General features: G+C 42.4%; 2 protein-coding genes across 2 annotated transcripts; one reads left to right on the forward strand and one right to left on the reverse strand.

The window, feature by feature from the left end:
- The first annotated feature begins 483 nt into the window (after nt 1-483).
- LOC129699631 (F-box only protein 11) lies at nt 484-95,709 on the forward strand. The gene is made up of 23 exons (XM_055639602.1): nt 484-1,060; nt 37,879-38,006; nt 56,915-56,996; nt 62,775-62,919; nt 63,922-64,051; nt 69,162-69,245; nt 69,328-69,460; nt 72,831-72,937; nt 73,029-73,140; nt 75,208-75,314; nt 75,400-75,537; nt 81,191-81,408; nt 81,490-81,575; nt 81,665-81,759; nt 82,547-82,669; nt 82,757-82,842; nt 85,862-85,938; nt 86,049-86,192; nt 89,854-89,964; nt 92,305-92,412; nt 93,071-93,179; nt 93,279-93,377; nt 95,122-95,709. The coding sequence occupies exons 1-23, from the start codon at nt 979-981 to the stop codon at nt 95,249-95,251; spliced, it is 2,634 nt and encodes an 877-aa protein (XP_055495577.1). The 5' UTR covers nt 484-978; the 3' UTR covers nt 95,252-95,709.
- Nucleotides 95,710-96,329: 620 nt separating this feature from the next.
- On the reverse strand, nt 96,330-117,767 carry msh6 (mutS homolog 6 (E. coli)). Its single transcript, XM_055639601.1, has 10 exons — nt 117,421-117,767; nt 116,243-116,445; nt 112,349-112,539; nt 108,664-111,280; nt 107,055-107,335; nt 104,661-104,778; nt 100,393-100,482; nt 98,079-98,233; nt 96,556-96,755; nt 96,330-96,467 (listed from the first exon to the last, which is right to left on the reverse strand). The coding sequence occupies exons 1-10, from the start codon at nt 117,690-117,692 to the stop codon at nt 96,386-96,388; spliced, it is 4,209 nt and encodes a 1,402-aa protein (XP_055495576.1). The 5' UTR covers nt 117,693-117,767; the 3' UTR covers nt 96,330-96,385.
- Between the last annotated feature and the right edge of the window lie 26,412 nt (nt 117,768-144,179).

Consider the following 144,179-nt stretch of genomic DNA (forward strand, 5'->3'; position numbering starts at 1 on the left):
TCATAAAAAAAGCTTGGTATTTGCTCTTTAAAGTGATGTGAATAGAAAGCTTCACTTCCAGTTTGTGAACTTCAGTTCAAAACGAGAGAGGTGCATTTCAAACAGCAATCCTCTCCCCAGAGGGTACCATGTTACAAACATTTTAATGTTAACAAATGAAGATATGTTGTTACGACGATTTCTAACAAAGGTGTTGGTCAAAGGATCATTTTTCACACGCTAATATGAACCTAGTAATGAAGAGCAGAGAAGGCATCATGACAGAGCAGAACTTCAACACTTCAACTCAAAGTCCTGGCGCGCCCCCCTCAATACCGCCCCCTGGCGTCCGCTGGACGAAGGGGCAGCTAGCCGCAGGATGAGAGACGCCTTCCTATTGGGTGATTGCAAGGGGGGGTTTTCTCTGGAGGGCTGTGATTGGGTGTTGGTGCCTCATCCTAAGCCGCTCGCCTGGTGGCTGACTTGGGCTCCCGAAGGGGGGGGGGGGATGGGGGGAAGCGAGAGACGGAGATGGCAGCGGGCCGACGTGAGGGCGACCGTGTGGGGCGTGTGTGATAGCTGCCGGCGGAAGGGAGGCGAGCAAGGCTGCGGAGCTGGAGGAATCGAGAGCCGGCGCCAAGGCGAGGCGAGGCGGGGAAGGACAGGACGGGGACTGCGCCTGAGACCCATCGGAGGCGGACGGAGAGCGGCTGCTGAGCGGGCGATCCCGCCGCTAGCCCCCGGGCCCGAGTGGCGGCTCGGTGTTGGCGCAGTGAGGGAGGCAGAAGGAAGCGGAGCCGGCGGCTGCTTCAAACAAGGGATCCGATAAAGAAAAACATATCCCTCCACGGCCCGGCACCAGCGGCGGGGAGACTGCAAAAAATAAATAAAATTAGTAGTAATAATAATAACAACCATAAACCCAGTAGTTGCAACAACAACAACAACAGCAGCAGCAGCAGCGAAGGCCCGGATCCCCCCCGAACCGTCTTCCACAGGATGAACTCGGTCAGGGCAGCCAACAGGCGACCGAGGCGAGTATCGAGGCCGCGCCCCGTACAGGAGAGAAACAACGCCGCGGGTAAGAGGGCGAGTGCCGTGGGGTGGGAGGAGGCTGTGGATCATGAGTGAGGGGCCCTAGATCATTCCTTCTGCCGGCTGCCCCTGAGCAGCCGAGCGCCCCCAGGCTACAGACTGACTGGAGAGACCGAGGCTGCCCTCCTCCAGCTTAGGCCGCGCTTTGTTTGTGGTTTGGCACAATCCTATGGTGGTAGCATGTTCGACCCCCCTCACCGCCACCTTTCCACACACATTTCATATAAAATGGAGCCGGTGCCTTTTTCAGGGAGAACACAACATTTTAAAGTCTGTATTTAAAATGAACATTAACTATTTTAAATTTGTATTGTGCTGTTAAAATTGTGCGTGAAATCGCACTTCCCGTACGCTGTAGGGTTCACTTTGTCTTTCACTCTTTTCCACCGTCCCTCTTTCTCTTTAAATAGTCTCTCGGTGTCTGAATGTTTGCTGCGTAGTTGCCTGAAAGTGATCGTATCCTCATGTCGAATCTACGGGATCAATCAATCTAACCTGTGCCACTCAAATTGCATGTCTGTATTTGCAGTGGCTTTCTCTTTAATTTAATCGTGTGTTTTTGGTTTGCTCCAAAGTAACTGACTTGAAGTTTTTTTTGTAAAGTTATGCGTTTTGACAGGCCTTATTTGCAGACTAAAAAACAAGATTATGACATTTGGTTATTAAACCTTTTTACACGAGTTACTTTTTCATAGATATGTTTGCATTGACATAAAAGATTACTTTAATTTGCCTCCAAGCATAAGTATCAAAAATGCTCACAATTTTTGTACAGGGAATATGATAAGAGTAATATTTTGTTAGGTCTAGATATTAGTTTGTGTCATAATGTGGGAAGAATGCACGCACCTTAACTAGGGTTGTCCATTGAGTAACTGCTGTAATGGCTACTAAAGGCTGATCATATGGTGTTACTCATCAGATCTCAAAATGGTGTCAGATTAGAAGTTATAACATATATGCATAAAATTAATTATCCCAATTGATGTCACTTCATCTATGTGCAAAATGTTAAAATATGCAAATTGTTTAAACATTTTATCCAGCAGTCTTTGTTTTGATTTTTTTGTGCAGTTATTTTTGTCAAATTTAATATTTCAAGAGTATGAGCAGTATTACTGAATTTTAGTATGTACACATTTTGTGGTATTTTTGATATAACATATTTTTCAAATATAAGTAACATACTCTTCTGAATTTGTTTTTTTTGGCAAAATCCTACAGTTATTCAACATTTGTTGCTTTCCACACAAGCAAATAAAATGAAATAGATATTGAAATTGTTTTGGATTTGTGTTCCTCTGCTCTCAATACATATGGTAAATTTTGTAAAAGCAATGTAGCAAAAAATATTGTTTATATTAAAAAGTAATGAGTATGTGAGATGAACATGGTCAATATTCAAGATAAGATGGAAGGTTGCAAAGATGCAGAATGTCCCATATGGCTCAGGAGATTTAAATACTGAGCTGTACTCAAATCTCTGCAGCAAAGGTTATCCAGAGCCTGCTATATGTTGTTTGATCTCAACTGGGGATGAAAGAATGTTTGTATAATTGTTTTTCCTGTGGAAAATTGTGGAGTTCCTATTTGCTTCAAGAGATGGTGATGGCACTGTAGAACTCTTATAATAAGATTGCTTGTGAATGTGATAGTCTTTCTTGATGAGTAGCCTGCTGACACGTAGTGAAGACTGGTGTGCAATAATGAGTTTGTTGGAAGCACAATTAGAGGGAGAATATCTCAGCAAGATGGGGGGAAATAAAGAGTAAATTTGAGGGGTGGGGGGGAGATGAATGCAACACTTGAACATTTCTTGATGCCAGTGTTTTTTATTATAAAGGAGCATGGCAGATTCCATTACTGTACTTAATGTTATTAATAACTTGCTACACTTATTTTTGCTGGTGTCCTGTCATGGCACTTAATTGACAGATTGTTCCATTAATAACCTTGTAATATGGCACGTTCAAATTAAGCATCTAGCATAGGGTCTCAACCCGAAACATCACCCGTTCCTTCTCTCCAGAGATGCGACCTGTCTCGCTGAGTTACTCCAGCTTTTTGTGTCTACAGTTTAAACCAGCATCTACAGTTCCTTCTTACATAAGCATTTAGCATACACTGGAACATACTCAGATGATTGAAATTTATAAAGGCAACCATATCATTACATATTACTGATAACTTGGAGGCAACACTATATAAATTTATTAAAATGTACATCAAATTTTTTTTTTGAGGAAGTCTTGACCACAGTGCTCATAATGGAGCTTTTAGATGTATTTCAGTTTGCAGAAAGTCCTTGACAAGTTGCCTCTCAAAAAAGGTCAAGCCACAAAACCAATGGTAATGGAAACAAAACATAAGCATATGTGAAGGTAGACAAAAATGCTGGAGAAACTCAGCAGGTGAGGCAGCATCTATGGAGCGAAGGAAATACGCAATGTTTCGGGTCAACCCGAAAACGTTGCCTATTTCCTTTGCTCCATAGATGCTGCCTCGCCCGCTGAGTTTCTCCAGTATTTTTGTCTACCTTCAATTTTCCAGCATCTGCAGTTCCTTCTTAAGCATATGTGAAGGGATGGCCAGCAGGCAGGAAACGGCATGGTGGGATGAAGGGTTCATTTTTAGGTTGGCAACCTGTGTCTAGTGGACGCCACAGATCATTGCTGGGATAGCAACTGCTAATATATATATGAATGACTTGGAGAAAACAAACAAATGTACAGTAGACAAATTTGTGGGTGACACAAAAAGTATAGGTGGAAAGGCAAGTTGTGAGTAGGATACGATTTAAAGAGATATTGATAGGTTAGGTGAGTGGGCATAAAATTGCCAAAATAAGTTGATGTAATTATTAAGTATCATTTGGAAGAAAGAACAATGTTAATTCTAACAATCTTGGGTATTGCTGTAATTGACTGATTTCTTTCCAGTTTATGATGTCTGTCCCCCCCCCCCCCCCCCCCCCCCCCCCCCCCCCCCCCCCCCCCCCCCCCCCCCCCCCCCCCCCCCCCCCCCCCCCCCCACGGCTGGCTTCTCGGCCTTTGGCAGCCCCTGCTTTAGCTATTCTCAGGGACCTGGACCCCAACTGTCCCCAATTTTCAGAACCGAGAGAGGACCACAATGTGAGATTTTCATTTTAGTGGGAGGAATAGAAAACCATATTTTTAAAACTCGGAGCAGCTATTAATTGTTGTTTGGGTGTTGTATAGGAATCATCAGTTTAGTATGTAATTGGAATAGTGAACGACAATATTGTCTTAATTGCAAAGGGATTGGAGTACCACACAAAGTTTTGTTACAGTTGTAAAGGACTTGGTGTAGACCATATGTGGAACATTGAGTAGAATGTTGGTGTCCTTACCTCAGAAAAAACCTACTGGCCTTGAAAGCAATTCAACAGATGTTTACTAGATTAATTACTGGGATGGAAGAGCCATCCTTTGAGGAGAGGGTGACTGGAATAGATCAATATTCTCAGCAGATCATATTTCTAGATTGAGCAAATCAGTGATGATCTTTTTAAAGTGGATATGAATCTGAATAGTCTTGGCAGAGTGGGTCTTATCATTTTTCTTCTTGCTACAGAATCTGGGCATAGGGTCAGTGAAAAGGATCAAAAAATTAGAACTGAGGTTTGGAGAATTTTTTTCCACTGGATAATTTTTTGATTATCTTTAATTTCTTACCTGAGAGGGTTGGAGATGATCAGTTCTTAAGAGTATTCTGGAGTAAGATGAATAGAATTTTGCAATCTATTAACGTTGAAGAATATGGGATTGGGCAGAAAAATGAAGATGATCTGAAGACCAGCCACAGTGTTTTCACATTCTACCTTTAGCAAACATGTACAATCAACAATAGGAATAGACCAATAGACTTGGAGGCCTGTTCTGCCATTCATCTAGATCACAGCTGATCTTTTGCCTTGGCACCATTTTCCAGCGATATCGCTTTCCCTCTTGATTTCCCAAATACCCAGAAATCTATTGTCTCTTTGACAGAACATAATGATTAAGTCTAAGAAAGAACTGCAGATGCTGGAAAAATCGAAGGTAGACAAAAATGCTGGAGAAATTCAGCGGGTGAGGCAGCATCTATGGAGTGAAGGAATAGGTGACATTTCGGGTCGAGACCCTTCTTCAGACTGATGTGGGGGTGGGGGGGCGGGAAGAAGAAAGGATGAGGCTGAGACAGTGGGCTGTGGGAGAGCTGGGAAGGAGGGAGAAAGCAAGGACTACCTGAAATTGGAGAAGTCAATGTTCATACCGTGGGGGTGTAAACTACCCAAGCGAAATATTAGGTGCTGCTCCTCCAATTTGCAGTGGTAGTCACTCTGGCCATGGAGGAGGCCCGGGACAGAAAAGTCAGATACGGAATGGGAGGGGGAGTTGAAGTGCTGAGCCACCGGGAGATCGGACTGGTTAATCCGAACTGTGCGGAGGTGTTGGGCGAAGCGATCGCCAAGCCTGCTCTTGGTCTCACCGATGTAGAGCAATTGACACCTTGAGCAGCGGATGCAATAGATGAGGTTGGAGGAGGTGCAGGTGAACCTCTGCCTCACCTGGAAAGACTACTTGGGTCCGTGGATGGAGTCGAGGGGGGAGATAAAGCGACAAGTGTTTTTGAGGGTGTTCAATCCTTGTTCCAGGCGCACCGTGGCCCTATCCCCAAACTCTACCTCTGCTACATTGATGACCGCATTGGTGCTAACCTCCTGCACCCACGCAGAACTCACTGATTTCATCTATTTCACCACTAACTTCCATCCGGTACTCAAATTCACCTGGACCATTTCCGACATCTCCTTACCGTTTCTTGACCTCACTGTCTCCATCGCAGGTAAGACTACTGATCGACGTCTACTACAAACCCACTGACTCCCATGGCTATCTGGCCTACACTTCTTCCCATCCTGCTAGCTGTAAGGACTCTATCCCCTACTCCCAATTCCTCCGTCTGTGCCGCATCTGCACCCAGGATGAGGTGTTCCAAACCAGAGTATCGGAGATGTCCTCATTCTTTAGTGAACGGGGGTTCACCTCTTCGACAATAGATGGGGCTCCCACCAGGATCTCTTCTATATCCCGTAGCTCCTTTCTCCCCATCTCCACCACTCTTAACTAGGACAGAGTCCCCCTTGTCCTCACCTTCCACCTTACCAGCCGTCACATGCAACAGATAATCCTCCGACATTTTCGCCACCTCCAACGGGGTCCCACCACTGGCCACATCTTCCCATCTCCTCCCCTTTCGGCTTTCTGAAGAGGCCGCTCCCTCCTTAACTCTCTGGTCAATTCGTCCCTTCCCACCCAAACCACCCCCTCCTCTGGTACTTTCCCTTGCAACCGCAGGAAATGCTACACTTGTCGCTTTGCCTCCGCTCTCGACTCCATCCAAGAACCCAAGCAGTCTTTCCAGGTGAGGCAGAGGTTCACCTGCACCTCCTCCATCCTCATCTATTGCATCCGCTGCTCTAGGTGTCAACTGCTCTACATCGGTGAGACCAAGCGCAGGCTTGGCGATCGCTTCGCCCAACACCTCCGCACAGTTCGCATTAATCAACCCAATCTCCTGGTGGCTCAGCACTTCAACTCCCCCTCCCATTCTGAATTCGACCCTTCTGTCCTGGGCCTCCTCCATGGCCAGAGTGAGTCCCACCGTAAAATGAAGGAGCAGCACCTCATATTTTGCTTGGGTAATTTACACCCCTGCGGTATGAACATTGACTTTTCCAATTTCAGGTACTCCTGGCTTTCTCCCTCATTCCCAGCTCTCCCACAGCCCACTGTCTTAGCCTCTTCCTTTCTTCTTCCCGCCCCCCCCCCAACATCAGTCTGAAGAAGGGTCTCAACGTGAAACGTTACCTATTCCTTCGCTTCATAGATGCTGCCTCACCCGCTGAGTTTTTCCAGCATTTTTGCTACCTTCTAATGATTAAGTCTTGTTCTTGTACCAGGGAGGACGATCAGAATAGGAGAGAGTTGGTGATTTGCTGGGGACCAGGCCCAAGGGAAGCTCTGGCTGATCGGATCAACATTTACAGAGGTTGCAACCAGCAAGACTAAGTAAAAACATGCTAAGTGTGCTGATTTAGTTATATGGGGGTAAATAAATGTCTGTTTATGGGTGAAAAGGAAGAGGTTAGAGATGTCTGTGTTAACCAAAGGATGGCATTTTGTGAGATTCGCCTTGAAAATGAATAAACATATTTCAATGCAGGGAGATATTTAACAATGACAAAAGGTAAGCATATTCAATGGAGGAACATACTTAACCATTGAAGTCACCAAGAATGAAGAGTTTTTGTGTTGAGATGGAGAGGAAAGTAGAAAGATTCTGTGAAATGCTTTTGGGGCTGGTTATAATTATTTTAACTGGCAAGAAATGTGGAGCAATGCAAATATTTTTAGAGACTAAACAAGACACCAGCATCCAAGTCTGAGGGAGTGGCATGGCATGAAGTTGAATTGTATTCTACATTATTTTCATGAAGACAGTTGTGAAAATGGAGTAGATTCAGAAGGCTTTGGGGGAGAGAGGTGAGAACAAGACATATTGGCTGAAATGCATTAATGCACATGGAGATGATTAACAGTTATTTGATTTCCTTGCAGTAAATTCCAGTCTTCCTAAAAAATGAAAATGTCTGCTGGCAATGAGAAGGAGGAAAAGGCAGCTGAATGTGTGTTGCTGATTTTGTGAAATTTAGGTTTATTATTGTCACATGTACTGAGGTACAGTGAAAAGCTTTATTTTGCATGCTATCCAAACAGATCAGATATATCATACATAATTACAATCAAATCAAACTTGGATATAATACATAGAGCAGAGGGAATATATAAACTGCAGAATATAGTTCTTGGCATTGTAGGAAATTGTACCGCTACAGTCCAATGTCCTCAATGGTGTAGACGTGAATCAGACAGTACCCTGGTTTATGGAAGGACCTTTCAAAAGCCTGATAACAGGGGAAGAAGCTGTTCATGATTCTGGTAGTGTGCACTTTCAAGTTTCTGCCAGGTGGGAGCAGGGAGAAGGAATGACCGGGGTGGGACAAGTCTTTAATTATGTTGGCTGCTTTTCTGAGGCAGCATGTAGTGTAGATGGGGTCAGTGGTGGGAGACTGGTCTGTGGTGGACTGGGCTACACCGACAACTTTCTGCAATTTCTTGCAGTCTTGGGTAGACTGCAAGATAGTTCCAAACCAAGTTGTGATGCAACCCGCCAATATGCTTTCTCTGGTGCATCTGTCAAAGTTTGTAAGAGTCATTAGAGATGCGCCAAATTTCCTCAGGAAGTAGAGGTATTAGTGTGTTGCCTTGGCTGATGCATCAATGTGGTTGGTCCATGACAGATCATTGGGAATATTAATGCCACGAAACTTGAAGTTCTAAACCTCTTCCACTTCTGCACTATTGATACTGATTGTGCCATGTATTTCAGCATGCCCTTTACAATAGTTGCAGCAGAAGAGACTGAAGTGCACTGGCATTTAGTGTCCTATCAAGTCTGGTAATTGAAAATTCAATTGCATGCGTGTTACGGTCAAGCATGTACATTGAAGGTTTTGGAAAAGGTGGCAAATTTGGGAGAAATATCAGGAATAAGTTTAAGATTTGGTTACCAGAAGGTACAGATTAGATGCAAGTGGAAGCAGACTAAAGTGACAAGGGGAATTATTTAGACATTAAAAATTTACTGATTTAGAGTGGTGAAAAACGCTTCAGTTAGTGAATTTCAAAAAAGTATGAGATTAATACTTGATAGAGAAAAATGGCAAAATACACTGAAAAGAGTAGGACTAATTGCACAATCCCATAAGAGCAGCACAAGTACCTACACTGCCTGCCTCTAAGGCCAAACTCCAAGTAATATAGAATGAACCTTATGGATGGTACAGTGGCGCAGCTGGTAGGGCTGCTGCCTCATAGCCAGAGATCCGGGCTTGATCCCGACCTCCGGTGCTGTCTGTGTGGAGTTTGCATGTTCTCTTTTTGACTGCGTGATTTTCTTCTTGGTTGCTCCAATTTCTTGGCACATTCCAAAAATGTGTGAGTTTGTAGGTTAATTGGGTTCAATAAATTGCACCAAGTGTGTAGGGAATGGATAAGAAACATAGAAATTGGGATAACATAGAAATTATGTGAATGGGTGATTGTAGTTGGTGAGGACTCATTGATCCTGTTTCTATGCTGTTTCTCTAAAACTAAAACGATAATAGTGAATTCAACATATTTGGATTATAATCAAATACCGTAATAATACTGTAAGAGTATATCAATATTGATGAAGCCTTTCAAACCTTTTGAGGTTCATTTAGACAACAGTACTAAATTCTGTATTGTGCATGGTCTGCAAGGTTCTACAAATTGGAATATGTAGTTATGGCCATTGAAGGGAAACTCTGGAAAAAGGTACCAGTGAAAAACAACTCAATCAAATGATTGAATATAAATAATTAAATACCATACTACACGGTGGATACCTTTCAACATGTTTTAATGTCTTTTGTATTACCTTTTACATCGTTCATAGAGGTGTTTCCCTCTTAACGTGAAGAATGAAGAACAATCGTATTGCAGATGCTTTGATAGGTGGGACTGAGCATCAGAAAGCTGATCTCGTGAGGTTTGGGAAAGACAGGAGGTCTGTAAAAATAGCAGCCAAGAAGGAATTAAAATTACTTGCACAAACTGATATTTTAAGTATAAATACATAAAACTGGTTCCCAGATAAGTCGTATGAAAAATATTGCTTGTGTGAAGGTAACTACTAGTTTTCTTTTGTATTGGACAAGCTCTCTTTATAATATTTCCTGTTTTCTCTTCAATCACTTCTAAATTATTTCTTTGGGTACTTGTTCACAGATTCTTCCTATTTGCATAAATTTCATCAGTCCCAATACCAATTGGAAATTTGCCTTATTACCGTCCTTTGTAAGAACAATTCAAAATCTTAAGATGAGAAGATAAAGATTTGTAAAATAAATTGAAACCTAATAGGATTTTGATTGTTAGTGGAATGGATGTGAACAGAATGGACTTTAAAAAATGAGTTGGATGAGGAAAGTTAAGTTAGAAGATAGAATATTCAGGAATGTAGTTGGTGAGGTACTACAGGTGCACAACCTTTTATCCGAAAGCCTTGGGACCAGACACTTTTCGTAATTCAGAATTTTTCGGCTTTCGGAATGGAAGATTTTTAGCGTAGATTTTAACGGCCGGCTCAGTGGTAGAGTGCTCGGCTCATATCAGCAAGGTCGCGAGTTTGCGCCTCGATCCCGGCAGTTACTCGATCGCGAGTTTGAGTCTTCAATGTACTTTTTTCTTGCAGAATAGGAGAGAATAGGAAGGGTTAGGCTGGGATCATTCTCTGTGAGATGATCTTAGTGCGGGAGACAAGTGTAGGAGAGGTGTACTGACTGTGTGGGCAGAACTTTGGAAGTGATTGCCCACCATTCTCAAAAGCCGCTGTGTCTCCCTGTCCCTCCAACTCCAGAGGAAGCCGCTCCCCGATGGGCCACTACGGCGACAAGTGGCAGTTCGCCCACAGCCCGAGCTGCGCCCCCTCATCCGCAACCCGGGTTCCTCTGGAGTTGGAGCGGGGCTGGGCTAGAGTTGTTGCTGGCTGTGAGTCTCTGGGATCTCCGTGCTTGCAGTGGGCCTGGGGGTCGGTGTCCCGATGAGGGGGCGCAGCTCGGGCTGTGGGCGAACTGCCACTTGTCGCTGTAGCAGCGCATCGGGGAGCGGCTTCTGGTGGTCCTGACGTCTCTCAGCTCCTGTCCAGGGGGATGGCCGGAGACGTCAGGATCAACAGGAACCCGCTCCCCGATGCGCCGCTACAGCGACAAGTGGCAGTTCGCCCACAGCCCGAGCTGCGCCCCCTCATCCGCAACCCGGGTTCCTCTAGAGTTGGAGCGGGGCTGGGCTAGAGTTGCTGCTGGCTGTGGGTCTATGGGATCTCCGTACTTGCAGTCGGTGTCCCGTTGGTCCTGACGTCTCCGGTCACCCCTCTGGACTGGAGCTGAGACTGGGAACTGTACCGCCCTTGCCCCCTCCCTCTGCAACTGCAAACAACCCCACAGTTCCCAGTCTCAGCTCCTGTACAGGGGGGTGGCCGGAGACGTCACAGCCCGAGCTGCGCCCCCTCATCCGCAACCTCAAGACCAAGACGCACCTTGCACACCATCAGCTTCTGTCCCTACGGGGAGCGTGTTCCTCTGGAATTGGAACGGGGCTGGGCTGCTGCTGGCTGTGGGTCTCTGGGATCTCCGTGCTTGCAGTGGGCCTGGGGGTCGGTGTCCCGTTGGTCCTGACGTCTCCGGTGATTGGCACTAGCTCCGACGTGAAGACAGTGCAAACCCCCCGCGCCGGTGCAATGAGCGGGGAGCTGGAGAGGGGAGGGAAGGGGTCACACACATGGCCGGGAAGCAGAGGGGTATAGGTGGGGTGAAACTTAAGGGAGCGACAATTTGCTGCTGCCTGCCCGCTGAGTTAAAAAGTTCTCATGCAAGACTCACGCTACACTGTGTATCGTGAGTCTACCGTGGGAACTTTTTTTAACCCAGCGGGCAGGCAGCAGCAGATTGTCAATTATTAACCCTCCTGCGCAATATACCCTCACCTTCTCTTTTATGAATGGGGATTTAGTTCCCCTTTCTCCGAGGACCGACCGGAGGTTCCGCTGTCACCTCTGCGGGCCGCCCTCGGTGAACGTTTTCAAGGACCTTTCTTCAAGGACCGAAAAAATGTCGCTATTCGGAGGTTTTCGTTATTTGGATCGTCGGATAAAAGGTTGTGCACCTGTATCAAAAATATATTTTTTGTAGGATTTGGATTTGTGTAACTTATGTACACCAATTAACTGTGATATGTTGAAGCATTATTGCACACGGGTTGCATAAGACATGTTGAAACAAACATTTTCCTTGGATATTCAGATGTGGAATGTTCCTGTTAAAGGTATTAGAAGGATAGAAGAGGTGCAATTTGTGAAGCCAGAGGAAGGAATATAAGGGAAAGGGAAAAATGGGTATGAATTCGCCTGCCGTGACCAGCCAGGACTTCAGCTTCGGCGACGGCACAGCGCTGAGGCACCATCGTGGAGTGGGCGTTGCCTTACCCGGTTCGCCGTGCGTTGGGCTACGGAGTGCTGAGACTGCCGACTCCACCATCGCGGAGCTGCGGTCTGTAGAGCTTCCAGCCGTGGGAGGCGCTGAGCTTTAAACACCGCGGAGCCTGGGATCTCACGTCGAGGTCGCCAGTGTCGGAGCTCAGACCAGCGAGGCCCAGGGACTTCGGGAGCTGCGGTCTCCGGGGAGGAAGCGGCCACTCCAGGCATTCTAAGCCGCTGAGAGCGTTCACCCGACGCCAGAGCTTCATCATCCGGCGAGGACCTGAAATATGGGTGAACAGAGGACGGGATTGGACTTTTGATGCCTTCCTCCACAGTGGGAATCATTGTGGGGGGATGTTTTTATGTTTACTGATAAATTCTTTGATGTTGTGTCTTATCTTTGTTTGTGTGCTGCAATGGCAAGTCAAATTTCACTACACCAATTGGTGTATGTGATAATAAATGTCCTTTGTACCTTTGAATTCAGTCTTGGTTCACTCAACTCTGCCCACCAAAACTACCCCGTCCCCAAGTATATTCCTTTGCAGCCACAAGAGTTGTCACACCTGTTCATATACCTTCTCCCTTGCATCTGTTCAGGGACCTTAGCAATCCTTCCAGGTGACACAGGTTGAAGTGCACCTCCTCTACCTACATCTATTGCATTCGTGGATTTGATATGGCATCCTGTACATTGGTGACGCTGTATAGACTCGGCAATTGTTTTGCCAAGCAGTTGTGCTTGGTCCGCCAAGGCCTGCTGGATCTCGTAGTTGCGAACCATTTTAACTCCTCTTCTCATTCACATTTTGTCCTGGGTCACCTCCATTGAAAAAGCAAGGCCATACACAAAATGGAGGACAACACCTCATATTCCACTTAGGTGGCCTACAACCTAATGGTATGAACTTTGAATTCTCTAATCCCCCCCACCCTTCTATGTGCTCCACGTGGATTCACACCCATTTCTTCCCTTCCAACTATATAAATTTCTGGCCTTCGTCCAATCATTTGCCTATCAACCCCCCCAGCCAAACCTACATCCACTTATCACTCTCCAGGCTTTGTCCTGCCCCCCCCCCCCTCTTCCAGCTTTCTGCCCCTCTCTGTCGCAAACGGTCTGAATAAGGATCCTGACCCGAAACATCACCTGTCCATATTCTCCAGAGATGCTGCCTGACCCACTGTGTTACTTTTTTTTAAGATATAACTTTATATCTGTTATGATGTAAGTGGACGATTAAAAACAGTCTTGTTTGGTGTTCCTCACACGAGTGATGAAATACTTCTCAAATTGACAAGATTACTTTAATACTATGAGGTTGCTGTGTGGCATTAATGTGGTATGTATATGTTTTACAAAAACCCTCAGACCAATTACTGTAAGTGGCATAAGAATGTGCCATTTAACTTTGGGGGAAAACTGTTGAAGCTTAGCTTTGACGTTACTTGTAAGATGGAAAAGAGCCTTGGAAGACTTTTTACAAAATGCACACTATATTATGAAATAGGCATGAGTGAAGCAGGTTCAGTGCAAAAATATCTGAAGTTAAAGGATCCATATACAAAAACCTATTGCAGATAAGATTGTTTGGTTGCAAAAAGCAGAAAATATGCAGGAATGACAATATTGGATTTTTAAACACTTGTTTTTCTTTTAGTTCTATAAGAACTATAAATTAATTGCCACGGATGGCTGTAGAGGCCAAATCAATAGATATTTTTAGGGCAGAGATTGCCAGATTCTTGATTAGTAAGAGTGTCAGGAGTTGTGGGGACAAGGCAGGAGAATGGGGTTGAGAGGGAAAGATAGATCAGCCATAATTAAATAGTAGAGTAAACGTGATGGACGGAATGGCCTAATTCTGCTCCTCGAACTTGTGAACTTAGATATTTATTATTAACCACATTACAGAAAGGATATGGTGGCATTGGAAAGGATGTGGAGAAAATTGACATGGATTAAACCAGAAATGTAAGGAAATACCTATCAGCAAAAGGCAAACCATTTCTCTTTTTCTCGATTAAAGAAGACTGAAGGGTGACCTGCTGAAGGCCCTTAAAATTGTGTTAGGTTTTAATAAAATAATTGAAAAGAGTGTTTTTCCACAAGTGGAGAAAAACAGAATTAGAACTTATCAAGCGAATGGTACAGATGTAATTAAGGGGAGTCTGGGCACAAATATAAGGAGAAAGAGAATGGTAAATTATGATGCTAGATTAAGAGGAGAGATTAGGAGTGACATCGAAACAGCTTATTGTCAGAGTTTATTATTGTTTGCCTGTGGGAAATTGACTTTTGAAGTTTTCCTATAAAATCCTAAAACAAGACACTGAGACACAAATCCACAGATTCATTGTCTATGTCTGGGAAGAGGAGAATATTCCACTGAAAATCAGAAGATGCAGTCATGGCCATCTTCAAGAAAGATAATTGCTAACAATATGTGTTCCTGTTGTCTGCCGCAGTAAATATTACGTGGGTTCTCTTCAAACTCCTTCCCAGTCCTTCTTACTGCATTGTTGCATCCAACCTAACGAACCTCCTGCTCGAGTGGAGCTGAACATCAAAGATAAAGGGAATCTCAGCCTCTGGGACACACCAGAACTAAGTCAGACTCCTGACTCTGATCTCTGTAAATTCAATGGGGAGGAAGATTCAGGACACAAGTTTCATGTATGTGGCGATACAACATTTGACAAAGTAATACTATCACTCTTGAAAAATATCAGGTGGTCATTGGAAAAGGTTAAAAGTGTTCAATTCCTCCTTGAAGAAATGCTTGTTGACTTCTGGGATTGCTTCGCTTATGACTGGTTAAAATGGAGCAGATCCTTCAGTATGGTATTGAGAACTTGTGTCCTGACCCACTGAGTTATTCCAGCATTTTGTGTCTATCTTCGGTTTAAACCCGCATCTGCAGTTCCTTCCTACACATTTTGCCTGTTCTACTGCAAAATCTCCTCAAGGTATTTCTACTTCAAAGAAGTTCTCCTTGTTTCTCTGAGTGTTCTGCAACATCCTTTCTCACTGTGCCCCCTCTGTGCATTTGTTCTATATCTCTCTATGTTATATCTTGCGTCTATCTTACGTTTCCCTTTCCTCTGACTCAATCTAAAGAAAGGTCTCGACCCGAAACGTCACTCTATCCCTTTTCTCTAGATATGTTGCCTGACTCGCTGAGTTACTCCTGCTTTTTGTGTCTATATTGAGAACTTAAGGTTATGAATTGGGAGTAAATTGAGACCCCACATAGTGGCAGAAGGGATGAGCCTCCTCACAAATAGCCTGTCCCTTTCTAGGAATGAGTGTGCAGCTCCAGCATTTACCTTATTTGCTACTTCAGTAACCACTAAACTAGTGGAAGCAAATCATCCTCAATGCTGAAAGACAACCATATAAAAATTTTTTTTTTAATGATATTCAAAAGTATCTATTTGTGTCTCGTGCTTGGATATGAGAGGGAATTGAACTTGGTGAAAGCTGCGTAATTGTGTTTTTATGGTAATATCCCTGTAGATCTAATAACATGCAGAACTTGAACAGATAATTATGTCATCTGAGATTCTTGCCTTCTATTTTCTTGAATCAGATTAACTAAATGATGATGGTTGGGAAGTGAAGATGGAGATATTATGGCCCTGATGGGATGTCAGTCAGTGCAACACACCAATTTTGGTTATCCATTTTGGATACTTGCACAAATAAGAATTCGGTTAGTGTTTCTTCCCCATATATTTTTTAACCAGGATGAATGGAGAGATGAAATCTGGTCCTGCAAGATATTCATGCAGGTTATGTTGTCTAAACTTATCAGTTGCTTTTAAGTTTGATATTTTCTTGAAATGATAGTGATGATGTTGCCAAATGTTCATAGCATTGTACACAATACAACAGTCCATACCAAAAATCCATTGTGTTGGTATGGTCGGGCTGACAGTGGAAACACCATGGGTAGAATTTTGAAATAGCAGAAGATGCGCGTCTATTACAGAAGTTCCATAAAAGCTTATTGTGTTTAATGTGGAGAAGGGGCACGTAAAAAAATGTTTTGGGATAATTGTCAAAAGTGTTTGCCATGAGAGATTTTTAATTTTGTCACATAAAACTGAAAAGCAGGTAGCCTGAGCAATGGTGATATACTTCTCAAATGTATTATGGTGGTTTCCAGGGCAATGTTTCAGAATTGACAAGACAAAAGGCTACGTGATTCTGTAACTTATGTAACAATCCAATTAGGCAATAATTTGACAATAGAGCAATGAGCAAATGATGAATATGGTGTGATTGAATTAGGATTGAGAAAAAAAGTGAGCTATAAATTAAGGAAAAAATCTAAAGGAGTGAAAATTTAATTGATTCCGATTTACTGGACTAAATTGTTATGGAAAGCCTATTGTTAGAAGTATTCAATAACATGGATTGGTACAAAATGAAATCAGTACATTAAAAAAAGTAAAGGCTTTTCTTTTGCAATCTAACAACAGTGGTCACAGTAAAAGAAAAAGATTGCACATGTAAAAGGATAAATGTAATTTCTGACAGGAAGAACTATAAAAAGCTGTTCTGGAAGGGAAAGGCACTATTAAGCAGTCAAGAGAGTGTCAAGAGTGTTTAATTGTCATATGCACCGAACAATGATATTCTTATTTACTGCAGCTTTACACACGCATTAAATGTAACAACAAAGCAAATAAATATGCAATAAATTATCAGTTAGACTCGGGAAAACCAGACCATGATAGTGTATGTCAAAGTATGCAGTGCAACCGTAATAGTACAAAGCCCATAGTAGTTTGGCTCTCATGTAGAGTTGTGCAGAATGTTCAAGTGATTAGTTGATGGGAAGAAGCTGTTCTTGAATCTGGACATAATGGTTCTCGGGCTCCTTTACCACCTTCCCAATAGTATCAGCAAGATGAGAGTGTGGCCAAGGTGCTGTGAATCTTTGATGATATAAGCTGCTTTCTTGAAGCTGTGCTCCATGTAGATCACTTAGATGGTGGGGAAGTCAGTAACTGTGGTGGAGATGGCAATGTTCACATTCTGCAGCCTCCATTCTTGGGCATTGGAATTATTCAAACCCAGCTGTGATGCAACCAGTCAATATGATTGGAGTATTCAACAACATGCCAATTTTTTTTGGTGGTGGTGAACTTTCCTTGCGATTGCATCAATGTGCAAGGCCCAGGCCAGATTATCAGAGATATGGATGCCCAGGAGCTTGAAGCTGTTGAATCTCCACTGCCATCCCACTGATGACAATGGGTGCATGCCCTTCCGCTTTTTCTTTTGGAAGTAAACAATCAGCACCTTGGTCTTACTAACAATTAGAGCAAGGTGTATATTCTGGCACCACTTAATCAGGATATTGATCTCTTTCGTTTACTATGACTTACCATTATCCTTTGTTTGCTCACCAAATTTGGTATTGTCGGTGAATTTAAAGCATTGGAGCTGTGTCTGGCTACACAGTCCTGGGTATATAGAGAGAGTGGAGCAGGGAATTGAGAATACAGCCTTGAGATTCCCTTGTGCATATGGTCAATGAGGAGGAGGTGTTGTTGCATATTAGTACTGATTGAGGTCTGCCATTAATAATAATAATAATAATAATAATGTTTATTTATATAGCACTTTTCAACAAAACAAAACCAAAGTGCTTTACAGAGATTGATTAAAATTAATTGAACAGATCAATGCAATAAATCCATACAAATCAAAAAAAGAGAAAAAGAAAAAAGACACAGAAACAGTACACTATAGAAATCAACATGAAACGTCCCCCCACAGCAGAATTCACTGTGAGGGAAGGCACTAAAAATACCCAGTTCTCCCCCTCATAGTCCACCCGAGGTCGGGGCCTATATCTGGCCTCCTCAGCCAACCCGGTGTTTTCAGGCCCTCTTGCCGCGAAGCTGGATCATCGGCGTCTGGTGAACATCCTTCAGCGGCTTGGACTGAAGCGGCCGCTTCCCCCCCCCCGAAGACTGCAACGACCAAAGTTCACAGGCCGCGCCGGCCGAACCTCCGACTCTGGCGATCTCGGATCCCAGGCTCCGCGGTGCTGTCGGCGGTCACAGTGCCCCGGAGCTTACCGCAAGGCGACCCGGTAAGGCATCGCCCGCTCCATGTAGGTGTCCCAGCATCTACACCGCCATTGAGGATCCAGTTGCAAAGGGATGAGCAGAAACCTAGATTGGAGTTTGACAATGAAATTCTAATGGTGTAAATTTGTAAATTGTAATGGTGTTCGACACTGGGCTGTAGTAGATAAACAACACCCTGACATGTATGTTCCTGTTGTCCAAGTGGTCATGCGTAGAGTGGAAGGCCAGCAAGGCAGCATTCACTGTATACCTGTCTATCTTCGCTATACACCTGTTGTGGCAATATGCAAATTAAAGTGGGTCCATATCCTTATTAAGATGAGTTGATGTGCATCATAACCGACCCCTCAAAGCACTTCATCATAATGGACACGAGTGCCACTGATCAGTGAATGTTGAGGCATGTCACCATACTCTTTCTGGGCACCAGTATTTTGGATGTCCTTTCAAAGCAGATAGTGACTTCGGACAGTAGCAGTGAGAGGTTGAAGATGTCTGTGAAAACTGCAGGTTGGCCCGTGCGTGTTTTAGGAACACGGGCAGGTACACAATTAGGGCTGGATGCTTTCCACAGGCAGATCCTCATGAGGGATAGTCTAAAGTCGGCCTTGAACACTGAGATCGGTGTCATCAGGGGATGTGGGAGCATGTGATGGTACATTGTTGTTATGCCTTTTCAAGTGGTAATTTGAGGGGGGTAAGAGGGGGGGGGGGGGGGAACGAGGGTTATCAAAACTGACATTAATTGTTAATGTACTAGAAACATAGAAATTAGGTGCAGGAGTAGGCCATTCGGCCCTTCGAGCCTGCACCGCCATTCAATATGATCATGGCTGATCATCCAATTCAGTATCCCGTACCTGCCTTCTCTCCATACCCCCTGTTCCCTTAGCCACAAGGGCCACATCTAACTCCCTCTTAAATATAGCCAATGAACTGGCCTCAACTACCCTCTGTGGCAGAGAGTTCCAGAGATTCACCACTCTGTGTGAAAAAAGTTCTTCTTAAGAATGTAAATGCATGTCAAAATGGGGAGAATTTATTTATAGAAAAAAGGCATTACATTATTTTGGGGTGTGAGCATTTGACGCTAACACTTAATGGCCATCCCAAATGGGTGAATGCAGTTCTTCTGTTAGCAAATTCCAGGATTTGGATAGTAAAAATGAAGGAATTATGACATATTTACATGCCAGTTATATGGCAATCAGTGTTGAGATGGGTGTGTGGCAGGAAGTGGTGTTTTCATGCTGCCTTTATGCTGCTTGATAGTGGGGTTTACTACCAGTCTGAAGAAGGGTCGCGATTCAAAACATCACCCATCCATGTTCTCCGGAGATGCTGCTTGACCTGCTGAGTTATTCCAACACTTTGTGCTCTTTTGCATATTAACCAGCAACTGCAGTTCTTGGTTTACATGTTTGGAAATTGTCTGGGAGACTAATTGTAATGCCATTTAGAGATTGAATGCATTGCACTGGATGGTCACATGTTTAAGATGGAGGATCAAATGCAACCATGTGGGCTAATCTGTCCTAGATGTTATTAGGTTTCATGAATGTTCTTGGGGCTGCATTCTTACAAACAAGTCAAACCAGTGTTCCATCCTATTCCTGATTTGTAGAAGCTGGTATGTGTAGGAAGGAACTGCAGATGCTGATTTACACTGAAGATAGACACAAAATGCTGGAGTAATTCCTCACAAGCAGCATTGTGATCATTATCAGATAATCTCTTTTTGGATGTTAATTGAAAGATATCTATTGGTCAGGACATCGGTGATAGTCAAGTGTGTTTCGGCATATGTAATGAAGCGCAATAATTACATTATTTCTTGTAGCAGCAGCACAAATTTGTAAACACAATAGATAATAACATAAACAACTAAAACAAAGAGGATAAATAAATAAACCGATATAGTTCAAAAAATAAAACATCCCAAATTCCCTAGTGCAGCCAATGCAGTTCACAGTTGGAAGTTTAGTTGGAGTTCATAGTGTTTAATAGCCTGATGGTTGTTAGGAAGTAGCTGACCCTGTACCTGTATGTTACAGTTTTCAGACTCCGATACCTTCTTCCTGATGGCAGGAATGAAATAATCAGGGTGGTGTGGGTCCTCGAAGATGCGGCTACCCTTTTGAGACAGCAATCTGTTGAAGTTCATGAGAATATTTGTCAACATATCGAATCTCCCCAATCTTCTAAGGGAGTGGAGGCTTTAATGGCTTTTCTTTATGATTGGACCAGTGTCCTAGGCTAAGTACAGGTCCTCAGAGATATGCACTTCCAGGAACTTGAAGTTGTTTACTCTCTTCTCTATTGACCCATTGGTGAAGACAGGTTTGTGAATCCATGTCCTAAAGTCAACAATCAGTTCCTTGGTTTTCCTAACTAAGAGAAATGTGGGTTTTCTAGCACCATTCAATCAGACAATCGATTTCCCTTCTCTACTCTTGACTTTTCATTATTCATATTCGTCCAACAATCAGTGAATTTAAATATGGAGTTGGGACAGTGTCCGTCTGCACAGTCATGGGTATAAAGTGAGTAGAGCAGGGGACTGGTCACACAGTCTTGATGTAGGTATGTTACAAAACCTACCTGAATCGTCATTGGGAATCTGCCCTCGGCCATGTCGGCGATTTTGGCGCTGTTTGGAGGGGGCGGGTTTTAAACGCGATTTTTACTAGGCTGTACTAATCGCACATGTTCAGCCTAGTAAATCATTAACGAAAAATCGCTGCAAGACCCGGTCGCAAAAGGTATTATTAGTTTTATAGGCCTCGATAATATATTTCTAATAGTTTTAAAATTACTCTCTGATTCCGCAACCTCTCGCAGCCCCAGGGTTTTATAAAGCAAACAATTAAAGGTATGTACCTTATTTTTACATTAAATGGGGCATATATATAACCCTATAGATCAAGTTATCTATAGCGAGTGGTTCATTTTGGGCTTTTTATATCCCGCAGTATTTTTCTCGGCATTTGAGGGCACTAATCCAGCGCTATGTCAACGTTCTAAACCAGCGCGTTCCACATGAACCCACTAGAAAGCCGATTTAAATGGGCATTTATTTACAGCAATTGAACACTAAATTCCTTCCATTTGGCCTATAAATTAATGTAAATTAGATATAAAAATCATGTTATATTGTGAATTATTTGTGAATAATCTTTGGACACTTAGGCTATTTAAAAATGTTAATCTTTCCTTAAGAAATGGGCGTTTGACTATCCAAGATCACAGCTTTTTTGTAATGTCCATTGAAAATCAATAGGGAACAAGATGCTAATTTCCGAGTATGAAAATGGTCATAACTTTTTTAATACTTGAGATATGAAAGTGAATTTGGTGTCAAATTAAACTTATTGTTATGCTTTATCTGATGGGATAAATTGCAGACTTGATTTTTTAAATCTCAAAATTTTGTAACATTGCTACTTGATGTGCTCCTGTAATGATGGTTATTGAGGTGGATGTGTTGTTGCCAATTTGCATTGATTGTGTTCTGTTGTTCAGGATCCAGTTACGAAGGGAGATCCCATCTCCCCACATCTTGATATATTTTAATTCTACACGGCAGGGTATATGCTTCGGTTCAATGGTTTTTATCATCATATGTACTAAGGTACAGTAACATTCTTTTTTTTCCATACAGTTCAGTAAATTATCACTATACATTAGCACAACCCTAGATTAAGTATAAAATGTACAGAAAAAGCATACTGAGATCATATACAAGAAAGGAGGTTCCAACTGTTTGACATTCTCTCAGTACTGCGTCAATTTTTTTTGTCCTTAATTTTTTCGATTGTTGAACAAGTAACGTCTCAGTCTGAGGCAAGATTGCATCCAGTTGACTAGGAGCAAACAACAGTGTCTTGATAATTAACTGCAGTAATTCCACATCACTTTTCTGCAATCTTTCCATATCTCTTGACTTGTACTTTAAATATCTGTTTTCTGTTGGAGTCAAGTATCATTCCTTTTGAAAGACTCCCAACTTTTTCTACTTGAATATATGTTGAATCTAACTTTGATATTTAATTCATACAGAATATTCAAGCAGCTGAAAGAGCTTATAATGTATATTGGTATTTTATAGGATATTTGAACTTCTTACATTCTGGATCTGCTGTTCATATACACCACGGAACCCTAAACCGGACTTGCGTTTCTCACTGGGATTCCAGTACACCTCACACCCACATTCTTGATGATCTGCAAAGGCCTTGTGTTCTCTCCCTCCTCTCTTCATCCAACCCACGCTCCTATCCTCTGGCAATTAATTTAACATTAGCATTCTCATCAAATCATTTCACTGGCATCCAGTTATACCAGTTTGTGTCCCTTCCAGACCTTTGGTGTGATGACTCGCGTATCTGCCCATTGAATCAGATTAATTACATGTTTGAGTGTTATTTTTACCATGATTGTTGGAAAAAATATACTCAATTGGAAGACGCAAAGAACTACAGATGCTGGTTGAATGTAAAAGATAGTGTTGGAGTAGCTCAGCTTTAAAGATGCTACTCTAGCAATTGAAGTTGAGAGCCTCCAATGTACCCATCGTAACATCTGCATTGTAATCAAAATCTTAAGGTGCCTAAATCCTGAACTTAATATTTGTTAACATATTGCGCTATTAGTTCTTCCAGTTATTTGCTGACTTCAATTTTGATAAGATTGTGCTCTTGTTTTGGTAATGCTAAAACAGGCAGAGCCGTACCAAAATAATGTCAGCAACTAGGGATGTTCAGACATTTTTCTTGTTATAAATGCTGACATCTAACAATAATTCAGTGTCTGTTATTACTTTATTTTATCTGCTATCTTGTCATTAACTGTATTAATGGATGATGGTCAGTGCGTTTGACAACCCCATTTTCCTGATATAGTTAAATCTTATGTTCCGAGTTGTATCTTGGAAATTTTCTTTTGTGCTTCCAAATTCTAGCTCTTATTACATTTTGACAATTCTTGTATTAATGGCCACAACCTCTATGCTTTTGAATACATTGTCCTGTAGTTTCATGTTGCAAGGAGGAATTGTCAGCAGTTCTGGTCTTCTCTCATTGTAACCATTAACATATTTGACCACTTCACAGTGGACAATTTTTGTCGCATGGTATCGGACCAGACATTTATCTGACCAGATCAGACCAGAATCTATCAAAGTTATGGCTGTTTTTCAGTGCTACATTGGGCAAAATAATTTTATAATTTCTGTTAAATAAATCTTCACACTCCACTAGGGTATTTACTTAATCGATTATTAGTTATTACCAAATGTAAAATGGGCTCTCCAAAGTAATGCCCCGAAAAAATAGCTTTTAAATTGAGGAATGCATAAATACTGTATGCACTTCAAATATGAAAGTTACACATTCTCAGCTCCCTCTGAGAGCTACCTCAGCATTGCCAGATGTAGGTTAGTGGTACAAAACTTTGTATTAAAATAAATACACGTTTAAGCAGCTAAACGTAATATTTGTATAGGTCGTATTTGGGTTTCCTCCTGTAATAGTAATCTCTATCAATGATTTGAAATATTTTGTTTACATTTTTTAAAATTTTGTAAAAGCATTTTTTGAATCTTAAATTATCTGTGAGGAAAGGCAAATTTGCCATATCTGCTCTCAAGATGAGACTTTCCACTGTAGGAGATTCCCTCTGCAAGCTTCACTCCTCTCACCTCTATTTCCCACAGTTCTGTTTCTACTTTCCCAGGCAGAATAAGGACACAATGCCCCCGGTTCCTCACTTTTAACCCTAGTAAAATATCTTAGTAGGACTGATTCCTCCAATATTCCTTATAAAAGCTGATTACATGCTGATTACATTTTCAGCATCACATGAAGAGAGGAGACAGTAGCAAGTTTAAATCACTTGAGGAGAATTTAAATTTGATTAATTACTTTTGGAATACAAATTATAATTATGTTTTGGCATTGATGGAACTTTTAAATTAAGCCATGTAATTCCAGACATCCAAATGGTTGAATCTTAACTACTCTCCAAATTGCAGAGCAAGCAACTCATTGCTGCGATAAACCTTAATAAAAATATAACTCGGTACCTAACAGACTTAAGCACACGATTTGATCATGATACAGGCTATGCACCCGGTTCTGTCATCACTGTTAATTCTCTTGAAAATATGCAGATAGGTTTCTCAGTTGGTACAGCTTTTTCTCAAGCTAGTTAAATTGTATCCTAATAGCCTCTCAAAGTCGTATATTTGTAGCTAAATTTCCCAGATTCCTCTGTCATAATCCATGGTACTCTGATTATCACTACGAAGGCACAGGAGTACACAGCTGGCAGAGGGTGATATTGTTCATGCTCAGCACTTCTCCGGTCCTTGGCATTGGATCATGAGCAAGGAGGCTTATAGATTGCTACCTACTAACCTCCTGCAGCTGATGAATTTTAGACACCATTTGGAAGTAGTAGCGAGGAAAGCAAGGCTACCGAATGTGTGCAGGTGCAGAACTTTAATATCCAACATCAAATGTAGCTCTAACATCATCGAACTGGCAGAGTCCCAAAGGACATTGTTGCTAGACTGGGCCCAAGAACCAACATTTAAAAGAAACCTCTGACTGTCTTTACTATGCACCTGGGCATTACGATCTGTTTGTGATGGTAAAGGTAGGAATGATATTCTTTTATTTGTGAACAATCTCATTTTCACACCCTTTACATTGTGGGTTGTGGCACTACCTCTGAGTCACATATGTACATGAGATACTGGGCTTTCCTTGAGATGACACTGAATTTGGCACCAAGTGTTATTCTCCAACACATTTTTTTCATAAGGAGACTGACTTTAGCTTAAGGAGTTCAGTAAAGTATGCCAGGAACAGGATAAACTGGACATGAACATGAGCTGCCAACATAATAAAGCTAAAATCCATGACTACATGTATGTTTAACAGCAAATACTATTTACAGGACTGTGGGGTCTTGCTGCAGTTAAAGAGGGCTGCAGTGAAACCACATCTGGAATATCAAATCCAGGTTTTGACTTCCTACCCATGGAACGACATTCTTGCAATAGAGAAGGTGCAGTAAAGATTCATGAAGGAGATTGCTTAGATTGGGAATTGTCCTTTGAGAAGAGATTACGCAGACTGAGTCTGTGCTTTCAAGAATATAAGAATAAGGGGTGATCCCATTGAAACATGGGAATTTGATAGGATACATGAAGAGATAATGTGCAAGAAGGATCTCGACCCGAAACATCACCCATTCCTTCTCTCCAGAGATACTGCCTGTCCCGCTGAGTTACTGCAGCTTTTTGCTTCTATCTTCATGAAGAAATAATATACATGTGTTGTTTGGAACCACGCATCTCAATCTTTCCCCAGAGGAGGGTGGAGATGTTCAAGACAAATAGGTTTTGAGATATGGGAATCAAAGAATTTGGGGTTAGTACTGAATCATACTGGCAGGATCATATCGAAAGTCAGAGCAGATGCAAGCAGCCAAATGGTCTATTCCATCTCAAATGATCAAATCAAAAGTCTGTGATCATGCCATTTCCAATGCAAGGCAATTGTTCAACATGGGAATTACTCCCTGAAGTTCACGTATTCAATTCCAGCAAGTGAGTTCAATTGATAAAAGAGAAGTGCATGCAGTAATCGGACATTAACACGGTGTTGCAAACTTTCATTGTAAAGTAAGTTTAAAATCTTACACTTTTTTTGTCTCTTTTTCATAGTCATAGAGACACATTGAATCTTCATTTTCCTTGTCCAATTTGACAGTAATACATAATATTTATCTTCACCTTTTTTCTTTCTCCATTTTTAGATAATGGTTTTAAAAGAATAGATTATTGCTCCAAGTCGCTGAGGTTCCAAATACCTCAATACCTTGCTATGCAGCTACCAGCTCGTGCTCTCAGAAAACTGAAGGGAAAAAACAATGAATAGAAACTTGAATGCCTTTCTAATAGTTAAATCTGGGCCATTACATTGACAAATTTAAGTTAGAACTGAGTTGCACCACTTTCCAAAAATAGAATAGAATTATGCACAATTGTGCAACATATTAAAAAAAAAATCCATCTGTACATTCTGCTAATCTTGAGATAATCTGCCTAAAACAATGATTCTGCCTAAAGCAACCTTACTAGCTTTTGTTAGAAGCTTTTGTGATTGCCCTTTTCAAGGTTTTCAGTAATTTTGCAGTTTGGTTCATTGTAAAATAATGAAATATATTTCTATCCCTTCACTTCACCACAATCTGAGCTCTCAGTTTTGATTGCAGTCACAGTGTGTTGATAACATTTTTTCCAATTCGTGAGCCTAGGCTTTCTGTCTATATAAATAGCAAGATAATTTTCATCGGCAAAAGCTCTGGGTAAATGATAATTCCATACAACTTCTTCCTGATCATTTCACGAGTTAATCATTGCTGTTCAAATTGGCAAATGTGGCAACACTGCACTGCCTAGGTGAGGTCTACTATATGATTTTACCGGGTTGTATGCAAAACAAAGCATGACAATAAAGTATTGAATCAATAGTTGTTGCTGTATGCAGTCATGCCACGATGATCTGTAAACAGGAGACGTTTTCTCCATGGCCCCCGCCCCATGGTGGGGGGAGGGGGGGGGTAATATTCTATAAAATAGCTGTTTAATAAAACCGTAATTAGGTAAATGTGAATTCTGCTTTATTCATGAATTGGATTTTTTGCCCGAAATTTTGGAAAATAGTCGCTTTAATTTTATGCCTAAACCAAATATCATAAACCAGTTGGGTCATGAATGAAGGTCTAGATATATTGACCAGCATCTCTATTAATGTAGGGCTACACATTGCATCCTGGGCTCAATGTATACTGTATCTTTGAGTTTCTTGTATTGATTATTCTTTCTTCTTTTGAAGTTAAACTTACTGTGTGAGGATGCCGTGTATTTCTGGGTCCTCTGAAGGTATTTGGAGTCGATCATTAAAATGTGAAATTAGGGTTGCTTAAAAGTTACTGTGTGGGTGTCAAGAAATTTTCTTCCTTAAAGGTTATTAGTGTATTAGTTGGACTTATGGCAATATAATTATTTTCAGGTATTATCCCATGAATTGTCAGATTAATTGAAATTCACATAAACCACGTCATAGTAGAAATTACTAGGGAGTCTTTTTAATTTGCTTTAACTGCAATTGACGGCATGTAGTTCATTTGCCATGTTAACCAATATAAGTGACTAGATTTCGAAAAGGAACTCATTGGTTGTGAGATCATCTTGGAGTATTTTGATGATGTGGTGAGACAGATGCAGTTTATTTTAGGACCGGTGTTTGCATAGCGTTCGTTACAGTGATATTTCTTTCATAAACCCGTTCTTATAAAATCTTCAGTTAATGGCTTTGAAATGTAATGTAAGAGCTATAAATCAGACTTCCTGTGGATAAACCTGTTGAAATGCAGTAAGCATTTACTCTTGCATGATCTGTCAGAAATGAGTAAATTTTTAGCACAGCAGATGATACTTTTGGGATTGTATAAAATGGGCAAATTTCTTGGCTTATGATGAGAACAGTAGGCACAAACAATAATTTGTTGAAACAGCTTCCAAGAAACTTTCCATCTATAGAAGTTTGGGATTCTTGTATATTTATTATTTTTGGACAGTGTGGCCTCTTGGGTTTGTGGAGTTTCATGAATGTAAATATTTAATCTGCCAGATCTTGCATGACAGTGAAAGTCAAATCTAACCAATGCCATTAAACTTTTATTGATGTAACACAAAAAACTGAAACGTCCTAAACACAAGAGTTTCCTGTAGCATTTGGTGTAATCTTTATGATGTTGAAATATTTTTCTATGAATGATTGCAGGGGCCATGTTCTTCCTGAACTAGTTTAATATAATATTGTCTACTAAGTTTATATATGACAACCCTGTTAACAGATGTAAAAACCAAGTCGTCAACATAGCTTGCAAAGGCTGGTACTTTTGTTATGAAAGATAACAAATTGTTAGCAGTATTTTAAGGATTTGACTATTTTTGGTTTTGCTTGTAAACCTGACCTTCTGGGTCGGATGGCTGAGCATTCAAGGAAAGAGGTTGCGCAGATGTTTCTTCAACTTTATATTTCCAGATGCAACCTATGCAATCTCTTACTGACTCATGGGCCTACTTCTTTTGGTGTTCATACGAGTTGATGCCAGGTTACTTCAAAGTTCACACATGCATTTTCATTTAATGCAAGCTGTTCACTCCAGACAGTGCTTGGCTACCAGGCTACAGGCCAAGTATGCAAATTGTAAAGCTGGGGGAGGGGGGGGAATGAACAGCTCAGCACCCTTCAAGGCCCCACAAAGAGAAGCAGCCCTTTCTAAGAGCAGGCCTAGTATTGTCTCATTGGATTTATGTGAAATTTGTGTAGATTTAGCAATGTGCATGAAACTCATTTTGAATTGGCTTTTAGCGCTGAATATAGAAACTTCTAAACTATACATAATTTTCCCCTTTGTAGCCCTCACCCTGGCTAACCTAAATTATGTTTTCAAGTGGTTTGAAAAATCTTTGACTTTAAAAAAAAAAAATGGGTGTTGCAATGTAAGGTTTACCAGACTATGTATGTCAGCTAAAATTGAGTTGTCAGCTAAATTAGCAGCACAGCATTTCAAACCTTGCTTAGGAAAACAAGTAGATGTTTTTGAAGAATGCTTAGGCTAACTCGAAGGGACCAGCAAATCATGAGGCTTACTGCAAGGTTGCTAAGGTAAGCTTTGCCTTCCCAGAGACATCCAAGACTAGCTCGGCATCTGGTGGGGCACATAACTCATGCCATTATGGTACCAAGGAGGAAAGCTTGTTTGACACGTATTCACCTATTGTTCTTTAAAGATGAAACTTGTATAAGTGCATGCTTCTACCATTAGGGCTGAGCTTTACCTTCGGGAAGAGACCAGAGCAGAGAGAAAGAGTGTTATGGAGCAAAAATCAAGAGGCGAGAGCAACTCAGTGAGTCAGGCAGCGTCTGTGCAGGGAATGGACAAACAATGTTTCGGGATGAAGGTGGTGCAAATGTCAGAAATGATGCGTTGGTCTGGTGGGGTGAAAGACCAGGGCCAGGGGAATTGTTCAGTCTGGAGTGAGGAGGACTGAGAGCAGAGCTGTGGAACACAGGAGACACGGGTGATGGTTCCATCCAATACAGCAAGGCAGAAGCCACATGAACTGAAGAAACAGGCCATCTCTGATGTCTTGAGTGGAAAGCCTCATCAGATGTGGTGGTGGAGGAAAATTGAGAGTATGGGATGGTGTTCTTGCAAAAGAGGCAGGGTGGGGGAGGTGTAGTCAAGGTAACAGGAAGTTGGTGGGTTTGCAGTAGACGCAAATCGATAGTCTGTCCCCTGTGATGGAGTCAGAGATTGATGGGTGTCGGAGATAGTCCAAGTGAATTTGAGGGTAGGATGGAAGTTAATAGTAAAGTAGATAAAATCAAAGAGTTCTGTAAGGGTGCAGGAGGTAGCCCTGATGCAGTCGTTGATATAGTGGAGAAAGCATTGGTGACTGGTGCCAGGGTATGTTTGTAACAAGGAGTGTTCAATGTAACTAACAAAAAATATCAGCACAGCAGGGGACCGTGCAAGTGCCCATGGCTACACCTTTGACTTGAAGAAAATGAGAGGAGGAAAAAAAGTTGTTCATGTTGAGGACAAGTTTCACCAGGTAGAGGAGAGTGTTTGTTGAAGGGATTAGATTGGGTCTGTGTTCAAGGAAGAACTGGAGAGCCCTGATGCTTTTCTAATTTGGAATGGAGATGTAAAGGGACTGGAGGTGATGGGGGCCTAGGAATTAAGTGGTGAAGCGCGTGTAAGGTGTCTCAGATGTGGGTTGGAAGGGGGGGGGGGGGGGGGGGGGGATGGGGGGGGGGGGGGGGGGGGTGTCTGTTTGGTGGTGTCTGCCCAGAATTTCCCTGCGACTGTATGTGTTTAACTTGGGTAATCTGGTTTCCTCTCATGCTATCTGGTTTCCTCTCACGTCCTAAACATATTGCGTTAACAGATTAATAGATCGTAATAGATGGTTCCTTGTGTGGAGGTGAGAGGTAGGATCTTGGTGGGAGGGGTGGTTGAGGTTTTGCAAATGTGCAGAGAATAAAATGGCATTACTGTAAATGGATGCTTGATTATTGGTGTGGACTTCGTAGGCTAGAGGGCTGCATCTATGCTGTATCACTGAGTCTGATGGTTCATAAAGATTATTACTAATGCTGCTTATTGTATTTCCAGAATTTAGAAACCATTCCAACTCTTAATTTCAATTGTTAAGGGTACACTTGTGTAGTGGTAGTCTGTTCTTTTTGAATTGCTCTCAAGAAATAAAATCTGTACCGATTTAAGAAATTATTTGTTATATACCCATGTATAAAGTGTCGTGCAATAGGTCAGTTCATATTTTAATTATATGGAGGGTCCCAGTTTGCATCATAATTTATTTATGTATTTTCTCGAAGAAAAGGAAATTTGTGCAAGGCTGTTAATTGGGGTTGACCCTGTGATATTGTGTAGTTAGCTACCTTCTGGTAATACTGTTACATGCAAGGAAAAAAATTACATCACCTCTGCAACGCCTTACAAGATAGAAGTTTGATTGGTGTGGAATTTTATTCTGCTTCTGTCTCCACTTATAGCATGTTGACCAAAAACATGGCTCTTTTGCTTGTCAGCAAAGGCAATGTAAGGAAGTGATCCCATCTTGTGGTATATGATCCACTTAGAGATTTAAAAAAAATTACAGGTATACAAGAAGCTTTAATTGTCGAGGTATCTTAGTTTTTAAGAAAATAGTGAATGTTAATTCTGATACCATGAACTGAAATTATGCCTGCTTTCACGGAGATCATGGTGTCATTAACTGAAGTGAAATTTCCAGTGATCCTCTTGCCCAGATAAAAGTTGTTGCAGAGTGAGAGCAGACAGGTAATGGAGAGGTAAAGATGAGCAACTTGCTCTTCTTCTGAGGCTTTATTCTTTAAGGCCATTGTCATTCCTGAGTTCTGTCCCACTCTCACTCCCTCTTTTTTGTCTTCGTAAAGGAACTGTAAAGTAAAACAAGTACAAAAGCCAGTGTCACCTTTGTATAGTGGCTGAATAATGTTTTTTACCCGGGAGTTGCTCTTATCTCTTCTGATGCAGTGAACACTGCCCAGTCCATCACGAATTCTGACCACCCCACCATCGAAGGGATTTACAGGAGTCGTTGCCTCAAAAAGGCAGCCAGCATCACCAGAGATGCACACTACCCTGGCCACACACTCATTTCAGCCTTACCAGTGGGAAGAAGCCTGAAAACTGTAACGTTTAGGAACAGAGGAACAGCTTCTCCCTCTACAACTGGCAGGCTATTAAACACTACAACCTCCAAACAAGCTCTAAACTACATAAACTTGGGGATATTGGTTTTGTCGTTTTGCACTATTAGTGTTTTTTTTCATGTGTGTGTGTATATGTTAGAAACATAGAAACATAGAAAATAGGTGCAGGAGTAGGCCATTCAGCCCTTCGAGTCTGCATCGCTATTCAATATGATCATGGCTGATCATCCAACTCGGTATCCTGTACCTATCTTCTCTCCATACCTCCTGATCCCTTTAGCCACAAGGGCCACACCTAACTCCCTCTTAAATATAGCCAATTAACTGGCCTCAACTACCTTCTATGGCAGAGAGTTCCAGAGATTCACCACTCTCTGTGTGAAAAATGTTTCTGGAATTTCGGATAAAAGGTTGTGCACCTGTACATCATTAAAAACAATCTGATGTCATCAACCTGAATCCTTTAACTCTGATCACAGATCCTTTCTGACCTGTTTGGAAAAATGTTGAATGTGCATCCTTCGCGTTCTTCTCTTGCACATTCTTTTTGTTCATCTTTCTGAATTCTTACTCTTACTCACTTTCTGGAAAACTCACTAACATTATGATAATGTTCCATGCATTCAAGTCTAATAAATACATGTGGAATAAAAATAGGCCAGGCACTGAGTGAAATTAATCCTTCCCTATGTAAATGTGATTGAAAATATATTGCCCTGCAGTAATCATTTTGTTTAACCTTGGAAACAATCTAATAAATAGTTCAAAGATATCCTTGGTGAGCTTTTATCAATTTGGTGCGATTGGAGGCGTTATTCCGTTGATCACATATTTGTATGCTGTGGATGGCTCGATTGTAATCATGTAATGTCTTTCCGCTGATTGGTTAGCACGCAACAAAAGCTTTTCACTGTACCTCGGTACACGTGACAATAAACTAAATTCAAACTACTCTGCTTCATTATGTGCCTTTGAACCTATTTGTCCAGGTTGCAATCTGGAAGTGGAAATTTGGTTTGGACCCATAACAGGCTTGAAATTGCTGCATTAGGGAACTTTAGAGTTTGAGAAAAAAAGCCTGTCAACAGCTTTCCTCTTAACGCGCAAGCATGCTTGCTTGCACACACACAGTTTGACCATGGGAGTTGCGCACTTGAAAAGCAGTACATAAATCGAACACGTTCCAGACACCGCACGTGACTAAGGTTTGTGCTGTTCCGTAAATAGGAGCATGTAAATTAAACTTCAGTGATAATTGGATAAGCACGTTATTCTAAAAATGCACAAATAAAGCATGCATTAAATGCGAGGTGCCTTGTATATGTATATTTTCTCCCCTTGATCTTGCTCTCTCAACGTCACATTCACTCTACATCGTATTCTAGTTCATATTCCCAACTAACAAACTTAAATCCTGCTATTGAAAAGCAAAAACTGTTGTTGCTGGAGATGTGAAACAAATATAGATAACGCTATAAGTATGTTAGGCTGCCTCTCTGGAGATAAAAGAACACCAAATTAATATTAAAGTGGATGACCTTGCATAATTATCAGCCATTCAATAAATCTGACTAATATTTCAGGCATTAATCCTGTGTCTTTTAGTTCAATTAATTTCCCTAATAATATTAGATATGTTGCAAAGCGTACCTGAAGCGTCGCTGAAAATCTGTCGCTGCGGGTGTGTGCGATTTTGGCGCCGTTTAAAGGGGGCGGGTTTAAAACGCGATTTATTATTATTAACGAAAAATCACTGGAAGATTCCATTGCTTTAGCTATTATTACTTTTAAGGGCTTTATCTAATTATTATAGTAGTTTAAAAATTAACCTCTAAACCCGCGACCACCGGCAACGGGCCAGATCTCATACAGGGGACAACAGAAGGTAGGCTGTTTATTTTTACATTAAAAAGGGCTTCTTAAGATCCCTTTATACAAAGTTTAATGTTGCGAGTAGCTAATTTGGGCCCCATTATATCCCGCAGTATTTTTCTGGGCATTTGAGGGCACAAATCTACCGCAATGTGAACGTTCTAAACCAGCGCGTTCACAGGATCCCTCTAGAAAGCTGATTTAAATGGACTTTAATTTACAGCAATTAAACACTAAATTCCTTCCATTTGGCCTATAAATTAATGTAAATGAGATTTAAAAATCATGTTTTATTGTGAATTATTTGTGAATATTATTTGGACACTTAGGCTATTTAAAAATTTTAATCATTTATTAAGAAATGGATAGATGTTTAGATCTAGTAATTGAAGTTTGGAATTAGCTACAATTAGGTAACTAATTATATGCTTTAATTTCAGGTCATCCAAGTAAGATTATTTTATATTTGTTTCAGAATGCTTCAATCTATGATAACTGAAAATTTCATTCAGTTCTCTTAATTTTTAAGAAAGTTATGGGCTTTTGACTGTCCACGATCACAGCTTTTTTGTTATGTCCATAGAAAATCAATAGGGAACAAGATGCTAATTTCCGAGTATGGAAATGGCCATAACTTTTTAAATACTTGAGATATGAAAGTGAATTAGGTGTCAAATTAAACTTATTTTTATGCTTTATCTGATGGGATAAATTGCAGACTTGATTTTTAAAATCTCAAAATTTTGTAACATTGCTACTAATATCTATCCATCTGTCTTGAATATACTCTTGTGTACATTTCTCTTGTTGTTCCAAAAATATAACGCCCTCTGAATGAACAAGTTTTTTTTGGTTTCTGTCCTGTGACCAACCCATTTTTTTTAAATTGTGATCCTCTAGTTCTGGGACAGTGATCAGATGAATCATCATCCTTAATCACTCCCTGTTAAGATATGTACGCGTACAGAAGAAAGAATGTAGGCTCAGTCTGCTGAATCTTTCCTTATAGGTCACACCAGCATCCAGAGTTTCAGGTCTCAATTTGGTGAACCCTAACCATACTTTTTCTGTCACAAGTACATCCTTTTTTTGGTACAGTAATCAGACCTGTATGCAATATCCCATCTGTGTTCTCTCCAAGTCCCTTCACAAGACATCATTATCCTTTGCACTTAAATCCTCGTGAAATAAAGACTACCTTCCTAATTGCATTTAGCATGTTAACATGAAACACACCTTTATCCCACTGTTATTTTCCACCTACCATGTTCTTGTACATTCACTTAACTGTATCCCTTGGAAGCCTCTGCACCATCCTCATAACCCAAACTATCAAACATCTTGGTATCAGAATATATTACACTTGGTTCCTTTCTTCTGAATCATCAAGAATCACTGTGAACATCTTGGGCTCGAATATCAATCCCCACAATGCCTATCAGACATGGACTCTCAGTCTACAAGTTTATTCTCATGTCTTTTCTGTCTAAGGCTACTCTGCAACTTTAAAATTGTTTAATGGCATTTTAGATTTCACTTTATTAAAAGGCATCTAAACTTTCAAATACACCACATCCATTGATTTGCCCTTAGCTATTTTCCTAATTAAATCTCAAAACTACTTTTACAGATATATCAAATATGATTTTGCATTTATAGATCCACAATGAACTTCCATAATCCTATTATTTTCTTAAATGCCTAGTTACCAATTCCTTAACAGGGCTCTTGCTTAACTTTTTTTCTCTGTTGCCAGCCGGGCAACCTAGACAGCTTTTTAGGTTGCCAAGTGACAGTTTAGGTGGTCATTTAAGATGGCTTGCATGACGCGTTCGATGTTGTGCTCGGACGAAGTGCGTAGTTACCAGTCGGAATTATGCTCGATGAAGCAATCGCATATTATTTCTGGTTCAAATAAAGTCACAAACAAAACATATTCACCAATCAAGACATGATATATACGACAATGACAAGCACCAAAATCATAATACAGTTTCCTTTTACACATTGCAATGAATGCAATTTCTATTATTTCTTTCCACTTCCAAACAAAAATGTGGTTGGATTATTCAGCGTATGATCAACCTGTGTCAATAAATCCTGGACCATAGTAACATATATGCTTAACCATGCACACGACAGATTGATGCAAGCATGTTTTTGGTGAAGGACTGATAATTATCACGATATGGCCATAGCATGGATTGTTATTGCTATTGGTACATAAACACTCTTGCTTCCCACATAATTTATCCACAACAAAATATACAGTTGCGAGGAAATTTCTAAAGGCATTTTATGATAATAACTGTTAAAGACGACTATACCTATCTGACAAGTTAAGCATTACACTAACTGACAAGAGATGGCCAAATGACATAACTGCAGCAAATGTTCTTTTGGCAATATGTTTAAAGGCGTCAAAACGTCACATTACCGGACATTCAGATTAGATGTATGTGTTGTGAACAGCAATGAAGATACCCAGTTTGTACGCACCAGATTTAAAACAAAATTCTTGATAAACGCTGTTTCCATCATTCCCACTTCAGAATGAACGTTAAAATTTCAACTAATATTTCCTGACCAAATTCATGATGTATATGGCCGACTGTAGAAATAAAACCTGGATAAATCCAATGTATAGTTGTGAATGCTGCTCATTAAATAACTACAGTACTGATACTCCATATTAAGAGCATTGATTTGCCGTTAAAATGAATTCTGTAATAACGTGTCAACGGTAGCAGTGACAATCGAACACTGCAGTTTTAAAGTTCCAGAGTTGACGTGGAAAAGCTTTTCCCACTGAGAGTAGGGAAGATTCAAACAAGGGGACATGACATGAGAATTAAGGGACTGAAGTTTAGGGGTAACATGAGGGGGAACTTCTTTACTCAGAGAGTGGTAGCTGTGTGGAATGAGCTTCCAGTGAAGGTGATGGAGGCAGGTTCGTTTTTATCATTTAAAAATAAATTTGATAGTTATATGGATGGGAAGGGAATGGAGGGTTATGGTCTGAGCGCAGGTATATGGGACTAGGGGAGATTATGTGTTCGGCACGGACTAGAAGGGTCGAGATGGCCTGTTTCCGTGCTGTAAATTGTTATATGGTTATATGTGTTCACAATTTAATTAATCCATCTTTATGGATTAAAACAAATAATAACATTGGGAATTAAAACACATTTGAGTGCATTCCGTTATCAACCCTAGTCAATGTTCGCTCTGAAGACATATCCAGTGCAGTAGGGGGGGGGCAGGGGGGGAGGGGGTAAGTTGAATCAGGGCGGGATGGATAGATGGGGGGGGGGGGGGGGGGGGTGAGAAGGCAATCTGTGTGGAATGGATTGATTGAGGCAGAGGATTTAGTGTGTGTTGGTTGGAGTGGGTTAAATTGTGAGGGGAGAGCTCGGGGGATGTCAGTGGGGGTTCAATGGAGGGATCAGTACAGGATGGATGGATTGGGGGGAATCAGTGCAGGATGAATTGATGGTTCAGTACAGGATGAATGGGGGGAGCAGTGCAGGATGGATGGGAAGGGGGGGGTTAGTACAGGATTAATTAGGGGATGAATTGGGCTTTAAGATGTAGATCCCCATCTTCTCAAGTCTAATGATGCATTTTTAAGTCCTTCAGCTGGCCCTTCAGTGAAATGTATAAAACGGAGAAGAATTTTCTTTGTTCCAAAATTGCCGATTGTCTGAGCCTGGACCACATTTTTGAGTTTGAAGTTTTGTACATTGTTGTACCTCTAATTTTCCTCTCCCCTGAATCTCAGTCTGAAGAAGAGTCTCAATAAACATCATTTATTCCCTTTCCCCAGAGATGCTGCCTGACCCGGAGTTGTTGATTTGTGATTTCAATGTGGAGCTGGATTGCAGCCCAGCACCGCATGGATGGCTGTACCAGCACAGAAATCCTGTTGGTTGCAGAAACCATTTTAATAGTTGGTAAAGCCCTGCCGTCTGCTTCACAGGCTGTCCATTTGAACTATGTATGGAATCCACTAAAGTAGATGAGCAGCAATGCTGAAGAAGCCACTGTGGATTTAAATAAGCAGTGATCTTGGAAATCAGATGTGTGTGGGCAGATCTTGGACTTGTGCTTGTTTCAGGGTGGAAAATCTGCCATAATAAACCATTGTGGGCCACACTAATGCTTTACCAGAAGCCTTGGAGTAATTCACATTTTGGGGGGTTTTATGTGGTCTGTACATGATTAGTGTTTGTTGTGAAGGTGAAAATGGTTTGGCAAATTGTACAGTTGAATTAAATGGCATGTATGGGCACGTAGTTCTTCCCCCATGCTCTTACTAAGAACTATATTTTTCTGCTCACTATAGATGAGGATGTCCCTGCAGACATGATTGTGGAAGAATCAGGACCTGGTGCACAAAACAGCCCATACCAACTCCGGAGGAAGTCTCTATTGTCTAAAAGAACAGCTTATCCTACAAAACATAATATGGAGGTGAGATATACTGTTGTAATGCAGAAAACTGTCTTTTGGTATTAACTCCTAAGATCATTCTTACCCACCTGTGGGTTTAATTTGTGAAAGCATGTCTGACACAATTGTGTAAGCTATCAATTGCTATGTTTGCCCCAACTCACAATCAGTATTGGGAGATGGGGATGGCGGAGGAGGAGAAATCTCTGGCATCATTTACTTTGCATTCCACAATAAAATTAGTGCTTTTGCAGACTTTAATGTTGGAGGCTGATATGTATTCCTTTTAGTTTTCTAGCAAGTCCTCAGACCAGTAGTAATGCAGTGAGAGATTAAAGTCAATTATAGTCCCCTAGCCATTACTTCTACCCAGTGCTTGGTACCTACTTCCAGCAGTCACTGGTTGTCCTCCAGGATACACTGAGCCACAGCCTGGTCCATGCCACCAGGGCAAATTCGGCACAGACTCTCACGGCAGCGGCGCAACGCTTCCGGCGCCTCCGTAGGCCCGAGACTGCACTGAGGCTGCTCCATGGCTGGAGCTGCAGCGAGCGACTCGCCAGCCCCGGCTCCCCGTCCGCATCTGCCCCCGCCGCTCCATCCCTCCCTCCGCCCGGCTCTCCAACACCCATGCAGTTCATATTAGTTTTGAAATTCACGACAGAGCGTGAGAAATTATGTGATCAGCGTGAGAATTTAGCGAAATGCGTGATTCTCATGCTCAATGCGTGAGATTGGCAGCTCTGATGTGGCCTGGGGATGTGTGCAATGACTCGAATTAATATTTCTCATCGGACTGATGTTCTGGCATAGATTAACATTAGTAGGGCTGGATGTTTTGGGAAGCATAATGGTGGATAAAACCCCAAAGCTTGATGATCCTCAGCTGCAGTGGGAAGTAAGAGAACTATTCAGGCCTTGACAGATAGTTTCACATCTTTGTTGAACACGACTGAAATAGTCACAAAATGCTGGAATAACTCAGCGGGACAGGCAGCATTTCTGGAGAGAAGGAATGGGTGATGTTTAGGGTCGAGACCCTTCTTCAGACTGATATCAGGGGAATGGGTGGTAAATAGATAAGGAAATGTATAGATAAGGAAATGGAAGGTGTGAAAACAGGACAAAGGGAATGCAGATCAAGGAACATGTAGAATTATTGTTAGTTGGGAGAATAACAACAGAGCAAACAGAAAATGTAGTTGGAGACAGTAAAGACTGGTTGGAGAACTGGGGAGGGGATGGAGAGAGGGAAAGTAAGGTCTACTTGAAGTTAGAGAAATCAATGTTCATACCGCTGGGGTGTAAACTGCCCAAGAGGAATATGAGGTGCTGTTCCTCCAATTTGTGCTGGGCCTCACTGGAGGGGGGAGAACAGAAAGGTCAGTGTGGGAATGGGAGGGGGGGAAGTTAAAGTGTTGAGCAACCGGGAGATCAGGTAGGTTTAGGCGGACTGAAAGGAAGTGTTCGGCGAAACGATCGCCGAGTCTCACATATACAAGAATCCACACCTGGAACAGCGGATACAGTAGATGAGGTTGGAGTCGATGATAGTGAACCTCTGCCTCACCTGAAAAGACTGCCGGGGTCTTTGGATGGAGGCGTGGGGAGAAGGTGATGGGCGTTGCATCTCCTGCGGTTGCCGGGGAAAGGGGCTGGTTTGGGTGGGAAGGGACGAGTTGACCAGGAAGTTACGGAGGGAACGGTCTCTGCGGAAAGGGATGGAGATTTGAAGATGTGGCTAGTAGTGGGATCCTGTTGGAGGTGGCTAAAATGTCGGAGGATTATGTGCTGTATGCGATTGCTGATAGAGTGGAAGGTGAGGACTGGAGGGACCCTGTCCCTGTTACAAATGGGGGGAGGGGGGGCATGAGTGGATCTGCGGGATTTCGAGGAGACCCTAGTGAGGGCCTCACCTGTAATGGAAGAGGGGAACCCCTGTTCCCTAAAGAATGAGGACATCTCCGATGACCTAGTATGGAACACCTCATCTTGGACGCAGATGCGACGAAGACATTCCTCCCTTATCTATATACTTCTTTATCTAGGTACCGCCCACTACCCTGACATCAACCTGAAGAAGGATCTCGACCCAAAACGTCACTCATTCTTTCTGTCCAGAGAGGCTGCCTGTCTCGCTGAGTTAATCCAGCATTTTGTTTCTAAACCAGCATCTTCAGATCCTTCCTACAGATGACTGAATTAGTGATGACTGGTGAATAGCAAATGCTGTTCTTTATTTAAGAAAGACAGCATGGATATGCCAAATAATGACAGGATGTGAGTCTTCCATTAGTGTTTGGGAAACTTTTGGAATAAAATTAAAAGGGATAGTATTTATCTTCACCTGGATTTTCAGGGATTAGTTAGGGATTTGGTAGCTGGAACACGGGTTTTTATCCAATAAACTTTATAAACTATGGTGAAAAATTACAAAAGCTTTTTATCAATCTGAATAAAATCTGCTTTGAGGAAAGTATTATTCAAATATTTTGAACATGGAAATATTTAACTGTTGTGAGCAAAATTTTAGATATGGTTTAGGATTATTTTGAGCAGTTTTTTTTCAGTTGGGACGTTGAAATTTTTTTGCTTCAGGTGTTCATTTTTTTTCTTAAGTAAATGTTTTGTTCCTAACGATAAAAAGGTTTGAGTACAAAATGTTCTTTTTGAAGCGTCATTCTCATTCTCATGCCATTGAAATACTTTGCCAATTTTTGTTCTCAAATACATGCTGATGACGGTGAATGCAACACATGATAAGCATGCATAGACTAATGAGATCATGGTGAGAAAAAATTACGAAGAAAGTTATGGCATCGTTTTCTTTTCCCCTTGAACCGTAGCTTCAAATTATTTCTTTAGTTTCTAAATTTTGCATTTGATCTCTGATCCTTTGATTTTTCATATTGTAGTGATATGGTGGAATGTGTCTGCAGCTTGTTCTTCTGAGGTCTGTCAGGCAGAAATTCAGTGTCTGTGTACATATTTGTATAGCTTATCTGAGCCGTAAAAAAATAATTTTAAAAGCAAGTTAAGATCCACTAATCCTACAGTGCATATCAGGATTCTTAGATTCATAGATGGTCATGGCACAGTAGCAGGCCCTTCGGCCCAGCTTGCCCATACCGACCTAAATGCCCTTTCTACACACGACCCACCTGCCTGCATTTGGCCCATATCCCACTAAACCTTCTTAGTTCAGCAGCAATATAACTGAGGAGGTATGTTAATAGTATAAACATCCTGCAGTTTATTTTGTTACTCTTTCTGATTTTATGCATAATAACCAGCAGAGGAACAGGCCATTTGACCCATGGTCATTCTTTTTTTATTCACTCAATTGACCCTACGTTATAGCGATCGTGACCAGAACTGTGCACAGAGACAGTACTCGGTGGGTTTTCACCTAATTTCAGGTCTGAGATATTTTGCAAGTTTTCGCCAGCTCCCACACCCCATACCTCTTCACCCATCAACGGACCTAAAGAGAGTCATTCCGGCTGCAAATTTAGAAATATTGGTTTTAATTTGAAAACCAATAATGGTACACATTACATCATGAAGCGCAGTCAGTGGTCTTTGTGGAACTTTTGCCACTGTAAATACCTTTGCTTTCCACCTTCCCGCTGGCTGTCTATTCTACCATATCTCTTGATTCCATGTATTTTAACTGTATTTGCAATGTACCTTATTTTTCAAAGATCTTTAGGAAATGTATATGTATATAGTTTCTCAATGCAAATGGTTATGAAGGGAATGAGTGGTTTGTTAAATTGGGCTATTCAATGGAAAAACACATAATTCTGTTTAGAAATGTTCTATATATTTGCTGTAGAGTTCATCTTAACTAAGTCAAGGCCCGGTGGCTCAGCACTTCAACTCCCCCTCCCACTCCATCTCCGACCTCTCTGTCCTGGGTCTCCTCCATGGCCACAGCGAGCAGCACCGGAAATTGGAGGAACAGCACCTCATATTCCGTTTGGGGAGTCTGCATCCCGGGGGCATGAACATTGAATTCTCCCAATTTTGTTAGTCCTTGCTGTCTCCTCCCCTTCCTCAGCCCCCCTGCTGTCTCCTCCCATCCCCCAGCCTTCAGGCTTTTCCCTTTCTTGTCCCTGCCCCCGATCAGTCTGAAGAAGGGTTTCGGCCCGAAACGTTGCCTATTTCCTTCGCTCCATAGATGCTGCTGCACCCGCTGAGTTTCTCCAGCTTTTCTGTGTAACCTTCGATTCTCCAGCATCTGCAGTTCCCTCTTAAACAAGGGGTTATCTATATGGTTCACCTTTCACCTACTTTTGCCATTTTGTCTATGGGTGAAATTGAGATAATGAATGACATTTTGCAACTCTGGCACTATTGCAGTTCAGTGCATTGTGTGCTGATGCTGCCAACAATGTGACTGAAAACAATGGTTCACTGCTATTGTCAATGATTGAAAGTAGTGACATTTTGAGCTGTTTGCATACATGCATCAAAAACACTTTTTGTGTGAAAGATTTTAAATTACTATTGCTATTTGTAATAAGCTCCACTTTAAGACTCAGACCATAACTTGCATCTTTTAGAGTCCTACGGCATGGAAACTGGCCCTTCGGCCTAGCTTGTCCATGCTGACTGAGATGCCTCATCTATACTGGTCCCATTTGGCCCACATCCCTCTAAATCTTTATTCATGTCCAAATGTCTTTTAAATGTCGTTATGCCTCAACGACCTCCTCTGGCAGCTCGTTCCATATACCCTTGAGTGATAAAGCTGCTCCTCTGGTTCCTATTACATTTTTCCCCTCTCACCTTAAACCTATGTCCTTTAGTTCTTCATTCTCATCCTCTGGGTAAAATACTCTGTGCATTCACCCTGTCTACTCCATCATGCTTTTTATACGCCACCATAAGATCAGCCCTCATCTTCCTGCGCTCCAAGGAATAAAGTCCTAGCCTGTCTACCTTTCCTTATAGATCAAGCTCTCGAGTCCTAGCAACATCCTCGTATCATGGTTATAACAGGGTGACCAAAACTGAGCACAATACTCCAATGCGGCCTCACCAGCGTGTTTTACAACTGTAACAATACCCGAAGTTCTATACTCAATATCTTGACTGATGAAGGCCAATGTACCAGAAGCCTTCTTGGCAATCCTGTCTATCTGTGATGTCTCTTTCAGGGAACTAATACACTCCTAGTCCCTCTGCTCTGCAACACTCCCTGGAGCATACCATTTGCTGTGAAGATCCTGTCCTGATATGACTTCCCAAAATGAAACACCTCATACTTATCTGAAACGGGGTTAATTGTGAAATAAAATTGAATTTATATGGAGTTGAAATTGAAAGAGTATATCAAACAAAATTCCTGGGAATGATTATAGGTCATAAACTTTGTTGGAAGCCACATATAGAATATATCAAACGGAAATTATCTAATCCATTGCTATTCTTTACAAAACAAAAGATCTATTGAATAAGAAGTGTTTGTATATATTGTATTGCTCGCTTATAATGCCATATATGTCATATTGTGTTGAAGTTTGGGGAAATGTATATAAAACAAATATAGACCCTATAATTAAACTCCAGAAAAGAGTTATTAGAATAATACATAAAGCTTCTTACCGTGAAACTACAAATCCACTATTCATAAAGTCCGGTACCTTAAAACATTTGGATATTGTGCATGTAAAGACATTAGAAATACTTTTCCGAATTAGGAATAAAAGCCTTCCTGTTAGTATTAAAAAAATAATTTAATTAAGAGAAGGACATTATAGTTGTGGGTTGTGTATTTTTGAAACCTGTAAAGTAAGAACCAATGTAAAATATAGATGTGTCTCAGTTTTGGGAGTCAAATTATGGAACGGGCTTAGTGATGAGTTGAAATTTTGTAGCTCTCTGTTGAGTTTCAAAACAGCCTTAAAATGTAAAATAATTAAGGATTATAATGTAAAATGATTAAAATGTAAAATAAGTAAGGATTACAATTTAGAATAATTGTTTTTCCTTTCCATTGTAATGCTGATATTCTGGGTTATCTTATGGATTGTATAGAATAGGCAAAAATAAGCTTTGTGGCTTCAGCCTATTCCTTTTTCAGTCATTGATTATGTGAACGTTGTGTGAAATGGATACAGTGTTGGTTCATATTCACACAGATTGTAAAGTTTTGTTCTTTTTAATGTATGACTGAAATAAACTATTCATTCATTCAAACTCCATTGGCCTTTATATAGCCCAGCAAACCAAGAACCTACTGTAATTTTTGATAACCATTTTGTGAAATCTGATTAAGTTGAGTGATAAAATGAAAATAATGCCGAAATTGGCTGCCTCCCCCCTTTGCCTCGTCACTTTGTGTCCTAAAGATGGTAAATTTGGAAAACAGTGATCGGATCGGTCAAAGTCAGCATGGATTTATGAAGGGGAAATCATGCTTGACTAATTTTCTGGAATTTTTTGAGGATGTAACAAGTAGAATGGATAAGGGAGAGCCAGTGGATGTGGTGTATCTGGACTTTCAAAAAGCCTTTGACAAGGTCCCACACAAGAGATTAGTGTGCAAAATTAGAGCACATGGTATTTGGGGTAGGGTTTTGACATGGATAGAGAACTGGTTGGCAGACCGGAAGCAAAGAGTAGGAATTAACCGGGTCCTTTTCAGAATGGCAGGCAGTGACTTAGTGGGGTGCCACACGACTCGGTGCTGGTACCCCAGTTATTTACAATATCCATTAATGATTTAGACGAGGTTGTGGCGGCTCCAGTTTGCAGATGAACCTGCTGTAATTTGGGTGGCAGTGTGAGCTGCGAGGAGAATGTTATGAGGCTGCAGGGTGACTTGGATAGGTTGGGTGAGTGGGCAGATGCAGTATAATGTGGATAAATGTGAGGTTATTCAAGAACAGGAAGGCAGATTATTATCTGAATGGTGTCAGATTTGGAGAAGGGGAGGTGCAACAAGACCTGGGTGTGCTTGTACATCAGTCACTGAAAGTAAGCATCAAGCAAGTGATAGACTTCTAACCGACATACACTATAAACCCACTGACTCCCATGGCTATCTGGACTACACTTCTTCCCACCCTGCTTCCTGTAAGGACTCCATCCCCTACTCCCAATTCCTCCGTCTACGCCGTATCTGCTCCACGGATGAGGCGTTCCACACCAGGACATCTGAAATGTCCTCGCTATTCAGGGAACGGGGGTTCCCCTCCTCCACCATAAATGAGGCTCGCACCAGGGTCTCTTCCATACCCCGCAACACTGCTCTCTCTCCCCATCCCCGCACTCGCAACAAGGGCCGAGTCCCCCTAGTCCTCACCTTTCACCCCACCAGCCATCACATACAAAAAATAATCCTCCGTCAGTTTCGCCACCTCCAACGTGACCCCACTACTGGCCACATCTTCCCATCTCCCCCCATATCTGCCTTCCGCAAAGACCGCTCCCTCCATAACTCCCTTGTCAATTCTTCCCTTCCCTCTCGGTCCACCCCCTCCCCGGGCACTTTCCCTTGCGGCCGCAGCAGATGCAACACTTGTCCCTTTACCTCCCCCCTCAACTCCTTTCAGGGACCCAAGCAATCGTTCCAGGTGCGACAGAGGTTTACCTGCATCTCTTCCAACCTCATCTATTGCGTCCGCTGCTCTAGATGTCAGCAGATCTATATCGGTGAGACCAAGCGGAGGTTGGGCGATCGTTTCGCCGAACACCTCCGCTCGGTCCGCAATAACCTAGCTGACCTCCCGGTGGCTCAGCACTTCAACTCCCCCTCCCACTCCGCCTCTGACCTCTCTGTCCTGGGTCTCCTCCATGGCCACAGCGAGCAGCACCGGAAATTGGAGGAACAGCACCTCATATTCCGTTTGGGGAGTCTGCACCCCGGGGGCATGAACATCGACTTCTCCCAATTCTGTTAGTCCTTGCTGTCTCCTCCCCTTCCTCAGCTCCCCTGCTGTCTCCTCCCACCCTCCAGCCTTCCGGCTACTCCTCCTTTTCCCTTTCTTGTCCCCACCCACCCCCACCCCTGATCAGTCTGAAGAAGGGTTTCGGCCCGAAACGTTGCCTATTTCCTTCGCTCCATAGATGCTGCTGCACCCGCTGAGTTTCTCCAGCTTTTCTGTGTAACCTTCGATTCTCCAGCATCTGCAGTTCCCTCTTTAACACTGAAAGTAAGCATGCAGGTTCAGCAGGCAGTGAAGAAAGCTAATGGCATGTTGGCCTTCATTGCAAGAGGATTTGAGTTTAGGAGCAAGGAGGTCCTACTGCAGTTGTACAGGGCCCTGGTGAGACGCCACCTGGAGTATTGTGTGCAGTTTTGGTCTCCTAATTTGAGGAAGAACATTATTGCTATTGAGGGAGTGCAGCGTAGGTTCACCAGATTAATTCCCTGGATGGCGGGACTGACATATGATGAAAGAATGGGTCGACTGGGCTTGTATTCACTGGAATTTAGGATGAGATCTTCTAGAATCATATAAAATTCTTAAAGGATTGGACAGGCTAGATGCAAGAAAATGTTCCCGATGGGGGAAGTCCAGTACCAGGGGTCACTGTTTAAAGATAAGGGGTAGGCCATTTAGGACTGCGATGAGGACAACTTTTTCATGCAGAGTTGTGAATCTATGGAATTCACTGCCACAGAATACAGTGGAGGCCAATTCACTTGATGTTTTCAAGAGGGAGTTAGATTTAGCTCTTGGGGCTAAAGGAATCAAAAGATATGGGGAAAAAGTAGGAACGTGGCACTGGTTTTAGATGATCAGCCATGATCATATTGAATGGCGATGCTGGCCCGAATGGCCTACTCCTTCACCTATTTTTCTATGTTTCTAAATTTGTATTGTTTTTTCATGAATGGAGATGTTACAAAGTGGTGACTGCACTGAGAATGAAAGAAGGATGAACATTTCAAATTGCTGATGAGTCGAAGATTTTTGTTAGGGTTGATGATGTCTTTTAGCCAGAATCGAGAACCAGAGGACATGTGTTAAGGTGACAGGAAAGATTTAATAGGAACCTGAGGGGCAACATTTTCATACAGGGTAGATAGGTACAGGGATATGAAAGGTTTAGAGGATTATAAGCGAAATACAGGTAGGTGGGCCTTGCGTAGATGGTGCATCTTGGTTGGCATAGGCAAATTGGGCAGAAGGTCCTGCTTCCGTGCTGTACACCTCTGATTTTATGAAGCTGAGAATCATGCCTTGTGCGCTAAATATTTAATTGGAGATTATATGCTTTTCCAGAATTAGAAATTAGGCAAATTGCTTGACTATGCGATAAACCCTCATTATAACAGATCATAGAGTAGCAATGTTACATAATTTTGAGATTTAAAAAATCAAGTCTGCAATTTATCCCATCAGATAAAGCATAACAATAAGTTTAATTTGACACCTAATTCACTTTCATATCTCAAGTAATAAAAAAGTTATGGCCATTTTCATACTCGGAAATTAGCATCTTGTTCCCTATTGATTTTCTATGGACATAACAAAAAAGCTGTGATCGTGGAAAGCCCATAACCTTCTTAAAAATTAAGAGAACTGAATGAAATTTTCAGTTATCATAGATTGAAGCATTCTGAAACAAATATAAAATAATCTTACTTGGATGACCTGAAATTAAAGCATATAATTAGTTAGTTACCAAATTGTAGCTAATTTCAAACTTCAATTACTAGATCTAAACATCTATCCATTTCTTAATAAATGGTTAACATTTTTAAATAGCCCAAGTGTCCAAATAATATTCACAAAAAATTCACAATAAAACATGATTTTTAAATCTCATTTACATCAATTTATAGGCCAAATGGAAGGAATTTAGTGTTTAATTGCTGTAAATTAAAGTCAATTTAAATCGGCTTTCTAGTGGGTTCTTGTGAACGCGCTGGTTTAGAACGTTCACATTGCGCTGGATTTGTGCCCTCAAGTGCCCAGAAAAATACTGCGGGATATAAAGAGCCCAAAATGAACTACTTGCTATAGAAAACTTTAATAACAGGGTTATATACAAGCCCCATTTAATGTAAAAATAAGGTACATACCTTTAATTGTTTGCTTTATAAAACCCTGGGGCTGCGAGAGGTTGCGGGTTGAGAGAGTGATTTTTAAACTACTATAACTATTATACAAGGCCATAAAAACTAATAATACCTTTTGCGACTGGGTCTTTCGGCGATTTTCCGTTAATGATTTACTAGGCTGACCATTTTCGATTGCACCAGCCTAGTAAAAATCGCGTTTTAAACCCGCCCCCTCTAAACAGCGCCAAAATCGCGCACACGGGGTAGGGCAGATGCTCAGCCACGATTCAGGTAGGTTTTGTAACATACCTACATAGAGGGAGAATGTGGAATATTTGGAAGGGGGGCAGCGGGGGGGGATTTTGGTAAGCCTATGGTTTGGCTGATGTCTCTTTAACAGTTTTATTATTGTTTCTCAGTCTCATGGCTTCTTTGACTTACATTAGCTAATAAACAGCAATAAAATTTTCCAAAGGTGATGGAAAGGCCGGAGGAAAGACTAGATGCTGAGAGCTCTCGTATACCTGCATTAAGGAGGCGATTAAACACACCTGAGCAATTACAAGCGCCTGTGAAGCCATGTCCCAAACATTATGGTGCCCAGAATGGGGGGGCTGTATAAACACAGCTACATGGTGAAATCAAAATGTATAAAAATGGCCTTTAATAAAATCTGGCAATGTGCATTTTAACCACATGCGATTTTTTTTCTAGTACAAATCTCAAATTGTGAAGTACAGAGGCAAATAAATTAAAGATGGATCTTTGTCCCAAACATTATGGAGGGCACTGTACATGTGGAATGTGACATCACAGACTGATAGAATTGAGATGAGAAATTGGAGATGAAGGATGATTCCATTGGTAACCAGATGCCAGCAAGAAAAAGTGATTTCTTGGCAAGGCAGAATCAAAATTGAGCAGGGGTTCTTCTACAGCAGAACAATAGAAGAGATTTCATTGAACTAGAAGAGATTTCATTCCAAGGAAGATGAAATGGTCAACAAAGGCAAAACAGACCGAAAAGGTTGACAAAGACAGTTATATTTGTGACCATGGGGCATTCTTTTTGCACCGTGGAAGGAATGTAAAATTATTTGGTGAGATTCTAAGAGTTGCTTGAAAATGAGGCAGGGTGTTGAAGAAGGCAACTGCTAGCACTTGGCTGAAGGAAAGGAGGTTGTAGGTTAAGGATTGTGAATTTTAATAGGAGTGTTTTTAGGCAAAGGGAATTTGGAAGATGAGGGTTTAGGATCGAGGGGAAAGGGTTAATGGTTAAAATAAGCTTGCACTGTGAAAGAAAAACAGAATAAAGATAGTGCAAAACAAGGTTTAGGAGATTGTGTTAAGATTGGGTGTGTGGAATGATGGAATGCTGCAGAATTTAAAAGAAAAACTCATTTGGAGCTCCTCATTCTTCAAGGGGAGAATGGTTTGCAGAGATAGGGGACAGTGAAGAGAAGCATTTCCAGCTTTAATTTAATTCTTATAGGATCTTGGAATAGGAAACAGTATTATAAAGAGGAGCAGAGCATGATCATGCAGTATGAAAATCTGAAACTAAATCTGTGGATGTATAGTAAAATGTCTGTGTCCCGTGCATAGCTCAGTAACAAAGCAACTTAGAAATCTGAAACTTTGCATGTTAGCAATGTTTAGCATAAGGATGTGCACTACACTCGGTTTTTTAAACTCGCATTGTCCCTCCACAGCCCAAATGGGGCTTAATTTTAATTTTCTCACCCATACAAAATTGCTGAGTTTTCCAGATTTTTGTTTTTGAGGAACTCGATATTTGAATGAACCACAAAAAGAAATGCAATTTTTTTTTGTGGGAGGCCAGCTATGATTTAAACTAGTGAGGCAAATATATTTAGTTTAGTTTAGAGATGCAGTGTGGAAAAAGGGCCTTCGGCCACGTCGACCAATGACCACCCATACACTAGTTCTATCCTACACACTAGGGACAATTTACCGAAGCCAATTAAACTACAAATCTGCATGTGGAAGGAAACCGCAGCACCCATGTGGAGAACTGGAAAAGCCCATGTGGTCTTAGGAGAACACATAAACTCTTTACAGGTACCATAGTCAGGATTAAACTTGCGTCTCTGTCATTGTAATGCCCCTGTCCCACTTAGGAAACCTGAACGGAAATCTCTGGAGACTTTGCGCCCCACCCAAGGTTTCCGTGCGGTTCCCGGAGGTTGCAGGTGGTTGCCGGAGGTTGCAGGTAGTGAGACTGACAAAAACCTCCGGGAACCGCACGGAAACCTTGGGTGGGGCACAAAGTCTCCAGAGATTTCCGTTCAGGTTTCCTAAGTGGGACAGGGGCATAAGGCAGCAACTTTAACTCTGCATCATCGTGCTGCCGTTGCTCCACTGTGGTGCCATGAGAGAGAAAAATTAGTTTAGTGAGATACCAGACTCTATTACAGTCTGATTACAATGTTCAAAGAATCTATTTGTTTGGATGCATCTGGTGAAACAGGAAAATATTTTCTTATTGATCTACTTTGGGCAAAGTTCAAAAATAAAACGTTTGCCATGGCTCATCAGGCATTGTTTCAACACTTTTCATGAGGGGATGGGGGAAGGAATGACATGTTTAGCTTTTAAGCCCCCTTTAGATTTGATCAAAATGGAGACACAAACAATTAATGTTGGTTGGCAAACTGGGAAAAAATAAAATTCTAAAATTCTGCAGACTTTTTGGCTGGAATGAATGTGCAATGGCTCACAACGTAGCCATTGAAGCATCAGATGGGAAATTTCAGGATCTTGCTTACAATGTAAAATTAATGGGTGTTACTTTAATGCTAGCTGGAGATTTTAATCAAACACTTCCAGTAATTCAACAAGATACTAAAGCCGATTAATTGAAAGCATGTAGTAAAGCATCGTGTATTTAGGAAAATGTTAAATGATTACTCTTAAAAACCATTATGCGAACGCATTTACTGGTGATCCATCTGTGAGAGTGTTTGTTTCGAATTTATTCAAATTGGGAAACAAGGTGAAATTCGACATGAATGTTCATCTGGAACGATTTTGATGAACATGTTGGGCTGAATTGTTGCATCATTTCATGGTCTGACGTAAGCTGTATCCCCCAGGTAGATAGGGTGGTCAAAAAGGTTTTCGACATTGTCCTTCATCACTCAGGGTACTAAGTATAGAAGTTGGGAGAAGTGCAGTTTTGGTCTCTATGTTATAGGAAAGATGTTAAGCTGGAAAGGGTGCAGAGAAAATTTGCGCGGATGTTGCCAGAAGTCGAGGTCCTGAGCTATAGGGCAGGCACGTGGCATCAGGGTAGGCAAGGTTGGCACTGTCTACCCTGACTAAAATAATAACATGGTAATTATTAAATATAAATAGTAAAGGCATGGGAGAATAATGCCTACCTGAGAGATCGTTCTCTTAGGTAGGCATAATTCTCCGTGCCTTTCATCCGCAGTACATGTAACAGGCAAAGGTCTGCAGCTGACGTGCCGTCGATGCTGCTTCAAGCCGTCAATTTCCAGGGTACTGAAGGCAGCTAAAACTCTTTTTTTTATGAGGAGGGCTAAAACATTGATGATCAAAGAAAGAATAGGATTGAATATGAACATAAGCTGGCAGAAAACGTCAAAAGGTTGTACGTGTTCTTTTTGTACATAAAAAGGAAAAGATCTGCAGGGATATACATGGATTCTATACAAATAGAGACAATTTATTTATGGGAAATAAGGAAATGGCAGAGGATTTAAACATTTAAACAACTTGCTTCATCATTCAAAAATAAACCTGCCAGAAATACCAGAGGATCCAATGAAAATGAGGAACTGAAGGAAATAAATGTCACGCAGAAATATCAGGGGAAGTTGATGATAAACCCCAAACAATGCAATGGTCTTGATCTGAAAAATGTGACTATGAAGATGACAGACAGGTGTTTGATTATTTTCCAAAATTTGATTGATTCTTAAATTTCTCCAGTGGATTGAGAAATCTAAATATGCCCCCTTATTTAGGAAAGGAGAAACAGGACAACTGGGAACAACTGACCTGCTTTGTTGGCAGCATTGGTTAAATTGGCAGAATCTGTAGTGAAGAATATCTTGGGGGGGAGGGAATATAAGAGGATTGAGGAGAGTGAGCATAGATTGTTGATGGAAAAATCCTGTTTGACTAATCTATTAGATCTCGAGTATGTGACGAGTAGAATGCACAGCATAGATAAGGGGGAAGTTCATTGATGTGGTGCTGCAGTGGTCCCCCACCAGAGGTTTGTCAATAAGTTGAGAACAAGCAGTATTGGAGGTTTAGAGGTAATGTACTGCAGATTGAATCCGTGGTAATATACTGATATGGAATAATGGTATTGGCATTATGGCGGGGTGTACCATCTCCCCATTGATTTTTACAACGGCTATGGAAGTCATCATAAGGGCCTCCAAGTGGGTAGTGGGTGGTGAGCGGCTGAAGTCTGGAGTCCATCTACCATCCATCAGAGCCTACATGGATGACATGACAATCATAACAACAACAGCACCTTGCACCAGGCGCCTTTTAGGGAAGCTTCAAGAGAACATCACTGGGGTCAGAATGAAATTCAAGCCATTCAAATCAAGAAGCATTTCTGTAATCAAAGGCAAACTGACAGATCAAAGGTTCTTCATTGATCAAGAACCTATCCCAACTGTGTCAGAGAAGCCAATCAAAAGACTGGGAACTGAAGGACACTGATCAGGCTAATGAGTTTAGGCAAGAAGTCATCAAAGGCCTGGAAATGCTGAATCCATGCTGCCTGGAAAGCTGAAAATCTGGTGCCTGCAGTTTGCTTTACTGCTTCGCCTTATGTGGCCACAAACCATATATGACATCACCCTCACAAGAGTCGAGAAGATAGAAAGAACAATCAGCTCTTTCGTGAGAAAGTGGTTAGCTGTTCCTCGGTGCCTGAGCAGCGTAGGCCTGTACGGTCAGGGGGTACTCCAGCTGCCTCTCTCTAGTCTCACAGAGGAGTTCAAGTCCACTAAAGTCAGACTCGAGACTTTAGTGGAAAGTCCAGGTACACTACATCCTCTGGCTCTCCCATGTCCATTTTGCTAGTTACATCCTCAAAAAATTCCAGAAGATTAGTCAAGCATGATTTCCCCTTCGTAAATCCATGCTGACCCGGACTGATCCTGTTGCTACTATCCAAAAAAAAGAGATCTAGGCGTCCTTACACACATTTCATTGAAAGCCAACATGTTGTGCAGGTTTTTAGGAAGACAACAGTTGTGTTGGCCTTTATTACGAGAGTATATTTAGTACAGGAGTAAACACGTCTTACTGCAAGTTCCTCAGAGAGATTATAACATGACCTAAAAAATATGCTTGTGATACAAGGAATCCAAAGAAGATTCACTATACTGTTTTAAAAAAACATTGGGTTAGGCCACACTTTTTGGTTTAGGTTTATTATTGTCATTTGCACTGAGGTACAGTGAAAATCTTTTGCACGCTATCACATTTGCCTGCACTTGGTCCATAATCATCTCAACCCTTCCTATCCATCTACATGTCCAAAGGCAATTATATTTGTGTCCTTTGGGGCATTCTTTTTGCACTATGGAATGAATGTAAAAATATTATGTGAGATTCTTACAGTTGTGTGAAAAATAGGCAGGGTGTTTGAAGAAGGTACCTTTTAAGAACTGGCAATTTATGGATGGTGGATTTAAATAGAGTGTTTTAAGAAAGGGTAGTTGACAGATGTGGGTTTGGGATCGAGAGGAAAGGGTTATTGATTTAAATAAGCTTGGACTGTGAAGGGAAATCAGAATAAAGATAGTGAGAAGCAAGTTTTATGAGACTGGGTGTGAGACATGGAGGAATGCCACAGAATGGAAAAAAAAACTGATTTGGAGCTACACATTCTTCATGGGTAGGAAGGGTTTGGAGAGATAATTGATAGTGAATAAAAGTATCTGCAGCTGTATTTAATTCCAGTAGGTTCTTGGAGCAGGAAACAGCATTTTGTTTTATACCAGACCAAGTTGTCCTCTTAGCCCTTTTCCTATGATCTTGCAAATATTTCTTCATAATTATGCAATTCCTATTTAAAGGCCAAATTGATCCTGTCTTCACCTCATCTGCAGACTGCAGCCCAGACTCCAGCTACTCCTTGCGTGAAAGTTTTTCTTCATGTAATTCTCAATGTTCATTCCTTTAAAAAAAAATACTAATGACCTCTAGTTATTGACTCTTTTTGCAGGGATATCAGTCCCTATTCTGCTGAAGTGAAACCTGACGGCTTAGTGCAGCTCCAACCAACCTCAGAAATCTAGTCCTTAGACTTGCAACATCTTCTATGTTCATTACTCTTTTGTTTTTTAAACAAGGGGATTGTTTTTTAATCTTTTTCCAAGCTCCTTAAAATCCGTGGGCAAGATCTCATCCTTTTTGTATCAACATTATTTGTATTTTTGTGGCTCAACTCGCCCTCTTTTAGATTTCTCTGCAGCCTTCGAGTGACATCCTTGATCCTGATGCCAGGGAGAAAACATACCATCCTGTAGTCGCTTCTACGGCAACTGACCATGTCCGCCATGTCCGCAAAATTATTTGAATTTCCAGCCACTCTGGGAATTCACTCTGGTAGAAGAGGGGGTGGCTAGGGTGTGACTCATCCTTGACTATGCTGCTGGCCTTGCCGAGGCATAGTCAAGTATAAATGGACTCAATGGAGGTTGATTTGTGTGATAATAATAATCTTATTTATATAATAATCTTATTTATATAGCACATTTTCAGTCAACTTGCATTGGCCCCAAAGTGCTTCACATAATTACATTACATTTACACACAGGCAAAGGTGGGTGAAGTGTCTTGCCCCAAGGACACAACGACAGTATGCACTCCAAACGGGATTCGAACCGGCTACCTTCCGGTCGCCAGCCGAACACTTGGCCCATTGCGCCATCTGTCGTCCCACCTTGATGATCTGTGCTGCGTCCACAATTTGCTACATCCTAAATGATCATTAATCCAATAGTATATTAAAGGAAATATCTGTCAGTGACTGACTAATTGTTATGTGACTTTAAATGTACTGTATGGTACATTTATAAATGTTGTTAATAAAGTATACATTATGGAAAAGAAAATTTAATTTGGGGATAGTGAGATGTCAAGCGTGGATACTACAATAGTCCAAAAAAAGGGTCCCAACATCACCTATCCATGTCCTCCAGAGATGTTTCTTGACACACTCAGTTACTCCAGTACTTTGTGCCCTATGCAAGATTCCAACATCTGTAGTTCCTTGTGTCTCCATTTTATTGCTTTCATATACAGTACGTTAATCTTCTTTAAATGGGGTTGACAGTAGACGTATTCTGTTTCTAAATGAGTTACATTCTGCAAATGTTTTCAGTTTTAAACTGTAAGTACAGATGATGGCCATTCTACTTACTGAAAACTCTATTCCAATTAACAGCCTTCAATAGGATCAATTTGCATGAATGTTGAAGAGCCCATGGGGAGTGCTTTGCGGGTTGAACAGCTTATCAAATCAAATAAGGAAAGAAACAACTGTTAAATTATTTTATTTGCAGATGCAGTCCATATACACACACAATATCCAGTCATCAATTATCAATCCTTTCCTCATCTAAGCTGATTAAGCAAGTGTCTATCCTGACGTATTCAAGAGAGTGTTAGGTATAGCTCTCAACGGAATCAGGGGATATGAGGAAAAAGCAGGAAAAGGGTGCTGATTTTGGATGATCAGCCATGATCATATTGAAAGGCAGTGCTGGCTCGAAGGGCCAAATGGCCTACTCTGGCACCTATTTCCATGTTTCTATCCCTTGTCCAACATCTGGGTGGTTGTATCGCTGAATAATGCAAAGCTATCAGTAATCTTATTCCCTGAATTTAATTGCTTACCAATTGACTATAGAGCCTTCAGATGGTAAGGTGTTAGCTCTGGAAGTTCCTCACTGGATCTTTCTGACTTTCTCACGTTGACCAAGCAATTTGGCATTATCTACATTTCTCTTATCTGGATATTTTGCATGAAAGCACACTTCTAAAGCACTTTGAAAGCACTAGACAAATATATATTGTTGTCTTTAATCCTTACGAAAATAGCAAGATGAATGAAAAGGATGATATTACTCTACAGTTTGTGATAAATATTTGTTGATGTACCCTTTTGTAGGCTGCCACAAGGATTAGTAATTCAGTTCATATTGAGCAGAATATGCATTCTTTACCTACCCAGCAAGAAAACTCAGACTGTAAAATTAAAATTGAAAGTTTAAAACAGGGGCACATTGTTGTCTGTCTATTATTCTAATTCTGAAGTTGCACGGCATGGAAACTTTGGAAATAGTTACCTGTTTAATGATACTGTAGAGCCATACAGCACAGTAAAAGGCCCTTGGGCTCAATGGGTTCATGCCGATCAAGTAGGCCCATCCAAGTTAGTCTTGTTTGTCTGCACATAGTCCATATCCCTCTAAACCTTTCCTATCCATATACTCATTCAAATGTCTTCTGAATACTATTATTGTACCTACCACAACTACCCTATCTGGCAGATTGTTGCACTACCCACCACCCTCTGTTTGTAAAAGTTGTCCCTTTAATTCTGAGGCTATGACCTCCAGTCCTAGACTCTCCCACTAGTGGAAACATCCTCTCCACATCTAGTCTATCCATTCTTTCACTATTTGGTACGTTTCAATGAGCTCCCCCCTTATTCTTATGAACTCCAATGAGTACAGTGCCGTCAAATGCTCATCACGCCCAGTGCCGTCAAATCATTGTATTCTATATTTGGAGGATTGGAATGTCTTTCAAAAAATAGTTTACCAGTGGTTGAATTTAAAACAAAATTATATTGTGTGCATTTTCTTCTGTCTTATAGGGTGCTTCCACTTCAACCTCAGATAATTTTGGTCATCGAGCAAAACGTGCAAGGTTGTCGGGAAAGTTACAAGATCTTCCAGGTAAATAAAGAAATTGAAAAATTGCAGATTTTCTAAAGTACTAGCAGAGTTCAAAAATGTATTATCATTAACCCTTGAAATTAACTTTTAAGTGCCAAAGTGCCCAAGAAATTGCTATTAACTTTATATTTTTCTGGTCCTTAAGTAATACAGATTCTGTCAGAAAAATGGAACATTTCATTTGTATCAGTGAATGCTGCAGTAGATATATTAATGCAAAATCCTTCTATATTAATTTTATATTGTTCATGCACCATACATGAAAATAAAAAGGCTTTGTATTCTACAGTTCTTTTATAATTACCAAGTATGTCAAGGAGGAAGAGTAATTGAAATGGACTGACCTCTATAATTTTCAATTCACAAGTGGCTAAGTTATTTCAGAACTCATTCTTTTTATCTTCATCTTGAGTTTCAAAATCAAGTTTTAAATAAACCATACCATATCTGTGGTATGTTTGAATACAACACAGGCCTTGTTCAAATCTATCCATCCCCACTTTGGATTCATATCTTAGTGTAAATAAATCTATTTGGAATTGATTTTCTGTTTGTGATAATCCTATATTTGTGTCCACTTTGTCCAGAGCAATTAACAAGGGAAATATCTTTACAACATAAGATCTTTATCGACTCTTGCTCTTTTCTTGAGAAATGGAGAGCCTGCACATTGTTTGTTTACCTTTGTTTACCGTGAAAATCTTTTCTTCATTTTTTTATATTTCTTCAGTGTCTTTACTGGCACTAAAATTGTATAATGCTCTCAAGTATGGTTTAAAAAGTTTATATCCACTGTTACCTCTACCTTTTGCATTAATGTGCTCTGGAAATGCAGCACATTGTTTTGTTTGCACTGTTTATTTTCGTATACATTTGAAATTCCATATAAAATTAGTCTGAAAAGGGGTCTCAACCCGAAATGTCACCTATCCCTTTTCTCCACAGATGCTATGTGACCCACTGAGTTACTCCAGCTTGTCGTGTCTATTTTCATCGTAAATGTGTCTAGTTATGGTTATATCCCAAACTTCTGCTGTTCTATATCACTTAATTTCCTATCTTCCAAAGAAGGGCTTTCTCACTGCTATTATCTAACTACGACCTCGAATTTCATTTACACATATTCATTGAGGTTGAAAGTCTTTGTCTTATTTATTAGTATTTACTTACTAGTCCACTATCTTTCAATATTTCTTGCAGGCTTCTTTCCTCCTGATTAGTTTGAGTTCATCTTATTTTCGCTGCATCGTCTGTTTTTTTTAAAAAAAATGGATAGATTCCTAGTTATTTCCATTAGCAGTTAACTATTTGTTTACCTCGGCCCTTGTGTGAGTTTGCGTCTTTCTTTTTGCAGAATGTAAAACAAGGTCATTTTACTCCTCTGTCGTTGTATTTCTTGCATGTGACTGTTATGCTGCTATGTTATTTATCTGTAACATCTACCTTGATGTGACCTGTTGGTGCAGGGTCCATTACTTCTGTAGGTTAGTTTCAAATGTTCTGCTAAATTATTTTTTGGCATGATTAATGCATCTAGTGCCCCCATTACAACAACCTATTTTGGTGATTGTTCCCTTGTTATGGAAATATTCCTAGTTACATTGGTTTCCATCTCTAATCTTTCCTTGTTTATTCTGGAGATCTGATGTTAATACTAACTTATTTGCTTTCATAATCTGCACCTTCGTTTCTATTACTACAGTTATTTCGTTCATGGTTGCATTTCCCATTTTTTTAGTTTGTTCATGTTAGTTTCTGAGCATCCTGTGGCCAATTCTAATCTTCATCTCCATTTTTGTTTTTCTTATCCTTTTGGCATTATCTGGTTTCTCAATCTCATGAGCTCCTTTTTATCTGGTTTTACCTTTTCAACAACATTCTACAATTTCCATTTTTAAAAGTCGTAATTAATTTTTTTTAATTTTATTTATTAATTTTTTTATTAGAAGTACATTAAGTTGCAGTAATACACACCACATATATCTCATTACATTTGTTGTACCCCTTCATTTTTTAACTTTAAAAAAGATAGAAATAAAAGAAGTAAGGAAAGTGAGAAAGTCGTGAAGATGCAGGAAAGTGTTGGGAAAAGAAAGCCCACTAGAAAAGGAGTTCGAGAAGAAAGTTAAGAAATAGACCCTAGAAAAGAAAGAAAGAAAGAGAGTGACATTCGCTCTATTATTTAAAAAAAAAACTCTGCAAAAAGGGATATACCAACCATATTTTTCACCCCCCATTACCAGATCCTGGCACCATTTATTTTTTAAATTACTATTGCACCGTATGCTTGTAATAAGTCCATAAATGCAGACCACGTCTTTTGGAAGTGGTCTGCTTTGCCTGCTAGGAGTAGTCTCATCTCTTCCAGATGTAATGTTTCGAACATGTTTGAAATCCACATTTTTATTGTTGGTATTGGAGCATTTTTCCAGAATTTGAGTATAAGCTTTTTCCCCCATTATTAGCCCGTAATTAAGTAAATTCTTTTGAAACACGTTTAGTTCAGGGCTACCTTCCGTTATTCCAAAAATATCCATTCTGCTTTTGGTATGAGTTTTATTTTAAATAGTTTTGTGAAGATTTCAAATATTTAGGTCCAGAATTTTTGGATTTTTATACAAAAAACAAAAGAGTGCGCCATGAGACTTACATTTATCACAAATGAGATGTTAGGGAAAAGTTTATTTATTTTTGTTTTTGAATAATATAGTCTATGTAATGTTTTGAATTGAATTAGAGTATGTCGTATGTTGATCGAGCATTTATGCACATATAGTAAGTGTTTATCCCAGCTCTCTTTTGAAATTTTTATAGCTAGTTCTTGTTCCCAGTCTCTTCTAATACCATCAGTTGTAGGTATTTCTATATTTAAAATAGTGTTGTATAAGTATGATATTAGGTTTGCTGATTCGGCCTTTGTCTTCATTGCTTCGTCCAGTAAGCTTGGAGGCATGTTATGATAGTCTTTTGTGTATTTTTTCAGATAGTCACACAATTGAAGATATTTAAAATATTGATTATTTCTCAAATTATATTTCAGTTGTAATTGTTGAAATAATAATAATTTTCCGAATTCATACAAGTCTCCGAGCGTTTTGATTCCTATTCTTTCCCATTGTGTAAATGATTTATCTATAGTAGGTTTAAACGACGGATTATTGACTATTGGCATTAAAAGAGATAGATTTCTTAATTTTAGATTCCGTTTTATTTGTTTCCAAGTTCTAATTGCGCTATGCATGATTGGATTTCTGTAATTTTTGTTATTCAGATTCATTGGTGAAAGGAGAGTCGCTCCTATATTACACAGAGAGCAGTCCTCTCTCTCCATTACAATCCAGTCCACCTGCTGGGCAGAATTGTCCAGCAGGTGATTCATATTTTTAATATTTACTGCCCAATTATAGTACATATAGTTAGGGAGCGCTAGACCACCCAGCTCTTTGGGTTTACTAAGGTGTGTTCTTTGTATTCTGTGGGATTGATAGTCCCATATAAAATATGTAATGTCTGAGTCTAGTTTATTGAAAAACTTTTTTGGAAGATATATAGGTATTGATTGAAATAGATATAGGATTTGTGGTAGAAAGATAATTTTTATAGCATTTATTCGACCTATTAAAAACATCGGGAGCGTTTTCCAGAATTTGATTAGACTATTTAGTTTCTTAAGTAAGGGACTATAATTGGCATTAAACATACATGATCAGTTGTAATTAAATTTAATGTATTTTGTCACTGTAACCGATTTTTGCAACTAAAATCTCGATGTTCCATGGAAAAACTAAGTATTGTCTTTTTCAATCTTCTTTATTTTTTCAGAAAAATAATTGGAGATACTGATCCATGTATTTTCCGGTGGTGTTAATTTAATTGATGAAATCTATTAGTTGTTTGGCAACTTTGTAAAATCAAACACCACAGTGCCATTGGTCCATCATGATGGACCTCGTTATTGGATGAGGGCGCGCAATGAAATTCATGGTCCCTTTAAATTACCTGCGCATTTTGAGTTTATGTTTGAATTTCAGCGTCCTGACAGCACATCTATTTTTACGAACTTGTTAGATAGATTAGATTAGATAGCCTTTATTGTCATTCAGACCGAAGTCTGAACGAAATTGCAGCAGTCATACATATAGTACAATAAAAACACCAATAAACACATATTAACATCCACCACAGTGAGTCCACCCAGCATCTCCTCACTGTGATGGAGGCAAAAGTCTTAGGTCTGCAGTCTCCTCCCTCCTCTTCTCCCTCGGCGCTGAGGCGATACCCCCCGGGCGATGTTATAAATCAGTCCCGCGGCTCAAACACAGCGGCCCGGGGTGGTCGAAGCTGCCGCCCACCAGTCCTGCAGATGCAGCCGCTGGCCAGCAGCCGAACCCCGGACTCAGGCCACCACCGCCAGAACACCGTCCCAGCCACCCTCACATGAGTACCGTACCGTCTTCAGGCCTCGGGCTGGGCCGCCCCGACATGGGCACCGAACCTCCCCCGGGCCGGTCCGGGCCGCCCCGACATGGGCGTCGCTTCTTCCCCGGGCCGGGCCGCCCCGACTTGGGTGTCGCTTCTCCCTCTGGCCGAGCTGCCCCGACTTGGGCGTCACTTCTTCCTCTAGCCGGGCCGCCCCGACTTGGGCGTCGCTTCTCCCTTGGGCCGGGCCGCCCCGACTTGGGCGTCGCTTCTCCCTCGGGCCGGGCCGCCCCGACTTGGGCGTCACTTCTTCCCCGGGCCGGGCCGCCCCGACTTGGGCGTCGCTTCTTCCCCGGGCCGGGCCGCCCGACTTGGGCGTCGCTTCTTCCCCGGGCCGGGCCGCCCCAACATGGGCGCCGAACCTCCCTCGGGCTGCGAGCGCCGCACCTCCCTGAGCTTGGCCGCTCCGACGGGAGCCTCGTTCCACCCTCGGGCTGGCCACCCTCACGGGAGCGAGCTCAGGGCGAGTCCTAACGGGCTCTGTCTTCAGAGCCTCGAGGTCATCAGCTCCATTAGGCCTCAGTGCAGACGGAGGCAGAGAAGGGGAATACGACAAAAAAGTCGTATTCCCCCGCAGGGAGAGACTGCAAACCCCGCTTCAACCCCCCCCCAAAACACAAACTAAACCAAAAACTAGACTAACCAAAACAAAATAAACAACACAAAAAACACAAAGGATTGACTGGATCATGTATGGTCAAACTTGACCATACATGATCAGGTATAGGTAGGTATTTTAAACAGGTACATTCTATGCATTTCTGACAGAACAGTTGACACATTTATGGGAGTTTCTATAATAAAACAGAAGCCTTCTATTTGGCCTATTGGGTCCATTCAGTCTTCTTCCAAAGGAGCATTTGATTTCTTCACACTCCCCTGCTCCTTATTTCTTTTTCCCCACAACTTATTTTCTCTCTCACGTGCCCATCAATTTCCTTGCCCAGTTTAGGGTAAATGTGAGGGTTAGCAATACAATCCTTGCATTAGCAGAACTATTAGAGAATCATACAGAAAGTAGTATTTTTCTGCCATTGACAAATTGTGTTACAATTAATTAGATCAGTAATTTATTAAGTGCTAGAAATGCGATTTTTAGACTATGCATTTGATGATTAATCTAACCATTGGCTTGAAAAATATCCCCAAATTGTTGGGAGCAATGGTAAGGTATATCTGTTTATGCCATCTATTCTTGCAGATTAATTACAAAGTTGGTTTAAAAATAGAAATATGAGTCCCTTGATAATCTAGATCAGACATTTTTCAATTAAAATGTTGTGTCCATTCTTTTAATAGCATCGCCAGCAGAACAATATCTTCAAGTAAAATTACCAGATGAGGTGGTTATGAAGATCTTCTCGTATCTGCTTGAACAGGACCTTTGTAGAGCAGCTTGTGTGTGTAAACGCTTTAGTGAACTAGCAAATGATCCAATTTTGTGGTAAGTAGGTCTTGATTTATCCACTGCAACTCCTAAGTTTTAAAGAATAAATTTGAACTATTATTGCAGACATTTCTTCTTGTACTTACCTTGCAGGTAAATCTTGTACAATGCTGTAATTTTTCTTGGACACCGTCATGTTACATTTGAACCAAGTCTATTGTTAGTTTAAAAAAAAAAGATAGTTAAGTTCAAAATAAATGTAATTTGCAATCTTAAAATGTTTATCTAAAACTAGACCAAGTGGGTCCCTGTCACATTGGGAGGGCTGGTCACCAAACACAATATTCCACCACTCACCCATAGCCCCCAACTGCGCAGGTGTGGCTGACGGGTTCCTGTTGTGACGCCAGAGATCCTTACTGTGCCGCAAGTCACGGCAACCCTCCCCAACTGCACTTCGCCATCCCTCTTCCTACCCCATCATCCTTTTCAACCTCCCTCTTCTCTCCCCTCTCCTCCTCCACTCCCTCCCTCACCTCTCCTTCCCTCTTTCCCCTACCCTCAGTCACTCACTCCCTCCAAAACCCCTCTCCCCCTCCCCACCTACCTGCTCTCCCTCTATCTCCCTGCGCCCCCACTCCTCACCTCTCCCGTATCCCATTCCCCCACTAAACACAGTTTAAATAACATTTCTCCTCCTCCCCTCCCTCAGGAATAGCCGTGAGTCAACTGCCAGTCCACCAGCTGTGAGTGAGTGAGCTGCCAGCACAATAGGCTTGAGTGGTTGACCCGCAAGCCCAAGAATCCATTCGGCCCACAATGTCCATACTAGCCCTCTGGAAACCAGTCCCTTCAGCCCATATACTAGCGCTTCAGAAAGCCCCCTCCCCCCCCACTGGCCACCAATATTGGAATTGGTGGAGAGGTGGAATATTGCATTGGGGTACCAGCCCTCCCGTGTGATGCTGGGACCCAACGGGTCCCACTTAGTCTAGTATATTATACATTTCCAATTTTGCCATACATCATTTATAAAGTGTGGAGTAATTGTCTTTCCAGGAAACGGTTATATATGGAGGTGTTTGAGTATACCCGGCCGATGATGCATCCCGAGCCAGGCAAATTTTATCAAATTAATCCTGAAGAATGTGAACATCCAAATCCATGGAAAGAAAGCTTTCAACAATTGGTAAGTCATTACAAATTCCTTTCTGAATTAAAAAAAATGTGAGCAGTATTATATTAATTAACAGAACTTGTTTTTTGAGAGGAAAAGTAAATTAAATGAATAAATTTGGGCAAATATAGATATTTACTTCAGTTTATGAAAAATGTTTATTAGGTTATAAATTGGTCAGTACCCTACTCCAATGCAGTTCTGGGTCTGCTACGGTAAGGTTAAAGACTAAGCACACCAGATAATAAGCACAATTTATAATAACTATTGCCCATGACTTGAAATGTCAAGTGTTTCTGCGACTGAATATTTCTAGTGTTTTCTGTTCTTATTCTATTAGATTACCACTAAAATATTTTAGTTTTATTGATATGTGGGTTTGAAATTATGAATGTGTCTTATGATTTTAATATATCTGCAGATAAATGGATTACACAGATCAGGAAAGCTTAAAGAGGGAGATGCAAAGTGGGTTATGGGATGGGCAAGAGAAAGGACGTGAGGGAGTGTACTGTTTTCGTTACATCACTGCTTCCTATGCTAGAGTGTATTTAGAACATAATACAGCACAGGAATCGGTCCTTCAGCCCACAATGTCTCTGCCAAACATCATGTCATGTTAATCTCCTCAGCCTAAACGTGATCCATACCCCTCCATTTCCAGCATATCCATGTGCCTATCAAAAAGCCTCCTAAATGCTACTGTTCTGTTTCCACCTCCACCTCCTGACTGAGTTCCAGGCACCCGCCAGTCTCTTCATAAAAGAACATCACCTTTCAACCTTGCCTTTCTTACTTTATATGGCTGTGCCTCCAGTCTTAGATTGACTACTTTATCTATGCCTCTCATCATTTTATATATTTCTGGACAGGTTTCCCCTGAACCTTTAAACACCAGAAAAAACAGAACACGTTTGTCCAACCTCTCTTTACAGCTAAAACCCTCTAATTCAGGCAGCATTCTGGTAAACCTGTCCAAAGTCTCCACATTCATTCTGTAACCAAAACTGTACACAATACTGAGATGAGACCTAACCAATCTTCTGACCCTGAAAACATCAAACAAAGCCAGAAACCTTGGGGTCATTATGGATTCAGATTTAAATTTCGACAGTCACATCAAATCAGTAACAAAATCGGCCTACTATCACCTCAAAAACGTAGCAAGATTAAGAGGACTCGTGTCAGCTCAAGACTTAGAAAAACTTGTACATGCCTTTATTAATAGCAGGCTAGATTATTGTAACGGTCTCCTTGTAGGTCTTCCTAAAAAAACTGTCAGGCAGCTACAGCTTGTTCAGAACGCTGTTGCTAGAGTTCTAACAAAGACCAAAAAATTTGAACACATTACACCAATTCTTAAATCCTTACATTGGCTCCCTGTATGTCAGAGAATTGATTTTACAATCCTGCTGCTCACCTATAAATCACTACATGGTTTAGGACCAAAGTATATCACTGACATGCTTCCACTATATAAGCCTTCTAGACCGCTAAGATCTTCTGAAACCAATCTGTTAGTGATTTCCAGAGTAAATACAAAACATGGGAAAGCAGGATTTAGTTACTATGCAACAAATAGCTGGAATAAACTTCCTGAAGATTTAAGACTTGCCTCAACTTTGACCACTTTTAAAACAAGACTGAAAACTTTTATGTTTACTTTAGCTTTCAGCTAAATCTTAACTACATTGCACTTTTAACTTTTACACTTTTTATAATGCATTTTTAATTTTGCTTTTCTTTTCTTTTAGTTCTATTTTATTTCATTTTATTATTTCATTTTATTGTATGACATGTTTTTATGTGAAGCATTTTGAGTCTGCCTCGTGTATGAAATGTGCTATATAAATAAAGTTGCCTTGCCTTGCCTATATAGTTTCAAAACTCTGTGTGTGTGTGTCAAACTGCTGCACAAGTCAATACCATCTCACATATGTCTAATCACAATGGATGTCATTTACATATGCCCTCACAATGGGACAGGGGTGGGAGATCACTCCCCCTCCCTTCCACCCCCGTGCCTTTCCCCCACTCCCCCTTCTCACTCTCCCCCTTCTCACTCTCCCCTTCTCACTCTCCCCCTTCTCACTCTCCCCCCTTCTCCCTCTCCCCCTTCTCACCCTCCCCCTTCTCACCCTCCCCCTTCTCACCCTCCCCCTTCTCACCTCTCCCCCCTTCTCAACTCTCCCCCCTCTCTCGCTCTCCCTCTCCCCCCTTCTCTCTCACTCTCCCCCCTCTCTCTCACTCTCCCCCTTCTCCTCCCCCCCCTTCCACCCCCGTTTTCGCTGGGCTCCTCCTCTCCTCTCCTCCCCTCTCCCCCTCTCTCCCCTTCTCTCCCCCCCTTCTCTCCCCTCCTCTCCCTCCTTCTATCTCTCTCCCCCTTCTCTCCCTCCCTCTCTCTCCCCCTCTCTCCCCCCCCTTCTCTCCCCTTCTCTTCTCTCCCCTTTCTCTCCCCCCCTCTCTCCCCCCCTTCTCTCCCCCCCTTCTCTCTCCCCCCCTTCTCTCCCCCCCTCTCCCCCCCTTCTCTCTCCCCCCCCTTTCTCTCTCCCCCCCTTCTCTCCCCCCCTTCTCTCTCCCCCCCTTCTCTCCCCCCCTTCTCTCCCCCCCCTCTCTCTCCCTCGCCCCCTCTCTCGCCCCACCTCTCTCTCTCCTTCTCTCTCTCCCCCCCCGCCCTCTCTCTCTCCCTCCACCCTCTCTCTCTCTTTCTCTCTCCCTCTCTCTCTCTCTCTCTCTACACTCTCTCTCCCCCCTTCTCTCTCCCCCCCTCTCTCCCCCCCTCCTCCCCTCCCTCTCCCTCTCCCTCTCTCCTCCCCCTCCTCTCCTTTCCTCTCTCTCCCCCCTTCTCTCTCCCCCTCCTCCTCCTCCCATCTATCCCTCTATCCATCTATCCATCTATCTATCTATCTATCTATCTATCTATCTATCTATCGATCTCCCCCTCTCTCTCCCCTCTCCTCTCTCCCTTCTCTCTCCCTCTCTCCCCCGTCTCTCTCCCTTTCCCTCCCCCCCTTCTCTCTCCCCCCCCCTTCTCTCTCCCCCCTTCTCTCTCCCCCCTCTCTCTCTCCCCCCCCCTTCTCTCTCCTCCCCCCTTCTCTCTCCCCCCCTTCTCTCTCCCCCCCTTCTCTCTCCCCCCCTTCTCTCTCCCCCCCCCCCCTCTCTCCCCCCCCCCTCCCCCCCCCTCTCCCCCCCTCCCCCCCCCTCCTCCCCACTCCCCCCCTCCTCCCCTCACCTCCTCTCTCCCCCCCTTCTCTCTCCCCCCCTCCCCCCCCTTCTCTTCTCCCCCCCCTTCTCTCTCCCCCCCCCCTTCTCTCTCTCCCCCCCTTCTCTCTTCCCCCCCCCCTTCTCCCTCCCCCCTTCTCTCCCCCCCTTCTCTCTCCCCCCTTCTCTCTCTCCCCCCTCTCTCTCTCCCCCCCTTCTCTCTCTCCCCCCCTTCTCTCTCCCCCTCTCTCTCCCCCCTTTCTCTCTCCCCCCCTCTCTCTCTCTCCCCCCTTCTCCTCTCCCCCCCTTCTCCCCCCTTCTCTCCCCCCCTTCTCCTCCCCCCCTTCTCTCGCCCCCTCTCTCCCCCCCCCTTCTCTCCTCCCCCCCCTCTCTCTCCTCCCCCCCTTCTCTCTCCCCCCTTCCTTCTCTCTCCCCCCCCTTCTCTCTCCTCCCCCCCCTTCTCTCCTCCTCCCCCCCTTCTCTCCTCCCCCCCCTTCTCTCCTCTTTTCCCCTCCTCTCTCCCCTCTTCTCTCCTCTCTTCTCCTCTCTCCTCTCCCCCTCTCTCCCCCCCTCTCCCCCCCCCCCTTCTCTCCCCCCCCTCCTCCCCCCCCTTCTTCTCCCCCCCTTCTCTCCCCCCCCCCCTTCTCTCCCCCCCCCCTCTCCCTCCCCCCCCTCTCTCCCCCCCCTTCTCTTCCCCCCCTCTCTCTCCCCCCCTTCGCTCCTCCCCCCCCCTCTCCCCCCCCTTTCCTCCCCCCCTCTCCTCCCCCCCCCCTTCTCTCCTCCCCCCCCTTCTCTCCTACACACCAATTGTGGTATTGTCTGCAAACTTGCCATGTAAATTTACATCTAATTTTAGTAGAATAGTTTTGCAGATGCTCATATGATTGTTAAAATAACAGTTGAGAATTAATCTGTTTCTATTCAGCTAAGACCCACAAAAAGATGTGACATCAGCAAAATCAAAGAGAATGAGAGATAGCAGCTTTTAATGGGGATGATAAAGCAGCTTGCATTTCCCTCTTTCCCTCCAAGAATATGAAACTAGTAAGCCTGTCTATTTACCTGAATAGAATGGAAATTGAACAAAAAAGCATCACAGGAGAGATATCAATGGAATAAGCCACAGAAGAGAAAAGCGAAAGATGAGTGAGGCAGAAAATAGAAGATCACAGATGGGCATGAAATGTAATCATATCCCCTGATGTAATGTGTTAACAGCACACAAGATTAAATTAAACATAAATCCAACATGAATCATTTTTACACCGTCTTAAAACATGTAAGCCATTCAAGCTGGCTAAAACCGGGATTAATGTCCGCAGCTCATGAACTTTGGAGAAAGATGCAGGAATTATTTCTAATTAAGTAAAACAATAAACTTCAGAGTGTGGACACAAGGAACTGCAAGTGGCAGACTCTTAAACAAAACACTAAGTGCCGGAGCAACTGGGAGTCAGGCAGCATCTGTGGAGGGATTGCACAGATGACGTTTTGGGCCAGAACCCTTCTTCAGACTGCTTGTAGTAGGGAGGCGAAATCTGGAGAAAAAAAATGGGGTGTGGGAGCCGGTGGGGGAGAGACAGTCTGCCAAGTTATAGGTGGAAAGTGGGGTCTGCAGTGGCGACTGAAGAACAGTCCTGACTGAAAATATCATCTGTTTGTTTGCCCCAGCAAATGCTACCTAGCCTTGTGTGTTCCTCTGGCATTTGTGTTGGTTTTTTTGTGTATTAAACAGGGAGGTTCTGCTAAAGAATATTAAACATCTTTGGTTGTGTGTTGGTTTGTTTTGGTCTGACGCGATGATGATTATCAGTACAAATGATTCCATTATAGGAAGTATTTGTTTTGAGCTTTGATCGGACTTCTAACTGAAATGCTGTCATGCATTAATATTTTACTAGTTTTTCACTTTGCATTTTAGTATAAAGGAGCTCACGTAAAGCCTGGATTTGCAGAACACTTTTACAGTAGTACAGCAAGGTATAAAGGAAGAGAAAATATGTTGGTAAGAATGGCTCTTTCTCAGAATCTACACTACAAAAACATGTAGTACTTGAGCTAAATTGTGTTTATTTTCTCCTTGATAGTATTATGATACAATTGAAGATGCCTTGGGAGGTGTTCAGGAAGCTCATTTTGATGGCCTTATCTTTGTACACTCTGGTACATACACTGATGAGTGGATCTATATCGAATCCCCTATTACTATGATTGGTGCAGGTAAATGTGCAAAGCAAAAAAAATGGCATTTAAATATATTAGTTGTGTTTTGACGGTTTGGATATTTAATTAATGTTGGGCTGTTTCCCTTCCATAATTCATAGTTTAAAGTATAATATGGCTGAATTCCTCATCAGTTTACAGTGCTAATTAAGGTCATAAAGTCACAGAGATATACAGCACAGAAAAGCTTGTTGGCGCAACTCGTCAATGCAACTAAAGAGCCTGTCCCACTGTGGGCGTCATTTGCGCGTCGTTTACGTGGCATCATTTACATCTCACGACGTGCGCGTCGTGCCATGCACGTAATGCGCGCTTGGTGTGCCCCAGGGGGGGGGGGGGGGTTGTCCCTTGGGTCCCTTTTAATTCTTTATTTTCTTACCTTAAATCATTGCCCTCTACTTTTAGACTCTGGTTCCCATACCAGGGAAAAAGATCGTACCTATCCATTTTATGTACGTTTCTCATGATTTTATATACCTCTATAAGGTCACCTCCAAGGATAATGTCACAGCCTATCCAGTCCCACTTTATAAAAAGCCTTCCAGTCAGAACCTTGTCCATTTTTATTACACTCTGAAATTCCTATAGCTGTATGACCAGATCTGTACACAGTAGATAGACACGAAAAGCCGGAGTAACTCAGCGGGCCAGCCAGCATCTCTGGAGAAAAGGAATGGGTGACGTTTCGGGTCTAGACCCTTCTTCAGATTTGAAATGTCTCGACCCGAAACATCACCCATTGCTTCGCTCCAGAGATGCTGCCTGTCCCACTGAGTTACTCCACCCTTTTGTGTCTATCTTCGATTTAAACCAGCATCTGCAGTTCCTTCCTACACTGTACACAGTGGTACGCGTGGTCTCACCAAAAGCTTCTCCAGTTGCATCATGACATTCCAACGGGTTCTCAATGGCTGATAGATGAAGACCACCATGCCAAACGCTGCCTGCACCACCTTGCCTATCTGTGTAGTGATTTCAAGAGAACTATGTGCCTGAACCCGAATTTAAGAGGGAGTTAGATGTGGCCCTAATAAATAATAATAATAATACATTTTATTTATGGGCGCCTTACAAAAATTTAGCAGGTAGAGGAAAAACATGTAAGGGAAATGAAATAAATAGTAGAGACATGACTTGTGGCTAAAGGGATCAGGGGGTATGGAGAGAAGGCAGGTACAGGATACTGAGTTGGATGATCAGCCATGATCATATTGAATGGCGGTGCAGGCTCGAAGGGCCGAATGGTCTACTCCTTCACCTATTTTCTATGTTTCTAACCCCTTGGTCTCCCTGTTCTACAACACTCTCCAGGATCCCACCGTTTACTGTGCCCTGGGCGAACTTACTAAAATGCGGCACTTTGCACTTGCCTGAGTTAAATTCCATCTGCTATCATTGACCCAATTTTCCAGTTCACCTACACCCTGTTGGAATCTTGGATCACACTTTTCACCCTTTACTGCACCTCCAGTTTTAGTGTTGTTTGAAACTTACTAAACATGTTGTCAACATTGTTATACCGATAAATAATATAGACTAGAACAACTGGGACCCGTCGGGTCCCTGTCACATGGGAGGCCTGGTCCCCCAACACAATATTACGCCACTCACCCATAGCCCCCACGGGAGGCATGGAGAGATTTAGAGAGATATAGACCATGTGCGACCTGTTGGACCCCGTCCTGCAATCCGGCAGGGGGGGGGTTGCAGGACAATCACAAGTACTCTCATCGACGAGGGTTCGGTTCAGTCTGAAGAAGGGTCTCGACCCGAAACATCACCCATTCCTTCTCTCCAGCGTCGCTGCCCTTCCCGCTGAGTTACTCCAGCTTTTTGTGTCTATCTTCAATTTCAGAGTTAAATAATAAACACAAGAGTGCTGGAGGAATAGGCGGCATCTGTGGAGGGAATGGATTAGGAGTTTTTTCCCGCTAAGTTATTCCAGCTTTTTGTGTCTATCTTCAATTTCAGAGTTAAACAATAAACACAAGAGTGCTGGAGGAATAGGCGGCATCTGTGGAGGGAATGGATTAGGAGTTTTTTCGGGCCAGGGTTCATCTTCAATAGGAAGGAACTGCAGATCAGGCATGATATTCTTCCGATTTAAATTGGAATTCCGATTTTTTTTTTGTTTTCATATTTGTCAATTTTTTTTGCCTGATTATTTGGCGGCCAATCAACCCCTGTCTCTAAGGGGGTTGTGTCCAATCACCGACCAGCTTCCCTTAAAATTCCCATCCAATCAATAAATCCGTTTCCTCCCGTCCAATCAGCCGCTGTCTTGAAAGGGCATTGTGTCCAATCATTCATCTGTCCTCGCCTTTCTAAATACAGATAGATCTAGTATTTCCCACCACTGTTGTTAGACTCGCTGGCTTTTTGGTGCCTGGTGAAGTAGAAACAAGGAACGGCATATATTGGTTTACAAAATTAAGACATAGTACTGGGGTAACTCAGCGGATCAGGCAGCATCTCTGGGGAACCCTGGGTCCCAACCTGAAGCATCATCTATCCATGTGTTCTTTTGATTCTTGGTGCTTGTTGTCTCTTGGCCGGAAAGGAAGAATGAACTTGGAGAAGTGGAGCAGAGATAAGAGAAACGTCTTGAATAAGTGAGACCTAAAATGTTTAGCCAGGGTCTATTTAAAAAAAAACCATTTTCGATAAATTTAAAAGCGGAGTTCTGATTGTATTGTAGGCAAAAGGAAATAGTTGTTTTAATTAACTAGAAATGGGTGCTGTATTATTTGACACGTTAGGACTAGATATTAGCAAAATACGTCTAAATGCTATACCTCTTCCCCCCACCCCCCCCAAGGGGCAGCCATTTGGGTGATGGATATTTACACTTATGGAATTCATAAATCGCCATTCAAAATTTTGAGATATGGAATAAAAATTCATTCTTGCAGAACTCGTCAGAAAGATAGATAGGTAAATAAAGTAAATCACTGCAAAGTATGCAGAGAACTGAACTAGTTTACCAAGGCTGCCGGTTCACAGCAGGCAGCCATTTAAGGGAATTGCTTTAGAAACAGACAAAGCAATCTCTATTATGTAATTTTTACTTAAATAATAAAAAAACCCATTTCTAGTAAATTAATGCAACTTTTTGCTTTTTCCTACAATGCAATCAGAACTCCCTTGCAAATTGTGGGGCATTGCTGTGAGAGAAAAACTTACCTTGGAAAGCATCTCCACTTATACCATGAGGTTCAATTGGGGAAAATGATTTACATTACGGAAATTTGTGGTGCAATGGTTTTCTAGGAATACAGACCCTCTGCAATGCAGGAATACACTATTTAAAAGGTCATTTATGTGGACAGTAGTGTTTTGCTAACGTGTTGCTTCAATGCACTTTCAGCACCAGGCAAAGTTGCAGATAAAGTTATAATTGAAAATACTAGGGATTCTACCTTTGTATTTATGGAAGGTTCAGAGGATGCCTATGTTGGATATATGACAATTAGGGTAAGTGCTATGAAATGAATCGGTTTGAAATAATTTGATAATAGAACTAACCGATGGACAATGTACTTAAGCCTGCGCTTCTTTATTCTAGTTTAATCCTGATGATAAATCAGCACAGCACCATAATGCACACCATTGTTTGGAGATCACTGTGAATTGCAGTCCGATAATAGATCACTGTATCATTCGCAGTACTTGCACAGGTCAGTATCACCGTTACCGGCTTAATGAGCCTGAACGTGTTTTAAGCTATTTTGCTACTAACATTCAGACTTTGACTATCTTGTATTTACAGAGTGCCCTGTCTTTAGTACATTTTTGTTATAAAATAAGCAAACTGGTGTTTACTGAATTTTATTTTAACTTTGTGTGCTGTTAACATTTACAAAATCAATGTACGTATGTGGAAGTCAATAAATATGAAATAAAAACAAAATGCTGGAAACACTGCAGGTCATGCAATATCTGGAAAAAATAGTTAAGGTTTCAGGTCACGTACATGAATATCCCATTACCCATCTCTCATCTTTGTTCTTATTTCTGTTCCATTCTGCTTTTATCTTTGCTCTCTGTTCCTGATTCTGTTCACCAAAAGTTTTTTTTTTTTTCTTCTTCCATTTTCATTCCATTTAGATAATTAGTCACCATCCCTCTTCCACCTTCTCTGCTAAAAATAGTTTTCATTCTTTCCCAGTTCTGATGAAAGACCTGAAACGTTAACTGTTTCTCTTTCCATATATGCTGCCTGACCTGCTGAGTGTTTCCAGCATTGTCAGTTTTTATTTTAAATAGTATGGCTTGCTAGTTTCATATTCTTGGGGTAAGTATGGAGAAATGTAGGCTGCTTTATTATCCACCTTATGCTTCACCATTTTCTTCATCTTCTCTTCTGCCTTGTCTTCTTTCAGTTCATGTTAGCCGAATAGAAACAGGCAGGGATTCTTCCTCAATTTTTACTGTTAGCGTTTGTGACTGAGCATTGGCAAAACTAAAGGTTTTCCCAACTTGTCTGCTGTTCTACCAAATATAAGCCACAAAATGAAATAGTAAAGAAAATGCATTTCCCTCCTTTTATCACTAACCCCAACTCAGCTACTTTTGTTCTCCCTCGTCCACTTTATTGGTCTGTGAGATCCATTTACTTGGTGCATTAAAACACCAGCTTCCAAAAAAAATCTGTACATGATGGGTGTTGTAAGTGACCTTATATTCATGAATTCAGCCTCAAATGATGTTCATATATCCATTTTACCCTCTTGCTCATTTTTCCCCATGTCCACCCACCCATCCCCCTTCACACAAACTTTGATCATGGACTGGGTGGGGACTGGATTTCAGATGTGGGGTGGTGAGGAAAAGAAATAAATTAGAGCCCTGCTATAGTCAGCGCATGTGTTTCTAGTACCTTATCATGGGTATTTTTGCAGCTGTTGCTTTATTGGTGTACTTTGGATATGTAAATAATATTACAAAATAAAGAACCATCGAGCCATTTAATTTGTTGGCTTCATTCAATTAAAAATGGAGGTACTGCAATTAAAAATGAAATAGTATCTTCTGGCTCCTTGCAGATTTTCAAGTTGATAACCAGTCCATTTGTAACATGCTGTTGTTTTAAAACATAATCCTAGCCATTTCCATCCCAGAGGCCACTCCGACTTACTGCTGTAACATTAATTGTCACTTCAGCTCATCCCCTCTGCCACTGAAGCCATCAGCTGCACACATTAATTTATCAGTGCCCTATTGACCAATATCCCAATCCAGTGAATTTAATGGTACCTAAATCATCCCGTCGCTATTCATCCTGCTTGCTTACAGCCCCTTTCATGCTGATTTATTTAGGCATTTGGGGTCTCCAAAGTCTCAATTTTTTAATTTAAATTCCACATTTTAAACCCCTTCATGAGTGCTCTTCCTGTACTGGTCACTCACAGTGGGAGCCACATCTAAAGCAGCATTAGCCCACTTAGGGTTTTTCATTTAGATCATCTTAACCTACTTTAACCTAGCTTTTAATTTGTCCCATTGTAATAAATAGCTCTTCATTTAATATCTCCTTCTGTATCAAGTCTGAAGTCTCTTTGGTATGATAAATAAATACAAATGCAGGTTATGTATTATAAAATATTTGTCTATTCAGAAATCCAAATATAATGTACATTAACTCTGAATTTGAATTTTATTATGTGCCTCATGTTAGTATACATTCCAAGGTATCATTCTTTCTTGTTGAAATGGTGAAATTTGAATTACTATGTTTGTTGCAGTTGGCTCTGCTGTATGTGTCAGTGGTCAAGGAGCATCTCCTACTATCAAGCACTGCAACATTAGTGATTGTGAAAACGTTGGGTTATATATTACAGATCACGCACAGGTATGAGAGTGCATAATGAAAGTGACTTTTTATTGAACAGTTTTGTTTTCGACCCATAGCTTAGTATAATCTTTTTATTTCGTAGGGAATTTATGAGGACAATGAAATTTCAAACAATGCTCTTGCTGGAATCTGGGTAAAAAACCATGGAAATCCTATCATCAGGAGAAATCAAATTCACCATGGGCGTGATGTTGGGGTCTTCACATTTGATCATGGCATGGTAACTCTTACTACTTTCGATAAGAATTTGATAGCTGATGAAGTGGATAATTACTGAATTAATCAACAGAATGAATGTTTGGCTTGGGATGTAGCAATTCATCAGAATTTCAACTAGAAGTATTTGCTTTTGCATGTTACTGTGGATGTTGATTACAATCAATTAGGCTTTTTATTGGTGATGTGTCTTTTTTATCCCCCTCTCTCAACCCCAAAAGGAAGGAAATCAATCTCCTAAATGCCAACTGGAAATGGTTTATTGAAGCTTCACAAACTTGCAAATATTTATACCACTGCAGCAGAGCTTCTGGTACACAATTGATGCCGTGATTAATTTACTTAAAATAACTGTTTTTGACATTTGATGACTGGAATCAGGAGCAAGATACTTGCAAGATACATGCCAATTATTTTTGGCATGAGGTTATTTATTGCCATGACCTTGTTAACACAAATTGTATGTTTGCTGACAGAGCTAATTTAAGTTTTGACTAGATTGGTTTTATTCTGTTAGACTTTCTGTTTCTTAACAAGATGATTTTAGCATGTTTCAGTCCTAAGATGACCTATGTAAAACATTTTCAAGCAGGTAATGTAAGGACTTGTAATTTATTTCTGTGAAATGTTTGAGGGGAAATGGAGTGGAGGAACTGGGGATACAAGAGACCAGAGATGCTAGAGGAACTCTGGTTCAGACGGCATCTGTAAAAGAAAATAGACCAGTCTGAAGAAGTATCCCGTTGCAAAGTATCATTTGTCCCATTATAGACAGAAAAAGATCGAGTAACTCAGCGGGACAGGCAGCATTTATGGAAAGAGGTAATGGGTAATATTTCGGGTCGAGACCCTTCTTCAGACTGAGGTGCCCTGCGGAAGGGAAAAATAATACACATATTATCTGTCCCGTCTCCTTCCACAGGTGCTGTCTAACCCAGTTCCTCTGGCAGTTTGTTATTTGCCCTGTGAGAGACCTGGTAGGCCTGCTGCCTCAGTTCCATTGATCTGGGTTCAATCCTGAATTTGAGTGCTGTTTGTGTATAATGTATATATTCTTCCTCTGACCAAGTGAGTTTCCTCGCACATCCCAAAGATCTGTGGGTTTGTAGGTTAATTGGCCACTGTAAATTGTTCCCAGTGTGTTGATGAATGTTAGAATATTTGGGGAGCTGATGGAAATGTTAGAAGATTAAACAATTGGATTAACTTTAATGGGTGGGTTTGGTGGTCCAAAGTGCCAGTTCTTGTGCTACACAACTCAATGGTTCTACTGAAGAAGTGTGTCAACCCGAAATTTCACACATTCCTTCCCTCCAGGGATGCTGCCTGTTCTGCTGAATTACTCCAGCATTTTGTGTCTGCCTTCAATGGTTCTACCATCAAAAGCTAGATTGTAGGAAGGAACTGCAGATGCTGGTTTAAACCGAAGATAGACACAAAAAAGCTGGAGTAACTCAGCGGGCGGGATAGGCACCATCTCTGGAGAGAAGGAAAGGGCGGCGTTTCGGGTCGAGACCCATCTTCAGACTATCAAAAGCTATATGTTGATCTCAGAGAAGTTAAATTACGATTCCATCAGTTTGCAACTTCCTTTAAACCTAACAAAGTTCTTCCATATATAACCACTGGAAGAGTTTGTACATCAATTCCTTCAGAATCCCTTGACTTAATTGCAAATTTCTGTTTAACCAGTGGTATTGATATTGCCACACTTTGCAAAACCTGTGTTTGTATTCATCTATACTTGTGGCTTATAAAAATGTTTTAGATGCATTAAAATTTTACTCAAGAAGTGCTTTTTGAGCAAGATGCATAGGACATTATTCTTCAGTCATTTCTGGAGCAATGAAGTACCTGACGTTGAAAAAGTATCTTTTATATCTCGAAATGTGTTTTATAAGATGTCTTGTCATTCATCATTTACCATAATCAATCCGGTCCTTAGAATTATCACAGTTTTTATGAGTAAATATTTATCGGGCTGAGGTATTTTGAGACCTCAAGAATTGCCTTTCAATTATAGTTTTTCACCCATTGCAATGGTTTTATATATAATTATAGTAGCCTAAGTGTACTTGTTCAATTTCATTTAATTAAGATTTCACTCTATTTAGGTCTTTTAATATTGAACACATGTTCACTGTTAATGAAATCCATCATAAATTACAGCTCTTAAATGTAGTATGTTCCTGAATCAGCTTTCAAACTGAGATGTATGATTGTGTTAACCATAGTTATATGCTTAAATGTTGAATGGATGAAAGGTTGTAGCATGGAGATAATTTTACCTGACCTTTACTTTTGAGGTGAAAATGTGCAACTCTATATAAAATTGCATTTGCTGAATTATGCATGATGCATCTGGCATGAAAGAAAAACATTTCAGTCCTAACAAACTGATTTTTTTTCTCATATCTCTCAATTTTCTCACATTAATCAGATGACATTATTAATCAGGTTTTGCACTGAGGAGCTGACATAATACATTGGCTCCAATTTTGTGTTAAGTGATTGTCTTAGATTGTTTTAATGATATGAGGCAAAAGGACAAAATGTAATTAAATCCTTATGTAGGTATCTCACCCATATCTGTTGTTTATGGTTGGTTTGTCACATCCTTGTGGCCAGGTAACTGAAAGTATAGAAAGGTGCATCATTTTCCTCAAGGGCCTTTTGCCACGACTCTTATGTTTTGGTTTCCTTCTATGTTTTCATGGGCTTTGATTCTTGTGGTTCAAAACCTCAAAAAGTCCAATATTTTTCTTTGCTTTCAATTGGATCCAGAAAAGAGGGTTTAAGATGAAATGGCAATCATGAAGTACATACAGTGGTTTTGATCTGCTCATCAAAAATATTAATGTTTTCTGCAGATACGGTTCACAAGGGGGTCTTGTTATTTTGAAAACGTTCACCTTTTCCAAGACATCATTAAATTACATAGTTTTAGAACATGGTGGGCATCCAAAATATGCACTGCTGCTGAATCTAACCGTTTATTTTAAACTCATCCACTCCTTAACAAATTTACGTACCAATGTTTAATTAGCAAAACAATGTTATGATTTTAAATAGCATGCAAGAAAGTTAGAAAATATTGTTTTGCCAGAATACAGTTATTTACAATATAAACAAAAGTCCAGACTTTTTCTTCACGCTAAAAGCAGATTTTGATGCATCCTTGGCTTTATAAATTTCACAATGGCTTTCCAATGGAAATGTTTTGAAAATGTTTCCTTCACTTATTTGGGATTTCTACTCCAGTATATGAGTGAAATGCTCCAATTATATAATTTTAAAGAAACTAGTATTGTCCTTGTACTGTATTATTACAAAGCTGACAACCAAACTTGGTTCATTTGTTATTTTTCAACGTATTGGAAACTGAATTACATAATTAATAGCATTGTTAGTCAATAAACCTTGTCTGCTTTATTATTTTCATCGCCTCATAGTTTTAGCAGGGAAGCAGCTATATTAAAATAGCATTTGGTTTTGTCTTAATTAATGTGTGGTATATTAGTTGCTTTGGAAAGCAGTTACTCGCTGTATATGCCAGTTCCCAAAGTGAGCGAAAAGAAACAATAGCTATCAGTGTTGTCACTTCAGTTTATCGCTACCAAAAGCGAAACAGATTGAAAGTGTATTATGGACACCATAGTTCCTGAGGGAAAAATAATCTGGACAAATAAAACGTATGAAAAAAAAAAAAACTGCATGCACCCATTTAAAAAAAAAAAAACTTTTTTGTACTTATTATTCTCCCAGATTTAAACAGTCTGGTACAGCAACTGCAGTACAGGTAAGAGGACTTAAAGACCGAATTAGTTTGCAACTGGACAAAATATGGATAGGCTGAGGATTCCTGTTCTGATTAGCATCTGCTAACTTTAATTTTGAATATTCTTAATGTAGAGTCATAGAGCATGGAAACAAGCCCTTTGGCTAAACTCGTCCATGCCGATCAAGATGCCTCATCTGGACCAGCATTATTTACCTGCATTTTGCTAATTTCCCTCAAACCTTTCTTATCCGTGCAATGTCCATGGAAAATGACTCGGTGGCAGAAGATCAAATCAAATGTCCCGGAATGATTGGGAAAAATAACTTATGAATTCACACAATGCATTTGCAGTATGTTTGTCTTAAAGTTGTACAGGGTTTAGTAGGTAGTGGGATTTAAAAAAAGGAAATGTAAGTGTAATGCTGAAAAGGTTTGGTTTGAGCTGACATAATTGCAAATGAAAGTTAGGACATGGATAATAGATAATAGTGATTAAGTATTTTCTAAAGTTTTCATGGGATTCTTAGATGTGGATTGAGAACTAGAAATTTTGGATCGATGCATTGCAGAATGGAGATGGTATTGCAAGTGGGAGGTTAATGTGAAATTCTAGATGAGGCTGGAATTTGTGTGAAGTTAATGTCGGGAGGCTTGTAAAGAGTTGGCATGGCTCAGTAGTTCAAGTGGACTCTTTCTGTGTTAAGGATAATGTGTATTTGGGGGTGCCATGGGAGGTGTCAAAATTAAGTGATGCGAGATTCTGCATGTTTATGGCAGTGTTGTGAATGTAAAATTAGCCTCTTAAGGGAACAGTAGCCACGTGGGATTTTATAGTTAGCTCTGGGTGAAACAGGAGAGTCATATTGCACACTATTTGAGCTGATGTAAGTGAGAAGACAACACAGGTATAATTAGGAGCTAAGGTTCCCAGTATTCAGGTAGAAGAAGATTTGCTTCATTCATGACTTAGTATTCGTTAGTTTTATTGCAGTTACAAAAATTAGGATAGTATTCAATAAAATTGACACTTATTGCAAACATTCAAACTTCGCCATCGTAATAGACAGTAATCCTGGATGGTACCCGTAGAAGAAGATAACGATTTGTGAAATTTGTATTGGGAAACACAAGTTGAAGGGCAGCGGTTTAATGCTTTAAGTGAGACTTACTTAAACTTGATTTTTTTTTTTAAGTGCTTTGATTATCTCCTAGATGTATTCTGTCATCCAGAGAAAAAGTAGAGTGATGCCCTGTAAGATATGTTTTGGTAGTTCAGTTTAGTTTATTGTCACGTGTATTGAGGTACAGTGAAAAGCTTCTGGCAGGGAACTTAAATGGGTAATTTCTGATTAAAAAGTTGAATTTTGATTCCTTTTCCACTGAACTTAGTGAACAAACACACGGTGGTTCAAATTTAATGATTTAATTATCTAGCATTTGATCTAGAGTTTAGATTTTGAGGTTGATTGTAGACTGCCTCCATCATTCTGTTTGGGGTAGCACTTTGCTGCTTGCTCAGGCAAACACTGTCTAAAGTTTGCAGCTCATATTGGTGTGGAATTTTACCACTCACTTTAATGAAACAAAATGGCTGAACCTGCATCTTGATCCAACAGTATCTCAGGAAGCAAATTATAAAAACCCTTTGTATATTTTGTGGGAAAAGTGAGAGTATGAGAGTATCTTCTATTTCCTTCAAACCTAAACTTAAAAAATAGACTTGGAGGAGAGGGAGGTATTTTGTGATTAGAGTTTTGATTCTTCCAGCATCTGTAAGTCACACAGCAAAATGCTGTAATTATATTTATAGTCAGTGCACTTCATATTTATACTTTCACCACAAATGATCATAGAATATTGGTTTTATTTGTTTCAGGGTTACTTTGAAAGCTGTAACATTCATCGTAATCGAATAGCTGGTTTTGAGGTGAAAGCCTATGCAAATCCTACCGTGGTTAAATGTGAAATCCATCATGGTCAAACAGGAGGAATTTATGTTCATGAGAAAGGACGAGGACAGTTCTTAGAGAACAAAATATATGCAAATAATTTTGCTGGTGTATGGATTACATCAAACAGTGATCCAACAATTAGGTAAGCCTTTGACTATCATTATACTTAGCAAAATAAATGTTCTAGACGTGTTAATGTTTATTTATTCCTTTCTTTGCCTAGGGGAAATTCCATTTTTAATGGAAATCAGGGTGGGGTTTACATCTTTGGAGATGGTAGAGGCCTTATAGAGGCAAATGACATTTATGGTAAGTTGTGGAATATAAATGCCTTTATGCTTTTGCATTTTTACTTTTTAGGTATACAGTGGTTAAAAATGGCACCTTTTTTATTGTAGGGAATGCATTAGCTGGAATACAGATTCGAACAAATAGTTGTCCAATTGTCCGTCAAAATAAAATTCATGATGGTCAACATGGAGGTATTTATGTGGTAAGTCTGTAATGAGGACATTGCTGATCTAGGCATGGGAATAGTGGATTGGTAAGATTAAACTGAGCCTTAAAAGAAAATTAAATTATCCTGATTTTATTTTCTTTGAGGTACCGTAGTATGTGGAAGTTAAATTTGTAAATGTTTCTTAACCATCCTGTTAACGATTTATAACATGAAAATCTCAGTGATAACTTTTTTGTTTTTCCTGCTTTTATGAATTTCTGTTGAATGAATTGTCAAGTAGAGTAAAGAAAGCATAATCCGGAAAACTAATATTGCAAAAATAAAATGTGACTAAAATGTGCGTGTGATTGTTATACAGATGATTATAATTTCCACTGTCTTAGTACACATACACTTACTACATACTCTTAATAGGCCTTTTTTCTAGAATTTTATGTTTGAATGTTTGTAGAAATGGTACATGGTTCTTTGAATAACTGAAAACAACGTATTTTCCCGTTGTAACAATGTGATTTTTTTAAATGTCGGTAATTGCAATTGCTGTTCCAGGAAAACCAATGTACTGTTTTTGCCACAGTACCTTAATTCTTTTAAAGGGATCAGAAATATGATCAACAAAAGAATGGTGCACAGCAAACTAAAATCTGTTTAAGGGAGGTGGACTGGCGGGAATGAGTTTTGTATAATTCTGTACAAGTTGACACTCTTTACTTTAAAATTTTGAGCATACATTGCTTTCTAAATTATTGTAGTGTCACAAATGATGAGAAATGTGTATTGGCAGTCTGCACTAATTTCCAAATTATTGACTTCTGTTAAGCATGAAAAAGGGCAAGGTGTAATTGAAGAAAATGAAGTATACAGTAATACCCTGGCAGGTGTGTGGGTAACGACAGGAAGTACGCCAGTGCTACGGCGAAACAGAATACATAGTGGAAAACAAGTAGGTTTCAATTTAGTTAGACGTTTTCATGAATCTTGTGGGTCACTAATGCTACAGTATCCATGACAAGAGTGTTTGTTTTGTAAGGTGGGTGTTTACTTCTATGACAATGGCCATGGAGTGCTTGAAGATAATGATATCTACAATCATATGTACTCAGGTGTTCAGATCAGGTAAGATGCATGTTCATCTTAGACAATGTTGTAAATTTCACATTTGATTCTGGCTTGTTAGTACAGATGGGAAGAAAACATTATGCACAGTAATCCGTAGTTTATCGCGTAGCTGTAAAGTGTACCCTGTTTACTTTTTAAGTCAAAAAGCGAACTGCACGGTCAGATTGCCTTTTGGCTGCTAGGTCCTACTTTCTACAAATAGTTTTTTTGTACCAATGGAAAAAACTTCAAAGAATGTTTCATATTACACAGCAAATAACCATTTAAAAAAATCTGCCAAGTTTTACTTGTGTCCACAGTTTTTCTCCAAGCCTGCGATAATAGCATTCCTAGTATTTCAGTGTTTGAAACATTTTTTAAAAGTTTTTGCAATGTGACAATGCAAATGTAGATTGTAAAATGATTTGTATCAAGATTAATTTGTCACATTTACAGTGCAGTTGATTATGAACACCGCAAACCAAGGAAGATTTGCCTTCCACTTGGATGTATTGAATTAGAAAGCAGTTTGTACTTTTATATAGTAACTGCAATGTAGGCGTGGCTTATCTGTAATGGGGGCGTCAGACCAGATCAAGAAATTGCAGCATAAGAGGATTTCACATACAAATGCTCGGTAGCCGCATTATACTAAACATTGCGGAGCTGTCTATTAGAAAAATCTGTGAAAGCACTTGCAATACACATTGGAAGGTAAGGTGTTTGCAAATGGGTAAACTGAATGGAAATGAAATAAATCAGTGGAAAATTCAATTTTCACTTCCGCGGTATCTTTTCTTCTGAATTACTTGCAATTAAAAATCTCCAGGAATTTCTGGTCAATAGTTTTTAAATTTCTTCAGATTGCTGGGCTCTGAAATATGATGCACTTACTCAGATGATAGTAATCCACGTTATTTTATTGAAAACATTGAATCAGGTTGGAAAGGTACATAAACAGAGGAGTGAATGATAAGTAGAATCATGAAAAGGACAAAAAGTCTTCCCTGGGCACCGTTGCACTTTTTACCTAACACAATTTAAGTCCCTTTACAGTAAAAGAATGACAGCATTGTGGATTGTAGTTCAGTACAGTAAAGCCACTGTCCTATTATATTTTCTGCTCATGCTATTTTGCTTATTCAACTGCAGAGTGCAGCCTTGTTCTGGGCAAATGCTGTAATTTTGTTGTGGTTGAGAACACCTACTGTGATCTGCCCCATGTTTTAGAAGTTGCATGACTGTGCCTAATTTAGAATATATGAACTCTGTGTAAATGGAAACATTTTCAAAAGATAGCGGGGTGGCAGAGGAATTGGAAGAGGCTGTTTAGAAATCACGGATTAAAATGGGTGAATAAGTGGATTGCAGATTTTGACTCAGACAAGTGTGAGATCTCCCCATTCACCCTTCATCTGCTTCCTGGAAGTCAGACGGGGTCTTGAGGACCTTCATGAGAGATTTCACTCTGGTGTATCTCTAATTTGTTAATTCAGAAATGATTTTTGTCGCCATCTGAAACCCTTTTAACAATTTTATTATTCAGAATGCCAATAGCATAAAATATAAGCTGTACTGCATTCTCCATTATTATATTTCAGATGCACATTGACATAGAGACATAGAAAACAGGTGCAGGAGTAGGCCATTCGGCCCTTCGAGCCTGCACCGCCATTCAATATGATCATGGCGGATCATCCAACTCAGTATCCTGTACCTGCCTTCTCTCCATACCCCCTGATCCCATTAGCCACAAGGGCCACATCTAACTCCCTCTTAAATATAGCCAATGAACTGGCCTCAACTACCTTCTGTGGCAGGGAGTTCCAGAGATTCACCACTCTCTGTGTGAAAAATGTTTTTCTCATCTCGGTCCTAAAGGATTTCCCCTTTATCCTTAAACTGTGACCCCTTGTCCTAGACTTCCCCAACATCGGGAACAATCTTCCTGCATCTAACCTGTCCAACCCTTTAAGAATTTTGTAAGTTTCTATAAGATGCCTCCTCAATCTTCTAAATTCTAGCGAGTACAAGCCGAATCTATCCAGTCTTTTTTCATATGAAAGTCCTGACATCCCAGGAATCAGTCTGGTGAGCCTTCTCTGTACTCAGATTTGGAGACCAAAACTACTGACAAAACTGAGTTTGAATGTTTTGACCAAATGTTGTTGCTTTCTCCTTTCCCTGGAAGTACTGAGATGTATAAATAGTGAATATCAATGCTAGATTCATTTTTACATATCTCATAAGTTGCCTGGACAGTGGCAGTAGGTATTGACTGTCATGACTGAAGAAGGGTCTCGACCTGATTCCTTCTCTCCAGAGATGCTGCCTGCCCCGCTGAGTTACTCAAGCTTTTTGTGTCTACCTTGACTGTTGTGAGCATCGGACCGAAGTTCAGTCATACTTTGCATAGCAGATCAAGACCTCTGGCGTGCTTCCTACTCAAGCACCTTCCCATTGCTTTGGTTATGATCTGCTAACTGAGAATGTGCTGTGGACTGAACATAGCACCCTTTTGTTTGTGGTTGTGTTCATTTTTATTTGTTTTGTACATTTTGAAGTGCTAATTATACAGCATGGAAAAAGCAGAATTTTACAATGTATGATTATTATTTCTATTAATTGCATGTCACTATATTCTATAGTGTACTTTATCTTCCAGAATTTTTTTTTCCTCATACCGCAATATGGTAGGTCAATTCTCATAGTATACTCGCAGTGATAAAAGACTTTGTCGTAAATTAAATTTTAAATAAGAAATGATAAGCTTTTCAGGCTTGAGGCAATTTTTGTTATTTAAGATTTACCATTAATAATTTTGCCTTCTTCCTATTCTCTATAAATAATATACTAGATTTACTCCATGTTGACATTTACAATGTGTTTGTACTGTGGATAGTTTTAGACTTTATATAAGAACATTTCTAGTATTACACTTGATGGCCACAATTATACTTTACTTGTCTAAAATATTTATTTTAAGTACAGTGGTATGATATCAGTCATAGCCTCGTTTAAACCTTGTGATTCACAGAACTGGAAGCAACCCTAAGATTCGACGCAACAAAATCTGGGGAGGACAGAATGGAGGCATTCTTGTATACAATTCTGGTAAGAGTCCAATGTGGTTCCAGGTTGATTCAGTGATTTTATGTTGTGTTTTATTTTCCACCTTTATTTCAGATCCAAATGAACATATTTCTTGATGTCAATTAATACAGGTCTTGGGTTTATAGAAGATAATGAAATATTTGACAATGCAATGGCCGGTGTTTGGATTAAAACAGACAGTAACCCCACACTCAGACGGAACAAAATCCATGATGGCCGTGACGGGGGTATCTGCATATTTAACGGAGGCAGGGGTAAGATTTCTAGCTTAAGATTTAAAATAAATTGCACAGTTTAGCTTCCCAAAGGGCAGTCTGTCTGCTATCAAGCTTTGAACCCTGGTTCTGGTCTGGTATGATCCACGGCTTGTGGTGTGTTAACTGCTGTCAGTGAGGCAAATAAAACATTTCCAAAATATACTTCCTTTTCCTTGGAGCAGAAGAGGGAAATTACTTTGGGGTTCCTGTGGGTTACCAGTAAAATGAATACGTCAGGTTAGAACAAGAATATTTAATATTCTTATGAAAGGCCTTTAACAATCGAGTTTCCTGCTTGCTGTCGAGACCTCTCGAGTAGGCTTGATTTTCCTGAAGTCCGAGAACTGTGGCATACATGGAGACGTGCCTGTGTACTATCATATTTTTGAATTATAGCTTCTCACGTTTTTGCAAGTGTTGCAAATTTGAAGTCAAACTACTTTTAGTTGCATTCTAAACGAAATGTTGTAATGTCTTGGAGCCCTTATTGATGCAAAACCAAGTTATAGAACTTAGAACAATACAGCACAGGAAGAGGCCCGTGGGCCACAATGTTTGTGCCGAACATGGTGCCAAGCCCAACTCTTACTTGTATATAATCCATATCCCTACATTCCTTGCATATCCATGTGCCTATCCAAATGTCTCTTAAATGCCACTATTGTATCTACCTCCACCACTACCCCTGGCCACACATTCTAGGCACTCACCAGCCTGTAGGTAATTAAAAACGTATCCCCCACATCTCCTTCAAACTTCATGCACTTCTCCGTGCACTTCAAAAATAATCTGTTTGTTGCATCAACATAAGGAGAACTAGATAAGTAACAGTAAAAGTCTTTATTTTCTTTTTTTAATTTTATACATTTAACAATAAAACAATGGATACATTTGGGTTAGAAGTAATAGGTAGCATTATAAATGGGGGGAAAAAACATTCCCACCATCTATTTTAAGCTAAAATGTGGTATCTCGTAAATTTCTTTGTTGCCAGTTTTAGCTTCTAAATTGTCTTAAACACAACAACCAATGATTGCTCATTTGTTTGTGCCCTGCAAGTAACAAATGAAGCAAACATCACACTGCAACCAATAAATGGTCTCCTCACATTCATTGGTGCTGATAAATTGAACACTTTTCAATCATATTTGAATCAAGTTGCCTGGAAATTCAATTGCACAGGATGCTGTTGTGTGCATTACATAATCGCGTTACAGGGGTGAAGGACAATACTGCCATTTCCAGGTTTATTCACTTGGAAAATTGACCAGGTCCTTTCTACCACTAGCATTCAGGATGTGATTTGTCACAAGGGATGACATCATTCTCTATACAATGCTCCTTTTAGAGCACCACAGAAGACGTTTGATGTTGATAAAGGAAACATGCTTGTTACCGAGTGTTACACAAAAAAGCTGGAGAAACTCAGCGGGTGCAGCAGCATCTATGGAGCGAAGGAAATAGGCAACGTTTCGGGCCGAAACCCTTCTTCAGACGGTCTGAAAAAGGGTTTCGGCCCGAAACGTTGCCTATTTCCTTCGCTCCATAGATGCTGCTGCACCCGCTGAGTTTCTCCAGCTTTTTTGTGTAACCTTCGATTCTCCAGCATCTGCAGTTCCCTCTTAAACACTTGTTACCGAGTGATTAGTCTTATCCTTACATTTTTCCCTGCCACTCCTGCTCCGTTCCCCCAACCCCCCCAGTCTGGGCTATTAGTTGGTGTGCAAGGTTTTCAATACAATAACATAGTAGTGTTCCTATGTGCCTACTGCCTTTCAAGCTAGCCTTGGTAAGGAACTGCAGTATGTTTTATTTATGGTGTACATTGTAGATACTCCTTGTAGGTGATGGATGTTTAGGATAATGATTTAGGTGCGATCAAGTGGGGTGCTTTATCTTGAAAGGTTTTGACCTGCTTCAATGCCATAACAACCCGACTAATTCAAGAAAGTTACACCGTTGGCTTGTAACCTGCATCTGCAGAGAGAGAAACTGAAATAAACACATCATTATCCTGATTTCATTTGTGTAGACACTGTTTGACATGCTGAGCATTTCCTAATTTTGGATTTGCAGCATTCAACATTTTCTACTTGTACTATTTACTGGGGAGTTGTACAGCCTGAAAAGGAGTCGCACACCTCAGTTCAACACCTGGAATTTCATTTAGCTGCAGTTGTGTTTGATGGAAGTTGCAGTCTAATGGAGAAAAAGTGGTGTGGTTATTTTCCACATGAGATTCTGGCCCGAGGCTTAGCATATTTTCTCAATTTTAAGAATATATTGCAATAAATTTACTTTTGGTCATGAAATTCTGTATAGCACATACGAGGGAATGGTTACAGGAAAGATAATTGGGGAAGGGGTTAGGACTGATGATGTGAATGCTCTGGGAGCCAGCATAGACTTAAATGCAGTCCCCTATGTTGTAACGAAATGTGAGAAAAAATATATACTAACTTGAGAAATCAAATCTGGCTTTGCATCTTCACTGGATATTGAAATATGCAAAATAACAACTGTTATTCTGGACCCGGCAACGATTTTGCCAACCATTTGCATTCAGTCCGCCAAGGCCTGCAGGATCTCCCAGTTGTTATCCATTTTAATTCCTCTTCCCATTCCTTTGCTGACCTTTCTGCCCTGGGTCTCCCTCATTGCCAGAGAGAAGCCATATGCAAACTGAAAAAGCAACACCTTATATGGCTAGCCCACAGCCCAATGGTATGAACATTGAATTCTCCAATTTATGGTAACTACATAACCCTCCCCCTCGCCCTTCCTTTGCCATATAACCACCCCCCTTCTTTCTCCCTCTCTCCCTACATTCCTTCTTCTAACTTCACAATTTATAACTTCAGTCTATTTATCTATGGCCTTTGCCCAACCATCTGCTTATGAAAATACTCTCCTGGCCTGTGTTGTCCTGGCCTGCCAGGCTTTGTCCTGCCCCTCTTCTCCACCAGCTTTCTTCTCCTCCTCCCCTTCCCCCCACCACACAAAGAGTCTGAATGGGAGTCACAACCTGAAATGGCACTAATCCATATTCTGCTGAGTTGCAGCCTGACCCGCTGGGCGACTCTAGCACTCTTGTCTTCTAAACAATTTGCCCCAACTCTGCTTTGAAACAAGAATTGACCACACATGCTTTAATTACGTAGCATGGGGTAGGTAACAATATCTGGTTAATAGCATGTCATTCAAATATGAATATGATTGGTTCACAGAAATTTTAGTTGGAACTTTGAACTGAAACAAGAAAAATCACAGTGAGAAAGACCATTGAAATGATCAAGCCTGGCCCTCTGGCCAGAGGTGGGTGAGGATGCTGCAACTTCTCACACTTTGGGAACATCCGTAAAACCTTTTCTCTGTCTGCCTTGAAATCTCTTGCTATCGTGTAGTTTGAGCGCTTATTTTGGGCATCTGGTATTGGGAATGCAGATGTAGCCTGCCCATCTGAGCTAAGAGAGTGCCTCGCTGCTGGTGATGTTGACCTGGAAAAGGACATTGTCATTGATTAGTCAACCCCTCTGATGGATCTGGAGGATATTCAAGGATTTGCATAAAGGTTTTAATTGCAAAATGGTTGGGGATTGTCATAAAGCTATGGACTTTTGTGACATTATACTATATTATGCATCACTTTTATTTGTAGGACTTCTTGAAGAAAATGATATATTCAGGAATGCTCAAGCTGGTGTCCTTATCAGCACAAACAGTCATCCTGTGTTACGGAAGAACAGGATATTTGATGGATTTGCAGCAGGTTTGTTACTTAATCTAATCTGTGGTCAACTTATTTATCTTAATCGGATGTTATTTAATATGAAAGAATGTATTCAATTATAAAACTGGCTTGAAGGGAGGAAGCAGCACAATATGCGGTTTCTAGTACAAAGACTGAATTCTGATAAAATTATGACTATTTACCTCTGCTCTTTTTTAGCTATCTCCCATGCTGTCCAATGGAGATTATGGGATGTAATGCTCATCCCTCTAAAGAAACTGTTAGAATGGTGTTCTGGATGAAAAATATTTGTGATTTTTAAAGCACATTTATATTGCCTTAGTAAAGAAACTCAATTAGCAGGAATAATTGCTAGAGTAATTTTAAGCCACTGAAATAAACACTTTTAATACATCCAATTTCCTTCCACTATCTCCTTTATCAATTTGTATGCTCCCTTCTTGTATTTTTGTGTATTCATGTATTGTCCAGTCCATTCTTTTCACTTGCGTGTAAATTGTAAAAGTTAAAAGTCTCAGAAAAACAAAATTGTGTGTCAAGTTTTACAGAACCAGATAAGAGTCAAGAGTCAAGAGTCAATTTAATTGTCATTTGGACCCCTGGAGGTCCAAACGAAATGCCGTTTCTGCAGCCATACATTACACACAAATAGACCCCAGACACAACATAATTACATTTTACATAAACATCCATCACATAGCTGTGATGGAAGGCCAAAAAAACTTATCTCTCCACTGCACTCTCCCCCCCCCCCCCCCCCGATGTCAGAGTCAAAGTCAAAGCCCCCGGCTGGCGATGGCGATTGTCCCGCGGCCATTAAAGCCACGCCGGGTGGTGCGAGGTCGCACACCGGGTCTTGGTGTTGGAGCCCCCGGTGTGCGCTCGCAAAGTCCCGCGGCCATTCCAGCCGCGCGGGGCAGTGGTGTCAGGCCCCGCTCCAGGAGCTCTTCAACCCCGCAACACGGGCGGGAGAATTCGCCGTTGCAGGAGCCCCGAAAAGCGGTCTCCCTCCAGGGATCCGCGGGCTCCCGGTGCCGCCGTCCGCAGACCCGCAGTAGCAGCCTCCGAATCGCAGCAGCAGCAGCATCGGCAGCGCAGCAGCAGCAGCAGCAGCGCTCCTCCACCGCTCCACCCGCTCCGGTCTCGGCCAGCTCCGCGACGGCAACGGTGAGTCGGCACCAGAGTCCCCGGCTTCTTCCCGTTGGAGGCCGCTCCTCGTTGCGGCCTCAACGACAACTGAGACCCGACGAGAAAAGGTCGGGTCTCCAGTGCAGGGAGAGATTCAAAAGTTTCCCCCCTCCCCCCATCCCCCCACACACACACCCCAACATAAAATAACAAAAACTACATAAAAACACAGACAAAAAATAATAAAACGCGGACAGGCTGCAGAGGCCGCTGCTGGCCAGAGCCGCGCCGCCTACCGGAAACCATATTTATCATGCACTGTTGCTGGCTATCTTGGTGTTTCATAAAGTAGCAGCTCCAAGTAATGGTTAAACTTTGGTGAACACAGGAACTGGGATTCAGTGTTGCATGCAGCAATTTCCATTGAACTTAGGAGGTGGCATAATTTTATTTTTTCCTAGTTGAAGCCTGATTCAGTAAAGTGCAGGCTGGCTGGAATACCGAATCTTTCTACTTCTGTACCCTGAGTGGTTGGGATACTGGTGTCCAGGTAAATGCACTGTCATGTTCAAAGACCGCAAGCATTAACAACCACCTATTTATAAAAGGGTGCTGATTTTTATTGCTGTGCTGATCTGATTGTGCAGATTGTCCTTGACTCTTTGGGGTGGCACAGAGTGCCTCAGCGGTAGAATGATGCCTTTCAGTGCAAGAGACCCAGGTTTGATCCTGACCATGGGTGCTGTCTGTTCAGTTTGTACGTTCTCTCTGTGACCACATGGATTTTCTCTGGGAGCTGCGGTTTCCTCCGACATTCTGCAAAGCGTAAATTGGCTTCTGTAAAGTGTAAATTGTCCCTAGTGTGTAGGATAGTGCTAGTGTATGGGGTGATCGATAGTTGGCGCGGACTTGGTTAGCCAACAGGCCCGATTCCATGCTGTATCTCCGAAGTCTGGCTTTTGAATGACTCTCTTCCTGCCTGTTTTCTCTCCCCTCATAATCCAAGGTGCATTCATTCTAGCTGAGTAAATTATTACCCTGGAGTATCATCACAGACTAAGTTCCAAATGCATTGATGGACTGCAAATCTAAATTCCAATGCAATTAATTGAAGCAATATTGGATCAAATAATTTACCTCAAATGCATTAAAAACCTAATTTACTAGAATGTCCAGAACCTACTTAATTTAGAGTTCCAGTTGCATTTAACCGTTGCTCTTATTTTGCAGGTATTGAAATAACAAATCATGCTACAGCTACTTTAGAAAACAATCAGATATTCAACAACCGGTTTGGAGGGTTGTTTCTGGCATCTGGTGTGAATGTTTCAATGAAAGGTATAAAACTTGTTTTTCCTTTATTAGAGTTAAATGATAACGTTTTGTATTTACTTATAAAATGGGATGTATTGGATACAAGAATAAGGAGAATTTGCTCACTCTCTGACTACAGGTTTTCTCATTGTGTTCCAGTTTCCTCTTACTTCCCAAAAGGCATATTGCTTGTTAGGTTATTGGCCTCTTCAAATTATCCCTGATGTAGGTTGATGGTGAAAGAACAGGGGTCAGCGGGGTGTTAATAGGCATGTGTAAGAGAATAGGTTACAGGGTTGGGGCAAGGGAATGAATATGTAGTTTTAAAATTCAGCAGAAAGACGGTCAATGTTTTAGGTCCAATCCCTTGTCTTTTGTGATTCCAATATAGTTGGAGAAACTGGTGGAATTATAAACCAGGATACTCATTATCCATTTTGGCATATTTATATTTTTTAATTTTTTTAAAAATAATGGAAGAGGATAAAAACCAAGAAAATGAAATTAAGTGGATATCAATTTTACTGACAGCGAGTTAAACAGTCACTGTGAAATCAAATGCTGTTAATCCAATGCTAGAATAGGCAGCAAAAACAGAAAATATGTAGTTCCATACCTAATCAAGAAGGTCTGAGGGGTTGATTATCTGCTTATGTAACATGATGGCTCTTTCTCTTTTAAGATAATAAAATAATGAACAATCAAGATGCCATTGAGAAGGCTGTTAATAGGGGCCAATGCTTGTACAAGATATCCAGTTACACCAGCTACCCAATGCACGATTTTTACAGGTAAATTTTGTGGAATATCTGGAAATATTTTTCAATTATTTAAGTCTCCTGTTTTGAATTTAAGTTTCAATACCAGTTGTTCTTTTGATTTTCCCCCAGGTGTCATACCTGCAATACAACAGATCGAAATGCAATCTGTGTAAATTGCATTAAAAAATGCCATCAAGGACATGATGTGGAATTCATTAGACACGATAGGTTAGTACTGTGGAGCCAAACCGTCACTAACTGCAGACCATGAACGTTAGTAGAGATTGTGTTTCAAGTGGGCAAATAGCCTTCCAGGATATTTGTTTAACCATATAATAACCATATAACAATTACAGCACGGAAACAGGCCATCTCGGCCCTACAAGTCCATGCCGAACAAATTTTTTTCCCCTTAGTCCCACCTGCCTGCACTCGTACCATAACCCTCCATTCCCTTCTCATCCATATGCCTATCCAATTTATTTTTAAATGATACCAATGAACCTGCCTCCACCACTTCCACTGGGAGCTCATTCCACACCGCCACCACTCTCTGGGTAAAGAAGTTCCCCCTCATATTAACCCTAAACTTCTGTCCGTTTTGTTTAGTGCAATTGTTCTACAGTGCCCTCCATAATGTTTGGGGCAAAGACCCACCCATCATTTATTTATTTATTTGCCTCTATACTCCACAATTTGAGATTTGTATTAGAAAAAAAATCACATGTGGTTAAAGTGCGCATTGTCAGGTTTTAATAAAAGGCCATTTTTTTTAAATATTTTGGTTTCACCATGTAGAAATTACAGCAGTGTTTATACATAGTCCCCCCATTTTAGGGCACCATAATGTTTGGGACACAGCAGTGCCATGTAAATGGAAGTAGTCGTATTTAGTATTTTGTTGCATATTCTTTGCATGCGATGACTGCTTGAAGTCTGCGACTCATGGACATCACCAGTTGTTGGGTGTCTTCTCTGGTGATGCTCTGCCAGGCCTGTATTGCAGCCATCTTTAGCTTATGCATGTTTTGGGGGCTAGTCACCTTCAGTTTTCTCTTCAGCAAATAAAATACATGCTCAATTGGGTTCAGATCGGGTGATTGACTTGGCTACTCAAGAATTGACCATTTTTAGCTTTGAAAAACTCTTTTGTTGCTTTAGCAGCATGTTTGGGATCTTGCTGTAGAATGAGTCGCCGGCCAATGTTTGGAGGCATTTGTTTGAACTTGAACAGATAGGATGAGTCTATACACTTCAGAATTTGTTATGCTACTACCATCAGCAATTGTATCATCAATGAAGATAAGCGAGCCAGTACCTTCAGCAGCCAAAACTAATTCCATTTTAATTTCTCTCCAACTATGCACTTACCTTTGCTTCAAATTCTTGTCCATTCCTATGGCAAAACATTGTCCCTATTTTTTTTTTTCCTCTGGCAATTTTAAATTGACCCGTGTAATATTTAACCATGACTCGTACAAATGGATCATAATCAAGCTTGGGATTGTTTGCTATTAATATGATAAAATCTCATCCTCAGCAATACGTATAACTTGCCGCATCAATATCTGACCAACTGCTTACGAGAGATGGGCATGACATATTGCAGTTCAGAACTTAATGGTGTGCAGTCACCTTTAGTACCTAGTTAGTTATCATCATGGAAATATTCTGAATATTTTTTCTTTGATTTCCCTGACCATTACATGTTGTTATAGTACCTGAATGAATAGGTTTATTGGCCAAGTATTCACATACAAGGAATTTGCCTTGGTGCTCCGCCCGCAATAATGTATCCCGATGACCTGCTACAATAGACTAGCTAACTGCCATTTCCCTTGATTTAGTCAGTGTAAATAGGATGTATATAACCAATAGAGCAAATAATGGGGTTTTGTGTGCTGTTTTCTTTATTGCCTTTGTCATGTATTTCAATGTAAAGAAACTTATATTTTTCTCCCTTTCCTTGCAGATTTTTCTGTGATTGTGGTGCTGGAACACTTTCAAATCCTTGCACATTAGCTGGAGAACCCACACATGATACAGACACTTTGTATGACTCTGCACCACCAATAGAGTCCAATACCTTGCAACATAATTGAGTTTGTGTATCCTGCCATTCTAATCAAACGGAACTCCATTTGTACAAAAACACTCTGGGGAAAGAAAAATATAATTTGCTCAGATCTTCAGGAAGAATGTGTCATGATTTGTTCAGCAGTCGTGCATGTGTGGATGACACTGGAGTCCAGTCGGGTGCTCTGGCAGTGAAGGAAAGGAGCAATCTGCTAACTCAGGATTAAGAGAAGACTGGGTATAATTAGCATTACTACAGACTAAACAGTCAGCAGTGTACTGTCCAAGGGACAAAAAGGCTTACACTGGTTTTTGTACCCCGAATGCCATCTTGTGCAGCTGCATTGCAATTATATAGGAAAACTGTTGGACACAGCATCACAGAAACCACAGGACTATGATACAGTACCTATGGCCAATGGGTACTGATTGGGTTGGTGTATGTATGAAATTGTGATCTAGCACTTCTGTTTTTGATTTTTTTTTTAAATATTCAACTGAGACAACTGATTTTAATGCTTTTTCTCATGTAGCTTTTTTGTAAGTTCAAGCAAAACATTGTACTTGAATGTGTCCTGTTTTGTTAGCAGAACTAGACTTGCTGTAACTATACTCATGTCCCAGTATCTTAAGTTCTTTCTATGAAAGAGAAAAGAAACACTAATCAATTGTATTCCTGAGCTATTGATTATTACAGAACATGGATATGTTCTTTTTAAAGTTGTTTCCGTCAAACTTATACTTTTGAGACTGATGGGGCTCAGTGGAAAAAAAAGCATATGAAATAGTATCAGTATTTTCACCCCTACTAAAGGAATTAAATGTTTCATTACCATGTAAATATTGTTACAAAAAGTAACTTCCAGTGCCATTTTGGCAATGCTTCTCCCTGTAATGAAGCATTTAAGTATATATGTACATATACTCAGTCTCTCTTCAATAGTTATTCATTAATGCGTATTGGTGACAGTGGGTAAAATCATCAGCTTGAAAGTGTATGCATGTACCATAACATCCTAGACTTAATATATTGTGGAGTATTCAATAACCATTATGTAGATGCTAGGTAACAATAAAAGGGTTTAATTTCCTAGGACCAGAGTCTTATTTTTAAAGTAAGCTTTATTAGTACAATTTTGTATACATTTGTTTATTTGGATTTAGATTTTGGCAATCTTCTTCAGTACTGGCTGTAGCTTGAGAAGATTAACATCTGCATCTTCAAACAAAGAACATATTTCCCTACGGAAGGAAAATAAAGATTTTAACATTTTAAAGTATGGGGATTTGAAAACCAGTGACAAATGCATGTACCACGTCTTGTACTTACTTGAAGAGTCTCAAAGAAGCAGTAGTCTTCTCAAATTCTTCAGCTTTCTTATGACCCTTTTGAATTATTTCCTCAGGAATATTTGCTAGTCTTGCTGCATTAAATCCATAACTCTTTGGACAGGCTCCATCAATAAATTTATACAGGAATGTGATGGTTTCCTGGCTCGGATCATCACATTCATTCTCAACCATGCAAGCCTGCGGTACAAGAGTTCACAACAGGACATGAAATGGTTTTCACATTTATAAAGCAGCTTGCTGCTGAACATAACCAGTTATGAACAACCCCACCCAATTTGCTGAGTGATATGCTAACCATACTCTTCTATTTTCAATGGTCAATGTTATAGATTAAGTTACAATTTTTTTTGTGCCAATCACAAAACCATCTATGTGTATACTAAGATACACTGGAGTAACTTCGGTCAGACAGCATCTCTGGAGAAAAGGAATAGGTGATGTTTCGGGTCGAGGCCCTTCTTCAGACAGACCCAAAACGGCACCTATTCCTTTTCTCTAGAGAAATGCTGTCTGACCTGCTGAGTTACTCCAGCTTTTGGTGTCTATCTTCAGTTTAAACCAGCATCTGCAGTTCCTTCCTACACTTATGTACACGACCTTGCAGGTAAAAGCACATTGCTTGCTGGAGGAGCATCCTCAGGTAGAGTTGGGATTTCAGAAGTGATTAGTTACCTTGCTGCTCTCTTCCCTGCTGCTCACATCACTGCTTTACATTATGGGTTTGGTTGCTTTCTCTTGGGAACCACATTCTTTGAAAGGACAATCTCTACCAACTTTTTTTTACATTCCCTCCAGGAATGTTATAGCAGCAACTCTGTCCCTGATTTTGACACCCTCAGCCATAACCAGCTGTCAGGATCTATCCAATCTAAATACAATTTCAAATAGTTACTTAACTAAACCTGAAATAAAGCAAGCATTGTTAAAATACCAGATTGTTATAGCTGGTAGACAAAAACGCTGGAGAAACTCGGCATCTATAGATGCTGCCTCACCCTCTGAGTTTCTCCAGCATTTTTATCTACCTTCGATTTTCCAGCATCTGCAGTTCCTTCTTAAACAGATTGTTATAGTTGGTTCACTAATCTCCTTGAGGAACAGTAATCTGCATACAGAATGACCTATGATATTCTATATTAAAGCAAATCAGTCAACTATTACACAGCCAATCAGCTCAATTTAAAGTAGGTTGATTTCTATACCTCTCATAACTAAAGAAAGATGTAGATGAACCCATTTCTGCTCTCACCACTAGGTTTGCACTGTTTGTGCTATGAGCTACAAAAGTGATTGCATTCAACATTTAGTAATTAAGGCTTTTTGGAATTTTTCACAAATTATTGCTAAGCCAGTGACGAGAATGCATTACAGGCAAATAAGAGGGACATGCAACTGCAATTGATCAGAGCCAGCACAGACTCAATGGGATCCTACGTGGTGAATGTAAATGTACAAGAACAAAGCTTCTCCAATCATTATAAACAGGTGACATACACTTACCATATGTCCTAAACTGACTGCAGAGGAATGAGAGAAATCTTCCACCAGGGAATGGTAGTGTGTAGAGAACAAAGTGCGGCATTTAGTATTTTCAGCAAGCTCCTTAACCACTGCACTAGCGATTGCAGTGCCATCGTATGTTGCTGTACCACGGCCTGGGATTTAAAAAAATGAACTTAAATGAAAGAAAGACTTAGATTTTACTTTAATGTTCACAGCCAAACTTCCCACTCTAATATTACAGAAAGTAAGGTAACACCATCTAAGCTGTTTTAGACACTGATTTTAAGTTGCTAAGTTCCATTAAAGCAATACAATCTCATTTAGGATACACAAGGACCTACAGATACTGGAATCCCGAGCTCAAAACAGTGCTGGAGTAACTCGGTGGGCGAGGCAACATCTATCCTCTGGCCCACCGAGTTACTCCAGCATTTGTATTTTGCTCATACCTAGGATAATGTCTGCAGTAAAATAAAGATTTTGAAAGGATGGGTTGATATCTCTCTAGGCCTGTGCCCAGATACAGCAATATTCCAACTTAATCCCCCCCATGTAAAGAATCGAAAACCAAACAACTTAGACAAGTGATAATTAAAAACTACTAATTAAAAGATAACCGGCTCACGTTTTTTCCCTAACATTTCCCAATAATACACTTGGCATTTTCTTTTTGATGTCATGACTTTCTAGTTTCGTCACATTAATAGGGTTGACTTAAAGACCACCTGAAATGGTTTAAGTAAGCCACACAGGTTTACCGTAATGGCTCTGTTAAAGGCACCAAATTTAGTCAACGGAATTATCACAAACACCTGGGAATGGGTATGTAAACTGGGAGAGCTGTCCCACAGATTAGTCAAACAACAACCTGACAGTTGTACTCTCAGAATTATTCCTTACAAGCAATAAGTCCCAACTCCTTAGCCCAATCCTCAGGAACATCCCGTATTGACACGAGGCGCAGATAGAAGGGAATAACTTGGGTTCAGAAACTGGCCTGTCCGTTCTACCCATTTCATCTAGCTAGTCCCATTTGCCTGCACGTTGCCCATATTCCCCAATTTTGTTTGCAATGCTGTTATTGTTCTGCTGCAGCTACTTCCTCTGGTACGTCATGCCATATACCCACAATCCTCTGCATGCAAGAACTGACCCTCAGGTTCCTATTAGATCGTTCCCTTCACCTTAAACCTATTCCTTCTAGTTCTTGAGTCCCCTCCACCTGCGCTCCAAGGAGCAAAGTCCTAGCCTGCACAACCTTTCCTTTAGTTCAGTCGAATCCTGGCCCTCACTCTTTCCAGTTTAATGGTATCTATTCCTAGCAGCCACCAACCTCCTAGAATGCACTTCTTGGATTCCCCGGGCAGCATGTTTAGCCTTCTTCAAATGACTGCGCTGCCATTTCTGGGAACTAACTTCTCGAGGCCCTTCAGCCCCCACTGAGGTCCTCTTGATTTGCTTCCCGATATAAAACCAGCGAAAATCCAAGATTGGATCCCAAGATTTAGAAATACAGTGCAAAAACAGGCCCTTCAGCATACTGAGTCCGCGCCGACCAGCGATCACTCCAGACACCAACACTATCCTACATACTAGGGACAATTTTACAACTTACCGAAGCCAATTAGCCTACAAACCTGTACGTCTTTGGAGTGTGGAAGGAAACGAGCACCCGGAGAAAAACCCACGCGGTCACAGGGAGAACATACAAACGCCATAGAGACAGCACCCGTAGTCAGGATCAAACCCTGATTCTTAGAGCCGCAAGGCAGCAACTCTACCGCTGTGTCATTGTAGTGCCCTGATGAAGACCGTACTGTTATTCTTGATGACTATCTTCACTCTACGATCCCACCCATTTTAATGTCATCGGCAAACTTACCAATCATGCCTGGTCAATTACTAAACAGTTACTTTTGTGCAACAAGCAACCTAATGCCCCTTTCCCACTTAGGAAACCTGAACGGAAATCTCTGGAGACTTTGCGCCCCACCCTAGGTTTCCGTGCAGTTCCTGGAGGTTGCAGGTAGTGGAAGCAGGTAGGGAGACTGACAAAAACCTCCTGGAACCGCACGGAAAGCTTGGGTGGGGCGCAGAGTCTCCAGAGGTTTCCGTTCAGGTTTCCTAAGTGGGACAGGCATAAGGCAGCACCATTCTAAAGACGCGGCCTGTGTTTCCATAGTAGCCCGCGAATAGCTCACGAGAAAAGGTGCAGAGAGTGCAGCAGCACTTGAACAGGCATTTTATCAAACCACTACGCACATAAACACAACTCTATGAAGACATGCGAAGCAGCAGATGTAAGCATTACCCAATTCATCCAGAAGCACGAGGGAATGCTGTGTGGCGTGTTGCAGGATGCTAGACGTCTCACTGAGCTCCACAAAGAAGGTGCTTTCACCTAGAACAACCACAGGTCATATCATTTCAGATTCTGCCACATAACCTCAAGACCTATTGCAGTAAACCCTCGTTATTACAGTAAATCCTCTTTCAGTTATGGCAAACTGTTTAAAATACACTGCAGAGGCTATTGAAGTCGATAAGGCATTGAAATAGACAAGCAATCGCTCTGATCGACTTGTAACCCTCATTAAACCGCCTTTAGTATTTTTAGCTTGCAGTAACAAAAATACATTCTTAGCTGTTAAAAAGAACTTTGTATATGAAAACAACTCATTGTTTCAGAGTGACCGCAATGTGGTTGGAGCGGACAATCGACAATAATGGACACCGTGTCCCCCATTAAATGAGGATTTACTGTATAATAAAGATCACTTTATTTCACTTCATTCCTTAGTAAAAAAATAATAAACTGTGGGTTTTTTGCCACCTATGTGGTGGGGCTAAAGGTGACAGATGACAACTCCCTCCCAGCAGGCACGCAGGCAGACACAACCCACAAAACAAATTCACATTTAATTCATTCATTTAACACAAATATAAGCCAGAGTCCTACTGTCTTTACCAATAAATAACTTGGGTTGGTCACAATATACTTCTCCCCACTGCAGGCCCAAAATCTCTTTGCAGTAATGGTGAGGGAAGTATAATGATAGCTCAGTGGCCAACCGGGATGATTGCTTGGCAAGACAATAGGGCTCCGACTTGTATTGGCTCAATTCAATTCTCATATGGAGAGTTAGATATAGTGCTTCGGGCTAATGGAATCACGTGATATAGGGAGAAAGCAGGAACGGGATACGCATTTTGGATGATCAGGTACAATCATATTGCATGGCAGTGCTGGCTCAAAGGGCCAAGTGGCCTACTCCTGCACCTATTTTCTATGTATATGTATTAAAATAACTAATTACATCTGATTTGAGTTTGCCGAATTAATAATGTGCTCCGACAAAGTGGCTAGTTACCAGCCGGGATTATTGGGTGTGTGTGTGTGTGTGTGTGTGTGTGTGTGTGTGTGTGTGTGTGTGTGTGTGTGTGTGTGTGGGGGTGGGTGGGTGTGTGTGTGTGTGTGTGTGTGTGTGGTGTGTGTGTGTGTGTGTGTGTGGTGTGTGTGTGGTGTGTGTGTGGTGTGTGTGTGTGTGTGGTCGGGTCTCCGTTGTCATTGGGGCTGCAACGTGGAGCGGCCTCCAACCGGAACGACCTGGGGCTCCAGTCGCGGAGCTGCGGACTCACCATCATGGAGCTGGCCGGCTTCGGAGCGGGTGGAGCTGTGGTGGCGCTCGGCTGCTACCCGACCCCGGGGATTCGGAGGCTTACCGCAGGTCCGGTGAATATTGACATCTGGAGCCCGCGGGTCCCTGCTGGGAGACCGCTTTTCGGGGCTTCCGCAACGGCGACTTCACCCGCCCCAGTCGCGGGGTCGAGGAGTGCCTGGAGCGGGGCCTTGCATCACCCAACGCGGCGTTAATGGCCGCGGGACAATTGCCATCGCCCGCTGGGGACTCTGACATCGGGAGGGGAATGGGGAGTGCAGCGGAGAGATAATTTTATTTTGCCTTCCATCACAGCGAGGAGGAGATGCGCTGTGATGGATGTTTGTGTAAATTGTGTTGTGTCTTGGGTCTTTTTTTCTTGTGTGTATGACTGTAGAAACATTTCATTTGAGCCTCTATGAGGTTCAAGTGACAAATAAATTGTATTGTATTGTATTGTGTATTGTGAATGATGCTCAATGAAGCATTCACATATTATTTCTGCTTCAAATAAAGTCACAAACTAAACATATTCACCAATCAAGGCATGATATATACCACAATGACATGCAGCAAAATTATAATACAGTATCTCAACTCTTTTTACACGTTGCAATGAATGCAATTTCTATTATTTCCATTTCCAAACAAAGATGTGGTTGGATTATTCAGCATATAATCAACCTCGGTGAGACCAAGCACAGGCTTGGCGATCGCTTCGCACAACACCTCCACTCAGTTCTAATTAACCAACCTGATTTCCCAGTAGCTCAGCACTTCAAATCCCCCTCCCATTCCAAATCCGACCTTTCTGTCCTGGGCCTCCTCCATGGCCAGAGCGAGGCCCACCGCAAATTGGAGGAAAAGCACCTCATATTTCGCTTGGGTAGTTTACACCCCAGTGGTATGAACAATGGCTTCTCCAATTTCAGGTAGTCCTTGCTTTCTCCTTCCTTCCCCTCCCATTCCCAGCTCTCCCACAGCCTACTGTCTCCGCCTCTTCATTTCTTTTTCCTGCACACCCCCCCGACATCAGTCTGAAGACGTTGCCTATTCCTTCGCTCCATAGATGCTGCCTCACCTGCTGATTTTCTCCAACTTTGTCTAACAACGGGATCCCACCACTGGCCACATCTTCCCATCTCCTCCCGTTGGCTTTCCACACAGACCGCTCCCTCCGTAACTCTTGGTCAACTCGTCCCTTCCCACCCAAACCACCCCCTCTCCTGGCACTTTCCCTTGCAACCGCAGGAAATGCTACACTTATATTCATATACATACAAATATACACTTTTGTTTTCTCGCTTATAACATTGTTTATACAGAGTACTATATTTACATATTCTGTTGTGCTGCTGCAAGTAAGGATTTCATTGGTCTAATTGGGATGGATTTGGTGGCCAAAGGGCCTGTTTCCATGCTGTATCTTTAAATTAAACTAAAAACACTAAAACCAATGGAAATCTAAAGAATGGTCTCTACCTGAAACATCACCCAATTTCTTCTATCCAGAGTTGCTGGCTGCTCCATGGAGTTCCCCCGCACAATTAAAGCATGGAATAGTCTTCACCCTACCATAGTTACCCAACCAGACACAACTAAATGTAAGGTAGCTCTTTTTATTGTCATGTGTCCCAGATAGGACAATGAAATTCTTGCTTGCTGCAGCACAACAGAATATGTAAACATAATACAGAACAGGAGATTAAAGTTTAGTGTGTCTATATACCATAGACCATATATACACACAATAAATAAACAGATAAAGTGCAATAGGCTGTTATTTTTTAGAGTTTGGAGTTTGGTGGTGGAGGGTCCACTCCACTTTAAATTCCATTTGGAATATTATTGGAGAACCAGGAGTTTCTCCAGAGAGTTACTGCAGATCCAGGGAGTGATTCTGCGTTAGTTTTCAGCGGTCACGGTGAGGCGGCGATCCGACAGCAATGGCGGCCAGATCTCGCACAATGCAAAGGAAGGGAGAAAGTGCCCGGCGCCGTCCAGTTGCCGTGGCAGTGCGCATGTGGAGGGCGGCACATGCGCACAACAACGGCCGATGATGCACTGGCCGTGGTTGTGCACATGTGCAGGACGTGACAATGTGCATGTGCAAGGCGGCCGGCCGTGCCGGTGGATGAGGAGCGGGCTGAGACGGAGAGTGAGGAGAACAGTCGGTTCGGAGACGGATACGGATGGCGGGCGGAACAGTCGGTTCAGAGAGGGGGGCCGACTCAGATTTGAACGATAGGTGTCCCGGGTGCTTGCCAAGCCAGGCAAAATGGCATGGCTTTTAGGTTGCCCGGCGGGACTTTAGATCACCATTGGCACCGGGGCAACCGTTAGTTTCGAGCCCTGCTACACCTTTGACCACAGTAGAGGAACCTGGGATAAAAACCTCCGCCGTCTTTTAACCATCTTCGGAGCAGATATCAGCCATGTTTGGGTCGCCAAAATTATTTATTAACCAAAGAAACAGCCCAAATTTTCATTCTCTTCTGCGGCTTTTAAACCAAGCTCCATTACCCAGGAATATTACAATAAAACTTTGGGTAAACAGCTCCTCTTTAAAAAAAGAAAATTTAGATTATATTTAGATACAGTGCGGAAACAGGCCCTTCGGCCCACCGAGTCCGTGTTGAACAGCGATTCCCATGTACAAGCACTATCCTATACACTAGGGACAATTTACAATCTTTACCAATCAATCTGCAAACCTGTACGTCTTTGCATTGTGGGAGGAAACCGGAGCACCCAGAGAAAACCCACGTGGTCTTGGGGAGAAGGCACAAACTCCGTTCAGACAGCACCCGCAGTCAGGATCGAACCTGGGTCTCTGGTGCTGTAAAGCAGCAACTCTACCGCTACCGCCACCCCCTGTAGCCAACTGGGAAAAGAAAGACTGCTTAAAAAAAACTCTTACCTGACATGATTCTATCCGAAGCCCCCAGGCGTGTGAAGACTCGGTCAACTGGGCTAAATTTGCAGCTTTCAGCAGGCACATAGCACCCCATTTGAGCCATGATGACCAATAAGCCAACCTGGTGAAACCAATTAGTTTCCCATTGAATAGTTTCATACTTTCCAATCACACTTAATTAATAATTGCAATCAGAGTCACACAGCACTGAAAGGCCCTTCGCCCATCACGACCGTGCCAATCTTTTTGCCCAGTAACACTAATCCCATTTGCCCACATTAGGTCTCTAGCTTCTATTCCCTGCTGCAAGCCCTCTTCCCTGTACAGCACCTGAAGCACAGCAACACTGGAGGCACCGTTTCACGATACAAGATTTCCTCTGATACGGTTACAAAATGCAGCAGCCTCACATCAATATTCTTTCCAAAACCAACAATCACCCACAGATCCTGATGAAAGGTCATCCATCTGAAACATCAATCCTGTTCCTCTTTCCATAGAGGCTGCCTGAACCAATTTAGTATTTTCAACATTTTATTTCAGACATCCAGCATCTGCAGCATTTCGCTCAGAGACCAACTCTGATTTCCATTCACTGGGGAAATGTAGAAACAAGGAACCATAGATGTTGGTTTACAAAAACGGCAAAATGCTGGAGTAACTCGGCAATTCAGGCCGTATCTCTGGAAAATGTGGACAGGTGACGGTTCAGGACAGGACCCTTCTTCAGACTGAGTTTGGTGGGGGGAGGGTAGAGGAAAAAGTTGGAAGGGCAGAGTGAAACTTTCGGCACCTATCCATAGACAGCTATGACAGCCATGATCATATTCAATGGCGGTGTAGGCTCGAAGTGCCGAATGGCCTACTCCTGCACCTATTTTCTATGATAGATCAGAGCCTGAAAAAGGGTCAACCCAAAATAACACCTATCCATTTTCTCCAGAGATGCTGGCTGAGCCGCTGTTATTCCAGTATTTTTGTCTATCTTTGGTATAAACCAACATCTGCAGTTTATTTTTATTACACGTCTCCTTTCCATATTCCCCAGGGATTCTGCCTGACCTGCTGAGTTACTCCAGTTACTCCTGTTATTTTAGGGGGCAGATCAAAGCTTGAGGGAGGGGGAGTTTTTTGATTAGCTGGTGGTTTGGACAGAGGCCAGAAATGAAAAGACAAATGGGTGTGAGATCAGTACAAAGGTGCAGATTGTGATGCTAGAGGAAGGAATGTAGTTGGAAGGGGAGGCGAGAAATAGGCACCAGTCCAGGTTGGGGGGGGGGGGGGGGGGGGGGGAGAGGGGGGGAGCGGGGGGGGGGGGGGGGGGGGGGGAGCGTTTGGTTGGTTACCTCAAGTTCAAGGATCATACTGGTGGGTTGTAAGCTACACAAACAGAATATGAGGTGATGTTCCTCCAGTCTGTGTGTGGACCCACTCTGGCAATGGAGGTGGCCAAGGACAGAAAGGTCTGTGTGAGAATGGGAAGGGGAGTGGTTGGCAATCGGGAGATCCAGTAGGCCTTGGATCAAGCGCAAGCATTGGGCAATACAGTCGCCAGTTACGCCTTTTCTCACCAATGTAAATGATGCCACGTCAGGGACACCAGATACAGTAGAGGAAGTTTACATGAACTGACTTACCTGGAAGGACTGCTGGGGCCCCTGGACGGATGTGGAGGCGGTGGTATAGGGACAGGTGTTTCATCGTCTTTGGTTGCAGGGAAAAGTGCCTGGAGAGGGGGTGGAATGGGACGAGCAAGATAACAAGCTGTGGAGGGAGTAACTTTTTGGGATGGCTGAAAGGGTTGGCAATGGCAAGATGCGACTCGTGGTGGGATCATGTCGGGAGAATGATGTACTGGTCGTGGAGGCTGGTGGGGTGAAAGGTGTGGACCAGGGGAACTATCCTTGTTCTGTCTGGGGGAGGGGGAGAGCCGAACTACTGAGGGACACACACACACACACACCACATTTACTGGAGAATCACTGGATTTTGCTCTGCAGAAATATACTCCAACAGGATGTGGCAGGTGCTACACAATTTGATTGAAAGATACTGCATGGAAACGGGCCCTTAATTCGACCATTAATCATCCATTCACCCTAGTTCTATGTTATCACACTTCCTCAACCATTCCCTGGACATTTGCGCCACTTTACAATAGTCAATTAACCTACAAACCAGTAGATTCTCCTTTGGAATCGGGAAGGAAACCACAGCACCTGGATGAAACCCATGTGGTCACAAGGAGAACGTGCAAACGCCACACAGGCAGCAGAGGTCAGGATTGTGGTCTCTGGCACTATGGGGCAGCAGCTCTGCCACTTGCACCACTGTGCCTGCCACAAGTAAATTAAAAAAACGCACAGCATTTTCTAAGCAAGACTCTCTCTCTCTCACCTGTCTCATGAGTGTGGATTTTCCACCCATGTTTGGCCCAGTTACAAGCAAGCAGGAAGCCTGTTGGTCACCGTGACCATTTTCCAAATCTCTGGGGCCCTTGTAGCCAATGACCACATCATTTGGGATGAAATCCCCCTGGAAGGTTTTCAAAATGCACGGGTGGCGCGATCCTTTAAGCTCCAGGAACGGTTGGGTGCGGTCAGCATCGTACGATACCACAGGTCTGCACATGGAGCCCTCTCCACTCTGACTGTAGTGCATGAGACTCAGCAGTACATCTGTAAGAGGAAGCCGCCGTAAGAATGAGGAATGGTAGGGACTCATTCGTTTAGAGATAAAGCGTGGAAACAGGCCCTTCGGCCCACTGAGGCCGTGCCTTCCAGCGATCACTGCACACTAATACCATCCTAAACAGGAACATTTTACCAATACCAATTTACCTATAAACCCGTACATCTTTGGAGTGTGGGAGGAAACCCGGGCACCCGGAGAAAACACACATGGGTCTCTGGCGCCGCAAGGCAGCAACAGTACCACTGTGCCATCATGACTCCCAGTCTTGGAACCCAGAGCCTAAGTAATGGGCATTGTGCATAAAGCAAATCAAATCACTTGTGTGAATCGGTAATGTCAAGGGGCCAGGGTGGATGGTAGAGAGGTTGAGCTACATTTGCCTCACGAAGCCTCTCCATGTGAATAAGCAAGCTACTCCCCTCCCTGAAGTAGGGTGGACAGCTGGAAGACTTGCTTATTGTCGTTTGAATGTCTGGGTGATTTGTGGCCCAAACCAGTTTCTCCTACAGTTCAAATCATTATTTCAAATTTCCACCATAACTTGACTGCAATACTTTCCAGAAATGAATTGGAGGAGCTATACCTCTCCTCTCCTGTTCGGGGGGGGGGGGGGGGGGGGGGGGGGGGGGGCACGGTGGCACGGGGGTAGAACGCGTACGTTCGACCCATGACCTGCGTGGGTTTTCCCCGGGTGCTCCGGTTTCCTCCCTCGTTCAAAAGAGGTACAGGTTTGTAAATAAACTGGCCTTGGCAAAGATTGTACATGGTTGTTAGATTGTGCAGAATAGTGTTAGTGCATGGGGATCGCTGAATAGCACAGACTCAGTGGACCACAGGGCCTGTGTCCCTAAACTGTGTGCAGTGTCCCTAAACTAAACTGCACTACAGAACTACAATACAATTATTCGCAATACGGCAATACACCCCCACGCCACATACTCCTGTAAGTTGCCAGTGGACAGCAGCTCCTGGTCCACCAGGCACCGCTACAGGTAGAGGACGCAGGCCCCAAGGGCTGATAGAGCCTGTTCCCACCCTACGCCCGAGGGGAGCCCCAGCGAGTCCGTCTCCGACCCCATCCCGCACAGGGCCAGGAGCAAGGGAGAGCCCAGCACCACCTTCGCTAAAGTAGCCCTCCTCCACTAGTACCTTCAATGGCATCGCTGAAAAATATTCAGCTTGCAGATGACCCCCCTGCTGCCTAACCCCCCCCCCCCCCCCCCCCCCATATCTGGGCTAACCTTCACACTGCTGAGCCCAACCACGGTACGTGAAGGTAACGTTCAGATAACCACGGGATGACTCAACTCACCGAGGACGGCGATACAGTCCACAGCTGCCTGCCAATCTTTATAGTTTCTGTCAAAGTTGTAGAAGAGCCTGCGCATGCAGTCCTGGAGTGCAGCATCTCTCCTCTCCTCAGCACCGCTCATCGCCTCCAGCAGTCTCTCGATCGCCTTTGTCCAGTAGCGTTTGAAGCCCTTCTTGGTGGACTTCAGCTCGTACTCCTCGGGCACGTGGCGATCGGCCATGCTCTCGGGCACCTCCAGCTGGAAACGGTTCCTGCCGCTGCCCCAGTAGACCACGGCGCGGCAGGCCAGCCTCTTGCGCTGCTTCTCCAGATACTCCTGCAGGCCGGCCTCCGTCTCCTTGATGTCGGCGAGAGCCCGGTCGTAATCCGGGTCGAAGCCGGCTTTGGGAGTGATCACTCCCGTGTTCCTCGCCTTCTGCTGGTCGAAGGCCGTGCCCCACCGCTGCAGCTCGGCCGACAAATCCGGGAAGAGGCCGTCAGCGCCCGTCCCCTTCAGGCTAAGGATCTGTTTCAACAGCTTAGATTTGAAGCCCGTCACAGACGGCTCCACAACCCGCAGCAGCTCCTGGAAGACCTTGAAGCCTTCCAGGGCGGAGAGGAAGTCCGCGATCTTCTTCTTGCTGTAGGTGGTCTCTTCGTAGAGCACAGCCCGGCTGTCGGGATGGTCATTGCTCTTGAGCGGTGACCCGAGGCTGTGGATGCGGCTGAGGAGACGCTCCAGGTCGGGCACCTTCTTCAGCAACTCCAGCATCTCCGCCGTGGGGCCGGGCACGGCCATCAGGTCCTCCACGGCGTGCAGGCGGTCCTCGATGGCCGTGGGGTCGCAGAGCGGAGCGCACAGCCACTGCTTCAACAGCCGCTTGCCAAAGTAGGTGCAGCAGCGGTCCAGCTGTTCCAGCAGGGTGCCCTCCCGGCAGCCCGTGGTGGCGTTGCGCAGCACCTCCAGGTTGGTCAGGGTGACACCGTCCAGCACCAGGCGCTGCCCGCTCCGGATGTGGCCCCCCACGGGCCCCTTCCCCGTCACATCCACCGGCACATACACCTCAAAGTTGCCCATGGACAGCAGCTCCTGGTCCACCAGGCACCGCTGCAGGTAGAAGACGCAGGCCCCGAGGGCCGATAGGGCCAGCTCCCAGTCTTCACCCGGGGTGAGCCCCAGGGAGTCCGTCTCCGACACCATCCCGCGCAGTGCCGGGGGCAAGTGAGCGCCCAGCGCCTCCCGTCCACCCTCGCTGAAGTAGCCCTCTTCCGCCAGCACCTTCAAGGTCTTGCGGGCATCCCAGAACTGGCCGCCTGCCTGGAGGGCCTCCTGCAGGGCTGAGAACAGGCATCCCTTCATCACCTTCCTGGTCTCTGCCGACGGATTGCCTTTCTCCACCAGGACCTGCACCGGGACGTGGTGGGCCACCAGCATCCGCAGCCGGGAGCAGTGCCGGTCGTCCGCAAACTGCCCCACGTGGAACTTGCCCATTGACGTGTCCACGAAGCAGACACCGTAGGAGCGGCAGTGGCCCGGCACAGCGTCGTTGCCGCTGCACGCCGGCGCCTCCTTCAGGCACAGGAGGTAGTTGCTGCAGCTCTCTGACGAGTTGCCGTCCAGGACACTGTAGGTCTGCGTCCCCTTGGTGATGATCCGGCACACCTCCCTCCGCACCACCCGGTCAAACTTGGTGGGGTACGCGGTGGCCCGGCACCGAGCCTCCATCATCTCCGGTGTCTCCGTCTGCTCCACTCGCCCCACCTTGTAGCCCTTCTGCACCAGTGCGTCGGAGAAGCGGCCAAAGGCGATCTCTGGGAAGCCGGAGTGAGCCCAGCTGCCCTTCATGTAGGTCAGCCCCAGCTCGCTAACGGCACACACCGCGTCCATGTGGTAGAGCTCATAGAACTTGCCGACCTTGTAGAAGATGACTGTGTCCAGCATCTGGGACTTCAGTTCCCACCACCTCCGCATGCCCGGCGTACACTTGCTCACGAAGTCTTCCGGCACGTAGAGGGTGGATCCGTCGTAGTCGGGATCCCCTTCCCGCCGCCTCTTCCCGTCCTTCCTCCGGCCGGGTTTCAACCACTCAAGCCTCTCGTGGTCCCACACGGCTGTGGAAGAGGGGCTGCCAGAGGCACCGCCTGCAGCCTGGCACTCAAACGTGTCTGGCGCGGAGAAGGCCGACAGCCTGGACTTGGTGCCCTTGGACAGCGGGGCGGGTCTCCTGGGGACCTCCAGGGGGGAGATGGAGGTGCTCTTGGCCACGGGCTGGGCAGGGGCCCCAGCCGCCCCGCGCTTCCGCTTGAAGGGAGTCTTCACCGGGCTCTCGGGGTCAGTCTCGATTTCGGGTTCGCTGATGTTCTTCTCGTCGACACCGCTGCTGCACTCATCGCTGCTCCCCTCGTGCTGATCGGGTTTAAACTCGTCCTCAGAGCTCTCGGCCTCGCTGTCAGACTCCACCACCACCCGCCGCCTCTTGGCCTTCACGGAGGCAGAGCGAGCCGCTCGTGAAGACCGCTTCCTCGGCCTGATCTCCTCCTCACTGTTGTTCTCCTTGTCCTCCTCATCATTATTCTCCTTGTCTTCCCCGCTCTTGTTCTCCTTGTCTTCCTCACTCACCGTGGATTGGTCTCCCACCTAGAAAAGCAACATTTCCCTGGTTTACTCCATTTTCCGACACACACGCCGCAACACCCGACTAAAAGCATAGCTCGCTGGGGGACAGTGGCACAGAGGGGAGTTCCTGCCTTACAGCGCCAGAGACCTGGCTTTGATCCTGACTATGGGCGCTGTCTGTACGGAGTTTGTATTCTCCCCGTGATTGCGTGGGCTATCTCCGGGCGCTCCAAAGATACACAGGTTTGTAGGTTAATAGACTTTGGTAAAATTGTGAATTGTCCCTATTGTGTGTAGGGTTGTATTAGTGTGCAAGGATCTCTGGTCGAAGCAGACTTGGTGGACCAAAGGGCCTGTTTCCGTGCTGTATCTCTAAACTAAGCTGATGCCCAGTTGTACATCAGAGTCAGTGCACAACTCCATTTACTCTACAACCGTGCTACAGGCGTGACCCACAGGAACAGGCTCTTCAGCTCAACGCCCAATCCCAACCGAGATGCCCATCTGCACCAATCCCATCTTCCTGCATTTACCCCTTAATCACTCTATTTCTTTCCTGTCCATGTGCAGTTGAAATGCTGAGATTCTACCTGCCTCTACCATCTCTTCTGGCAGCTTGTTCCAACTACACATCACCCTGTGGAAAAACTTACCCCTCAGATTTACACCTTTTAATGTTTCCCCTCTCACCCACTAGTTTTAGACCCCTACTCTTGGTTATATAAAAAAATAAAAAATAAATAAATAAAAAGCTATCTACTGTCTGTGCCCTTCAGTTTTATAAACCTCAATGAGGTTTATATGCCTCTGCTTCCAGCACTGTACAAGCCTATACAATATCTCCTTGTAACAAAGCCCTCCTTTCTAGGCAATATCCTGGTGAACCTCTTCTGAATTTTTCTACTGCTACCATATTTCTTCTACAGCAACAGAATTGCATACAATATTCCATGTGTGGTCAAACTTGTACAACTAAAATGATATCTCAACTCTTATACTCAATAACCTTGCCTATTGCTGATGAACAATGAATAAGCAGGACAGGCTCAAAGGGCCACATCACACGCTCTTATGAGTGGATTCACCAACCTCCATTTCTACGTCTTCGTCAACATTATCATCTTCATCCTCTGGTTCCGAGGGCTCGGTGCACACTGCCAACTCTAAACGCTTCTCTCGTGACTTCTGATGAGCACGATCTGCCTCTATCATTGCCCTTTGGACTTCAGGCTTTCCACTGAAGTAGACACCACCTCTCTGGACTTCTTTAGCGTCCAAACCTACAAGATCAAAAGATGTTGCACAGTAAAATCTCCTGCAGTTTTAATACTTGAAAATAGAAAGATTTTAGGGGCTGAATAGGCTAGGTCCTTATTCCCCAAGGGTGAAAGGAGGTCAAGGGGTGACCTTATGGAAGTTTATATAAGCCAAGGGAAGCTACAGTCACCATCCCCAAGGTAAATGAGTCTAAAACTAGAGGGCAGAGGATTAATGTGAGAAGGGGAAAATTTTAAAGGGAGCTGAGGGGCAACTATTGCAACACAGGAGGAGTGTATATGTGGAATGAACTGCCAAAGACAGTGGTAGAAGCGGGTACAATGGCAACATTTAAAACTTAGACTAGTTGAGTTTGCTGGGATATGGGCCAGACACAGGCAAGTGAGACTAGCTGGGTTACGCAGCCGGGTCAGTATGGACAATTTGGGCCGAATGGTCTGTTTCAGAGCTGAATGGCTCTACGACTATAAATTATCAGCTGGTCATGGAGCAGTTACAGAGGGGAATTAAATAACCTTCATTAGAGATATAGAGAGAGCAACAACTAATTGTGAACTCCAAAAGTACGCTAAAATTCCAAGAAATTAGACCCTTGTTTAGCTCACTTCTAATGTTAATAGTGCTATGATATTAGTGGCACATTCACCTTTATCGTGGTGCATCAGTTAGTGGTAGCTCCAGCAACCCAGGTTTGATCCTGCTGTGTTGGTTTCCAAATGTCACCCACATCCAAACTGGACATTAGTTACTGCAAATCAAGCTTTACTGTAGGTTTGTGCAATTAATAAATAAATACAATCAAAGAGGATAGGTGCGCATGAGAGATTGTACTGGTTACAGGGAAATAAGAGGAAGAATGCATGGACCTGATGAGCCAAATGTCTCTTCCTGTAGTTAACCAAGTTATCTATTCTGCATTTACTCCAGGGCCAATACACCCTTAATATACAAATGCCAAGAAATGCCCAAAGCAATCAGGTGTGATCAAACTAGTCCTTTTAAAACCAAGCCAAACATTGTTTCTACCTCAAAGATAGTCACAAATTGCTGGAGTGACAGAGCGGATCAGGTAGTATCTCTGGAAAAAAGGAATAGGTAAAGTTTCAGGTCAAGACCGTTCTTCAGCCTGAGAGTCAGGGTCGGGGGAAATTAGAGGCATGAAAAGTTTCAAAACAAATCAGAGCTGGCTGTGGAAAGGGCGATAACGAAGGTAAACATGGATGCGAATAGTGGAACTAGCAGGCCGACTAGGGTGGTTGAGGGGTGGAGAGAGAGAATGTATGGGTTACTTGAAATGTGAGAAATCAATATTCATACTGCAGAGTTGTAAGCTGCTGAAGCAACATACGAGGTGTTGTTCCCCCAATTTGCGCGCGGCCTCACTCTGACAGTGGAGACGGCCCAGTATGAGAATGGGAATTAAAATATTTGGCAACTAGGAGATCCTCCTTACTTTCTAATCCCCCAAGTACAAAAGACCCAACACCGCCAACAGCTTTTAGTACTTGACATCTCCAGGTCATTTCCAGTTTAGTACTTAACTCATTTCCAGCTTTACACCAGTTAGAAAGCATTCAATGAGGGATTTAAAGCACAGCAAACACTGGACATTGTGGTATGCTTGTGAATAGACTTTTAAGAATGGGATCAGCAGTTTGAGGTTAAGCTGCATGTGGTTCTAGATCTTCTGCAATTAATCACAGCTGGCAAAAGCAACAGAAGAATGATATAAAGAGGATGACTTGCACCAACCTCTCGTTCCAAACACGAGCCAGGGCTCGATATTAGCAGTTGCCCGGGTGCCAATGGCCACCTAACGTCCCGCCGGGCAACCAATAAGCCATGTCATTTTGGCCGGCTTGGCAAGCATCTTCGCCTCGCGACTATAAGCCAACCTCCCTGCATGCACGATGCTATTACTGTTACTATGGGGATCATGACAGAAGTCTCCTTGTGGCGATCCCCGGAAGCGACGACGCGATGCACTCTGTGACGCGATTTAATCACTGAATTAGATCACTTTGTATTCAATTTCATGAACACGTGGAAAGACGCAGCATGGTCCAGCGTGTGAAGAAGTCTCCATCATCTGTGATGAGACAACTGATTCTTCTGTAGAGAGAAGTGACAGCTGAAGGGACAACAGCTAAAGTGGTTGGCAAGCATTGGCCGTGCAGATATCAAGATTGAAAATACTGTGAATTATCACGTTTGCTCACTGCATTTCATCAACAATAAGGCATTATTTGTGTTTTTTCTTGATTCCTTTGGTATCTAAAAAGCTTCAGAAGTGATAAATATAGCTGAAAATTTTTTAAATCGCCCATGTTTATCAACCTCAAATTTCTTCCCAGTACAGGGACCCGACCTTTTCCCTGTCGGATCTCCGTTGTCGTTGGGGCCTAGTACCATAGAGCAGCCTCCAACCGGAACGACCTGGGGGCACAAGTCACGGAGCCGGCGGAGCTGCGGACCTACCATCGTGGAGCTGGCCGGCTTCTTTGCCTGACTGCACGACTGCAAAAAACAAATTTCGTTTGAACTTCATGTGAGGTTCAAATGACAAATAAACGGTATTGTAATGTATATTTTTTTCATGATAAATTTAGCTTCAGAAGCCTTTTCTTTTTCAAAATTGTCAATTTGCTGAGATTGATTATGTCCAATTAACAGCTGACATTTATGCCATTCCTTGGCTTGCATCTGAGTAAAATGCAATTCAAAATGGTTTGCAATTTAAAAAAATGATAAATTTAGCTTCAGAAGCGTTTTCTTTTTGCATGTAAAAAAACCTACTTGAGAAACATGGGTGATTTTAAAATTTTACAGCCAGATTTATCACTTCTGAAACTTTTTAGATACCAAAGGAATCGAGGAAAAACACAAATAATGCCTTACTTTTGATTAAATGCAGTGAGCAAACGCTCTAATTCCAAATATATTCAATCTTGATATCTGCACGGCCAATGTTCGCCAACCACTTTAGCTGGTATTGTCCCTTCAGCTGTCGCTTCTCTCTACCATCATTTCTCCTCAATTTTGGAATTCTGAAGTAGGATAAATGTCTCTCACACTTACCCCAATCTCCACAATTATTTACAGTGCAAAAATTGACAATTTGGGCGTTTTTTTAACAGGTCCGTTACATTGGAAGCCATGGTCAGTGCTTACCTGCAGTTCATGGCGTGTACTTCAGTTGGCGTTGCGTGGCAACAGTACAGGTCACAGGTCGTGACCTTGACTGCCATGCATCCTCCCTATATCTTGCACTGAATGTTATACCCTTTAACTGTACACTGCGGGTGGCTTGATTGAATTCATGTATATTATTTTGTCAGACTGTTTAGGACACAAAAAACCTTTTGTACCATTTCGTACAAAAAGGTGTTGTACTTTGGTACAGGTAACAATAAGCTAAACTGATAGAAGCATTACAGGTTTTCTCAGCTGGTTCAGGCAGAGTGCAGCAGCAACTATCACAAAGCAGCAAGCTGAAACTTTCAAGGAACTCATCTCACGCTGGTGCTCGTATTACAGTCCCATGCATTTAAAATAAATCCAATCTAATTTATTAAAGGATTATTCTAGCCAGGAAAGATTTTTACCTTTGTTTTCAGCAATGTCTAATGTCATGTCCTAGCAGTGAAGGATTAAAAACAGGTTAAAACCTGTTAAAAAGTCAGCATTTTATATCTTGCCTCTTACCTGTGAACTTCTTTGCATATTTCACGCTAACCCAGCCTCGTGTGGGAGGGTCATCAAAGAACTGAACATGAATGCGGAGAGATTTTCCTTTCCCCCTGAGGTACTCATTGGCAGTAGGGTGGTTATAAACCAGACTTGGCCACCACGGATATCCTTCCAGCTTGGCCCACACCACATCTCCAGGAACAAAATCACAGGCTTGACTGCAAGTGAACAAGACAGTAGGGAGGAGACATTACCTATTCCAACTTTTTGTACAGCAGTTTTTGTTTTACTAATAGTTTTGTTCTGCAGCTTGGGTTCATAAACCAGCCTCATTACCTCAAACTCCAATCAACTCTGGCGCACCTAACGCTTTGCATTTTACATCGCATGAGATTCGTTCTTCAAAGTTACTACACCAAAGGGTTTCATGTCTCCCGACATGGAATTCCAAGATAGAAATAAGGAACCGGGGGTGTTGCTTTATTTATTTATTTTTTAAACACAATTTGTCGGAGTAACTCAGCTAGTCAGGCATCTCTGGAAAACGTGGAATATGATCCATCTCCAGAGATGCGGATCATGCTGGAGTGACCCATTTGAGTTACTCTAGCATTTACTGTCCGAACTGAAAAGGGTCGCCCATTCCTTCTCTCCAGAGATGCTGCCTGTCCCGCTGAGTTATTCCAGCATTTTGTGTCTACCCGCTAAGTCCTCCAGCATTTAGTGAAAACCAGCATCTGCAGTTCCTTCCATCACCTCCAGTTTAAATTCCATTCGGAATATTTTGGAGGACCAAGAAACCAAGAACTCCAAAGTGGCCACTTCACACGAGGAAGCGTACAAAACATTTCATAAACAGAGCGAGCCACGAGGTAAATACAAATGCAAGAATTAACTTTTTATCTCCATTTTCCAAAACACCTTCCAGTGATTTTATCTGCGTGACCTTGCCCACAAAACGAGATGATCCCTCCAGATATATTTCCCAAAGGGTTATCTGCACACGAGGCATCCTACAACACCACGGCGCAGTAGGGAGTTTATAGCCGCTTCCTAGGCCAACATGATTCAAAAACAAACTTTCAGGTACTAAATTAAATCGCAGTGAAGTTTGCTCTGCAAAGCCCGACCCTCGGCTTGAAGGGGAGCTCCTACGACCCCAACCTGAACACCAGGTTATCTCCAGGATTTACCTCGGGGCGGCCGTGCGAGAGCTGGCAACCTCTTTGCGCGTTGCCTTAGTGAAGAACGGGCTGGTGGAAGCGGCGGCTGTGGTCCGGGGCCTCTTGGGCGGGCTCTGGCGCAACTTGCAGGCTTCGCTGCCGTTCTCTTTGACCGGTTGCCTGGGAGAGATGTCGTCCTTTTTGGCGGACGCCGCGACAGCCTCAGGGCCCGGCTTGCCTCCCCTAGAACTGAGAGGAGGCGACTTGGTGAAGAAGCTGAACAAGGTGCGCTGCTTGGACATGGTGCCGGTCCGCTCTATAGTCTCTGGTGCCGGTGGCGCGGAACGTCGGCGGCGCTGGCGGGAAAATGGAACGTTGGGACAGAGGAAGTAACGCTGAGTGTTGCCTCGGCCAATCAGCGGCTGGGGGCTGACTTGTCACATGTTCCCGCGCAACCCGCTGTAACCATTGAAGATCTTTGATACAAAGTGCTGCAGGAACTCAGTGGTCCCACCGCAGGGTATCAGTACCAAAGATTGATCAGTACAGACGGATATCTGAACGATAAGGCTGTTTTGTTTAAATATAGGTGCAAACACTACTGAGTATGACATGTCTGAGTAATGAAGGTATAGAAACTGAAAATGTCTCAAGAGGTTTTTCAGTTTTTATTTTGTATAATTTTTAATCTGATAAATTTTATTTTTGGGAAAAAAAACTCAGTGGGGCAGGCAGCATCTCTGGAGAACATGTATAAGATGACCTTTCCACGTTCCCTATCCATGTTCTCTAGTGATGCTGCCTGACCCGCTGAGTTACTCCAGCATTCCCAGTATCTTTTTTTTGGTAAACATGCATTTGTAGTTCCTTGTTTCTACTCTTCTGATTATTCGTTGCCATGTGAAAGGTTCAAGAACGGAAGGCAGTCGCTTATATTTTATTTTAACGCGTTCTGACCATTTGCACCTCAGACTCACAGGAGAGTTATGGAGACCCAAGTGACTGTAGCAACTGGAATCTGGAGCAAGAAACGATTTCTGGAGAACATGGATAGACATTGTTTCAGGTCTGGACTGAAGGATCCCGGTCTGAAACGTCATCTATCCATGTCATTCCAGAGTTCCTGACCCACTGAGTTACTCCAGCACTTTCTAATTTAATTTTTGTAAACCAGCATCTGCAGTTTCCTGTGTCCGCAAGAGACAATTTGCTGGAGGGACTCAGCAGGTCAACCAGAACCAAAAAAGAATACAACGTAACCCCCCAGCATGCTATAGATATACGTTACACGCAATCAGGCCCTTCGACCCACTGAGTCTGTACCGACCTCATCTATCACCATTTACATTAAGCCTACATTTATTCTTTATCTTCCCTGCATTGGAATTGGTCGCCCAATTATAGGAAGGATGTCAACAAAATAGAGAGAGTACAGAGGAGATTTACTAGAATGTTGCCTGGGTTTCAACAACTAAGTTACAGAGATAGGTTGAATAAGTTAGGTCTTTATTCTCTGGAGCGCAGAAGGTTAAGGGGGGACTTGATAGAGGTCTTTAAAATGATGAGAGGGATAGACAGAGTTGATGTGGACAAGCTTTTCCCTTTGAGAATAGGGAAGATTCAAACAAGAGGACATGACTTCAGAATTAAGGGACAGAAGTTTAGGGGTAACATGAGGGGGAACTTCTTTACTCAAAGAGTGGTAGCGGTGTGAAATGAGCTTCCAGTGGAAGTGGTGGAGGCAGGTTCTTTGGTATCATTTAAAAATAAATTGGATAGGCATATGGATGAGAAGGGAATGGAGGGTTATGGTATGAGTGCGGGCAGGTGGGACTAAGGGAAAAAAAGTTGTTCAGCACGGACTTGTAAGGCCGAGATGGCCTGTTTCCGTGCTGTAATTGTTATATGGTTATATGGAATTGTCTCCCTCCACATATAATATGAAAACCCAGGGGCAGAGTATGGAACTCCACTAACTTAAAACACTAAAAACCTCTCAGTCATTCATTCCCCTTTTAATTCTTCCACTGAGCACATACTGAAACTGTATTTCCTAAAAATGGAAAATGCTGAGAAAGTTCAAAGGTCATGCTGGTTCTATGGAGCTGGAGATTTTATTCCTAGTTGATCCATGTATTCCAACTCAACCAACCAACCTGCGTGGAACCTTTTCATAAGCCTTCTGAAAATCCAAAACTACCACCTCCACTGGTTTTCCTCTACTGGAGACGGCTCCCGGGATGAGTCACGTTATGGCAGAAGGCTCCCGGGATGCGCCCGGTAGAGCCGGAACCCACCCAGGAGACCTGGCTGGTGGCCGGGTGAAGAAAGAGCCGGCGGGCCGCAACCTGTAGGGAGAAGCTGCCGAACCCTGTGGCCATGTGCGGTGGCAGGCCCGGCTCGCCCCAGAGAAGAAAGATCCAGCAGGCTGCCGAGTTCAGCCATGAAGACTGGAGAGCTGAGAAAGAGGGAGCCGCTGGCAACGACGGACATGAAGAGTGGGCCGGCAGGAGACCTGGGTATTTTCTCCAGCACATTCAAGAGACTACAGGAGGCACCCGTGGTACATAAAGGCAGTCGAGCGAGGAGGGGGACGTTGTCTCGCGGGTTCGAGCTGGTCAAAGGCGTCGGAGAGGACCCTGCAGCAGCCTGGGATTTATCTGGATCAGGGGCTGCTCCAGTTCATCGAGCATGTGGACCTTTTGTAAATGGCACCAAAATATGGCCACTCATGCATGTGTGATCCATGCAAAAAGAATTTCACTGTGCAGAGCAAATGGGATGATAAAGCACCAATTGACCAAGTCTACCAGAAACAGGCTCAAAGAACATCAATAGATTAGGAATGTCACAAAATTTTGAGATTTTAAAAATCAAGCCTGTAATTTATCCCATCTGATAAAGCATAAAAAGAACTTTAATTTGATACCTAATTCACTTTCATGTCTTCAGTATTTAAAAAGTTATGGTCATTTAAAGTTATGGTCATTTCCATACTCAGAAATTAGCATTTTGTTCCCAATTGCTTTTCCATTGACTTAACACAAAAGCTGTGATCGAGGACAGTAAAAAGCCATAACTTTCTTAAAAATTAAGAGAACTGAATGTAATGTTTCAGTTATTATAGCTTGAAGCATTCTGAAACAAATATGAAACATCTTACTTGGATTGTCAGAGTTTGTTTCTTAAAGTAAGCAGACACAAAATAGTTAAGGGTAAAACCAAAGCAATCTTTAATCAAATCGTCAGAGAGAAGTGGCGAGATTACAATGAGCACGCACATTGCTCAGTGCCTCTCGGGCTCCACGCAGAGAACAAAGAGAAATGTTAGTGTAGTTATACATTTTCTTATCAATAAAACACACCTTCTAAATCTGAGTGAAAGATCCGTAGCCAAAGGGAGGCTGGACCCATATATTTGCCATGTCAGCCTTATTCTCAAATCTTGGCCAGCTTCAATACGGCTTCCCATTCCGGATGGACAACTAACTCCATTTTGTTTTCAAATGACTTCCATCTTGTTTCTCGAATGGGCATCCGTCTGTGAGCTAAAACAAGCTTGTAAGCCTTGGATGAAAGCCACTACCTTGTCCTTAGCTAGTACAGGCAGTTCAGACTGATATCAAATATGGTGCTGTGCCCGGACGTCCATCTTTATGTTAATACATTGTTTCAATGGTTAGTATAAACCAAGCTTCTAAGACTTTCCCAGACTTTATTCTCTGGGAAAATTCTCTTTTAAACTTGACTGCTTTCAGTTGTTCAGCAAATCTCCATTTTTAATTTACAAACAAAACTTGACCAAATTAAACTCTTTCAGGATGACCTGAAATTAAAGCATATAATTAGTTAGTTACCTAATTGTAGCTAATTACAAAATTGACCATTGTGACGGATATAGTAATAAACACTGAGACTGCCTTGAAAATTGTTGGGGGTGGTTAGTGTGTGTGATGCTGCATGCCGCCCCCCCCTCCCCCACCTGCAAACACGCGTTGGGGGAACAGACCCAACGGGTCTGCACATGATCCAGTATCATTTAAAAGTAAAATAATCATAGGGAATATATATAGAGCTGTCTATACGGCGCCATGGTGAAATGGCCTTTAGTGGTCAGTGAACAGGAGCTGCACGTGATGGATTTGTGTATCGTCAAGTGACTCACTCGAGTACAGACGCATGCACGGTCTCCATCAGTCCTGTCTGCTTCCTGGCGTGCAAGTATAGTCCCTTGACCCATATATTTGTTCATTTGACCTTGATTTATGTTATGCCTTTTCAACATTGTCAATAAACAATTAAGTTATTGTGGTAGTTATTATCTGTTTTCGTCTGTTTGTATATGTCATTTATGACGTTAGTTATTTTTAGTTTATTTTTTGTTTTTACAGATATGGTTGCTCTTTTGTGTGAATGAAAACCTCCTTATGAGGTCTCTTGAACAAGCAGTTTGATTTCAGTTTTTTTTTGCATTCTCAATAAACTTGAGGAAACGCATCATTTTTTGCTTATATTTTCCGAAAAAATATTATGTTTGCCTTATGAACTTTATGTTTATGAATGAGAAAAAAGAGATTAATAAAGATATATAATAATTTTTAGGTTGGGGTTCCCTGAGACATGAAAATTATTTCAAGGGTTCCGCAAGGGTAAAAAAGGTTGGGGAAACAAGATCTACAATCTGGTACATAACACATCTGTGCCAATGTGCTTGGGAGCTTACAAATATACACTTAATTGTTTCCATGGAAACAATTCACTATCTTGACACTTCATGTTCTATTAAACATAATTTTTGCTCTTAAAAACCAGAATCATAACGTTCAGATGGGATGAACAAAGCTACAGTTATACTAGTTAATTGATTTCTGAAGAAGGTTCTTGACCTGAAATGTCACCCATTCCTTTTCTCCAGAGCTGATGCCTGTCCCGCTGAGTTACTCCAGCTTTTTGTGTCTAACTTTGGTTTAAACCAGCATCTGTAGTTCCTTCCTACACATTTTGTCTGCTCCATTGCGAAATCTCCTCAAGGTATGTCTACTTTGAAGAAGTTCTCCTCTTCTCTCCGAATAGAATACTGCAACATCCTCTCTCACTGCTCCCCCTCTGTACACCAGCTTCTGATTTTCAACCACCAAACAGCTAACAATGACCCGTTTCCTTTATCATCAATACTTTTTTGCATATCTTTCATTCATATTTCTTTATCTCTCAACATCATCGTCTCTATCTCTGGTTTCCTTGTCCCATGACTTTCAGTCTGAAGAAAGGTCTCAACTTGAAATGTCACCCATTCCGCCTCTCCAGAGATGCTGCCTGACCTGCTGACTTACTCCAGCTTTTTGTGTCTATCTATAGAAGAAACCAGTATCTGCAGTTCCCTCCTACACTGTGATTGACTAGTTGCCTGTGGTATCACTTGTTGAGATGAAGTTGTGTGAAGTAAAAATGTGCTTGTATTTAAGCCAGCATTTTAATAATCTCATAAAAATGTACAAAAATAGAATTGTTTTCTTATTTTGAGAATATTATACTCAGGTTTCAGTAGATTTTTGCTATCAGTTCTCTGTAGAGGGTGCTGTGACTCAGGAAATTGCCTGGTGCTCTCTGCCGATGCATTGCCCACTGTAACAGCCAATGGTTCAAAACACACCACTTCTACTCTCCACTGAAAATCATACCATTCATTTCTTGAACCACTCTTTAGCATTCGTTCATCTTTTTCTCCAAATACAGGCAATCTTCCATAAGATCAGTGTGACTTTTAGTTATCAAAAGATGCACAATAACAAAGCTGTACAATTCTTAACCACAAAACATCCGATGATAGTTCGGGCCCGCCGGAGGTCGTCCGAGGAAAAGCCTGCGCGAGTGCTGTCGTTTGGTTGAGGATGCACCGCCGAGGATGCACCGCCGAGAGAAGGAAGGGGGACCTGGTGTAGGATGCACCGCCGAGAGAAGGAAGGGGGACCTGGCGTAAGGATGCACCGCCGAGAGAAGGAAGGGGACCTGGTGTAAGGAGACTGCCAAGAACAAAGAAGGACCATCGGGACTATAATAAATATTGTTGTAACTTTGTTGGCACTCTGTTTGCATACTTTGTGTAATGTATGCAAAACAAAGAATTTCACTGTACCTAAGGTACATGTGACAATAAAGTATCATCATCATATCTTGTTAGTAGTGGTAAGTAAACTTGGCTTTGCTAATCCCATTTCTTAAGGTCTTTTTGCCACCGTGAAGACTTGCTCCATCTCAAATGTGGTTTTCTTGGAAAAAAGGGCAGGGCAAGGCTGGCTTCCACAGCTTCCCCATCGAGGCGGCAATTCACTGGTGCTTGCCTTGATTTGGAAAAAGACCTCCAGTCTCTTTCTGCCCAGTCTGATGTGGGGTAATTCCCAAAATATTAACTTAGCTTTTCCTTTCTCAAGATCTCGTATCTGCAATGCAATTTAACACACCTGAATATTTGCAGAATAAACATGTTGTATCAGCGTGCACATTGTCTGGGCTTGTGGGGTTGGAGGGATGGATGGGGAGAGTCTTAATTATTTCCATGTCAACTCACTTGCAAGGCCAAGGCCAGCAATAGCTCTGCAGGTCTTTCCATTGACTCTCCGTGATGCTCGAAGGGGAGGTGGATTTCATCCATCTTCCTTCCACCAGCGATGCTTCATTTGCTTATTTTATTTGCCAAGAACCATTATAAAGAGATTCAAGGGTTGACTAGTTCAGAGACACCACAGCTAGCGATCCTGAAGCCAGCAGCAGTCTTGCTGAGAAGCCCTTTTTACATTCCAAGCAGTGCCAGGATGCAAAGAGAAAATGTCATGCTGGTTTTCATGAGCATCAATTGGCAGAACAGAGATTGCCTAAAGCTGTGTGCGGCTGAGGAATTGAAGGCCATGACTTTGCGTACTGTTTTATTGAATGCCCAACATCCTGAGGTGCAGTTTGACTAAATAACATGGACACGTGACTGTTCCACAGGGTGGTTTTATTGGAGAGTTTGGTGGAGTTTGGGATCTGCGCTCAAGGCAAGGCATGGGCATTTATTGCCCATCCTAATTGCACGAGATTGGTGATGAGCCACTTTTTTAAACTGCTCCAGTCTTAATGATGAAGCTACTGGGGAGAAAGTTCCAGGATATAGATCCAGCAACGTTGAAAGAGTATCAATTTTTTTCTAGATCAGGATGTTGTGTGGCTTGGAGAGGAACCTGAATCTCTTACAGCCCTCCTCACCATCAAAAGCATCTACAGGACATGCTGTCTCAAGAAGGGGGCATCTATCCTCAAGGATCCCCACCATCTGGACCATGCCCTCTTCTCACTGCTAATACCTGGAGGTACAAAATCCTCATTCCCATACCACCAGGATCAGGAACAATCAATTTGTAGATCAAGAACCTACAAATATCAGGTTCTTGAACTAAGCTGCACAACCCTATTCCTATGTCAGCAAAGGACACTATAGGTTACCTCAAGCATTATCATGGACTTGGGTTTTCAAATTGCACTAATGTCTTGATTTTGCAATCTTTTTCATTTCACTGTCTTGTACAATTTATACAGATTCAGATTCAGATTCAGATTCAATTTTAATTGTCATTGTCAGTGTACAGTACAGAGACAACAAAATGCATTTAGCATCTCCCTTGAAGAACGACATAGCAAACGATTTGAATAAAAAAAAATAATAATAATAAGTGTCCGGGGGGGGGGGTGATTGGCAGTCACCGAGGTACGTTGTTTAGTAGAGTGACAGCGGCCGGAAAGAAGCTGTTCCTCGACCTGCTGGTTCGGCAACGGAGAGACCTGTAGCGCCTCCCGGATGGTAGGAGGGTAAACAGTCCATGGTTGGGGTGAGAGCAGTCCTTGGCGATGCTGAGCGCCCTCCGCAGACAGCGCTTGCTTTGGACAGACTCAATGGAGGGGAGCGTGGAACCGGTGATGCGTTGGGCAATTTTCACCACCCTCTGCAAAGCCTTCCGGTCGGAGACAGAGCAGTTGCCATACCATACTGTGATGCAGTTGGTAAGGATGCTCTCGATGGTGCAGCGGTAGAAGTTCACCAGGATCTGAGGAGACTTACTTTTATATGTTTCTAAACCTGTGTCCCAATGATGCTGTTGTAAACAAGACCTTCATTGTACCTGTACATCACCGTACTTATGTATAGGACGATAAACTCATCTTGACTGAAAATATTGTGATGTGTTTGGTTTAATTTAGTTTAGAGATACAGCGCGGAGGAATCACTGGAGCGGCATTCGTAGAGCGTGAAGGAAGACCGGCAGGCTGGTCCGGGTAAGGACGTGGAGGTGCCGGTTCATTAACCGGGAGGAGGTGTTGGCGGATTCGCCGATAAATGCCGTTGTCAATACTGACCAAGTACGAGCGAGGCGGTCGTAACCTCGGAGTGACCACAAACGACAACCTGTCCCTTGTTGAAGCGGAGAGCTGGTTTTATCGTAGTGTTTTCTTTGTATGTAGTGGCGACGTTGGAGCTGGGATTGATAACTGACGGTGCACGAACTTGTGGTTCTAGTAGTGGCTTGGCCATAGGTAGAGTGGAGTGGGTTCGCCGTGACATGAGCCGTTCGGCTGCAGATCCCAGGAGAGGGTCTCGGACGATGTTCCGTAGGTTGAGTAAATCGAGATAAACATCAGAGCCGACCCTGTGTGAACGTTCCATTAGTTCTATTGCACTTTTTACCGCGCGCTCAGCCAGGCTGTTGGACTGCGGGTACTAGGCGCTACTGGTAATGTGGTGACTAGTTGGCCCTGTTGGCACGGACGCGGCAGCACTGGATAAAGTGGCCTTTCTTTTTACAATAGTGACAAGATTTGCCATAAGCGAGACATTGCTCACAAAATTTTGGGTGTGAGCCACCGCAATTACCACAGTTATTGACTAGATGATCAGTTACCCTCCCTGGGGGTTTAGGCGATGGTTGAGGGGTTAATGTTTGTCGTGTGGACCTATTGAAGGCATGGACATCGTAGGCAGAGTGTGGCCCCGGTCCCAAGGCTTTGGTATGGGTATCAGTGTATTCTGCAACCCGGCAGGGACGTTCAACCTTATCAAGTGTAAGCTCCCTCATCCCGGAGTAATTGATTTCTCACCTTATCATTCAGGATGTCATACACATGTCTGCCGCGGATGAGCACGTCGCAGTCTTGGAAGGGGCATCTGGATGCAATGCTCTTGAGGGCACCAATGTAGGACTCAACAGTTTCGCCCTCTTGTTGGTTGCGGGGAAAAACTTGTGGTGCTCCATGATAACGTTGGTGCGAAGTTGGCTTAGGTCTCTGAACTTTCGGAGGAGGCAGACCGGGTCTCTGATGGATTCTGCTGGGATCACAACATGTGTTACTGGATCAGTATGTTGTGGGGCGTAGTGGAAATCCTGTGCTGGCAGGGCAGCCTCTCCCCCCGCTACATTGAGGAGAATTGACTCAACGGTGTGGGGTGCAGCTGCAGGGTGGGCAGCATCAATGAAAATCCTGAAATCCACCTCGAAGGTGCTCCACAGTTCAGCAGGCCCTAATTTGTGGAAGGACATTCTTGCTATTGAGGGAGTACAGCGTAGGTTTACAAGGTTAATTCCCGGGATGGCCGGACTGTCATATGCTGAGAGAATGGAGCAGCTGGGCTTGTACACTCTGGAGTTTAGAAGGATGAGAGGGGATCTCATTGAAACATATAGGATTGTTGAGGGCTTGGACACACTAGTGGCAGGAAACATGTTCCCGATGTTGAGGGTGTCCAGAACCAGGGGCCACAGTTTAAGAATAAGGAGTAAGCCATTTAGATCGGAGACGAGGAAACACTTTTTCTCACAGAGAGTGGTGAGTCTGTGGAATTCTCTGCCTCAGAGGGTGGTGGAGGCAGGTTCTCTGGATGCTTTCAAGAGAGAGCTAGATAGGGCTCTTAAAAATAGTGGGGATATGGGGAGAAGGCAGGAACGGGGTACTGATTGGGGATGATCAGCCATGATCACATTGAATGGCGGTGCTGGCTCGAAGGGCCAAATGGCCTACACCTGCACCTATTGTCTATTGCATGAGTTGAATAAAGGAGATCTTATCACCAAGGATCAAATTTCCCTGTGACCCATTTTAAGACAATGCGGTATTGCAAGAGAGATTGTTAATCTCGTTGGCCATAAAGGTAACTAAATGCTTGGAAGATCCATCTGAGTTGGGGTGACCTGTTTGCTGGTCACACCTGTATAAGGTGAGTTAAGGCATTATGATGTTAAATAAGTAATGGAGAACGAAGTTCAAAAGCCCGCAAGATTTGTGACTCAAAACTAACCTGTCCCTGCTGTTTAGAAAGCAAGCCAGTTGCCAATTTCATTTTGCTTGCTGATATTCTGGAGATGAGAATCCAGCAAGCTCGCTTTCTTTTTAAATGACTGATTCCTGAGCAAGAGCCAACATCATGAGTGTTTGGTTCCAATTCAAGCTAAGCTGGTGAAAGCCAACATGAACTTCTTAAATGAAAGGTGCATTGTGGCTGAAGCAGATGTTGGCAGTCATTCTACAAGTGAATCTGACTGTGAATGCAGTGAATATTGACACAACGTGGGGACGAGTGAACTCCATGGTTTCTTAATGCTACACTTTAGGAACCTGTGGGCAAGTAGGAGCCATTGAAGTGGGTGCAATGTCCTGTATTGGCATGGGGCCAGGAGGTCCACCTGTGGGGGGAGGTAGCCCTGGAGGATAAAGTCAGTAGGCAATCCCTGGGGTTCCGGACACGGTACTTCAATATCATCTGAAAATGGAGCTATAGTAGGCTGGTCAGCCTCGTATATCTCCACCTTTCAATAAGATCGTGCCTGATCTTTTACCTCAGGGTCACTTTCTTCCACTAACCCATATCCTTTGCTTTTCAGAACATGCAACATTTTGTCAATCTTGGTCTTGTATATAGTACGCCTTTGTTTTAACCGACCTCTTTATAATGGATTTTGGTTATAGCAGATGAACCTACCTATTGGTGTAAATCAGCATCTGCAGTTCCTTCCCGCACAGGACATCTATCTTAATGGATCTTTGAAACATTATCTGATTGACTATCTCCACCGTATTTCATTTAGCGATCAGAAGATGTTTCATATGTAATGTATCTCCAGTTCTTTAGGTTATTTGTTCTATGTAATAAATAGCTGCTGCCTTGTCTATTTAAAAATTCCAAGTAACTAATTGCACTAGAAATATCTTCTAATTTTTGAAGTTAATTCCGACAAGGATCTTTCTTGATGTAGACTGCTTTGATTGTCTAATTAGATCAAACCTCGGTTCAAATGATGTTTAAAGCATCCTGCTGCTTATCTTAGTTGCTGTTTTAAGGTTGGAGTCATTGTATGTATCTTCCCCTGAAACTAGTAAATATAGTCCTCACAAGTAGCTGACCAGAATCCATTAAATGCTAATCATTTTTTCAGCTGCACAGTGTGCTTCTGATTTAAGTGAGAAAATGATACTTTATCAAGGGAGTCAAAGCAATTTGTTTTGCAATATGTTGCAAAAATGTAATCTTGAAAACACCAATTCCTGTAAATCCCTGCATTTAAATTTATTATGGTTTGCTTACATCAAAATCGCTGGGGAAAATCACTAGCTCTGTTTGAAGATGATGGAATCAAAAACACCAAATTTTGTTTGACAGCTTGCATTTTTTGACAATACAGGTGACAAAATGATTTCAAAATGGTGAATAATGCAAACAGCACAAACAGTGCCAGAAATCTCATTGGTGGGGATATTAAAACATCCAAAGGATTTGAGAGTGAGCTGATCATGTTGTCAGTCAGCGTGAAACACTGAGCCTGTTCCATCCCTAATGTTGCATGGCTGGAAATGTGTGCAGCAGAAGGAAGAACTCAGACCACTGTTATTTGTCCGAGCCCTCTGACGAAGTGCCTCAGACTGCAAATGTTAACTCTATTTCTCTCTACATTGCCTGATCTGCTGTGTGGCACCACCCTTTTCCTATTTAAATGATCCATCAACTATTAGAACATAGAACATAACAACAGAACAGCACAGTGTAGTAGTGGTAGAACTGCTGCCTCACAGCGTTAGAGACTTGGGTTCAATCCAAAGTTTTCATGTTTGCCCTGTGACCACGTGGGTTTTCTCCGGGTGCTCCGGTTTCCTCCCACATTCCAAAGACATGCAGATGTGTAGTTTAATTGGCTTCTGTAAATTGACCCCACTGTGTAGGATGTAAAAGTTGGATAACATGGAACTAGTGTGTGGGTGATCGCTGGTCAGTGTGGACTCTGTTGGCTGAAGGGCCTGTTTCTGTGCTGTGTCTCTAAAGTTAATTAAGGAACAGGCCCTTCAGCCCACAATGTATCAGTCGATCATGATGCCAAGATAAACTAATCTGCTCTGCCTGCACGTGACCCAAATAATTCCATTTGCGTATCTAATGGTGTTTTTTACTTTGTAAATACCTCTTAAATGCCATTATCATACTTGCCTCCATCACCATCTTTGGAAGCACCCAGGCATCCATCACCCTCTGTGTATAAAACTTGCTCCGTACATCTCCTTTAAACTTTGCACTTCTCACCTTAAAGCTGTACCCTCTAGTATTCGATTTTTCCATCTTGGGAAAAAGATTCTGACTGTTTACTCTATCCATGCTATCCATCTATCCTCTATCCATTACTCTCTCACAATTTTATATATTTCTATCAGTTCTCCCCTCAACCTCCAGTATTCCTAAGAAAACAATCCAAGTTTGCCCAACTTCTCCTTGTAGCTTAAACCCAAACCCAGGTATTGTTCTGATAAACCTCCTCTGCACCCTCTCCAAAGCCTCTACATCCTTTCTGTAATGGAGTGACCAGAACTATGATACCAACTGCACCTTTCAGGTAGTCACCCCTTTAAGGACGGCGTTGTGATTAATTGGACTCTGAGCTGGGTTTATTTGGTTGGCGCGGTGATAGAGTTGCTGCTTACAGCGCTAGAGACCCGGGTTCGATCCTGACTACGGGCACTGTCTGCGTGGGTTTGCTCCAGGTGCTCCAGTTTCCTCCCGCATTCCAATGACGTGTAGATTTGTAGGTTAATTGGCTTCTGTAAATCGTCCCTAGCATGTAGGATAGAACTAGTGTACGGGTGATTGCTGGTCAGCACAGACTCGGTGGGCCATAGGGCCTGTTTCCACGCTGTATGTCTATACTAAAATAAACTAAACTTATCTTTTTGATCCTAAAGCCATCCACATGAAAGAAAATGCTTTAAGGTATACTAGCTGCCTCTATTACTTGTTTCTTGAATAAAGTATAAACTAAATAAAGACTATTTAAAAGTTTATAAGGGAGATATTGAATTCTAACTTCACAGTTTATTTGCAAACTAGTTGATCCCAGGCACGGAATCATCGCTGACCATGGCCTTTGTGGAAAGGGCAAAGGGCATACAGATTAGGACAAGCTACTGGAATAATAAGGTTGATATAATAATCATATATTGATATATAGAATCATACGAACACATGGGGAGAAGAGTTCCCTTGCCAGGACTTCAGTGAGGAAAAGAGTTTGAGATACCTGTGCCTCAGTCAGGATGTCCCCACTGAAATCATCCCCACAGCACTGCAGAGCAGGATAAAGAGCGTTAGTGCTACAATGCTGCCTGTGTTTGTGAAAGGAAGATCACTGAAGCATTGTAATCACAGGCAGCTGACTGCACTTGATTCTTTTTCATCAAAGAGCATCAAGGAGAGCGAGGACCTCAAGCCGCCACAGGCTTTCAGTCTGTTGCACTCTCTGGGCGGAGTGCGTTTGTTCCCCATTCTGTCCAGGGTCTCCTCCATTGCCCAGAATGAGGCCACCGCAAACTGGGGCAACAGCACGTCATATTGCGCTTGGGTAGCTTACAACACAATGGTATGAATGGGTTCTTCAATTGTAGGAAACCTCTAACTAATCCCCTCCAAACCCCCCCCCCCCCCCCCCCCCCCCCCCACCATTCCCTTCTTTTCTCTCCCCACCTCCCTCCCCTGTGCCCCACATGGACTCTAACCTACTTCTCCCCGCCAACCCCCTCCCCCGTTACTTTCCTCCCTCTGGATTCACAATGTGCAACTCTTCAAACCAGTCTCACAACCAACCCTTATATCTGGCCTTTGTTCCAACTATCTGCCTATCAAAAGCATTTTCTCGCCTGTCCACCTATATCAGCTATGCTTTGTCCCGCTTCTCCCCTTTTCCAGCTTTCTTCTCCCCTGAGAATGCAGGGTGACTTGGACAGGTTGGGGGAGTGGGCAGATGCATGGCAGATGAAGTTTAATGCGGATAACTGAGGTTATCCACTTTGGTATGGGCAACAACAGGAAGGCAGATTACTATCTAAATGGCGTCAAGTTGGGAAAAGGGGAAGTACAACGGGATCTGGGGGTCCATGTACATCAGTCTATGAAAGTAAGCATGCAGGTACAGCAGGCAGTGAAGAAAGTGAATGGCATGTTGGCCTTTATAACAAGAGGAATCGAATATAGGAGCAAAGAGGTCCTTCTGCAGTTGTACAGAGCCCTAGTGAGACCACACCTGGAGTATTGTGTTCAGTTTTAGTCCCCTAATTTGAGGAAGGACAGTCTTGCTATTGAGGGAGTGCAGCGTAGGTTTACAAGGTTAATTCCCGGGATGGCGGGATTGTCATATGCAGAGAGAATGGAGCTGCTAGGCTTGTACACTCTGGAGTTTAGAAGGCTGAGAGGGGATATCATTGAAACATATAAGATTGTTAAGGGCTTGGACATGCTAGAGGCAGGAAACATGTTCCCGATGTTGGGTGAGTCCAGAACCAGGGGCCACAGTTTAAGAATAAGGAGTAAGCCATTTAGAATGGAGACAAGGAAACACTTTTTCTCACAGAGTGTGGTGAGTCTGTGGAATTCTCTGCCTCAGAGGGCGGTGGAGGCAGGTTCTCTGGATGCTTTCAAGAGAGAGCTAGATAGGGCTCTTAAAAATAGCGGAGTCAGGGGATATGGGGAGAAGCAGGAATGGGGTACTGATTGGGGATGATCAGCCATGAACGCAATGAATGGCAGTGATGGCTCAAAGGGCCAAATGGCCTACTCCTGCACCTATTGTCTATTGTCTATTGTTGATTATATCTGCAAAAACTCCAGCCCATTGGTCTGCATAGCTTTTGAGAATGCGGTCAGGTACACAATCAGGGGTATGGTCCACGCGTTAGATCGAGAAACCATCAGGTTAGAGGGCTGATCTGGGAAATGGGGGTGAGCATGTCTCTGTGAAACACTACATAGCATTCTCTCATGTCCCTTTGGTAAAGCATTCTGCAGAACCATAAGTTCATAAGTTACAGAAGCAGAATTAGGCCATTCGGCCCATCAAGTCTACTCCGCCATTCAATCAAAGTCAAAGGCAAAGTCAATTTTATTCGTCACCTACACCCGAAGGTGCAGTGAATTGAATTTGCCAGCAGCGATACACTTAAAATGACCACACAATACACTGATTTAACACAAACATCCACCAAAGCATTCTTCACTGCGGTGGAAGGCACAAAGTTCAGCCAGTCCTCCTCCCTTGTTCACCCTTGGTCGGGACTATATACCCTCCCTAGTCGGCGATATGGATGGCCGGATGTACAGGCCCTCTCGACGGGATGATCTAAACTCTGACGTCGGGATGGTCGAACACACTCCACGGATTAGAACGCCCAAATCGACACTTTTTTATCAGAGACCGTGGGTACAGGAAGTTATAGGCCGTAGGCCGGCAGTCGGAGTTCCTCTCCGGCGATACCCGGCGAGGGATCCCAGGCGGGTAAGTCCATGCCGCGCCCACGGTTAGAAGCTCCACAGACCGCGGCTTCAGGATGCCGTAGTCCGCGGGCCAGCGATCGGAGCACTCCTCTCTGGTGACCCCCGGCAAGGGTTCGCCCCCGCTCCGCGATGGAAAAAGTCCACGCTGTGCCCGCTGCTGATGCTCCGGGCACAACTCCAGGAAAGGCCGCTCCAATCCAAGCTGTTTGGCTGCGAGAGGGGAGGCAGAGAAGTGACATCGAAAAAGTCGCCTCTCCGTCGAGGGTGACTGAAGAACAGTTTCCCCTTCCTCCCCCCCACAACCCCCACACAAAACACAACAAGAAACACCCAAAACAAACACTTAGACAAACCAAAAAAAAACCCCAAAAATGTCAAAATAACGGACACGCTGCTGGCAGGGCAGCCGACTCACAGCGCCTCCACCGACTCCACCAACTGAATCAGGCCTTATCTATCTCTCTGTCATAACCCCAATCTCCTGCCTTCCGATAACTCGTGACACCCATACTAATCAAGAATCTTTCAATCTACACCTTAAACATATCCATTGACGGCCTCCACAGCCTTCTGTGGCAAATAATTCCACAGGTTCACCACCCTCTGACTAAATAAATTCCTCCTCACCTCCTTTGTAAAGATACTTCCTTTTATTCTGTAGCTATAACCTCTGGTCCTAGACTCTGCCACAAGTGGAAACATCTTCTCCACGTCCACTCTATCCAGGCCTTTCACTATTCGGTACATTTCAATGAGGTGTCCCCTCATCCTTCTAAACCTGAGCAAGTACAGGCCCAGAGCCGTCAACCGCGCATCATATGTTAACTCAATCATTCCTAGGATAGTTGGAACAGCACTGTGCAATAAACCCACAAATTAAAGTTTCAGTCAGAGATAATCCCGGGAAGGACAGGTAAACCTAAGCAGCAGTTGTGACCTTGCTTCAGGAACAGGCTCTGACATCACTTTAGAACCCTTCTTTGGAACTCAAAAGCAATAAAACTCACAAAGTAAACATCAATTGTTGCGACACAAGAAATCAGGCTTAGATTCGGCACCAGGCTTTGCAACTTAACTTGAAACAGGCTGTGGTATCTATTCAATTATACATGAAGAAAGATCAATGGTGAGGAGCCAGGCTTCTTCTCGCAGGCTGGAATTAAGTCATTAGCTATCTTGTGAAATAAAGTTGTGCCTGCTGCCCGTATTTTTCACATTTCAGCTTGCGGCTAATAAGAATTGTTACTAATAATGAGCTTCCATGGCTATTGATTTTATTCCTCAGATGTGCTAAATCAGGCAGCAAAATATGCAGTGCTAGAAATGTTTATTACTTTAACCCAAACATTTAACACCTTAATTAGTCTGTTCAAATGCAATAATCGCTTAAAAGGGCAATAGTGAGGGAAGTTTGACAAAGTGAAATTAAAATGTCTCGGCCAACATTAACAGCTCGCGGCCCGTGTTCTATCACAGCCGAGAAAATGAGCCCCCGCACTTGCGGAGATGAACAATTGAGCACAATTTGCTGATACCGGCTATAACTCCTCCAAACATGAACATATTAGAAATAGGAGGAGGACGAGGCCACACAGACGCTTCAGTCTGTTTGACTATGGAAGAGGAACCAGGTTGATTCCTTTGTGCCCATTGCCCAGATCAATCACTTAGCCCAGATGCAGAAACAAAAAACTGCAGATGCTGGTTTACACCAAAGAGAATCGCAAAGTGCTGGAGTAACTCAGCTGGTCAAGCAGCATTTTTTGGAGAAAACAGCCCTCAAGCTACTTAATAATGAATATAAAGCTTTAGAAACTAAATTCTCAGTGGACTTAACAACCCCATTCATTTTGTATCAATTCAAACTCAATCACTGATTGACTCCTTCAATCCATCTCCCATTACAAATTCTATAATTGCCTGGTCCACTGTTTAGATTGACACTAACATTTTGACAACAGATTTAATTGCAAAAATGAACAAATGGCCTTTTTTTAAAAGCTTCATGGAAGGATTGAGTAACTGCTGAGGCAAATAATAAGGATTCAAAATAAAGGCAACTTACTCTCTGGTTCTCACTGAAAATTATGACCAAGAAGGTCATTCAGGCCATCGATTCCAAGCTGGTTCATAAATTCTAGGAGCATGATTAGGCCATTTGGCCCATCAAGTCCACTCCGCCATTCCATAATGGCAGATCTATCTTTCCCTCTCAACCCCGTTCTCCTGCCTTCTCCCCATAACCCCTAACACCCTTACTAATGAAGAATCTGCCAATCTCCACCTTAAAAATTTCCATTGACTTGGCATCCACAGCCGTCTCCTTCTTCTTTCTGCCTATTTTTTCCATTTGGCACCTGTCCACATTAACATAGAAAATACAAACTGTACAGCACAAGAACGGTAGATTTGGCCATCATGTCTGTGCCAAAATTGATGCCAATTTAAATTAAACCCATCTGCTTGCACATAGCCTATATCCGTCCATCACAGCTTGTCGTGCCTGTCTAAATACATTTTAAATGTTACTATCATACATGCTTCGCCACCTTCATTGGCTGCATGTTCCAGGGATCTACCTCTCCATGTAGGTAACTAGCCTTGAGAATCTCCATTGTACTTTCCCATTCTCACTTTAAATCTATGCCCTCCATTACTTGATATTTCTTCCCAGGGAAAAAGACTATCAACTCTGTTTAAACCTTTCATAATTTTACAAACCTATCAGGATGTCTCTTAGCCTTCAACACTCCAGAGAAATCAATCTGTTTTTCTCTTCCTGCAATGAGGTGATACGAACTGCCAATCACAAGATTTCTACCATTTAACAAAAAGTAAAGGACAATAAATGTATGGTAATATTCTAACACCTTGACCAGAGAACACATTACTGTTCTTGCTCATCTCTGGATCAAATCCCTGGCACTCCCCATCCTACAATACTGTGGGAGTATCTTCACCATAAGGGCTGCAGCAGTTCGAGTTGATGGTTCATGACCATCTTCTCACGTGCATTTCAAAATGTTTAATGAACACTGGTCTTGCAACTGATGGATCACCATCTGAAGATCCTTTGAAACTCTGCCTTGGCCTCAGTTGGAATTCAGCGCAACTGCGTAATTATTGCACATCATGTGTGTTTAACTTATAACCACATACTATCAATACAATAGAGAGTTCAGAGAACTTTTAGCTGGCAAAAAGTAAAAGACAGGATCAGTGAAATAGACAGATGCATGTATTAAAACTATGGATTCTATTCATTAATGGAGGATTAAATGGGGCTGCACAATGGTGCAGTGGTAGAGTTGCTGCTTTATAGCGCCAGATACCTTGGTTCGATCTTGAGTATGGATGCTGTCTGTACGAAGTTTGCATGTTCTCCATGTAACCGCATGGGTTTTCTCCGGGCGCTCCACTCAAGTGAAGTATGAAGTCCTTTCTTATTTGTAGAACTGTGTGAAAATTTAACCATATGGTCTTTAAACATGATTATTCAATGAGTAAGCACATTATGCAATTATGTTAATCAAACACGAGCTTCCAGAAACAGTCCTAAAAATTTAGCTAATGAGCAGTAGCTTCATCTCTTAAACTCATCCAAATGATGATGATTTGTGTTGGCCCTTTTGTAATAAAATATTTCTAACTAAAAACTAACCAAAATCCTCCGTGCCCTACACATGTATTTTGCAGTCACTGTTAAGGAATAGTCATAAATTATTTTGCACGTTCACAGATGCTGTTACACCGGCATCATAATTATCTCAGGATGCAGAACAATCATCAAAGGTAAAATTGTACGATGTTAAAATCATTTTTCTATTAATGTTCTGTGGGCTGCTAAATCCCATGCCTATCATACTGTGCAGGCGGATGGATATCTGAAGCTTTAATGCCAAAAGCATTGAAACCAGTGCATTAGATTGAAATACTTGAAACATTTTACATCAAAGATCCATTGTGTGGCTCTGCTTTCCCAGTCAGATTATTAAGCAATTACAGATACTTAGGTCAAACAGGCATTTGTTCTGAACATGTAATTACTGGCCTGGATTCAATAATTCCTTATATTATGTGTATTTCACGAACCTTCCTGAACATTATTAACATGTAATACTTTGTTTTTCACAGAGGAGTGATATTTTGTTGGAAGATAGATGGATATACTTAAATCAGGGTCAGAACTGAATATATGCTTTTGAAGTCTCAACTTTAATAAGCACTCATTTTTAAACATCATTTTGCATTAATTAAAAGTCAGAGGTGTCAGCATGAGGAATTGTTCTGATGTACAGTTTTAACTGAGAGGAAGTGATTTTGTGGCAAAAATATAACCTGCATGTGTTACTGGAGATATTGAATTATGGAATTCTTAATAATGTACACTCCATTAGTATTTACAAAATGCATTTATAAATGTTTAAATATATTAAATGGAGCCATTGGATATTTCTATTAATTGGGCATCGATCAATCATAAATGTTATTTGAGTAATACCCATTTTGACACAAAGTTGGCAATTGAATCTTAAGGCCAATTAGCCTTGTGGCTTTTGACCGTAGACATTAGCGATACAGTGTGGAAACAGGCCCTTTGGCCCACTGACCAGCGGTCACCTCATACATGAGCACTTTCCTAGGGACAATTCACAATTTTTTACCAAAGCCAATTAACCAACAAACCTGTATGTCTTTGGAGTGTGGGAGGAAACCAGATCATCCAGAGAAAACCCACGCAGTCACAAGCAGAATGTACAAACTCCGTACAGACTGCACCTGTAGTCAGGATCGAACCTGAGTCTCTAGCCCTGTAAGACAGCAACTCTACTGCTGCACCACTGTGCCAGTCTCACTGTGTTTATGGTTTTGTTTGCACCAAGATGAAGGACAGCAGCATTCAAGAAAATAATATTTTCTGCGCGTTATCTCTGGATTGCTTCCAGTACCTCGTGCTCCTGAGGAGAGGAACAGGGAGATAGGGGATCTGAAAATGGGGCTGAGGGGCTGGTGCAGGGAGTAAGGATTTAGATTTATAGACCACTGGGATCTCTACTGGGGTAGGGGTGACCTGTACAAAAGGGACGGGTTGCACCTTAACTGGAGGGGGACTGACATTCTGGCAGGCAGGTTTGCTAGGGCTACATGTGTGGGTTTAAACTAAATAGTGGGGGGGGGGGAGGGATTGACAAATTGGGGTTATAAAGATGGAGTTAAAGGGGAATTGAGTACATGAAAAGTTACAAAAGACTCCCGAATTAATGGGAATGAAAGTTTGAGAGGGATAAGATTGTAAGGTCAAGGACAATTGTGAGCAGAGTGAGAGGGGAGGTGAATACCGAAGTCAAAGTGTTGTATATGATTGTGCGAAGTATAAGAAATAAAGTCGACGAGCTTGAGGCTCAGTTAGAAATTGGCAAGTATGAAACTTCCAGTGGTGCCATGGAGCAGTAAGAGGCGCTCCTTTTAACTCCGCTCCGAAAAATGCGTTAAAACGCATTAAAATACCTGGAAATAAAAACGGACCGACTGAAAAATACTTACCGGCAGATACCCGACGTCGCGTAAGTGACGTCATCAGAAATCGACATATACCGACTGGATACCGGTATTTTTAAATGAGTAAACGGATTCTGCCGACTCGACCTCAGACTAGACAAAGAACCCGACTGCAGGTTCTTCAAGAGCAAGAGAAAGTAACTTCTGAAGAATCTGAGGGAGAATCTGAGGACGAAGGACTTATTTCTACCATGGAAGAGCAAATACAAGAACAAGAACAAACTTTAAGATGGGCTTTGGCAAAAGACTTTGGAGATATTCTGACTGAAAAGCTGGGAGAGCTAGAAACAAGACTGGATGTCAGGAATGAAGAAATTTGCGGAAAAATTGACATTCTACAAGTTTGCATGAAAGAGGTAAATACCGCTTTGAAAGGTGAAATTAAACGGGTCGAAGAAGATCTTAGCAAAAAGTTGGAGCCCATTCTTCTCACTTCAAAAAAACAAAACAACGCTATCAGAGAACTCAAAGCTACTACCACGGACATCTCTGACACAACACAAAGACTGAAGGAAGATCTAGACTGTGTTTCTGGGCAACAGGCCAGAATGACCGACAAATGTCTAGATCTTGAAGCCCGGTCCAGACACCAAAACTTAAGAATTGTTGGAGTGAAGGAAGGGAAGGAAAGTGGAAAAGACTCTCGGGTCTTCACTGCCAACTTCCTTCAACAGGTATTTAATCTGCCTGAGAGAACTAAAATTGATCAAGCACATCGTGTCCAGAGAGCCTGATCAGGGGTTGGAGCCCCACCAAGACAAATTATTCTTAAACTACATGACCTATCAGTTCTTGAAGATATCATGAAGAAAGTGACAAGCGCAGGAAACCTGATGTTTGAAGCAGAAAATATAAGAATCTTTAGAGACTATCCAGTGAGCTCTCTTCGTCAAGACATGTCTTATTCTCAGAGACATCCCAGGCCTGAGATATGGAATAATGTCTCCTGCCAAATTAAGGGTTACATATGGAGGATCGGAGTGTTTCTTTATCGACCCAGAAGATGCATTTAAATATGCACAAGTTAAAAAAGGACCTAAGGGATAAAAAATAATTGACATAGCTCTGTTTGATTAGCAGAGCCATGCCCTACTGAACTTTCACTGAACCTGTTTGTTAAATTGTGTGTTTAACGTACACCTTTTATATGTATTTATAAAGGGGTAGACTGATATAATCTGTTTTTTCATATAAAAATATATATAAAAACCTGTAAATAAGATGGCCGACAGGTTCACAGGCGCTTAAGTCTAGACATACTTATCAGAGATAGATTGGAATGTAAGCGGGTAGATTGTTCAAGGTCCCCGTGTTTATGAGAATGTTCAAGATCTTTGAACTTGTCAGCATGAAAACTAAATTGTTACGTTAAATGGTAACGATATAATATACTAACAAATTATATAACTAATGCTTTTATTAACACATAAATACTAACAAACGTACTAAACCGTTTATTTTAACCTAATACCTAATATCTAATACCTAAACCTAATACCTAATACTAATCCGTTTATTTTAACCTAATACCTAATAGTTATGAGATTTACGAATTCTAGGCAATGGTCAATGTATTGGTTTACATTTAAAATATGTTTAATATCTTTCCGATGGGGGGGGGGTTGGAATTTCCAGCAATTACCAGGTCAGAGCGAGAGGGAATATGTGATGGCGGTTTGAGAGGGGAGGAGAGAGAGGAGAGAGAGAGAGAGAGAGAGAGAGTTCTCGTTCTGCCGGTGAGTGCTGGAGATTCCAATTAACCCCTTCAAGTCTGACGGTTTTTAAGCGGTTATGTATTTAACATACGAATATCATTAAGCGCGATTTTTAATTTAAATTTAAATTAACTTAGAGGCAAGGTATAAGAAGAAATGTAACCCTCTTAGAGGAAATTATTTACAGTCTTTGTTCTGTTTTTTTCTGTTTACATAATATCCTGTTTAGTCCAGTTTCTTTTTTTGCAATATTACTTTGTAAGGGGCGGAGCTAATTGCAATTAACATCCACAGAAGCTCACTTGAAATTTCCCACCAGGGGGTGGGGCTGCACGTACAGTATCTTTAAATGCTGTTTTTTTGTATTATTTACGTTATTTAGCACTTTTTTCGCTTTTTCTTCATATGGCACTTTTTCTTGTGATATACCAGCAGGGTTTTGAAATTGGGATCACCCACCCAACAACCAGAAGGTTGATTTATTGTGTTGCCCCATCTGAAACAAGGGATTTACTCAGAACATCTTGAGTTGAGACAGCAGAGCTGCTCTGAAGTTCATCCAAGCGACCATCAAGAGGAGATACAAAAAACTGCAGAAGCTGGAATCTTGAGCAAAGTGCTGGAGGAACTCAGCAGGTGGTACAGTGGCGCAGCGGTAGAGCTGCTGCCGTACAGCGCCATAGACCAGGTTCGATCCTGAATACTGGTGCTAACTGTCTGGAGTTTGCAGGTTCTCCCTGTGACTGTGTAAGTTTTCTCTGTGTGCTCCGGTCTCCTGTGGCATTCCAAAGATGTTCAGGTTTATAGGTTAATTGACTTCTGTAAATTGCCCCCAGTGTGTAGGATGCAAAACTAGGATAACATGGACTAGGCTACAGGTGATCATTGGTCAGCACGAACTCAGTGGGCTGAAGGGCCTGTTTCTACTCGACCTCTGTGAAACTAAAACTAAAGGTCAGGTAGCATCTGGTGTTCAAATGGACAAGCAACGATTCTGGTCGTGATCCTTCTCCACAGGTGGAAGCAGAGTCCCAACCCCAAACATCACCTGTCCATTCCCTATTCCTAACTGGACTTGGTGGACCGAAGGGCCTTTTTCCACACTGTATCTCTAAAGTCTAAAGAAACATTGCTTATCCCATCTGCTGGTGTGATATCTGTTGCTTTTGCAATCAGTGCATGAAGCAGATGCAGCAGAGATCCCTGCAGGCATTGAACAGCGATTCACAGAGAACTCCGCATTAAGTCATAAAAAAGTGAAGTCAAGTGGAGTGCCACCTGCCTTCCTGACAAGACAGCTCATTGTGACAGGTAAACTGTCAAAATTGCTGTTCGGTAATGAGACTCATGTCGCTTATCGAACAAAACTCAAATTGTCAGCATAGTTATAATTCACCTGCAACTACATTATCTGATGACAAATATTTACATTCTGAAACAACTTTCTTTTATGAACAACAGTTTTTGAGGTTATAAGAGATGCAAGGAACTGCAGGTTCTGGAATCTTGAGCAAAACACAAAGTGCTGGATGTAACTCAGTGTGTCAGGCAGCATCTGTGGAGCGAATGGATAGGTGACATCGATGGGCTGGATGCACGTCAGATCATTGGGGATAAGTAAAGGGGAAGTAGGCAAATTGTTTTAAAAGGTCAGAGAGTTCAGGGCTTTAGGATTTTGGTTTATCGTCAGGTGTATTGAGGTACAGTGAAAAGCTTTTGTTGTGTGCGAACCAGTCTGTGGAAAGACAATACATGATTACAATCGAGCTGTTCACAGTGTACAAATACATGATAAAGGTAATAAAGGTTAGTGTCAAATAAAGTCCAGTAAAGACTGGTTAAAGATAGTCCGAGGTCTCCAATAAGGTAGATGGTAACTCAGGAAGCTAGGTCTCGAGGAAAAAGGTGATGAGGTCTGGGGCAGATTGGTCATGATCATGTTAAATGGTGAGACCGGCTTGAGAGGCCAAATGGCCTTCCCCTGCTCTCATATCCTTGGATTCCTAGGGATCTGTCCACAGATCTCCCCACCCAACCCCATGCCAGGACTGGGTGTGGAGGTACCCTCATGGAACCATGAGACCAAAGTGAAAGAAAGAGTGTTTTATTGCCATACTAGATCAAGTGCAGACCCGTTGGGTCTGCTCCCCCAATGCAGCCGTTCCCTGCCCATAGCCCCCACGGGAGACGTGGTCCTCCAACTCAAGCCGTTCAGGACTCACCAGTGCGGCTGTTTTTAAATGGCGTCTTTGAGGCGAGATGCGGGTGCCAGCAGCCGTTATGGTCGCTGGCCAGCAGGAGGCGACAAAATGAGTGAGTGGGGGGAGGGGGGACACGACAAAATTTAATCAGGAGTAGATACTTGGAATGAAAAGTGAAATCTCTACCGAAATGGAAAAAATCTGGGCGTTTGTGGGTCTGGTGTTGGCGTAGCAACGAATCAAAGGCTGGCACCCACAGGCTGGCAACCACAGGTCAGGCAGAAACAGCCAGCCAGCAGCCACAGAGTTTTAACATTATAATATAGATAGATATCTATATTACTAAATCTCTGATCTTGACCGCTTTTGGCCGACTGTGCTGCAATTTCCGAGAGAACGCCACCACCTACGGCCATCATTTTTGGCCACCTCGCTCAAAGCCCCCCTCCGCCGTATGACTGCAGTGGATTTTTTCCGTTGATGAGAAATTAGAGAGATATTAATGTTTTTACAAAATTCCCCATTCTCTCTGCTGCCCCCGCTGGCGGCAGGGGGAGGGACTATAAAACTAGGAAGTGTCGTGCCTCACTCAGTCTCTGCCAGACCAGGAAGCGAGATGGTCACGGCTCTCTGAGCTGCGAATAACACTGAACGCAGGTCTACTCCACGGTGAGTCCCCTCGATGCGGCTGTAAAGTGGCTGCAGCCCTTTTTAACAAGTTTTTGTTCACAAAATGAATTTTGGTTGTCAGGTGTCTGCAGCCCAATTGTTTGCCTCGCCTTTTTTTTTTAACAAGTTTGTGTTCACAAGATGAATTTTGGTTGTCGGGTGTCTGCGGCCCAATTGTTTGCCTCGCCTTTTTGACAGGTTTGAGTTCACAAGATGAATTTTGGTTGTCGGGTGGCTGCAGCCAAATTGTTTGCCTTGGCTTGGCTTTTAAAATCGTTGTAACAGTTGGATTCCTGCCCAAGCATCCATACGGCCCACAATGTCTATACTAGCCCTCTGGAAACCAGTACCTTCAGCCCGCAACAACCATACTAGCGCAACAGACAGCCCCCCCCCACTGGCGAGCAGTATTGGAATTGGTGGAGGTGGAATATTGCATTGGTGACCATTGTCAGCCCTCCCGTGTGATGCTGGGACCCAACGGGTCCCACTTAGTCTAGTATATTACTAAAAGTCTATATATATATATATAATATATATATATATATACACACATATATATACACACACACACATATATATATATATATATATATATATATATATATATGCATACATATATATATACACACACACACACATATACATATATATAATTACACACACACACACATATATATATGTGTGTGTAAACACACACACACACATATATATATATATATATATATATATATATATACATACATATATACACACACACACACATACATATATACACACACACACACACACACACACACACACACACACACACAC

Source organism: Leucoraja erinacea, chromosome 8, assembly GCF_028641065.1.
Source record: "Leucoraja erinacea ecotype New England chromosome 8, Leri_hhj_1, whole genome shotgun sequence".
Lineage (NCBI taxonomy): Eukaryota > Metazoa > Chordata > Chondrichthyes > Rajiformes > Rajidae > Leucoraja > Leucoraja erinaceus.

Excerpts from the sequence above, each read along its gene's own strand:
- LOC129699631 (XM_055639602.1), top strand. The coding sequence starts at position 979 with ATGAACTCGGTCAGGGCAGCCAACAGGCGACCGAGGCGAGTATCGAGG. Across the intron at positions 69,246-69,327 it reads AAGGAAGAGAAAATATGTTG|TATTATGATACAATTGAAGA; the intron begins GTAAGAATGGCT and ends TCTCCTTGATAG. Across the intron at positions 93,378-95,121 it reads GAATTCATTAGACACGATAG|ATTTTTCTGTGATTGTGGTG; the intron begins GTTAGTACTGTG and ends CTTTCCTTGCAG.
- msh6 (XM_055639601.1), bottom strand. The coding sequence starts at position 117,692 with ATGTCCAAGCAGCGCACCTTGTTCAGCTTCTTCACCAAGTCGCCTCCT. Across the intron at positions 112,540-116,242 it reads ATATGCAAAGAAGTTCACAG|GTTTGGACGCTAAAGAAGTC; the intron begins GTAAGAGGCAAG and ends TTGATCTTGTAG. Across the intron at positions 111,281-112,348 it reads ACGAAGACGTAGAAATGGAG|GTGGGAGACCAATCCACGGT; the intron begins GTTGGTGAATCC and ends TTGCTTTTCTAG.